The sequence below is a fragment of the Mandrillus leucophaeus genome, unplaced genomic scaffold, assembly GCF_000951045.1.
Source record: "Mandrillus leucophaeus isolate KB7577 unplaced genomic scaffold, Mleu.le_1.0 Scaffold772, whole genome shotgun sequence".
Lineage (NCBI taxonomy): Eukaryota > Metazoa > Chordata > Mammalia > Primates > Cercopithecidae > Mandrillus > Mandrillus leucophaeus.
Window position 1 is genome coordinate 557100 of NW_012108386.1, and position 130392 is coordinate 687491.

A 130392-nucleotide genomic window follows, 5' to 3' on the forward strand; every position below is an offset into this window, starting at 1 on the left:
CGATGGGGAAGCTTGCACTCTAGCAGACTCTGCCAGGAGTACAAAAAAATTGGTTTAAAATGCATGTCCTTTTCCCCTTAAAGTGATTTTTAAAAAATTCTTTATTTTTAGAGTGATTTTAGGTTCATAGCCAAATTGAGCAGAAAGCACAGAGAATTCCCATACAGCCTTTGTCCCCCTATATACACAGCCTCCCCCTTATCAATATTCCGCCCCAGAGAGGCTCACTGGTTACAATATATGGGCCTATCATGATCTCCCAAAGTCCATGGTTTACATGAGGATTCTCTCTTGGTGTTGTATACTCTGTGGGTTTGGACAAATATATCCACCATTATAGGTTCATACAGAGTAATTTCCTGCCCTGAAAATCCCCCGTGTTCAGCTGATTCATCTGTTCGTCCCCACTGGCTCCCTGCTAGCATGCATCTTTATACTGCCTCCCTGGTCTTACCTTTTCCAGGACCTCATTAAGGAGATCTTTATATTTTTCTAGACACAGAAGTATGCTGCTTTATCTTGTGTGTTATGTCTGTACTTTTTATAATGAAGAATGTTCTCTTACAGCCCATGCTGAGTTTTTGATTTGTTCTTTAACATGGAAAGAGTCAGCCTGTACTCCTGCTTTGTTTTCTTATGTGGTTAATTATTCTTTACTTTAAAAATTAAAAAACGTCAAATGGTCTTATCAATCTTTCTCTTTATGCCTTTGGAGTTTCATGCTATGCATTAGGATCATCTCCCCTTCCTGAGATTCAAAAATATTCACATACATTTTACTCAATACTTTGACAGTTTACCAGGTTGCAGGAGATCAGCCTGGTGGTCACCGGTTGCCAGAATCCTCCTCTGTCAGGTGAGGGTGAGGATGTCTCTGCCCAGGGCTCTTTGCCAACTTTCGTGTGTGTGTGTGTGCGCGCGCGCGTGCAGGCAGGTGCGTGTGTGCACATGTCTGCATGTGTAAAGCTTTGTTTTGGAGCACTGGCCTAGGTATTTCCACAGTGCTAAACACCTGGCTTGCCACAGAGTAGGCCAGTAAATGTGTGCTGTGGTGGGCTGAGCGTCTTCAGCGCATGCTGGCATAAGACTGTGTGGATCTGATCGCTCTCAGGGAGCCCTGGGTCCTGGTCTACCCCAGAGCTGACTGGTTTTGGTTTGCGGTTGGTGTCCAGGCAGTGTGGTAGCTGATCTCCAGGAAATATCCAGCTATGGAGGCGTTGGTCCCCAGCAAGGTTGGTATGACTTTTCCCTAATGAAGTTCTTAGGAAGGTAAAACACCGATGTAGTAGATCTATGATACTGTGTCCAAAACAGCAGTGTAGTATTGCACTTTAAATGTTTCTTCATCAGTAAAATGGAAACAATCATTTCTGTCTTAGATGTGCACTCAAGACAATGTCTTGTCTATATTAAAACTCTTTCTCTATATATAATCACTTATTGTTTCCTTAGTTACAGTTCTTTCACTGTTCAATTAGAACTTTACTAAATTGTTATATGTCTTTCTTTTGGTTAAGGTCATAGATGAAGTTTGAAATCATCCTTTATTCTGGGATGCTAGTGGGCCTTTCTCAACTAAGGTCCCAGGACAGAACTAAGCCCTACAAAAAATAAGTAGGTGACCATTGTTTCTGTTCACCCAGGGATGATGCATAACTAGCACAATTCTAGAAGGGTAGGAGAGAAGGTATTGATTACTTTCAGTAGATTCCTGCATGCATCAGGGATAAATTCTCTTGTGGGACTGAGAACTGCTTCAACTCCCTTTTAAAAGCACATTGCAACTCTTTCTGTTGCTGGTTCCTGTAGCCAATAAATTTAAAAATATTGTTTGTTTCTTAGGATTTAAAATGTGTTGTATTGAAACATTGACCCATCATGGCTGAGACTTGGATCAGTATCTCACTTCAAGAAACAGGACTCAAGCTGGGCGTGGGCACTTATGCCTGTAATCCCAGCACTTTGGGAGGCTGAGGCAGATGGATCACAGGGTCAAGAGATCGAGACCATCCTGACCAACATGGTAAAATCCCGTCTCTACTGAAAAAACAAAAATTAGCTGGGCATGGTGGCTGGTGCCTGTAGTCCCAGCTACTCAGGAGGCTGAGGCAGGAGAATCACTTGAACCTAAGAGGCGGAGGTTGCCGTGAGCTGAGATCGTGCCCCTGCACTCCAGCCTGGAGAGAGTGAGACTCCATCTCGAAAAAAGAAACAGGACCCAAACATACATTGTAGGTAATTCTTGGCTCTCCCTTACACAGTTGGGTGCATATACTTTGATTAAACACGGTTGGGTGCATATACTTTGATTAAAGTCCTCTCTCATTCTTTTTTCTCTTTCATCCTAAAATAAAGACACCTCTCTGTTATGGACTGAATTGTGTCCCCCCCAAATTCATATGCTGGAGCCCTAATTCCCAAGGTGATGGTATTTGGAGATGAAGTTTTTGGGAAGCGATTAGGGTTAGAGGAAGTCATGAGCATGGAGCCCTCAGGATATGATTAGTGTCCTTATAAGAAGAGACACTAGAGTGCTCTCTTTCTCTGTCTTTCACCAGGAGCCCAATCAGCCAGCATCTTGATCTTAGACTTCCAGACTCCAGGACTGTGAGAAGTAAACACCACTGTGTCAGCCACTGGGCCCATAGCACTCTGTGAGTGCAGTGCCAGGTGGCTGACGCCCTCTTACACCAGTGGGGATCTCATCATGTGCCTACATGGGCCGTCCTGGTCTCCCAGGAGCCAGGGCATTCCACCTGAAGTGGTCCCAACAGGAAACACACACCCCACCACCTCGGCCCATTAGGTCTGCGTCGCTTCCACTCAGGGCTCCTCCACAGGGAGGTGTGTGGCAAGGATTTTGTTCTGGGGGAGAGAGATCAGGAAGAAGAGAAAATTAAATAAGAAATTGCTAAATGTTCTGTTACAAGTGGAAGGAAGGGGAAAGGCCACGAACAGACGCATAAATGTTTTCCTTTACAATTGCAGAAGTAATATGTATTCGTTATAAAAATTCAAGCAACAGAAGTGTATGCAATAAGAAGTAAAATTTCCTCTTTGTCATTTCGTCATTTCACATTCCACTCCTTACTCACCAGAGGTCTCCACCATTAGTGAATTGACATTAATATTTCCAAGTGGTTTTCAGATTGTACACACACACAGGCATATACACAAATAGAAGCTTTTTTTTTTTTCCAAAACAAAAATACTATTCAGTAACTATTTTGTTTCATTTAAAACTCTCTCTAAGATATACCTCCATGCTATTGCAGATGCATTTATTATTATTATTATTTTTGAGATGGAGTCTCACCCTATCACCCAGGCTGTAGTGTGATCTTGGCTCACTGCAACCTCCATCTCCCAGGTTCAAGTGATTCTCCTCCCTCAGCCTCCTGAGTAGCTGGGATTACAGGCGCCCGCCACCACACCTGGCTAATTTTTGTATTTTTAGTAAAGACGGGGTTTCACCATGTTGACCAGGCTGGTCTCCAACTTCTGACCTCAAGTGATCTGCCTGCCTCGGCCTCCCAAAGTGCTGGGAATACAGGTGTGAGCCACCGCACCTGGCCGGATTTATTGTTCTGTCAACTGCAGAGACTTCTACACTATGATGCTCCATGATTTATGGGATAGTTTCCCTTTTGATGGACATTAAATGTTTCTGTTTTTTCTCCATTACAAATTGTGGTTTAGTGAACATTCTAGTTTATATGTCTTTCTATAGTTGAATATGTTCATATAATTTATCTTTACAAGTGAAGTTGCCATATCAAGAAGTATACAAATGTAAAATTTTGTTTGCCTTCCAAAAAGTTTATAGTAATTCACATTCCCACCAAAATGTGTGGTGAAAGGTTATTGTGTTTTAAGTGGCATTTCTTTCATTGTTAGTGAGGTAGGCTATATACTCATTAGTGCTATTTGCCATTTGTATTTTTTCCATAGATTGTCCATTGATACACTGTCAAAGTTTTAATGGTGCTTAATTTTTTTTACAAATTCATTGGAATTCTTCACATTTTAGGGTATTAATTGTTGATATATCTTAAAAGTTTTTCTCCCTGTATATATATTGGCTTTTCTTCAGTGGTTAGTTATTTTTCCTTTAAAAACTGAAAAACATTGGATTTCCTTCTTGTCCATCTTTTTCTTTATGCCTTTGGGGTTTTGTGCTATGCACTAGGATCACCTCCCCTTCCTGAGATTCAAAATTATTCACATACGTTTTACCCAATACTTTGTTTTGCTGTTATGTTTAGATCTTCGGTCCATCTGAAATTTGTCTTTGGGTAGAGTGTGAAATAGAACCATAATTAATTTTCAAATGTATAGATGTTTTCTCCAAAATCATTTACTGGGTAGTCTGTCATGTCCCCCCATCTGGAGATGTCCTCTTTATCATGGACACATTCCTATGCACGCATGTCTGCTTCCAAACTATGTTTCCATTAATTACTGTGCAGATTTAGTTATTATAGTTTTATATAGTATATTTTTATATAATTCCTTCACTACTCAATTGTTTTCCAAATGTTGTTGGCTACTGTGGTATATTTTCTATTCTAGATTCCAAATTCTAAAACTTATACTCCCCAAAATAACCACTGAAATTTCCATTTGAATTGCACTGAATGTATGTTATATTTAGGGATAATTGGTATCTTTACAACATCGTCTTCATATCCATGAATGTAATGTATCTTTTTAAGTCTTCTTTTATGCCTGCAAAGATTCTTAGTTTTCGTTTTCATATTATTCTTGCACATTTAAGTTTAATTCTAGGTATTTTGTTGTTTTATTTGCTATTTTAAACGGAATTCTTTTCCATTATGTTGTCTAATTAATGATGGATGATGTGTAGAAAAACTACTGATTTCATTTCTATGCACTCACCGTACTGATTTTCTTGTTTAATTTTGTTTCAGCTAATTATTTTGGGAGAGGCAAACTTCTGTTGTAAAGGGTCAGACAGGGAATATTTTTGGTTTTGTAGGTCACAGGATCTCTGCTGGAACTACCCAACTTGCCACTGTAGTATAAAAGCAGTCATAACAGACATAAATAAAAAGGCATGGCTGTGTTCTAATAAAACCTTATAAAAATAGGCTGCTAGCTAGATTTGGTTTTCTGACTATATTCTAATGATGCAAATACATCATGTTTAAGTAATATGTCTTCTCTTGTCCCCCAAAACACTGGGTTTCTGAAGAGTGTTGAATAATAGAGGTGATAATAGTTATCATTGTCTTGTTCTGATTTAAGGTGCTAGATAGACTCTTGGTATTTCACTCTTATGTTTGATGTTTCTTATTAATTTTTGACAGATACTTTAATCCAATTAAACATGTTGTCCTCTCTTCCCAAGTGACTGAGAGATTTTAACAGCAATGTGATTGGGTGTTATTGATGCCTTCTGAACATGTGTTAATATTAACATTTCACCTATTATTTTCCTCATGTGTATAAACAAAATGAACTATCTTTTAATTCCTAGAATAAATAATTCCATTTCCTACATTTCATTTAGGATTTCTACATCTACATTCATAAATAAAGCTATAGTTTTCTTTTTGTAGTATCTTTCTGATTTTTAGTACTATTCGGACCTTGTAGAATAAACTGAGAAGCTTCCTATCTTTTTGTGTTCTGAAACACTTTAATACAAAAATTAGCTGTTCTTTGAAAGTTTGCAAGTACGCTCTGAAACCATTTGGACCTGGTAAATGTTTCAGCAATGAGGCTTGCCCTTCCAGCGTCTTCTGCGTCATTGATCTGCAGGAGAAATGCTTTCCCCTCCACATATCACGTCTCATTGTCCCTGACCCCTAAAGTCTGTGTGCGGCACTGGCCAGTGTTCCCTTAGACTTGTCCTTGGGAAGCCAGTCAGCCCAGGCAAAGTGCAAGTGCAGAGGGCAGTTTTGTCACTGCATTTCTGCTTGGGTTCAGGAAAGGTTAGATTATACAAGGGAGAAAGATGGAAGGAGAGGGGTACGGAGAAGCTGAAAGGGTGACAGAAGCAACCTCTTTAGAATGAAAATAGTCAGTAAGGGGTGGCCCCAAGCCATCTGGAGTGAGAGAGGGATGGCTCTCCCAGCTCTCACCTCCACTCCCTCTGAGATAGAGCTGCACTGGAGGTTTTAAGGGCATTACTGGTTCAAATAAGGGACTATGCAGTTTAGAAAAGTGAATGGGTTTTTAGGCACCTGAAGGCTTTGGGCCTTCCGCTTCCTGTTGGGTTTTCAGGTGCCATTTGCCTGGGCATTGCCACCTTCAGTCCTAAGTGACGCTGACCCTGGATTGCAGAGCACCTGGCCTCCCCAGCCCCCCTTCCCCATCTATGGGCTACACCCTTTCCCTGGGGGTGGGCAGAAAGGACACAAAGCTGCCAATCTGGGGCCTGCCCCTTTCTCTTCTGGGCCATGCTCAGGTGCTGGGAATGTGGGGAGTCCTTGCTGAGTGGCCCTGGGCTGTGAGCCTGTTCAGAGCTTTCAGTGTGCACACCTAGAAGCTCAAGTTGTAGCCCAGGGGTGGCCCACTGTGGGGCAGGATTAAGTGACAGGTGAGAACCGAGGGATGGGCAGTGCAGGCTCACTTCAGATCTACACGGGGGCAAGGAGCTGAGGACCGGGAATGCCCTTTGCTTGAGCTCAGAAGGGTTGACTCTCAGGAGCAGGATAAAAAAGAGCTTTCTGTTTCTTTCAGAACCCAGTCTCCAGGTTTTCTAGCCCTGCGTCCAGTTAGGGAGAAAAATGGAAGGCAGAGGCCACAGAAGGCAGTGAGGGCAGGGCTGGCCTCCCCGGGGTGCATGTCCCTGGGGCTCAGAGCTGATGAGCACAGAAAGGTGAGGGTGCTTCAGGGCACACATTTATAAATTGCAGACATCTGCCCACGGGCTCCCTATCATGCTTTGTTTATTGTTTTTGAGACCGGGGCAAATACCAAATGTGATCTTGCTGCTTCTTGGCTTGAGCGTTTAAAGGTCTTTTCTGGAGAAGTGGGGCCTGAGCCCTATGAGAGGTACACCCACGGCTCGATAGGAAGAGCAGCTCCCTCCTGCACGTTAGACTCTCCATTCTAGAGAAATTGCCCCTCTCCCCACACAGGTATGATGACTTTTATAGGATTATTGGCCCAAAGGGAAAACCTCTTCCAGCTGAAACCCCATCTGCACCCAGCTTCAGCTGGAATCGCGATGGTCAGCGACAAGACAGTGGTGCCACTGGGTCTGCCCTGAGGTGAAGGCTGTTCAGCGGGATGGCCGGCTGTGGCCTCCACTTGGGGAACATTTCAGGCTCAGAAAGCCAGCACCCCACAGTACTCCCCACACTTGCCTCATCTGCAGAATCCGGCCTTTCTCTATATGGACTAAACCCCCTAATTGAAGGCTTTGATTATAACAAACCTGCGTGTGCCTGAGGTGTTCCCAGGCAGCCAGGGTGTGGAGACTCAGGAGCTGACAGAGGAGTGGGTGGAGGCGAGGCCCAGAGGCCAGCGGGTTCCCACATGGGATGCTGGGCCTTGAGCAGAATGCTGGGAAGCTCCAGATTTTCTCATTCGTCGTGGACCTGGCTATTCTGAAGTCCTGCTTCCACATGGAAATGTGGTTTACTCTCAGCCCCATGTTTGTGCATAGGCAACGGGTGGCATTCACCAGGAACAGCACAAAAGCAAAGCTGCGATCTTCCTGGAAACAGAGTCAGCACTGCGAGCATTAGGGGTGGTGTGAGCTGGCACAGCCTGCTTCCTGCCCGCACTTCTGTGTGAAAGAAATAAGTCAGGGCACTGTGCAGCCACCGGCTGGTGGAGGGAAAGGTGCTGGAGGGAGAGGCTTTACGAAAGTCAGAGCCACCAGGAGCCCCAGGGCCATCCCATCAGTCCAGACGAGCTGCGTCTGGTGCTGGTCCACTCTCCGATGCCCACGGGAGGCACCCTGCCTGTCCTCCTCGCCCTGTGCATCCCCACCCAGCCTCCTGGCTGCTCGGCCCTTGATGCTGGGTTTTGGGAAGCTGTTCTCTCCTCTTCGGTGGCATCATCTGCTTCATCAACAGGTTTGCTTTTTCTCAGGTGTTGAGTTCAAATCCCCTAACTCTACTTTTACAGCTAGAACTGAGAAAACTTTCCATACTCGTTTATCTGTTTAAGCATTTAAACACATAACCTGAGTTTTTATAATATGCCATGTAACGATGTTCACATGGTCCCATAAGATGATAATACCATGTTTTCACTGTATCTTTTTAATATTTAGCTATGTTTTATATATATAGATCCTTACCATTGTACTGCAGTTGCCTGCAGAATTCAGTATAGTCCCAGGCTGTACAGATCATTAGCCTAGGAACAACAGACGACACCATATAACTTACGCGTGTGCTGGGCTGTGCCATCTAGGTGTGTGAAGTACACTCTGTGACACTCGCACAGTGATGACATCTCTTAATGATGCGTTTCTCAGAACATGCTCCTGTGTTAAGGAAGCCTGACTGCAGTCTGAGCTCGATCTCCCTAGAACCCTCCCCTGCCACACCATGGCTATTCCCATATGCGGGTAGTGGCTTCATTACATTAAACATGGCAGTGAGAGCTCCTGCCATGAAAGTTCTGGGTGGAGGGTGGGACCGCCCACACGTAAGGGAGGTTGGCGGGGAGTGAGTGGGGTAGCTGAGTGGGAGGCCCCATGCCCATGCTGAGACCCACTTAATTCCTCTGATTTTTAGCAGAATCAGGGTAAACGTCTACTTATTTTGGTGCTCTGAAGAAACAAAACCTGGGCTTGCCATAGAAAAATCTGTTCCCTCAGGGAATTCCCTCTTGGCTCTGTGAAGGAGAAAAACTACGAAGGGATCTTGGGAATGAGGGGTCTCAGGGGCACTGGAAGGCCCTGGCATGTGACGAGCTTGAGTTACAATGCACCTGAGAGCCCGAGGGGCTGGCCCAGCCACAGGAGGAAGCCTCTGAGCTGGCCTGGATTTTTTTTCCATTAAAAAGTTATCTGGTTCCTGGGGTGTGATGGTGATGGTGGGAGAGGCTGATAGGGAAAGGGGGGCTCTCTGTACTTTCTGCTCAGTTTTGCTGTGAACCTAAAACTGCTCTAAAAATAGTTTATTAATTTTTTCAAAAGTTATCAGGAAAGAACATCTACAGTTGGTTAGATATGACTAATAACTAGTACCAAAACGGCTTTGTTAACAAAGAATACATTATTATTATTATAAAGTACTCATGAGTAAAGAACAATGAATAATATACATCTAATTTTTTAATACTCAATGCACAATCAACATTTCTGATCAACAGTATAAACCATATAAAAGAGAATTCTGCTTTTCATTTGTACAAATACTGCTTTCATCATTGCAAAACTTTCAAGGTTAAAACGTACCATATGTCGAAGCTACAAAGCTATTGCTTGAACATTTCTGAAACGAAGTTATTGCTGTCTGTTGTTAGTCGGTTACATTGTCACCTCTAACACCAGTCATCAAATCCACAGGATCTCTTAATTTCCAAGAGATTGTATTGTACAGCAAGATTATTTTTGTGGCCAAATCAGGTCATAGGATTCCTTTTTTTAAAAAGATAAGTAAATGCATCCAGAAATGTATGCACGAGTTTAAGTTTTCCCCATAGTTTTATCTGCTAGGTGATAGGGTGGAGCTTCTTAGTGCTTCTGCTGGGAATTCAGATAGGATAGACTTGCAGCCTCAGAGGACACACTGTGGGTAGTGCAGAGAGACATGGAAGGAAAACACACTGCCTGCTACAGTTTTTATCCCAGGTATAATTTGTGAAGAATGTATAACCAGTGTTTCTTAAAGCATGAATCCTCTTGTTGAATTCTTGTTTTTATAAAAGCCATCCAACCACTTACTAAATCCTCTTGAAATCTGCCTTTTGTAATGTAACTGATAGGTCAATGTTTTCTTTCACTGTGGGAAATAAAGGCTACTTGGTTGCTTTGGGGAGAGCAACAATGTCAGCTGCATAAGTATCAGGAATATTATATTTTATTACTAGTCCACCCTTAATAAAGAGAGCAAGCTTAGGAAATGGAAAAGAGGTGTCTGTTTTATATTTCCTTTGCTTTTCAACCATTGTTTAGACACTCTCCCTTCTAGTGCTTGGAGAACCTTCATGGAAACTCTGTTCAGGTTCTTGACTCTCAGCGACAGATGCGGAGGTCTTTGTGTCTCAGTTCTCTAGTCCTGAGAATCACGTACTCCTGCAGAATTTGCCTGCAAGTCCAAGTCCTTGTGGCTAATCCCTAGGCCGGTAGTTCTCAACTTTGGCTGCACACTGGAATGACCTCAGGAGCTTTAAAACTACAAATGCTTGGGTTTCAGCCCCAGAGAGTTGCCTTTAATTGGTCTGAGGTTTAAGCTTTTTAAAAGCTCCTCAGGTGATGTCACTGCAGCCAGGGCTGAATAACTTCTTTAGGGTGGCTGGGCCCAGCCTCGGTAAGACTGTTGGTGAACTAACCAAAGTGTGCTGAACATTATTAGGGCTCTCCAGATATGACTAGTTTATACTGATAGATGCATATCAATTTTAAATATAAAAATAAAATCATTTGCATTGAAGTCACAGTGTATATATAAACCAACAAAATGCTATGTTATTGCTTTTCTTACATGTACCAGGTCACACTGGCAGATGATGAGGGTATGGCATGCAACTGGATTTTTCTAGTTGTAACAACAGACAGTGAGCCCTTTCCATTAACATTGCCCCAACAGACTCAACAGAACCTGCCTCAGACCAAGCTAAATGTGCCTTCCATCTTTTAAAATTTTCTAAATATAAAGGCGATGCTTCTCTTCTTCACCATGACAATGACCTAGCTTAGCTCCCCAATGACGTTGTGCCTTTTTGTAAGAGAGAGAAAGGGCTTTCCTCTTGCCTCAACTTAACCCTTTTAAACAAAGATTTCCGTTTCAAATTTTGATTCTATTGCAGTCTCTCTAAAGTAAACTGTGTTTCCTTTAGTAGAAAAATGAGTTTCTAAAAATATATTGTACAAAGTTCAGTGCTACATAAAGAGGACGATATCCCACAAAAAAGTTACAAAAATAGATTTACATTTAAAAATCCTGTCTGTGTCTTTAATAGTACAAAGCTGTACCCCTGGTATGGCAGGCGTGGCTGGTGAGAGAGGCAAGGATTTCTGTTCTGCAAGGTTTTACAGCCCCCAGACAAGGAAATGTGAGCAGATCATTATATTGCAATAAAAATGTGTGCTTATCACAAGAAAGAAATGCAGAGTAGACGTTGAGGGCAATTTCAATAGGTGTTGCCTACGCGGAATAGCAGCTCATTCATAAAGGAGGGGAGAGACTGGTTTCTATAACTTACTTAGAGAATGTGGAGGGTTCCCAGGGCTTTTTCAAGGATCCAGTGCGGGTATTTGCCCCTTTCCAGCTGAACTGCTGGTGACGATGATGAATTGGAGGCTTTTGGAATGGCCACTAGCAGCCAAGTCTCAGGCTTATCAGTGACTGCAAATTGTTCTCTCCACTGCACATGGGAATCTCTACCTTACCCAGCCTTTTATTCTACTCTGACTGGGGGCCCTGGTATAGACCCACAGTCCTGTACAACTGAAGACCCTAGAAATAAGGGTTTCAACCCTGGTTGCCCATTAGAATCATGAAAGAGCCCCTGAGATTTGGGTTGAATTGGTCTGCAGAGACCCCAAGCCCCTTCTTTTGAAGCTCCACAGGTGATTCTCTTCTGCCTGAGGGGAGGTGCTGAGTTCCAGTCACTAACCAGCCTCATCCTACGCAAGTGCAACCAGAGGCCTAGTGAGAGTGGCACTGGATGGGTGGCCCCCCAGCGAGTGCCAAGCAGACCCCCACCAGGCCCTTCCTTTAGGCCAGAGGTTCTGGAAACTTTGATGAATGTTGCAGTAACCAGGGGGTGCTCTGAAAAGGCCTTATGGCTGGGCTGCACCTGAGAAAATCAAGTCACAATCTTTCTGGTTGGGACCAGGAGATTCCCAAGGGCAGTCACCCTTGAGAACCAGTGCCTTTCCTGCTAAGCAATCCACAGTCCCCTTATGTCTGCAGTTGTGAGGTGGAGGTGGTAAGTCACAACATCAAGAACTTTCAGCAAACACCTAAGCTTTGTTGTCATCAGCTGGAGTGCAATAGGATGCGTCCACAGTGCTCCCCCTTACAACCTGGACTCACAGCGAATATAGAGTTTAGAAGACTCATCCCTTCTTTGATCCCTCATGGGGTGACAGGCATGGAGCAATTAGAGCAGCTCCTTAGAGATGATGCAAGAAGACGCACGAACGCTGGGGGCACCTGTGAATATGAGCTCTCAGCTCCTCACTTTCCTTTGACCTCTGTTTCCAAAGGCCACATCTGAAGCTGGGGTCATGGGGTAAGGTCTTCCAGGAACCTGAGGAAGAAACAGCCGACAGGCTCCCTGTAGGGTATTAAGGCCAGGCTATCAATCAGGAAGACCTTCAGGGATGGAGTCCAAGCTTTGAGAACTGACGAACAGGGCTGTTAGGTGAAAATCATGGGACTTTGGGCAGCTCCTCTCCCGACCTGCCCACCATGGTCGCCAGATCCGTGGAGAGGCCAATGGCTTTGCAGCTTGTACCAGACAGAACTGTGCCTCCCTGGACAGATGAAGTGAGAACTATTTTGGGAAGTACAATCTTAAAATTAATACATTTAGCAACTAAACTTTATGGTGGAAAATTAAAATATGAAGGAGAAGAAAGCTAGAATAGCTGTTGCTCTTTTATTATGTTAGCGTTTCAAACTACAAAAATACTAGAATTTAATGCTACAATGTGACTCGCTTACAACTGACCTGCCTCATCAATCATCTGCTCCTTGACACATAAGTGACAGCAGAATGTGAGTCCTGTTTCCCAGTTCTGACTGAAATATTTCTGTTTGTCCTGAGGTGAATGAATAATGGAAGTGGTTTACTGATGATAAAAAATCTCAGATTCTTAGAAATGTTGCGTAGTCTTCTCACTAAGCATGTGCAGAGATGATAGCTCAAAATCCCCGTGGGGGATGCAACTTTTAGGGATCTTGCGGGATAAGCCAAGCTCATCCCCTGGCTTAGAGGGAGCAGGTTGCTAGGGCGACTGACCTCAGCCTTATGCGGACTTCAGCAGTGAAGGCGTCTGGCAGCTGTTTCCTTGATCAGGGTGCCCCTGCTGCACCTGCACTTTCCACCTCCCCTGTGGCTGAGACCTGGTCATCCTCCTGTGAGGCCTCCCTGATGAGCCTTCCAGGTCTCCTCAGGCAGGACCCAACCTTCCTGCTCTGTGCTCTCACAGTGCCTGGCTGACGGGTCCTGTCTAGCATTTGTCAGGTTGTTTTAAGGTTAGCATCTTTGAGTCTATTTCCTTTGCTAAATTGTAAATTTCTCAGAATCAGGGACTATGTTTTATTTATCTTTGTACCTTTCATACCCATACCAGGTTAGTATAGGTGCTTAGGGGTATTTGAGAGCATAATAGAGTGGAAATGAATATAATTTTATTTTCATTGAGACAAAAATCAAATACTTTCTTAACAAAGCTGTAGGGGCCCTGACTGATCTGGGAGTCAAAAAATACTTTAAAAGCAAAAGGAATATTTTGTATGTGTGTGTGACTGAACATAACTGTAGGCTGAAAATATTTTCTGAACCATTTCTTCCTTGATAAATTGGATGGGATGGATATTGACTAGGGGAGTTTAAAACACTGTTTACAAAGGGCTGCTGTTAACCAGTCAGGTTACAGGGCACACACAGATTAAGAAAAAAGGTGGGATCCTAACTAGCTGAGTCTTCCAATTGTAGAGAAATTATTTTAGCAAGGAACTTTTTTTCTTCTAAAACATCTGCAAATGTTGTGAAAGCATTATCAATTTCAAACCCTAGTTTCATATTTACTACCTGAATTCCACATTACTCATAATGCCACTCTCATTCGCACCTGTAAAATGTCCCGTTGTGGCCAGAGCTGTAAGTGCTTGAATAGCTGACTCAGGGCGGAGACACTTTTTGTTTGACAAAGGGTAAGGATGGGGTCTGGGGGCAGCTGACCTGGAGGGAACATATACTCTTTGAGTAAATAGCTTTTAAAGTGAAGTAAAAGGAGAAAATTATCTTCCATGAGGAACCCAAATGAATTTTGGGGGGTTGGGGTGATGGCTAAAGGAGATTTCAGAGCAGCTTCATTTTTGTGGTCTCCTGCTCTATGCCCCAAAGGACCTGATGCATTTCATCTAAGCCTCAAATTAGGAGGTATGTTTTTGCGAGAACAAAAGCGGTGCTCTCCTTAGGTATTCCACATTCTCAGCTGTGGGCTATTGGTCTGAATGCCGATGAATCCAACATGGGCTGGAATCCGAGTTATTATTTGATGTGTCATCCTCTCTTGCTGATTTCATGACAGCAAGACAGGGGCAGCATACTGAGTTTCAAAACAATGGAATGGAAGACAAACAAGTCAGTCTAACGCTCACGACTGGAAACCACTAGTCAACCAGTGGGGAGTAAGTACCGTGGGGACATTTTTACAAAAGTAAGTCTAAGGAAGAATTCTATCCCCTCCATTTCCTTTTTGCCCAGGAAGGGACAGAGTGGCTTATCCTATTGTACCTGCCATGACTTGATACAGTACCGATCCGGCCTGCTGGGGCCATGAAGGGCTTCTTGGATCTTTAGTGTTTTGCAGTGGAAGCCTTGAAGCACAACCACTGGAATCAAGCGTCCACTGGAAGACTTGTGGCCTGCGCTTCTTGCTTACAGTTGGGCCTGGATGAACTCAGGGTGGCAAGTGCTACCAGCAAGCTTCTTCTTTGTTGGAAGAGCCCATTGAAGTAAAAATGAATAGTGACAATGAAAAACTCCAAGATCCCCAATCAATAAAAATCCTGACATATACTTTTTTTTTTTTCAAATATACCTCCTTGAAGGATAAACTTCTGTTCAAAGGGACAATATTCTTGCTGGATGCGTTTCTGTAAATGCTTCACAGTTTGAAGACAAAGGAATGCACCTGCAACTTCCCAAAATGTGCCCGAGGTGGAAATACTTCCTGGCTGATCGGTGTAAACGTTGCGAAACCAGTCTGTGGGTCTAAGAGCTAATGCGGGCATGGCTGTTGGGATGGAGGACCCGCTGTGGCTTGGTCCTGGGTATTGAAAGAGTCTGGATTTTAAGGGCTCATGCTGTCCTCCGTGGTCATGCTCCAATAAATTCACTGCTTTGTGGTGCGACCCTTAGGTATTCTGCATTTTCAGCTGTGGAGCCCTTAAAGATGCCATTTGGCTTGGCTTCCTTGGGAAAGAAGTCCTGCTGGTAGTCAGGGTTGTCCAGGCTAATTTGGTGGCTGCCTTTCTGGGCCCAATGAGCAGGGCTGTCGAATGTGCTGTTGACACAGGTGGGCTGGACAGTGTTGAGATACTCGGGGTTGCCCACTGCGGTGCTGTGGGGGTCCTGGTAGTGTGGGTCTCTGCTGGGCGCAGGGTTCAGAGGCTGATTGTGATAGACAGGATTCTGCACAGAGCCAGCGGGCCTTTTGGGAACAGACTGGTTTATGTATTCTGAAAGTGGAAAGAAATCAGAGGTGAAGTAATCAGCAAAGCACCATCCCATGCAAGATCCCCGGGTTCTGAACCCTGTGAATGTCTTCAACAGGGAGACTTATGACAGGGAGCAGGAGCCTTGGGAGGGCCCTCTTGCTGTTGCTGCAAAAGAAACTGGGTTCTTTCCTGCACTTCTCAAAGTAATGGACACGTGTGTCTTTTGTAAATCTAAAGTTCTCAGAGGATAGCCTGCTTTGAGGACTGTGTGTGTGTGTGTGTGTGTGTGTGTGTGTGTATGTGCATGCATGTGTACATGTATGTGTGGTGTGTATGTGGTATGTGTGTCTGGTGTGTGTATATGTGTGTGTATGTGTGCTCTGTGTGTAGTGTATGTGTGTGTGGTGTATGTTTGTATGTGTGTGGTGTGTGCATGTGTGGTGTGTGTGTGTGTATATGTGGTGTGTGTGTACGTATGTATGGTGTGTGTGGTGTGTATGTGTCTATGTGTGTATGTAAGTGTGGTATGTGTTTGTGTGTGTGGTGTGGGGGTGTGTGTGTACATATGTGTATGTGGTATGTGTACATGTGTGTCTGTGGTGTGGGTATGTGTACATGTGTGTATGTGTGGTGTGTGGTGTGTATATGTATGTGTGTGGAGTTTTTGTGTGTATGTGGTGTGTATGTGTGTATGTACGTGTGGTGTGTGTGGTGTGGGTGTGTATGTGTGCGTACATACGTGTATGTGGTGTGTGTACGTGTCTGTGGTGTATGTGTGTGGTGTGTGTACGTGTGTGTGGTGTGTGTGTATGTATGTGTGGTATGTGTATGTGTGTGTATATATGTGTGTATACATGTGTATGTGTGGTGTGTGTGGTGTGTATGTGTGTATGTGTGTGGGGTTTTTGTGATGTGTGTGGTGTATGTGTGGTGTAAGTGTGTATACATGTATGTGTGTGTGGTGTGTGTGTGTATATGTGTGTGCATGTGTATGTGTCTGTGTATGGTGTGTGCGGTCTGTGTATGTGTGTGGTGTGTGTATATGTGTGTGTGTGTGTATATATGTGTGTGTGTTAGCAGGTTGTGAGTGTCTGGATAAAGCTTAAAATTTATTAATATTAACTAATATTTAATTAGTGAAATATATGTTTCACAGGTCAAGAATAGAGCCAGCAGAGAGAACAGGGATCAAATCTGTCACACACACACATACACATACACAGATGTACACACATCATGCACATACTCACACACACACGTATGTCTGTCGTTTGTTTCATAATCTGGAAATTTTGCAGATTCATTCTTAAAACAGAGGTACAGCAAACAACCCAGACACAACAAGGAGCTTGTGCAGGCTCCATCATGTGTTTATCTGCTCCTTACGCCCTTCACTGTGTCTGCAAATCTGTCACTGTTTCCCCCTCTGGAGATGCTGGAGGGAGCACCTGGCTTGGACACTGGGTGGTGGAGACTGGCTGCTGCTGAGTGGGTCGAGGAGGCTGAGGAGCAGGAATGTTTCCAGACAAGCCACTCACCAGGCACTGGGAGGAAGGTGTCGTCTATGCTGTCCTCAGTCAAGGCGCCTGTGGGGTCTGAGCTGTATCGCTGTAAGAAGCTGTCTTCCTTGATGGGACAGCTTTGCAGCTGCAGGAGGAAATGAGGGAAGGTTACTCCAGTCAGGGCTGCTCCAACTTCAGTGTGTGCAAAAATCACCTGAAATCTCCTTGAGATGCAGGTTCTGATTCGTAGGTCAGGCAGGCCTGAGAGTCTGCACCCTAGCGGGTGCCCGTGCTACTGGGCCGCAGGCTGCAGGGCGGGCAGCGGGGCTGTGCTGGGTGCTGTCCAGCAGAACTTTCTGCAGTGAGGGAGGTATGCTATGAGCGGTGCTCTTCAATACGGTCGCCACTAGGCACGTGTGGCTACTGGACACTTCACATGTGTGAGAAACTGAATTTTATATTTCATTTCATTTTAACTTACTAACATTTAAGTTGAAGTAGCCACATGTGGCTAGTGGTTTCTGCATGGCACAGTGTGGTCTAGACCAGAGCCTCACATTTCAACAGGCATCAGCATTACCTGGAAGGTGGCTCAAACAAAGACTACTGGGCGCCAGCCCCAGGGGTCCTGATTTGGTCAATCTGGGGCGGTGGCCTGAAAAATGGCATTTCTAACAAGCTGCCAGGTGATGCTGCTACTGGTCCAGGAGCCACGCTTTGAATGGCACTGTGAGGCATGACAGCCATGCAAGGAAAAACCCACACAGGAAGAAAACTCAAGATTATCTGGGTTAAGACTATTTAGGTTAAGGCATTTTCCATGTATAATAGAGTCGTAGTGCAGTGCTGTAAATGCTGGCTTATAAGGTGTTCATACATACCCCATTTCTATCAATGCAAGCCACAGTGGAATTGTTGCTAGTTGCACTCTGAAAAAGAAACAGAGAAGTTGCCCATGGAATGCTTGTACCGCATCTCATCCACTTTTCCTGAATGCAAGTGGTGTGCCTCATGGAGGATATATCGTGAAGGTGTTTAATTTTTGTCTTAATCATTAGTTTTAGAGCAACTATGTTTAGTTTTGATTTAATTCTGTTCCATAGTGGACCTAAAAGGCTTACAATCAAGTTGTTGCAATGCAACAAAGTAATACACTTATTTAATTTATTTTGATTTTACTATTTGGTTAAAATTGACTTTATCTCCATGTGAGTTTCACTAGATGGTTGTTATTTTCCCTAAAATTCATTCATTTTGTTCAATTTGAGAGACAGCTTGAGAGAGACAGAGGTTTCATACCAGAGAGCTCAGGAGGGGAGTCCGTGACGTGGAGGGGCTGCTGAAGAAGCCTTGCTGTGGGATGAGGTACTCGTCGGCATCCACCACGTCATCCATGTCTTCTTCATCCATCAGGGCACGGTAGAAGTTGGAGTCTGTAGGGCTTGGCAAATGCATTCTTTCATCCCCCTGGTGCAGAGATTTTGAGGCTATTAGAATGGCCCATAGAAATGCTATTCCACTTCTTGGCTATAGGAGCAGGGCTCTATTGCCAGCAGGTGCCTGTGTGTTTGCCAATTTTGTTATAATGAAATCCCCCTTAGTTCTCTGAATTATAGCTGCCTCCCTCATGGCATGTGGGTGCCTTAAAATAAAACATGAACCATCCTTTGATGCTTGAAAGTCCCTACATGGGATGCAAATAGCTTCTGAGGAAATAGGGAAGAAGCTGCAGCGTTCATCGAGTGTGCACCTTGCTGTGAGGTACTAGGGAGTGTATTTTGCAACATATCTTATTAAATCTTTGAGACCAATCCTGTGAGCCTGGTTTTGGTATTCCCATGTTATGGAAGGAGATAGGTGGATCGGCTGCCTGGGTAATGGGACGAAGTGGAGAGTCAGGGGTGTGAAGCCAGGTCTGCCTGACACCAAGGCCAATAGACCATGCTTCTCTGTTAGACCCAGCTGAAGCTTTGGCTAGCTGGACAGTGAGGATGAGCGTGGGAGGAGAGTTCAGACGGGGACGGGGAGATGGAGTTGGGTGGGCCCCACTCACGGACCCTGCTTAGTTCACGATGTGGCCTGCGCCTTAACTGAGGCTTGCTCTAATGTGCTGGAGGGTTTAATAATTCGATCTGGGACACAGGGAGGCCAGGTTGACATGTGACAGAGCACAGTGACATGAGATGCTTATTAGAGGGACTCTTCCCAATGGAAGGACAGGTTACGATTTGTACCTGAATAACCAGGTAGCGCTGGGGGTCTCGGGCCATTTTGGAGAATTCAACGATCAACTCACGGAACTTTGGGCGACTATCTGCGTCTATCATCCAACCTGGGGAAGGAATGAGAAAAAACAGTGCAATTACAACACTGGAAGAAATGATAAAGATGGCATTGCTTAAAGAAGGCATTGGTGATGCAACACTTCCAGTCAAATAAGTGATGAAAGAACCAAGTCTTTGTGGTAGACTTTTCTGTCTTGGCCAGCTAGTACTGGTTACTGTTTAAAGACCATGCCAGCACCGTACATTTGAATCAGAATAACAATAATGCCCTCCAGTTTTTCTACGCCCACTCTTCCTGGGGTCAGCATCCTGTGTTGTCGCCTGAGGGGATGGAGCAGTGTGGGTTTGTGCAATTGCTCTCTGTGAACTATCCTGACTGCAGGGTGTCCTGCACCAAGGTCCTCACTCGACATCCACCCTCAGCATTCTTTCAGGCAGGAAATCAGATGCAACGTAGAAAAATAGGCTTTAAAGAATTTGGGGTTGGGTCCGGGCCCCTGCCCCTGGCGTCTCCAGTACAGCACATACCCAGTGGGCATACATGCAAGTGAGAGGGCTGGCTGCGCTGGCAACTTCCATAGAAGGACACACTGTTAACTGTGCTGCTGCATGTGACTACCCAACCATCTAAATCCAGATTAAACAAGTTGGAGGTACGGCTACTGCCTGGAAATCCTCATGCCTCTTGAGGGATCACATTTATTTTCCGTCCACAGGATGTCAAGCTATTTTAGGCCAGACTGCTATGTAACCTTAGACGAATCACGTGGCTTCTCTGGATTACAGCTTCCTCAGCTCAAACCAAGGAAGTTAAAAAAGATTAACTCTGTGGTCTAGAGTTCAGAAAGGCACTAATATTTACATTAACTTGGCTCTGTCATATTCCCTATACAACTTTTTTTGCGAATGCTCATCCCATGTATGTAATGCTACCTCCAGAGCCCACTGCACTCGTGAATCTGGTAGAATAATAGCATCGATCAAATTACACACTCTTATGTGCAGAGACTTCACATAAATCCACTGGTTTAAAAAGTTTAAGTCAAAGCAGAAATGTTGACTCTATTAGCCTTATGTTGTTACTCACTGTAATGCATTTAAAAACATTCAGTCTCTCTGGTAACAGGCTTCAAAATACAGGGCAACTCGGTATTTCATTGAGTAACTCGGCGAATAGAGTATTTCGGTGTAATGGCTTGCGGAAGACTTGTTTTATTTATTTGCTTGCAAACATAGGCAAATGTCAGGTCACACTGCCCAATGAGTCAAGAAGTATCTTTAGAAGAATGCTTGAAGGGGTATTTACAGATGTTTCTGGATTTGTGTGCCTGCCTTAAGTAATGTGATGACATTTATCCAGGGATGCAAAGGCCCCAGCTGTTTGGCTAAGAGCAGCCACCAAGGCTCAGCTAGGCAGTGTGGACAGCCCCACTGGTCACTCACACTTGACCATGATCATGTAGACATCGATGGTACATATGGGTGGCTGGGGGAGGCGTTCTCCTTTCTCCAGGATGGAGGAGATCTCACTGGCAGGGATTCCGTCATATGGCTTGGATCCAAAGGTCATCAACTCCCAAACGGTCACCCCTGAGAGGATGAAGCAAGAAAAGAAGGCAGTGGGATCATGAAGGAATGATCACAATCCCTTGCTTTAGTCATCATTACTGGTTACTGTTTCTTGATGTTTAGAAACCTACATTTCTGTAGTCTTGGGCAATTTGCTTCAGTGCTGGAAGCCTCAGTTCACCTCTCTATAAAGTGGGATAAGAACAGTATCTGTTTCACAGGATGGCTGTGAGGACCCAACAAGATAATACAACTGAAATCTGTTGTATTAGCACAATGCCCAGCAAGTAGTAAGTGACTGATAAGTGGTAAACTTTGGTAATTAACAATAAAGACAACAGTAACTCTACTAGCATAAATATTATGCTCCAGACAGGATATACACTCAGTCACCTGCTCTGAGGGACCTGTATCTGCAGAAGGAGGAAGATGCAGATTCTGAACAGGGCTGTAAACTGCACATTTTTAGATCATAAAAAATTGGAAATGAAAAAGCTTATGTTCCTTTTGATAAAAATAAAAACCTCAGGAAGAAACTGAATCCCTGAACAGACCAATAATGAGCTCCAAAATTGAATCAGTAATAAATAGCCTACCAACCAAAACAAAGCCCAAGACTAGATGGATTCACAGCCAAATTCTACAAGATGTACAAAAAACCCCGGATATTATTCCTACTGAAACTCTTCCAAAAAAATTGAGGAGGAAGGACTCCTCCTTAACTCATTCTATGAGGCCAACATCATCCTGATACCAAAACTTGGCAGAGATACCACACAAAAAAAGAAAACTTCAGGCCAATATCTCTGATGAACATAGAGGTAAAAATCCTCAACAAAATACTGACAAATTGAATCCAGCAGCACATCAAAAGCTTAAGCCACCACAATCAAGTCAGTTTCATCCCTGGGATGCAAGGTTGGTTTAACATACGTAAATCAATAAATGTGATTCACCACATAAACAGAGCTGAGGACAAAAGCCACATGATCATCTCAATAGCTGCAGAAAGGGCTCTCAATAAAATTCAACATGTTAAAAACTCTCAATAAACTAGGTATTTAAGGAACAAATCTCAACATAATAGCCATCTATGACAAACCCACAGCCAACATCATATTGAATGGGCAAAAGCTGAAAGCATTCCCTTGAAAACTGACACAAGACGAGGATTCCCTTTCTCAACGCTCCTATTCAACATACTATTGGAAGTCCTGGCCAGATAAATCAGGTGAGAGAAAGAAATAATGGGCATCCAAACAGGAAGAGAGGAAAACAACTATCCCTGATTGCAGATGACATGATCCTATATCTAGAAAACCCCGTAGTCTTGACCCAAAAACCCTTAAGCTGATAAACAACTTCAATGAAGACTCAGTTGTACGAAATCAATGTACAAAAATCATTAGCATTCCAATATGCCAACAACAGTCAAGCTGAGAGCCAAATCAAGAATGTAATTCAATTCACAATTGCCACAAAAAGAATAAAATACCTAGGAATACAGTCAACCAGGGAGGTGAAAGATCTCTACAATGAGAACTACAAAACACTGCTTAAAGAAATCAGAGATGACACAAACAAATGGAAAAACATTCCATGCTCGTGGATAGAAAGAATCAATATCATTAAAATGACTATATTGCCCAAAGTAATTTATAGATTAAATGTTACTCCTATCAAACTACCAATGAGATTCTTCACAGAACTAGAAAATACAATTTAAAAATTCACATGGAACCAAAAAAGAGCCTGAATTGCCAAGGCAATCCTAAGCAAAAAGAACAAAGCTGGAGGCATGATGCTACCTGACTTTAAACTACAGGGATACAGTAACCAAAACAGCATGGTACTAGTACAGAAACAGACATACAGACCAATGAAACAGAATAGAGAGCCCAGAAATAAGGCTGCACACCTACAACCATGTGATCATTGACAAAGTTGACAGAAAAAAAAAAAAAGCAATGGGGAAAGGACTCCCTACTCAATAAATGACAACTAGCTAGCCATAAAGAAGATTGAAACTGGACTCCTTCCTTACACCATATACAAAAATCAACTCAACATGCATTAAAGACTTAAATGTAAAACCCCAAACTATAAAAACCCTGGAAGACAACCTAGGTAATACCATTCTGGATATAGGAATGGGCTAAGATTTCATGATGAAGACACATCAAGCAATTGCAACAAAAGCATAAATTGACAAATGGGCTCTAACTAAACTGAAGATCTTCTGCACAGCAAAAGAAACTATTGTCAGAGTGAATAGACAGCCAACAGAATGGGAGAACATTTTTGCAAGCTATAAATCTGAGAAGGGTCTAATAACCAGCATCTACAAGGAACTTAAGCAAATTTACAAGAAAAAATGAAACAATCCCATTAAAAAGTGGGCAAAGGAAATGAGCAGACACTTTTCAGAAGAAGACATACATGCAGCCAACAAGTATATGAAAAAGAGCTTAACATTACGGACCATTAAAAAAATAAAAATCAAAACCACAATGAGATACCATCTCATACCAGTCAGATGGCTATTATTGAAAAGTAAAAAAAAAAAAAAAAGAAGAAGAAAACCCGACAGATGCTGGTGAGGTTGTGGAGAAAAAAGGAATGCTTTTACACTGTTGGTGGGAATGTAAATTAGTTCAATTATTGTGGAAAAGAGTGTGGCAGTTTTGCAAATAGCTGAAAACAGAACTACCATTTGACCCAGCAATCCCATTACTCAAAGGAATATAAATCATTCTACCATAAAGACATATGCATGTGTATTTTCACAGCAGCACTATTCACAATAGCAAAGACGTGGAATCAACCTAAATGCCCATCAATGACAGACTGGATAAAGAAAATGTGGCACATATATACCATGGAACACTATGCAGCCACAAAAGAGAACGAGATCATGTACCTTGCAAGAACATGGATGGAGCTAGAGGCCATCATCCTTAGCAAACTAATGCAGGAACAGAAAATCAAATACTGCATGTTCTCACTTATAAGTGGGAGCTAAATGATGAGAACACATGGACATGTAGAGGGGAACAACACACACTGGGGTCTATAAGAAGGTGGAAGGATGGGAGGAGGGAAAGGATCAGGAAAAATAACTAATGGGTACTAGGCTTAATCCCTGGGTGACGAAGTAATCTGTATAACAAACCCCCATGACATAGATTTACCTATGTAACAAACCTGCACATACACCCCTGAACCTAAAATGAAAGTTAAAAAAATGACAGGTACTAAAATCTAAAAAACACGAAACCACATAAAGATATAACAAGCATAGAATAAAAACCGTCATATTTTCCGTTCAAAATCAAACAACTATGACAGTTAAAAACAAGTGAAAGCAGTGATAATTTTAGAACCAGTGTTTTTTCAGACAACCCCGAGTTCTGATGGCCCTCCCATCTCTGGGTAACAGAGGCCATTCCCAAATGGAATCACCTGAATTAATATACAGAATGCAAGCTTAACAATGGAAGGAAAGCAATGGTTTTGGGGCAAGAAAGTAGATTCTTGTGTCATCCCCTGCCCCCAACACATAGTCTATATGGATTTGTAAAAGAAAGACTGTCTCATTTCCAGATCTATGCAGTCAGTTTACTATTTAACTAGGTTTTTAAACATGCATGATGAATTCTAGTGGGAAGACAGGTTATTAGGTTTTGGAACAAATGGTGAGAGGGAGGACAGTCAGTGTAGCCAGTGTTAGGTGGAGAATGGACTGGAAGGCGTTGTGAATTCTCTCTTTAGCTCGTTGGTACAACACACTAGGTCCCTAATTTATTAAATTGAATAATTTGCCTTGACTAGAGACTAGAGAGTAGAGAAAACAGGATATGATTTTTAGACTAAAAATTCAGGCTCATGGTCTGGTAGTTCCAGTGGGCTGCCCAGGCCAGTGATTATAATCTGCTGTGGCGGCCTCAATGATGTTGAAAACACACAGTGTTTTCAGTGGGAACCTACTTCCTGAGAATGGGTGTGACCACATCAAGGCACTAAGCCACTGAATTCGAGAGGGCTTCCACTTGTACATGGAGTGTGGGCAGTGCGACGGCACATACAGGCTGTGCCTGGAGCCTGAGGGGAGGGGGACCTCATGGACGGGACAGTTGCCAGCATCCCATCAGTCATGGCCAGGTGCTCAGGTTTTATCTGAACATACCTGGAGGACCAAAGAAAGATGTTGAGCAGAGAATGAAAAGTTTGATAAAGTTAAAAAATATGCACTTTGGGAGGCCAAGGCAGGCAGATCATGAGGTCAGGAGTTCGAGACCAGCCTGGCCAACATAGTGAAACCCTGTCTCTACTAAAGATACAAAAAATTAGCTGGGCGTGGTGGCGTGCGCCTGCAATCCCAGCTTCTCAGGAGGCTGAGGCAGGAGAATCGCTTGAACCCAGGAGGCGGAGGTTGCAGTGAGCCGAGACTGCGCCACTGCATTCCAGCCTGGGTGACAGGGCAAGACTCTGTCACACACACACAAAAAAAGTTAAAAAATATATGTGGCCGCTGTCTGGAGCATAAATGAAGGGGAGCAAGTGGGAAGAGGGGAGACCAGCAGGAGACCAGGCTGTGCCTGGGGCAGGAGGGGCCGGCTGCATGGGGACAAAAGAAATGGCTTGGGGCAGGACCCCGGGGTTCCCTCGTGGAGAGGAAATACATTCTGAAAATGGCTGAAAATAACAATGCATCAGCAGACCTTTATTTCCTTATCTGCTCCATTAATCGAGGCAGCTCAGCTAACAGGTGCACACCAAACTTCACTTATTCATGGACACAAATCTCTGCCTTTGTATCATAAATCTTACATTTTAACAGAGGAGATAAAGACTCAGGAAATTTAAAAATGTGTATGTATTTGGAAAATCAGAAAGTTAATAATACTATAGGAAAAATAAAAAATACTAAATAAAAAAGGACGATATCCTGAATAATTTTGCTTTTGTGGTACTGACTATATTATTCTCGGAAATTCCCTTCAATAGTGTTCTGCTCAAATACACATTTCTAGAGAGGTGAGGCGACTCCTCCCCTTGCTCCTGTCGCTGTAGATGGCTGGGGTAACCGATTTTCCTCAGTAAAGGGGTAGGTTCATGGGTTCCAGCCTTTCAGTAAGTTGCTGGGTGAAATTCAAGGACCATGTGTGGTAACGCAGTGGAACGTGCCTGGCACAGCGGTCACAGACAATGTGTCAGCAACACTTTCTCAACATGGGAGGCCCTTGTAGGCTCAGGACAGGGCAGGGACCTAGGGCCGGGTGAGGAGAGGGGCCCTCGTGAGGATGGGTACAGGCCTGTGCTGGGCAACACTGGGATTCAGAAGAGGAAACAGAGAATCCTCTGGGGCCGGACCAGATGGTCCTCCCAAGAGTGAGAAGCAAGGGTCATCTCCCTTTCTTCTTTTATCCCTGCAGACATCCTCAGTGTGTGTCAAGCCGTTCTCTCTGACACATAAGGGCCAGGGTAGTTCATCATAAGCCTCATTTCTCTACTGGAACTTTTCCCCACCAAGCTGCTTCTGTCACCTCCCTCTGGTTCACTTCAAATTCATGGCAACGTTAATGGTTTAGTTAAAGTTAAAGTTTGGTTGGACTTTGCAGGGAGAGGCATTTCCTAAGCTCTTTCCCTCCCATACCCCGCTCCTTGCCAGACCAGCTCATCGCTATCTCCAGTGACTTTCGGACGGCAGCTGGACTCGATTTCCTCTGTCGTGTTTTCTCAGTACAATAGATAGACAGCAACGATTACATTATCATTAGTCATTATCTCGAAAGAAAATACTTGGATGTCAGAGGATATAATGTAAATTAACTAACAATAAAAGCCAGCTTGGCCTCAGTACAAATTCATTAGCATCAGGATTATGACTCACCGTAGCTCCAGACATCACTCTGGTGGGTATAAATTCGGTGTAAAATTGATTCCAATGCCATCCACTTGATAGGCACCTTGGGATGGTGAGAGATAAAGCAGTGAGACAACTATTAGTTTCCCTCTGTTGGAAAAAGTTAACTCACTCTGGACCTAATTACAAGTGACACACACAGAGGAGCCAGGTCACCCCATGACCCGTCCCCCAGGCCTGGCGCCTCCTCCCGGCAAGAGGGGATTTCAGTCTGACGGAGTTCAGGGCTGCTCTGGTAGGTGTCTGAGCACCCTCTGGGTCCTAGGTTGCTCTGGTGAGCTGGGGGCCCTGGGTGGGCCCAGTGGCCTTACTCATCCAGGTCTGTGTGTGTTTTCAGGGCCCAGCATCACAGGGTTGGTGGCTGCTAGGAGCCAGGCAGGCCAGAGTGAAACCTCAGAAGGGCATGGCTGTGGGAGGGCATTTGAGGGCATGACAGGGGACATGCATCCCTAAGTGCTATGAGGGTCCCTAAGAGAAACTTGAGCCAGAAAAGGGACAGAAGGACTCCATCACTGCCTGTCCCAGCCACGAGCCACAGACAGCCCTGGGAGCTCGGGCCCGCATGGGGGCCTTTCCTGTTCCTTAGGTGTCCTCGACAGCAGTGGGCCACCAAGGCAGCTGTGACCTTTCCCAATTGTGCTATTGAAGGGGACTTATATATCCTGCAGGGAGAGGCTGAAATCTAACCTTTGCTAATGATCACCTGGGGGTAACATCCTCATTCACTGTCCCAGCAAGTCCCATTCCCAAAGCAGCTCTGGCTCACACTGCCAGGAGACCCCGGCTGGACCAGCTGCCAGTGGCAGCTGCTGCGAGCTCACCCAGAAAGTCTGGAGAGCGTCCTCCCCTGCATGAGTTAGATAATACAGCTGGTGGGTAGGTAGCCTGGTCCCTGGTGTCAGGAAAATGCTGGCTGACCTACAAGCCACCTCCTTACTTTGCCTCCTTCTGCATGGTATTCTTTCTCTTCTGCACCCAGCAGTTTGGCCAGCCCAAAATCTGTGATCTTGACATGCTGTGGCGTTTTCACCAGTACATTCCTGGCTGCCAGGTCGCGGTGCACCAAGCGCCGGTCCTCCAAGTAGTTCATGCCCTGAAACACAGACGACCCTGTGGTGAGGGGCAGATCGTCATGGGAAGAAGCTCTGATTCTGAATTCAGGGTCATGTCCATGCCAGGCTCTGAGCCTCTCCAGCTCGAGGACTTACGGCTGGTGAACGTTAGTGACTACTGATCCAAAGAATGGCAAGGCAGATGAAAGAAGATGTAACCCGCTGCTGACTTTTGTCCATCCAGTTCCTCAAGTTTTAAGCCCAAAGGTGCCCGTACATGAGGACAAAGAAGAGCAGGAGCTCTGCTGCCCTGCTGAGACCTGTGCTTGGACTTGCTGGACTTGCCAGGCCGACCTTCATGCATGTGGTTTATCTGCAAAGTGGGGGTGGGGGGTGGCGGGGACCATGCCCTCCGAACCATGCCCTCCGAACCAAGCTGGTGCAAAGGAATGTCTGTCAGGGTTTTTAAGCCACACTCTCATTGTGCTTTCTTGGACTCTCTGACATGGTTCACTGCCTATGAAGATTTTTGTACTGTTTTACTTTTCACTGGTTTATTATTATTATTACTGAAACCACATGGATACTGAATATGCTTTTAGAAGACCCCACTCCCCTCACCTTCCTGGCTGCCTCCACAATCCTGCTGCAATTAGAATCTCTGCTCTGAGAGTAAGAAAGAGAGAATATGTGAGAAGCAGCCAGCACAGCGCCCAACAGAGTGAATTCCTAGAAATGCTACCTGACCCTGGCTGACCCTGACCCATGGCCTCTGGTAACCTTGTCACACGCACCTTCCTCCCTGCTGGCTGCTGGGGTCACTGCTGACCTCTGTTCCTCCTTGCTCGATGGATGCCTACCTTGCTGAGCCCAACTGCCCCAGGCTTTGGCATGAGCGTGGCAGCCTGCATCTCTCTGCAAGGGCCAGGCTGGCAGGTGGGAGAGGCTGGGAGGGGTCAAGTTCTGCAGACCTCTTTGTTTCTACCACTCTCTCTTCTCTGTCCCCCAAGAGGGTGGGCCACCTTTCTAGTTCCCTTTATGGCTGATGTTCATGTACTTTCTAGTACAGAGTGGGCACCACAGAAATGCTCGCTGTGGTGCAGCAAATAGAAACAAACAGGCATCCCCAGCCCGCTCCACTCTGCCATTTCTGTATGGAGGGATCCCACTGTAGTGTGACTGCAGGGAAGAGCTGTCGATGTGGATGGATTCCCAAGTTTTCCGGAAAGTTGTCTGCTTTTTGTTGCGCGAATGTTATGTGAAAATGATGCGTTGAGTTGGCATGTCAGAGCAAAATTAAAATTTTTTCTTTCTCAGGCAAAACCAGTCATCACAAGAACGTAGGGTCTCACAAAGATGCTATCAGAATTAGTCTTCGGGTGCCATTTGTGAGGCGTTTAATGTTTTTCTCTTTTGGAAAAGAGACGCTTGCCTGACACCCACGTCTCATGACTACATGGACTGTCCCCTCACCCTGCATGGCCGAGAGCGCTCCTACGGGTTTCCGGTGCTGCTGGACGTTAGTGCTTCCCTGCCTACTTAAGAGGAAATGAGCAGGTTCTTCTCCGGAACAACACTTTCAAATTAGGAAGTATTATGTCAGGATGGCGGGTGGAAAGGGAGAGGAGAGGGAGGGGCAGAAGCCGAGGAAGCGCTTCCCAAGAGGACTGGCCCAGACTCCCTGCTACTCTGGCAGCCTGGGTCTCCTGCAGAGGCAAGCTCCCTGCCCCCGACTCCCGTCTGCCTCCTCTGACTCCTGGGATGCTGGCTTGCTCTCTGCCTGGTACCCTGTCTCTTACAGAGCAAGGCCTCTACTTATTAAATACCATGAACTCCTGCCCATTCAAAAGGGAGAGTTAGGCTCCGCCTCTTGCTGGTTTGACTGAGTGTCTACCTTCTTGGCTGTGTGAACTCCCAGGCTGTCTCCCCTTCTCTCTTCTCTATCCCTTGATTTCTCACCCTCACCCTTGCTTTCTCCTTGCCTTCTACCCTGTATCTCTTTTGTTCATTCTTCACATTTGTTGAAGGCGTTCTCTGCGGTAGCTGCTGAGCAGGAGTGGCACAGGCCTACAGTAAAGAGCCACACACCAGTCCCTGTGCAGGGGACCGGGAGCCTCTCCTTTTCTCCCTCTCTATTTAAAATGTGTGGTTTCTACATGTTCATTAAGCCCACAAGGAGGCCTTCAGAGCACATTCCCAGCTTCATTTCACCACCATTGCTAACTTCTATTCTGCCTCTTTAAATGCTTAGCGGAGATTTTGGTATACTGGGCATGTTTTAAAAACAGCCTGCTGAAGAATGAACAACTGAATGAATGAATGAATGAATGATTGAATGATCGGTGATAGCAGCTGATGGTGCTGAGCACTGGTGATGTGCCAGTCATTTCACACACGTCTGTGCAGACGCCTTTTCCATCCCAGTCCCCACACAACCACCTTGTTAGACGACCTGGGGTCCAGAGGCTGAAGCATGTAGTTGCACAGACCAAATCCTCTGAGCCCTCAAGACCACTACTGGGACCATGGCTTTAATTCCCCTGCTGAGAAATGTGCCTGCTAAGCCAGAGGCTGCTTGGGGTTTTATACACACACACACACATATTATGTGTGAGAGCATGAGACAGCATGAGCACACACCTTGGTCCCGTGCCTCTGGGGAGGTCCGCATCACTCTGTCAGTCTAACAAATCCAGCTGACCTCTGGTCCAGCCCTTCCCGGCTCTTCAGGCCAGGGCTTTAAAGGACCTGAGGCATTTCCACACAGTGTCTGTTTCCTCAGAACACAGGTCTTCAGTAAAGGCGTGGGAAAGGGCAGAGAGAGCACAGGATATATTCTGGAATTCAGGTAATGAGCTGGAGGGTTTTAAATCAGAGACAGCTTTGGGACAAGGAGAGAATCTCATGTGAACTTAGATGAGACTTGACGCATGGGTCTCTGTTCCACTGCCGGCACATTTGAAAGGACAACTCTGTGCCTGGCGCAGTTATGCTTTAACCGGTCCCCAAAGATAAGAGCCACGATACGGCCTGTGAGCTCCCAGGGTCAGAGCAGAGGCCGCAGGAAGCAATAACAGCAAAGCCTCAGCGGGGCCTCTCAGGAAACTCAGTTCCTGCTTCTTCTCCGAGACCCTCACTTTAATTGAAATTAAAGTATTTATTTTTGTTAATTACTACAGGAAAGCTGGAATGAATTTTGAAATACAGCACTGACGTTAAAAGGGGATTTGAAAAGTTAGCCTGGAACTTCCACTCACAAAAAGGAAGGCTCTGCTCCACATGGCTGTCGGGGCTTTTTCTGGCAGGGTTCCCCAGAGCGAGGGGCGGGGGCTGTGTTTGACCCTGAAGGGCTGGATGTTCCCAGGGGCTGCCACACCCCACAAGTCTTGGGAGGAGTTCAGAGTGAGAGGTGGGAACTGGATTGTTTGTATTCTGTTTTGTAAACCTCCGTGGAAGAGCTCATGGAGCAGTGACTTAGTGAGGAAGGAAGTGGAGGATGCGAGGACGAGAAGGCCGCGTGGTTCTTGTGGAGTGGAGGGTTTTCCTATCAACACTATTTTGTTGTTGCTGTTGTTCAGAAGTATTTATTTAAAGCAAGATCAGAAAGAGGCTTACGGTTCATCATCTTCAAATTAACCCACCTCTACCAGAACCATGCTGAGACCAAGATCACCATCACCCTTCCCCTAGGGGTTGGGGCTCACCCCTCACCTCCACTTTGGGCTGCTCCTGAGGCAGGCAGGGCCAGACACTCCTGACCACAGCTAGGGAGAAGGCGAGAGGCCCCGCAGGGCTTCCTCGGGCCTCATCTTCCAGGATCCCCCTGTATAAATGATGGTGTTCTCCCCTCAACCTTTCAGCCCTTGGGGTGCAGGTGGGGAGGGCAGCCCCACCCCAGAGACCCACCCGCAGCTGGTAGAGGTGAGGGATGGGGTTCGGGGGACTCCGAAGCTACAGATCTGATGACGTGTTTAAGCAGAGTGGCCACCAGGAGAAGCCTCCGCTCCTGCCTCTGGACTCCAGATTTCAGAGCATCTGTGGCCTTGAGCTCCCCAAAAATGGAAGAGTCTGTTCCTCGGGCCATCTTGTCACCTTCCCAGGTGGGCACAGAGTAAGTGCTGGACCTCGGAAGGGGCAGGAAAGTGTCAGAATGTCCTGTTCCCAGACAGAAGTGGAGTAGCACGGGCACCCTTGCTGTTCAGGGAGGGGGTGCTGTTGGGACCCCTGTCCTGAGAGTCGTGCTCTGAGCTGGGGCATCCGTGCAGGCTGAGAGGCTGCACCATGGAACTGGGCCACTTGGATCAAATCCTGAGATCTTGGCAAGTGATATGAACGCCGCATGCCTTTGTTTTCCCATATGTAGAATGGGTTAATCAGAGGGTGGAATGAGTTTATGCAGAGACAGCACTTGCTTAGATAGCACCCATGTGGGGTCCCGTGGAGGTGCTTGTGATTGTCACCATTCCTCTAAATGCCAAATCTATCTTCTCTTCTCCATCCCTTTTGCAGCGACCTTGAATTTGGCCACCATCTTGCCTTTGTGATGAGGCTCTATGTGCTTGGCCTTGAGGGGTCCGCCCCTCCCTCCCCAGTGTCGCTTACTTTGTGGCTTCCTCCCTGTCCTCAGCATCTCCCAGTCAGAGTCACTTCCCCACTCTCGAGTGCCTTCATGCCCTGTTCACAGCCAACTCTCACCTACAGAGGCCTCCAGGACAGGGAGAGGACCTGTCACGCTGTTTGGTCTGCAGGACTCAGGGCTCTGGAGGGTGAGGGGCCATCTGGCTTGTTCACTGCTGTCTTTCCAGAGCCAGGGGGCTTGGCTGACAGACCCAGTCCATTTGGCTTCAGAGCTCACCCTCCCTGCGCCTTGCACCGTGGCCTCACGACAGCTGCGTCTCCTGCTCTGATCTGCTTCCCTTCCTGCTCTGTATTTGTTGGCAAACTTGGGGAGATAAGAAATTTTGTCTTACTTCTATATATATTTCATGTGATGCTTAACACTAGCAGGTGCTTAAGAAATAAATAGTCAAAATGTCTAAAGATGATGAATGTGCTTCAACAGCACTGTGAGCTTTGACTTCTTAGTGACATACCAACGTGATCATTAGGTTAAGTTTAGCTACAACCCTTTGTGGAACATGCAAGAACAAATAAAAAAAAATAACTCACATAACTGAAATCTCTGGTCCTTGGACCTAGGAACCCACAAAGCTGTGTGATGTGAACGTGCTGGGTAAGTCATCCTCTCTGGCCCAGTGCAGATGGGAGCAGGAGGTGCAGGGCTGAGTCACCACCCTAGGGCCGCAGTTAGTCAGCAGGGGTAGGCTCTGCCAAATCCTCATCTGAGGATGGGAAAGCCGTGAGGGGAGGGAGTAGACCTGGATGATGAAGGCTGGAGCCCTCTGGGACCTGCCTTGAAGCTGCATTGGAAGCTACGTAGAACAAGCCAGGGTCTCTTCTCCATGACAGCCTATCTCCACCAACGCACTGTGGCCCTTCCTCAGCGCTCCACCCAGTGTCACTTTCACTCGCTCACAGTCCTGCTTGTGCACTATGACACACACACACACGATCTGTCAGCGTGGTTTTCGTGACCTGGTGCCTAGGAATAGGCCCCAGTGGCCTGGAATGTGCTGGCGCCACCAGCGTGGAGTCTCCTTCCCTGTCTCCCGGTGTGGACGGGATAGCCAGGCCCACTCAGCTCTGCTTCCTCTCCCTCCCATTAGCAGCTCACGGGCATTGGGGCCTCTTGTCAGTAGGGGAGCCGTGAAAGCACCTAGGGCTTTTTAAAATGAACTTGGACCAAATTAAATAGCCCACGTACTTGAAAAAAGGAGGCTTTGAAGTTTTCTTTGATGTTTATCTGCATTAAATTTTACCTCATAGATGGAACTAAGTATAGTTTGGTGCTTATAGAGTTGTGGTCAGAGAGTGCCACTCATAAGCCAGTTTCATTCTGAGAGCCTTGCCCTGCCGCTACCGTGCATAGTTCACCAGGCCTGGCCTCAGCACTGCAAACTGATATTGTTTGCTGTACTACAGAACCACATCATTGTCTGCCTGAACACTCGATTCTGTGAGACTGTAATCTGCATTAGGTGATGAGAAAGCTCTGTTGTCCAAATAGTTTGGAAGAATGTGAGATGAGTTGCAGTCTGAATGGCAGGACTCTGCAGTCCTGGGCATGGGGGGCTCCACGGGGAGAGGGCGGCGCAGGAGCGGGGCTTTCCAAACGGCACGGATGACGGGATCTTTGGATGATTGTGCTGTGTGATTTAGTCTGGGATTTACTAGCTGGCTTGTAAATCCCAGGAAGAGTAGACAGGTTTTCTTAAGTCTAACTTACTCCTAGTGTGTGAAAGCCACCGTGATCTCCTGCGTGGGGAATTTAGGAGGCACCTGCTCTTTCTGGCTGGTAAGCAGGTGGTGTCTTCACAAGCTCCTGAGATGGTTTTGCATGTGGAGAACAAAACCCATTTTCCCTGTAGAGGGCAAGGGATGTCTCTCTCATGGTCTTCTGGTCTCATCTGGATTCCTCCCAGGACACCTCTGTTTTTTTTTTTTATTCTTTCTTTTGTCTAGTTGATATCATTTTATGTAATCTCTTTAGCAGTTTAGTCAGGACAATGAAACCTGCATAACGGTGGCCAGCTCTCCCATCAATATTTAGAAGAAAACTTCCCAAGATAGTTTGTGCCTTTGTCAATCAATACAGGACCTTTATAAGCCAATAATCCCACTTTGAGGATGCCAGGAGTTTAGTTTCTAGTCAGCCACTAAGTGTTTCTGGGTAGTTTTACTTCAAACGTTTAAAAAGAAAAATTTTTAATACTCAGATACATTGTAAGTAACCCAAGAGCAAATTTCTATCTTTATAATTTGGGGAATCATTGTTTTCATTTCCCTCCGGGGACAGCTGTTCCATCATTGCAGCTATTCAAATACAGAGGAATGAGATTTCCTTTGTGAACTAAAAAGCAAATCTAACAGAGCCAAAGCGTTAACTGCCCATAATGTAAAAGGACTTCAAATCAAAATAAAGCTAATCAAAGTACAACAAACACAAGAATGGCTTTAAATAACAGGTTGAAATTGTAGGTAACATTATGTAGAGAACTATCGTGGAAAACTTTCAGGCCCTGGAAACTTAAACTCAGGCTTTCAGTAACTTCTGCTTAAATGGGACCCGCACTAAGTGAGTTCTCTGTAATGGCACTATTATATTCGTTTGTAGAAGGCTAATTTTTGGGGTCAAATAAACCTCCACTTATCTAGGCCAGGCCGACTGGAGTGTGAGCCTGAGAAGGAGGGCCAGAGAGCAGCTCATGAGCAGCGGAGCTCAGGAGCAATGGCGGGCGCCTGACGGTCATGCTGAGCTAGGGAACGAGGGTTGGCGCAGATGCAGATTAGGAAGATGTTTCTGGGTATATTTTAGTGGCTGCTCCAACCTAGGTCAGCCAAAGGGGATCAAAGGAGGAAAGGAACACTCAGTGGGGATCAGGCGTGTGCTGGGCCCATGGTGGGCTATGTGAAGGGGCTCACTGCCCTCCCTACTGCTCAGAAAGGCAAGGTGCAGAACACACTTCACAGCGGGGAGACCAGGCGCAGAGAGGCCAGCAACGTGCCCACGCTCACACAGCAAATGTGCCAGAATCCAGATCTGAATCCACAGTCCACTGGAGTCCTGAGCCCGTCCTGTATTGGGCGAAACCTGCCAAGACTGCGTGCCCCTTAAGGAAAACGGTCACATACGCATTACACATGGATGGCCTGGCCACCTCTCCACCACGTGAGGAGTCACCTTTGTGGAGCTGGGGGTTACTGGGAGACGATTAAGAACAGCTGCGGACTGTTGGCCCCCTCTGATAAGCGGGGGAGGGGCAGCTCCCACATGCAGGGCTGGGTTTGGGGGACAGCCAGGGCTCACCTCCTGGTTGGGACAGGTAGGCACAAACTCAAGTAAGCCATAAACCAACCAGATCTTCTGAGGCAATATGTGCTAAGAGGAAAGTAAAACCAGGTGATAGAGACTGCCGGGCAAGGTGGGCAGTGCTCTCCATTCCCTGCTTCAGATAACCAGGAGGAGAGCTGGGGAAGCAGGTCTGGGTTCCAGGTCAGGGCATGAGTGGACCTAGCTCCACACACAGCAACACCTGCCCCAGGCTGACCACCCGCTCCCCAAGACAGTGGGTTGCACAGTGTCCCCACATTTCACGTCTACCCAGAACTGCAGAATGTGACCTTATTTGGAAATGGGGTTTTGCAAATGTAAAAATCTTGAAATGAAATCATCATGGATTTAGGGTGGGTCCTAAATGCAACGACTGGGATCTTTTTTAATATATACATTTATGGAGTGCAATGTTTGTTTTGACATCTGTACACATAGTGGAGTGATCAGATCAAATCAAACTAATATATCTATCACTTCACATATCTATCTTTTTTTTGTGCTAAGAAGATTTACAATAGACTCTCTTAGCAATTTTCGAGCTCAATGATTGGTATCTTTATTAAGAGAAAGGAGAGGGGCCTGTGGTTACAGAGACACAGGAAGAGGCCATATGAAGATGGAGGTTGACGTGGGGAGGTGCAGCCCCAGCCCAGGGATGCTGGGGCCACCAGAAGCCAGAGAGGCAGGAAGGATCCTTCCCAGAATGCTTGCAGGAGCATGGCCTTTAGATGCCTGGCCTCCAGAGCCAGAAGGGAATAAATCTGTGCAATGTTGAGCTACCAAGTTGGTGATGATTTGTTGTGGCAGTCTTGGGAAACAAATGCAGCCACACAGAGAAATAACAAGCATCTCCCAATAAAAAGAGGCACACAAGATCCTCTCCCAGGACCACTGTCTAACAACGGTCATGGGAGTGTTCTACTGTGTGGCCGAAGTTATGACCATGAGAATGGCAAAAACATTCAGTGATTTTTGTGGTCAGAGAAGCGTGAGTGTTCCCCACTTCCTGGGCTGCTGGGGGCCGCCTGTGGCTGCAGCTGAGAAATCAATGCCTGATGGTGTTGGAGTAAAAGGGGCTGTTCAGGGTGTGCTGCTGTCTGGTTATCCTGGGAGGTGGTCCCTGCTTCTACAATGCGGCCCAGGAGCTCTGTGATGGGAGGGAGTGGACCCAAGCACCATGGCTCCCAGCAAGAGCCTGGCTGGTGGTGTCAAGGGCAGCTGCTGGCATAAGAGCACTCCAGATATTTTTGTTTGTCTTCTTGTAGGTCACCTTTTACATCTGCCTGGAGCTGGGCAAACACCTCACGAGTGACTTGGCAGGACTGACTGCCACAGCTAACCAGGGGAATGCAAGCAATAAGGAGGACCTGCCCAGGCTCGGTGGGCGTCTGCTCCCTCCCTCTGGTCCCTGGCACATCCCTGGACTCCCTGCCCTGCTGTCGGAGGGAGAGGAGGGGCAACAGCGTATTCTCAGAGACAGGGTCTGCCTGCAAATTCTTTAAAGTCAACGGGGTGAAATATATACCCACTGTCAGAAAAAAATAGGACTTAGCAAGTTGAGTGCAAATAACTGATACAAGACTGGGATGGAGATGGGAGGGGTTTGGGGCAAAAGCAGAAGTCTTTCTGGGTCCACACGAGCTGTGAAACACCTGGCTCGTTGCTCTGTGCCTGCCTCCGGCACCCAGGCGGGGCTACCTGACCATTCTGCTCTCTCAGCCCCGCCCTGGCTCTGGAGCGAGCCTGTGGAAAGGAGGACACTTAGCCAGGGCCCCAGCCACATAGCAGCAGCAGCTGCGCCCTCTGTCGGCTCCTTGCACCTGCTCACTGGGCCTCCTGCGAGGCACCTGCTCCACTCCACCACCATCACCTGGGTCCTCCTGGCCTCGGCCTGGCTTGCTTACCTTGTTATCAAGGCCTGACTGGGGGAAGCAATACTCCTTCTCCACTACAAATCACCACAGTATTCACAAAGAATTCCAGAGAAATAAGAACACAGACATCAGACCAGACTGAGCACTCAATAAAGAGAAAATTCTTCAAAGGTAGCTGATTGATGAGAGTTTCCACATGCAGAGGGGACAGGCACTGATTCGTGCACAAGAAGATCAACTTGATTGGATCCAAAATAAAGGAATGTGTGTGTGCTGCATGCACGCACACACACATCCCCATGGCAAACTTTCGCTATCCCAGGAGCGTGGACCACATGTGAGGATCCCGGCTCCTTATCTCCCCTCCCCGATTACCTTTGCAATCTGCACACACCAGTTGAGCAGGTACTGGGAGCCGATATTGTCCTTGTGTTCCCGGACGTAGTCCAGGAGGCAGCCGAAAGGCATGAGCTGCGTAATGAGCTGCACGGTGGAGGTGAGGCAGATGCCCAGCAGGCGGCACACATGGGGGTTGTCCACACTGGCCATCACGTAGGCTTCCTGGAGGGAGGGAGAGGCGTGTCAGTGGGGCTTCCCATGGCCACCAGAAGGAGGGGCACATGGACCCCTTCCAGGTGAAAACGCATGAATACGATCTTGAGTTTTGAAATATGTACTCATGGAGGAAAAGCTGTGCCTGCAAAAGACCTAGCGCAAGGACGTTTATGCAGGGCTGTGAAGTGACAGATGCAGTGGGAGGGTGCCCCTCCTGGGTGCATCCGGGGATTCCCCATGACAGAGAGGCCCAGGCAACAGTGGCCATCAGGAGCACATTGGATAAAGGAGGAACCGGAGTCACCTGATCTCTGAGTTTGGGAACTGATACTGTCTTTGTTATGAAGACCTCTGCCTCAAGGTTAAGGATGCTGTGGTTTAAAATATCATGAGGGCCTGTGGGACTCTGTGTGTGGGGTCCAGAACACCCTGGGTAATGACTGACCCTGCACATCAGGGACACTGGCTGTGGGTGCTGCAGAGGAGAGGCGATGGAGAAGGCATCCAGGGAGCGCTGAGCCAGCAAGGAGAAAGGCCTCCCTTCCCCAGAGGCTAGGTTTGACCCTGACTGTGCTCTGGGAAATGGGTGGGCATTTGGTCTGGGGACCCTGCCCGCAGCACCTCTGCAAAGAGTAGCTGGACAAGCTCTTTCAATGGACCAGTCCCAGGCTTTGAAATGGACAGAGCATTCAATCTATAGTGACTAAAGGCTGCCTGGCTGCCCGGGACCCATTTCTAAAGAGAAGTGGTCTCTCTGTGCTGCGCCCCCAGACTTCCTATGGGAAATCCATGATGCACTGAGTCAGGCATCTGCTGCCCGCTAATTCCGGCTGGCTGCCAAGGCAGGGGCCTTCCTTTGACAGAGCCATAAATACAGACTTTATTTTAACCCTTCTGCTATTCTTGGGCTGAGGAAGCTAAATTTATTTGCAGTCATGCACACAATGGGGCCCTCTTTTCTGTCTGAGAATGAGGGAATCTCCAATTTCCACCCATAAATTCTCTTTCCCTTTAAAATACAAATGGTGGTGACCTTTTATTCAGATGTGGAAAAGAACACACGGACTGAAGCAGAATGCATCCAGAGCTGCTTTTCACATCTCAGCAATGCCTGTGTTTGAGTGTGGACTTGGGCAAGTTAGTTTCTCTGCAGAAGTGAACACACCGGGCCAGGGTCTGAGATAGGGTGCTGCTCCAGGGTGCCTGGGCAGGTCAGGTGCAAAAGGCTGGCGGGAGGCAGGGTGGAGATAGGAGACAGGAGACAAAGGCAAGGTGGAGCGAGGGGATACAGACAGTCAACCCTCAGTGTCTGGGGAATTGGTTCCAGGAGACCTCCCTCAGATATCAAAATGCGAGGATGCTCGAGCCCCTGACATAAAATGGCACAGCATTTGCGTGTAACCTACAGACATCCTCCCATCTACTTTACAGCATCTCCTGATTACCTATAGTACCTAATACAATGCAAATACTATGTGAATAACTGTTATGCTGTATTGTTTAAGGAATAATGACAAGAAAAAAGTCCGTATATGTTCAGTACTGATGCAATTTTTTTCCCAATGTTTTTGATCGTAGTTGATTGAATCCATGGACATGAAACTGCAGACATGGAGGGCAAACTGTAAATATTTACTAAAATACAAATATGCTCACACACTTTCCTTGCCCTAAACCCTGCCCTGGCCTTCCCTGTTCTTGGGAAGCCCCAAGACTGCCTGCTCTCCTCCCTCCAGCCTCTGGTCCTCCTGCCCACTTTCTCCCCAGGACAGCTTCCCTCCACCCTTACCCACGGGAGGACCTCTGTCCCCACAACCTTCCACCTCCTCCTTCCTTAGCAGACTCTTTCTCAGAGGAGCCTTCCTTGACTCTTCAATCTAAATGAAACTCTCCTGGTATCTTGCAGTTTTTCCTTCAGAAAGCAGCCTAGGCATTGCCTGTGAACCTTTCAGAGCCACACATTCTTGGGCCCCGCCCCAGGCCAAGACGGTGAAATGCAGGAGACAGGCCCAGCCTTCCCTATGAACAAACCCTCTGGATTCTGAAGCTTGATGAAGCTGAAGAGCCACTGCTTTGGGGCACTCATCATAATCTGTCCTTAAATGTTTGTGTGATTTAAAAAGTGCCCTTCCCACCAAGCTCTTTGAGGAAAGAACGGCTTGGTCAGCTCCTAACACACGCCTAGGGTCTAGCTGGCGCTCTGCAGTGTCGGGCCGCCTGGCACACACTTGCTCTTATATTGCCTCAAGTCTCTACCCCGTATCTGTTGGCAAGTGTGTGGCAAGTGCTCTGAGGGCCTGACCTTTGCTTCTTTGACATTCCAGCAGGGACTAGGGCAGATCTAGGCACATATCTACTTCAAAACTGTCAGGGTTGAACTGTACTGAAGTCATGCAAGGTCAAAGACTCAAAGCAAATCAAAGTCCAGGCAAGACAAACAACTTTAAATATTTTCTGCAGAGTGTTTAGGCTCTCTATTTTCAAGGACAGTGTGTGTTATTTTCCTTTTATATTCTAAACATAATGTCACAATTTTAAAGAAGAGAGATGTTTAATATCTGTGGACTCAGTAGATATTGAAAATATCCTTTCAACTCAGAGAAGTGCTTGTTTATAAAATGTCAGAACAGGACAGGGCCAGGAAGTGTATTTTGTCTGAGGTCACTATAGTCAGAGGGTAAGCTGAGGCTGATGAGGTGAACGGCCCACCTGAGGCCACCCTGCACAGGGTCGGGTCTGGGCCCACAGCCAGGTCTCCTGACCCTGGCTCCCTCCATGGCCCGCTGCTCACCCCAATGGTTTGGAGGCGCCCCAGGTCCTGTGTGTGAAGGCAGCCTGTGGGGCCTGTTGGGTGCTCCAGTTAACGGACGTTAGACGTGAGACACACACACACAGCACACCTAGAAATCTGTTTTGCATTCTCTTTCCATTGCCTACTCTAAATTTAAACTGGAAAGCCTATGGAAAAATTAATAGGCCATGGGATTGCCAGAAAGCACAAATCACATCTCTCCCCCGAGTCTGGGAAGCTGTACAACCATAACACCAAAGAAACCCTCTGGCTCTTCCTATTTTCTCAAGATCTGGTTGAGATTTGAAAACATATTGTATTCATTTGAGAGGGAAGAAAAATCTGCAAACCAGAGCAGTTTGAGCAGCCCATCTGCTGCAGGGCCTCGCAGGGCTGACCTGGGGCTGGGAATGGGGAGCAGAGCGGGGGGCGTGGGTGTCGGCCACACAGAGCTTGGAGCCCCGCCAGGCCCCATCCTACTAACATCTGATAGACCCACTGGGCCATCACTTCCTCCCCACCCAGCAGGCACAATGGGAACGCTGTTCAGTCGTGTGTCCCGTTCGGTGTACGCAGAAGCTAAAGCGAGCTTTGTTCTCGGTTGTTTGTCTTGGAAGTGGTAAATGTGCACCGTGACCTACAGCAAGCATGCTTGGTATTCCACAACAATCTCCGCGGAGCCCCAGCGCCTGCAGGCTGGCAGGCAGAGTGCACATTTGGAGCCCCCATGGCTCCTGGCCCAGTCCCACCGCAGGAGTGTCCCTGAGGCTTTGTGACCTTGAAAGCCTGTTATTTTGTCCTAACTGCTGACATGACTTTTGGTTCCTTCCTTCTGGCTTGTCTCCCTCATCTGTGAACGGCTCTACCATAAGAACTGGGGTTCTACTAGCTTTTGAACTCCTTAAGGAGAGGTGTATGTCCAGCCTTACGAATGAAGGGCAGGTGTCCCCTGCATTTTAAGAACTTTACTCATTCACTAAGTCACTGCTAGCAACATGGAACTGGGCTGCAGTGTGTGTGCCAGCCGCGGGGCCTGGTGTCTGCAGGGGAACGTGAGTATGCAGTCATTGCTGCTGTGCTCGCATGCACGCGAGTCTTTCTAAGAGCACACGTGGCCCCGTGAGGTGTCCTGCCACACGATTAAGGTGTATTTAACACCCTGTTGAAATTGGCTTGGGCACTGCTGGTTTTTGCTTTCTTTACCAGAAAGTGCCTCCTCCAGCTTCCCCCTCTCCATCCCAGCACGGTGCCCTGCCTGCCAGGATTGCTGGCGAGGCCCGGGCAGCCTGAGCTGCAGGACAAAGCACAGGATTCAGGGAACACTCCAGGCTTGTCGCCCTCTGACTGCAGCAGACATGACATCCACCATTGGAGAGGAGGGGGGACATGGCCGCAGTGAAGAAACATGGGGCAAGGAAATAAGATGATGGAGGGGGAAGAGGCGATGAGACAGGATGAGCAGGAGGCCAAACTGAGCCTTTCTTTTATTTATTTAATATATTTAGAGAGATATATATCATATGATATATAATATCATATGATATTATATATGATATATTTATATATCTACATATCTATATACAGAGTATATATAAACATATCTATTTTCAGATATATATAGGTATCTATATTACAATCTGTATCTAATTATTTTTTTGAGCAGGGTCTTGCTTTGTCACCCAGGCTGGAGTGCAGTGGCAAGATTTTAGCTCACTGCAGCCTAGATCTCCTGGGCTCAAGCCATCTTCCCATCTCCTGAGTAGCTGGGACTACAGGCATGAGCCACCATGCCCAGCTAATTTTTTATTTTTTTGTAGAGACTGGGTCTCAGTATGTTGCCCAGGCTGGTCTCAAACTCCTAAGCTCAAGGGATCCTCCTGCCTCAGCCTCCCAAAGTGCTGGGATTACAGGCGAAAGCCACCACGCCAGGCCCATGGACACTTCAGATGTTGGGTGCACTTAACTTTTAAGCCTTGACCTTATCTATCTTCTACTCCATTTCCAACTCCACAGAAGCATATTTCCTCCAATTAAAAGGTCCTGGGGGGCACTTTTCAGTGAACACTGCTTCCTTCCCAAAGCACAGCTACTGTCTTAGAATACATTCAAACCCTCCTCATACTGCATTATAAATACCACTGAAATTCACATTTCAACATGATTTTATATAATTTATTAGGATGTGTTGAATGAATAAAAAATGAATTAAGGAAGCAAATTCTGCACAAAGATCTTCCTACACAGCACAGGTGAGGGGCTAGATTGTAAGTGAAGGCTTCACGGATTGCCCGCCTTCCTGTATTTTTGTGGTTATATTAATAGACCTAACATTTTGTTACTAGGACTTGACTCAATTTGTAAACCATTAAAATGAAAGCTAATTTTTCTTGATAAGTATATCATCAATTTTTACAGATTTTTTATTGTACTGTATCAATTCATCATCTTTCATTTAGAAGTATATCAACATGGCATTTCCCCTACTGTAATAAAAGGAAGAAAAGCTGCTGAGAGAAAATTAAACTGTAGATTTCCTCCAATTAAAAAATAGTGTCTTAAGACAATTTTATGAAGGCCCATGTTCTCTTAGCTTGCTATGTATTCTGTGTGTTAGACATGAGGCAGGGGATATCACTCTCTGGCTTTTGTCCTTCTTGGCTGTAAGATCAACTACATTCTCTAGGGTTTTGAGGTAATAAGGACAGCCATTTTTCCTTTTCCTTGATTCTGCTTCCCTAGTCCGCTGCCTGAGTCCCTTGACCTCCTCTTTCACTTGCTCTGTGTTGGGACAAGAGTAAAGGTTTCCATGATGAACTCACAGCAAACCCAGGCCAGTGTAGAAGAGGCTCTGTCAGACTCCAGCCAATGTCTTCCCACCACTGGCTGGGGAAAGGCCCAGAGAAGGTGGAGAAAGTTCAATAGAATTGGTAGTAAGAATATAACAATAATCTTGTGGAATTTTCCAAGAACTTATTCCACAAAGTAACAATCAGCAGACACTGGAGAAAAATGTGTATTATTTTGAGAGAAAGTACAGCAGGTGGGCAACAGTTTATAGACTGCACGCCATCATATTCTAGGCACCTTTAAAAAAGCCATTTCAAAGATGAGATAACTTGGTGTAGTGAATTGAATGCAAGTTTCAGAGTCAGAAATAACAAGGGGTTTAAACCCTATCCCAGCCATATAAGAGTCAATTTTTTTATGCCTCCATTTCTTCATCCAAAAAATACCACAAACAACATCCATGCTCCAGGCTCACCAAGAGCACTCACTCATCATGCATGTCAAGAAACTAGTGCTGGGCAGATGCCAGTGATTGCCCGTTTCCAGCCTTTTGGGGTGGATACCAGCATGGGAGAGGCCAGTGTTGTCTCTAAGGGGAGGGAGTTATACCCACTATAGCTAGAAAGGGAAAGACGTGGAAAGTGAACATTTAGGATGTGGAGATGAGCAGGGTCTACAGCAGAGCAACTGCCAGACATGAGAAAAGGTGGGCCCTGGGGTCCAGAGTCATGGACCCCTACACAGCAAAGCAGAAACTCACATCGAGGATTTCCTTGTTGGCTTTCGGAGATGTTGCTTCTCTTAATTCCTTGATAGCGACGGGAATTTTAACTTTCTCACCTTCTGGGATCCAGAGTCCCTATGACAGAGAGAGAGGGAAGATGTTAACTGGCAATTGTGAGATGGTGCCACAAGCTGCCCAGTGAGCTGGGTGGATTTTACCAGCAATGCACCCCAAAGGTGAGGGACACTGGGGCTGTGGAGCTGCATCCAAGGCTGATATTGCTGGGTGCCATGATGCTCCCACAGCCCTGCAGCTGTTAGGCTCCACGAATCACACCGATTATTTAGATAAAAGAATCTCAAGCTTATAAAGCCTGTTACAAAGTCCGTGCAGATCATTTCATCCAGAATTTAATGATGTTGCGTCTAGGCCTAACTGAAATCAGATTTCATGCAAAGAGGATCTAGAAGAAGCAAATGAAGATGAGCCCATTTCAGCTGGGCTGCATTCTGATGCCTTGTGGTGAGAGGTGGCCCTCCTCCTGCCCTGTGCTGCGCCCCACGGCAAGGTCAATGGCGTCTTTCAGAAAAATGCCTTTGGTCTGTGAAGTGGTCTCACAGGACCACTGGTCATTGTGGTTCTCGGAAAAAGAGAATCTCGGAAAAAGATTTCCTCTCAATAACTTGGGAAAAACACTGGAGTTTCCCAAACATTCAGTGAAACAAAGAGTAAAGTAGATGATGGAAATATACAGCTTTCGAGGACTCTGGGCTCCCCACCAGATCATGAGGGGCCCTGTGGTCCAACCCAGAGACCTTACCTTATACACAGTTCCGAACGCACCAGAGCCCAGCACTTTGATCTTCTTGAATTCAGTTTCCTTCAAGATCCTCAAGAGAGCTTGGTTGGGAGCTTCTCCACTGGGCGTAAGAGGCTCCACAAGCTGGGGGGAACAAGAACACAGAGACAAGGGTCCCCTCAGCGCTCACCACGCTGGGAAGCAGTGCCAGACGTGGCCCAGCAGGGGGACCAGCAGCCACGGCATGTGCTTGGGTGCCAGGACACGGCACTTGCCAGCTCATTTGGAAGGATAAATGTACGCCTTCTCTACAGAGCTTGACAGAAGTTGGTAGAAACACAGGCTCTGATACAGGTGTTCTTCAAATGAACAGCTACCTTTCAACAAACACAATTTCTATTTCTGTTTCCACGCCTACTAGCTGGATTGAAAAACTCCAGTAGGGAAGTTGTGTGTGGCAGTCATTTTGGTGTCTGTCGGGGCATATCACATGCCCTCATGCTTATGAGCCAGGGGGTTGCTCTTTCCAGAGATCATGGCTTCCAGCACAGGACTGGGCTGAGGCAGAGTCCATCATGGACAAAGCCACTGTGTAGACAATGGTGTTTTCCAAAGCAGGAATCTCTTGCCTCTGCCACAGTGCCAGCAGAGGATCAGCAGCTAGACTTCCCGGCCTCCCTCCTACGCACACACAGGCACCAGGTCCTAAGCAGATGCCACACAGCTTTGTGGGCATTGAAGGGTGCAGTCTAGAAACATTGCCGTTTCCTCAGATGGATATTTCCTCAGTACCAATATGTCACTAACTGGGTATCACTGCACATTCAGAGATTCTTTCTGCATCATAATACAATTATGTGTCTAACATACACAACTGCTAATGGTCCGTTCTCGGGGCTGGCCCTTGTTCCCATTGGGGTGCGAGGGCTCCTGAGCACACCCAGTCCTGGTACTCACCTCCCTCTCCTGCAGCAGCCTCCGCAGTGTGCGCTTCCGAACGATGTGGCGCCTTCGCATGAAGAGGCCGATCCCCAGGGCCACCACCAGCAGCAAGAGGAGGGCCCCCACCATCCCAGTGGCGATGGATGGGATCTTAGGCCTGGAATGAGGTGAAGGAACAAGGAAGGATGAGATTGCTGACAGATTCCATGGCCTTGGCACTCAACACGCCCCTGAATGTTTCGGCGCACTGACAGCTATCTTGTAGAATGATCTCGGAAAGTGAGATATTGTGTAGCTTCTAAGAGGAGAAAAAACAGGCTTCTAGGGCAATGTTTCCAACTTTCTCAAGGTCCCCCCAGTCTCCTACCAGGCCCAATTTTCCTCATTTTTTAAAATTGAGGCTTTATCTGGACCTCTCAATATGATGAGTGTTTTTCAATTTGTTGATTAACAAAATATAATTCAAAAAATAACTTAGACTTCAATAATGCTTTTTCATGGATTGGTATTTTGTTCATTCCAAGAGTATTTCCATGCAATTGAAGTGCCGTAGTCCATACACATGGAGCAGGCACTGCCTCCGGTCAGGCTGTGTGAAGAGACTTTTTGACAATGCTGAGACTCCTCTGGGTCCTTGACTTGCAAGATGAGCACATGGATTGTGTGAAATACTCTCTGAACGAGCTTGAAGGGGGTTATAAAGGGATAGGATCCAGACATAGAAAGAATCATTGTGATGAGTGATGTCGTCATGCAGCCTCAATCCATAAGGTGCATTTAATCCTCCCTCCCACAGAGGCCATGTCTAGTTCCAGAGAGAGGAAACCAGAAGCCACGTGTGCCAGCTCACTAGAATACTGGAAGATATAAAGAATCATTTGCTATAGAGCACATGTCCACAGAGAGCCACAGGAGTGAGGGTGGGTGAACAGGAGAAGAAAAAGATGGAAAAGAGCAGATGTAAGAAGGAATGGCCATGACTGGTTTCAAGGTGGACATGTGGTGGAAAGCCCCATGATTAAGATCCCTGAGATTACAGGGTGGAATCGGGAAGTTCTGCTGGGTGTCGTAGCAGCTCACTGAAGAGACGGGAGTGGAAGCGGACCCAGTCTCTGCAAAGTTGCCTTCTTCCTCGATCATGTGGCACTGATGGCAGGAGGGAGAGCTACGGTTGTCCACTCAGGGGCGGAAGAGCAGGCCAAAATGAAGGAAGGGCAGTGGTGAGGAAGGGACTTTGTAGACATTACCAGAGATGGCAGAGTGGCCTGGAAGTTTGGTTCGTGTTCGGAAACATCCAGAATGGCAAACAGGTGCTCGGTGTGTAATTCCCTGATTCCCGGCTAGACGCCGTTGAGGGTAACACCACTCTTTCCTAGTGAGTTTGAACAAGATTTTTCAACTTTGCTTTTCTCAGGGCTTTGCTCTGGCAAACTGGCCAGAGCTGATGTTGAAGGAAGCCCTTTTGCCTTTGCTGGGCAGTGTGTCTGGGAAAGAAAGCGAGGAGAAACACTCCCCTACGCTGGAGGGTGTCATTGAACAAAAAGACCACTCATACATAGGCTTGTGATGGGACCAATGGGGTAAGTGGACAGAAAAGAAGAGGAGCTAGAGGCAGAGAAGGACACAGCAAAACCAGTGGAACCAAGGAAGTCAGAGGCAGGCCATGCATCAAGCAATGGCGGAGCAGGGAACAGCTCCAGCACTGCGCGTCCAACCTTCCCTCCACTGAGGACAAAGTTGGCACACGGAGCCACGTGGAACCAGCTGGGCAGTCTCTGCAGAAACCCTGGCTGGGGGAAGGCTGGCCCAGAGCCATAGAAACTTGATCAGGACAGAGGACAGTCAGAAACGCAGGAAAGCATCATCTTCACCCACAGCAGTGTGGTCATTCTTGACGAGGTCCATGTGATACAGAGCTGTGAACACTTACCCGTTCCTAGCACAGCCTTCAAGACCTGGCCCAGTGCATCTGTAGGAAGTGAAAGAAAAATATACATTTTTCTCATTCTACTTCTTTGGCATATTTCTTGGAGATTTTTAATTAAATTATAAGGCAATATGTGCTAAACTACTCTTAAATAATTAAAATCACAATGTGTCTGAATGTTGGATTGGTGGTTAATCATTTAGTATGCATTTCTTCATTTGTTCATTCACTCAGCAAATATTTTTGAGTTTCTACTCTGTGACAGGCATTGTTCTAGCACTGAACAAAGCAGTTAGTTTGTTATTGAAATGTTTTCACATCTGGCTTTTGACATAGATAATTGTCCCACAGCTGGCTCTAGAATTTCAAAGAGAGGGGCAGAAGGAACCAAGGCTAGAAGCATGGACTGGGGCCACGCTAATTATGGAGAAGCCTGGCAGCATGGTGTCACTGCAGGTTTCTGACAAATTCTGTGCTTTGAACAACCATCTGGCAGTGAGGAGGAAGAGGTCAGTCCTGGGGGTGATGGTTAGGCTACTAGATGGGGTGAGAGGCACTGGCAAAGGGAGTGGAAGGAAGGAAACCGGTAGGATGCTCTTGAGAATCTGGCGGCCCACATGCAGAGGTGGCAGAAAGGAAAAGCAGGGGGGAACAGACAAGTGAAGGCATGAGGCTCAGTGGCCGGAGGAGGCTGTGAGGATCACAGATGCAGAAGGCTAGGCATGGAGGTGGCTGCATCCACCACGACCCAGCTGAAACTCTAATGGCAGAAGAGATGGGATCCATCCTCAGCATGACTCCGGAGCAGCTGGGCTCCCATTCTGGTGGGACACGCTACCATCATTACTTTGATTACAGGACGACAGTTTAAAAAGGCAGAATAACGTGCCTTTGAGACTCCCATTTCCTGGCTTGGAGAAAGATGGACAAGTACATTTCAATATGTGAGAGGCCTGGGGAGCCCTGGTTTAACACTATAATCTGGTCCTAACAGTTTCCGTCTCTGCTCTCCAGGTCTCTAGTCTCTACACTGCTCTTCTTAATTTGGGGGTCTGGGCGCTCCCTCTTTTCCATGGTGTCATGTAGTGCAGTCTTACCACTGTGGTGCCTTTGAGCTTAGTTCATAAACCAAACACGCAGGCTTCATAGGGGTGGAATATACAGGAGGCCTCGTTACTGCTCACCCCATTACCTCCTGCAGACACCAAATAGTCCAAGACAGAAAGCAGTCACTCAGGAACTGTCCTTACAGCAGTCTCTCCCTGCCTGCTGAACGCAATACAATGGGAATACCCTGCAGAGGGAGGGCAGATTGAAACTGCAAATTTTCTACAACATGCAGAGTCTTATGTAGCCTCTGAAAGTGCTTTTGGGCAACCACAGGGATTGCTAACAAGAAGCTGTGACAAACAAGCTTATAGGGAAACGTAGACCAGTTGACCCTTGAAGAGAAGCTGGACAAGGACAATGGCAGGACAGGGCTGCAGGAGAGAAGGATGTGAGAGCGTCAGAAGGCGAGGGGCTCTTGCTGATGCTGATAAGGCCCTCGGTGACTCTGCAGAAATGACTATTGGGTATGAAGTCAAGCAGGCTATAGCATGCTATTTAATTCTGTCAGAAAAATTATTCTCTGTGCCCCACTTGATTCATTTTTTTTGGTAAGGAATTTATACATATTTGCAATTATAGCAGTAACTAAACTTTGTTACATATAATTAAAATAGGCAAATTTTCATATTATTCGGTTTATCAGGATAAAGATTTCAAAACAACTTTTTCCTCACTGTACTATGAAAATGCAGTTCCATTTAAAAATAGATATTCTGGCTGGGCGCAGTGGCTCACGCCTGTAATCTCAGCACTTTGGGAGGCCAAGGTATGTGGATCACCTGTCAGGAGATCAAGACAAGCCTGGCCAACATGGCGAAACCCCGTCTCTACTAAAAATACAAAAATTAGCCAGGCGTGGTGGTAGGCGTCTGTAATTCCAGCTACTCGGGAGGCTGAGGCAGGAGAATTGCTTGAACCTGGGAGGTGGAGGTTGCAGTGAGTCAAGATCACGGCACTGCACTCCAGCCTGGGTGACAGAGTGAGACTCTGTCTCAAAAAAAGAAAAAAAAAAAAAAGAGCTCTTCCTCCAGGGTCCCTCCCCCTCATCTGGGTGGCTGCGCCTGTTAAAGAAACCCCTGTAAGTGTTTCTTTAACAATAGAAATGGAGAAGGCAAAAATCCCGTCTGAGAAATGAGGGAGACAATATATTCAGGAATGTTGTGCACATCATAAAAACTCAGTGAAGGAAATTTAAAAAATTTTCCCTTACTCTCATCAACATTTCACCACATTTAAAAAATTAAACCCATTTCTATTGTGCAATTCCTATATAATTAATGGTTTTGGGAGAAGACACAGGTGTCAATAACAAGATTATATCAAACTATATACTCTTCTAAAAAGGTTCAGAATCAGGAATGTAATCACACATACTAAAGAAAATACTTACAAAATTCCATATGTCAAATGAATAGCATTAGGACTTTATTTGAAACAAAGGGAGAAATTGAAATTGTAGAAAGAAAATGCAGTTTTAGTGGGAGACTAAAGTCAGACAGTGAAGATTTATTATGACCTGGGAAAAAATAGAAAGACATTAGAAAAATGATCACTAACATTTTTAATTTAAATCTTGAGTAAATCCCCTCTTTCTATATTTGGCAAACTATTTCTTATACAAAGTAAGTGTATTGAAAATGCCAACACCCAATCACTTTCTGGACCTCCCCTAAGCCCAATGACATACACTCACTGACACAGAGATACTGACACAGAGATACTGACACAGAGATACTGATGCACATCTATTCCAAAAGAGAGAAAAGGGGGGAAGATAAAACATTTATTCTATACAGATAATATAATTCTGTTTCAGAGGCTTAGCTCCAAAATTGCTTGTAGAAATAGATTAAGTGAAAAACTAGCAAAGCATCTTTTATACCATGCTTCATCGAGCTCACAAAGTGGCCAACAGAGCTGGCATGTTGGTATACCCGAAGGCGAAAATATGAAAAATCTTACATTGCTCCCAGGGAAATATTTGATAAAATTCAAAATCAATTCCAGATTTTAAAAAACAGGTAAAAACTAGGTATAGGTGAGTACTTCCTTAACTAGATAATTAGTATCTCAGACTAATAGCAATGTTGTTTTCACGCTGAGACATGAGAGCTATTCCTGTCACCTTTAGATGCCAAGCTCTGATGTCCACTGTAATTATGTCTGATATTATTCTGGAAACTTGGCCCTTATAATATGATCTGATACTTTTGGAAAAGATATTAAGATACTGCTGTTGGAGATTATATGATTGTTTTCCTAGAAAGTTCACAAATCGTCATCATGTCTCAATCACCATCACTGCCACTATTGTTGCTCCCATGTCCTCACCACCATCACCACCATCACCACCACCACCATTGTGACTCCCACCTCCTCACCACCATCACCACCATCAACACCACCACCATTGTGACTCCCACCTCCTCACCACCATCAACACCATCATCACCACCACCATTGTGACTCCCACCTCCTCACCACCATCAACACCATCATCACCACCACCATTGTGACTCCCACCTCCTCATCACCATCACCACCATCAATCACCACCACCATTGTGACTCCCACCTCCTCATCACCATCACCACCATCAACACCGCCACCATTGTGACTCCCACCTCCTCACCACCATCAACACCATCATCACCATCATCACCACCACCATTGTGACTCCCACCTCCTCACCACCATCAATACTGCCACCACTGTGACTCCCACCTCCTCACCACCATCACCACCCTCATCACCACCACCACTGTGACTCCCACCTCCTCACCACCATCAACACTGCCACCATTGTGACTCCCACCTCCTCACCACCATCAACACCACCACCATTGTGACTCCCACCTCCTCACCACCATCAACACCACCACCATTGTGACTCCCACCTCCTCATAACCATCACCACCCTCAACACCACCACCATTGTGATTCCTGCCTCCTCACCATCACCACCCTCAACACCACCATGATTGTGATTCCTACCTCCTCCACCATCACCACCCTCAACACCACCATGATTGTGACTCCCACCTCCTCACCACCATCAACACCATCATCACCACCACCATTGTGACTCCCACCTCCTCACCACCATCAACACCATCAACACCATCACCACCACCATTGTGACTCCCACCTCCTCATCACCATCACCACCATCAACAATGCTATCATTGACTCAGTATTCACCATTTTCCAGGCACCATTTTAAGTATATGATGTATCTTCACTCATGGTCATAAACATCCTGTGAGCTATGCAGCAACATTATCCCAATTTACAGAAAAGAAACTGAGGCACAGAGAAGGTAAGACCCTTGCCCAAGGCCACACAACTCATACAGATGCATTCAGAGAAAGAATGAGTAACATTTCCAAACAAGGCTGAGGATTTTGAGAAACAGAAGTAAGTGTGAACTACTACATGACAGCTCAACTTCTCTTTCTGATTGTTGAGTACGACCCAGTTTGAATGACAGCTTTACTCTTCCAGTAAATTAGATACACACAATCAGAGTGCTTCTGCTAATTCCAATCAAAGTAGTTTTTTTGCTTTTGTTTTTTTGGGACAGAGTTTTGCTCTTGGTGCTCAGGCTGGAGTGCAGTGGTGCGATCTTGGCTCACTGCAACCTCTGCCTCCTGGGTTCAAGCGATTCTCCTGCTTCAGCCTCCTGAGTAGCTGGGACTACAGGTGCCTGCCACCACGCCTGTCTAATTTTTGTATTCTTAGTAGAGATGGGGTTTCACCATGTTGGCCAGACAGGTCTCGAGCTCCTGACCTCAAGTGATCTGCCTGCCTTGGCCTCCCAAAGTGCTGGGATTACAGGCGTGAGCCACTGCGTCTGGTCCAGTTAAAGTAGTTTTAATTCAAGTAGCAACAACTTAACAACCAACTAGCTTTTAAAAAGTGTCTTGAAGCAACATTCCAGGCAATGTTACCTTTTATTCATTGCAAAACAGTTAATCCCCATGCTAACCTTAGAAATCTGGAGAGAGACGCAAAAGCCCCTGGAGACAGGCCGAGGTGGCAGCTGCCAGGACCTGTGCTCTTTTTGTCCCCCTACCCTCCTGTTGCAATGCGCAGCAAAGAACAACACAGGCCTGGCCGGAGACATGGTGCACGGCAGAGTCAGTCCCACTGCACCGAGGCCTGCCCACAACCATGTTGCTCCTGCCATGGTTGTGGGGGCCAAAGCACCTTAAGTAACTGACTCAAATACAAACCTCTGCAATTTGTTGCCTGAAAACTTTAGAGACATTTTCGATCTCTGAATTTGCGAGAGGAAATGTTCTGTTATCCTGCGCTTTCCACTCACCCGTAGGTGCAGTTTGGATGGCACAGGTGGCACACGTGGCCGGCGTCTGCGTACTTCCAGACCAGGGTGTTGTTTTCTCCCATGACTCCTGCTGGGCAGGTCTTGACGCAGTGGGGGCCGTCAATGTAGTGGGCACACTGGATACAGTTGTCTGGTCCCTGCACCGAGGTGGAGAAAAATGTTCATGCATGTCTCTTTCTTTTCTCTTTCAAAATGGAAGTAACGTTTTACTTAACATATTTAGTGTGTGTGAGTGGGGAAAGCCAAATGATAGAAAAATTTTTAAAGGAGAAAACCAGTTCTTCTGTGATTGCACTTGCTTGATAAGGTCACTGTCAGTTGCTTAGTAGAAATTCTCCCTGTTTTTGAATGCATGTAATACACACGAGCATGAATGAAATGATATTCTCTACATTATTGCATTCTGCTTAACACATTGTGGGCATCTTTCCTTGGTAAAACCATCTTCATTGGCCCACATGTGTATTTATGGTCAGATAGTTTTTCTTGCATATTATATTTGAAGCTAAAGGGAAGCTCAGAGGGAGGCAAATTTAAGAAAACCCACATGGGTGTTTCTCCAGTGACAGGAAGGTGGCAAGTCTCTGTGCAGTGGTTGGCGTATCAAGGACTGAGTCATATGCTACCTTTGATTTTGTTTGCAAAACTTGGAATAACCTTGCAAAACTCAAATAAAAGCATTGGGACTCAAATAAAAGCATTGCTCAGGTTGTGTGCCCCACACTTCAGAAGTAGCAGAAATAAAACCAGCAGGGAAAGGCTTTCCCCTTGGCTAAGTTCTCTAATGTCGGTTTTGTCCACTCAGAGGCTGCACGTGCCCAGAGCCAGCACATCTAGATGACTATGTCAATATCGCCAATTATTTTAATGACGGAAATTTAACCCACACCATGTAAACCTATAAACCAAGGCTTTACTTTGTAACCAGTCATGCTGGCAGCCTATCCTTCAAAACACGGTCCTGTCATCTTCTGCCCAATTTAGAGAATGTCTAAAAAATGTTTTCAGTTAGTAGATTTACAACTGGCTGTTTAAGCTCACATACAAACAGAGCTCCCTATATAACAACATTGAGAATTAACAACATCAGGACATTTGGTGTGAGAGGGGTGCGAATTCTCACTCATATTCTTTACAAGAATATTGTAAAGAATATTGTATCTATGTTATTGAACATATAGATACAAAACTGTGCAGCTTAAAAAGTTTTGCTAGGAATTTCTTTAAAACTTCTTCAATTAATTATAAAGTAATGTTAAAAATTTGAGGACATTTGATGAAAGTGATAAAGCAATGCTGACTAGGTCAGGGATGGAGGAAACCAGGTGAAAACAGCTGCTGTTAAATGTGAGGATGTGATAAGCTTAGATAAGGTTGGGGGTGTCAGCAGAAAGAGTGAATGGTCATCGCAGGCGGGTGTGTGCTAATGTCACAGACGCGCTGCCTGGATAGCACTGTTAGAGCCTGCCATCTTCTCTGGGAAGTGGCTCTGATGGCTGTCCTGCCCACATTGGATGCCCTGGGCCATCGTCATGGTTCGGCTTCTGTGAAGGCCCTTCCCATGAAGTGGATGTGGATAGCAGCAAGGGGCTCTTACCCGTCCCGTGCAGGTGATGTTCATGACCTGGGGCAGGCATTCTGGGTGGCACTGTATGCACTCAGAGTTCTCCACAAACTCCCTTGGCTCGCTGAGAGGAGGAAGAGGAAACCTGTCAGCCCTCCCCTGATACATTGTTGCAGGAACACAAATCACCTCTCTGAAATTCCAAATAACTTGAGGTAATAGTCAAGGAGTTGGGACTCCAGGACGATACAGTAATATAATCAGCTGATTTTGTTAACTGAATCCTGGGTCATCTTCTCTCTGAGTAAACACAGGAGCGTCATTCATAATCAAGATATCTTTTCTGCATTTTCTACAGCATAGCTTTTGCACATTGGGTAAGCAAGTCAAATGATAAAAGAAAAGACATCCTGAAAAGGTGTTCCCTGCCTCTAATACCAGATTCATGGTTATTGAAATTAAGCTGGAAAAATGATAATTTTAGATTAAGTGACAGAAAAAGGAAGGAGGGAGAATGAACTTGCTCAATGGTTATTACTAAAAATGGTGAGTGTGGAACACAGGTGTGCAAAACTTAGCTTGTAATATTTTGACATCCCTCAAGATGTACAGATCAGTGTTAAGCAAGAATTGTTTGATTCAAAAGACAGAGCAGACGTGTGGCTGTTTGTCAGGAAGATTGGACTCTGCCTGGTAGTCAAGCATAGTTCTATCCTCCAGCAGTGAACAAGGAGTGTTTATTCTCAAAAGCATGTGCCTTGGCCAGGCGCAGTGGCTTATGCCTATAATCCCAACATTTTGGGAGGCCGAGGCAGGCAGATCACTTGAAGTCAGGAGTTCAAGACCAGCCTGGCCAACATGGTGAAACCCTGTCTCTATTAAAGTTACGAAAAATGAGCTGGGCGTGGTGGCGCACACCTCTAATTCCAGCTACTTGGGAGGCTGAGGCAGGAGAATCGCCTGAACGAAGGGGCAGAGGTTGCAGTGAGTTGAGATCACATCATTGCACTCTAGCCTGGGTGATGGAGTGAGACTCTGTCTCAAAATACAACAACAAAAATGTGTGTGCCTTTCATCCTCCCCTTTGGTCAATGGCACCAATTAAACAAAATATGATACAGGGTTGTGTCTTCTATGCTGCTTCTCCTGGTCACTGCCCTAGCTGAAGGGGGCTAGGCTTGCAGAGGGAGCAGGTGCTGCTGGACACCAGGCTTTTCTACACTAACGGAAGGACATGGGGCTCCCCACATGGGTATTTTCATCACCCTGCCTCTTAAGAAACACTTGAAAACTGAAAACATGAGACCACTGTCCATTTGTAGCCGTAAGGATTGCATTAATATTCCTTACTTGAAGTTGAAGCAGCACTACTGATTATGTGATTTGTTCTGCGCCTATCAGCTAAAGAATTCCTATAGAATTGAACTTGGTCCTCTTATCCTGTTCCTAAATATTTCTGGATCCAAGCTGTGGTCCATGCCCAGAGAGTAAAACAGGAAGATTTCCTACAGCCTTCTGTAATTCCTATGGTGCTCACCAAATTTCCCTTTTTCTTTAAATCTTCTAAAACATGGCCTTGGCCTCTATCCTTCAGTTTTACTTTCCTATTTATTTTTTGTCCTCATTTGTCGTTCAAAGCCTTATGTCAATATCAAGATCCTCAGAGCATCCACAAACTGCACCTTTTATTGATTGCAACTAAATTCAACAAGCATCATTATGAATTATTTCTTTGTCCGTGGGTATATTTAAAGCTCCTGGTACTGTTTGATGTTCAACACATGCTGGGGGCACATAAAACAGATATTAACTTGGCAATATAATTTGTGTTAATTTATTTTCACACACCAGGAATCGGGCACTGCAAAGAAGAGCCCAAATGGCCACGGTGTTGGCCAGATGAACCATTGATGACTGTCTCATTTGTCTTAGGAACTTTTTGTAGCTTAGATAAATTTAAGATACTTCCAGGAAAAGAGATTCTATAAATTATTGGATTAAATTAGGTAACAATACTTGCTTATTTCCTATTGTGATTAACTTTGCCAAAAAATAAAGCAATCAAACAACAAAGCAATCAAACAACCTCCCATCTCCCCACAGAAAACCCCAAAACCTCCAAAAGCCAAGGGCAAAGACTAAAAGGAAAAAAATCAAACAGAATGCCTGTAAAGCTATAACAACAACTTGGAGCCTTATTTTTGATCAAAGCCAGGGAATTAAAGAAATAACCTCCTACCCCTCCAGGATGTTGCACTTGTCCACGCATTCTCTGCCTCGGCTGACATTCTGGCAGGAGACGCAGTCCCTGGGCTCTGGGCCCCAGCAGCCCTCGGGGGAGCACAAGGCATGGCAGACCTGGCCCGTGGCCTCTGTGGAGACAGAGTGGGTCACTGTCACAGCAGTCAGTGACAGAGCAGGGACCCGAAGGGCCACAGGAGACGGCACCTTCCCGGGAGGGGCCCTGTGCTCCGTGACTTTGGGTGGCACAGACATGCTGGGCATCCCTGAAGGAAGAGGACACAGACTGGGCTTCCCAGAGGCCGACAGTGACTGGAAGGACAAAACAGTTGTGCTGGCTGCTGGGAAGACTGAAATGTGCCTGACAGTGGAGGACAGGCGCTCTGGCACCCGAGAGGGGGTGCCATGAGTCCTCCCCTTTGGCAATGGCATCAATTAAACCAGATGGGACTCCTTGTTTTCTGTGCTCCCACAGCCACCGCCACTGCTGAAGGGGCCAGGCGTGCAGAGGGGCAGGTGCTGCTGGGCACAGGGTGTGTTTTGATGGTGCCCAGGGCAGCCTGGAGCAGAGCTGGTGATGTTCTGATGACAAATCCCACAGCCGATAGGGGCCATTGGGCCATTGGCTGTGTGCTATGTGCTAGGCACCATGGAAGAGTTTCACACACAGAATTTCACTGAATTCTCTCAAAGCGCTATGGCGTGGGAATCATTCATATCTCCATTTTATGGATGAGGAAGCCAAAACCTAAAGAGATGAAGGGAATTGACAGGGGCCTCGAAGCTAGGGAGGCCAGACCAGCACCTGACTCAAAGCTGACGCTGCCCATGGCCAAAGCCCAGCACAGGCCAGGCTCTTGCCCCCTTCAAAAGCTCTAGAGTAAGAACAGGAAGTGTTGATGTAAAGTGTTCATTCCATTCCTCTGTGTGTGTGTGTGTGTGTGTGTGTGTGTGTGTGTGTGTAGCTGCAATCTTTACAGGCTGAAATGTGCAGAGAATGACCTACAGCTAAAAGGTAATATAACTAATACTAAATTTAGTTACTTAAATTACAAATAATTGGTAGCCTAAACCTCAGGGTAAATTCATCCTATTGAATGATAATGATCTGGAAAAAGTTTTAATGGAATTCACATGGTAATTTCACAATTAGGAATCTTAAGATTTTAATTTGCTTCTTAAGGAACTGAAAAAAGGATTTTAAATGGGAATAGCCCTTCAATATTCTAAATAAAAATAAAGGACCCATTAGAACCAATTCCATAAACAAAAGAGAAAGCAGTGACTTACTGCAGCTGTTTTCACCTCTGTTGCTTATAATTTTGGTTTTCTGACTGGAGGTCCCAAACAGTTTTTTCCAGTTTATTGTATTTGCATAGCACAAATTTTTGTTTCCTGAAATTATCACATCTCCATCGCTTATCTCCTTGAGGGAGCGTAATCCCAAGGATGTTATGTTCAGGCTGACGACCGCAAGAGAAAACTGACCGCTACATTGGAGAGAAGAAAAATCATGTGGTGAAAATTATAAAAACAATGTATCCCTGAAAACTTTGTTTTTCCAGACCACCTTTGATTGGCTACAAACTGCTTGCCAATGACGGTAAGTCATGCTGTGGGAGGCACACACTGCAACTTTTGAAAACTGCAGGTGTTTTTTAAGTTCCTGCAGGCAAAAGCTAGTTCCTTGTTTATTTAGTATCTTTAACCCCAGTGGCAGATGGGGAGGATGAATAAAATGCCTTAATGTCATTATATTTCTCCATTTTCATTTTGCTTGGAAATTGAGAACATATTCTAAAAAAGCCTCTCAAACAGCCAAATACACTTCAAAGGTGTGGGTTTGTCCTTCTGTCCACCACCCAACCTGTCCCTCTATCCATTCATATATTTATTGAACAAACACTTGATGTTCTCTGTCCTAAATTCTGTGCAGGTTAAATATGTTTCCTCCTCTCAAGGACCCTTGATCTGGTGATGATACAACCCTGTAAACAGATAATTTTGAGCTGGTGTGAAGAGCACAAGTGTGGGCAACAAGGAAGAAAGGAGCAGGGGCCTCTGAACAGGTCTGGGAGGGATGCCTGGGAAGCCGGGCCTTCCTCCAAAAAGCTATGCCCAAGGTTGTGAGGTCCTGAGAGCAGGAACTGTGGCATTTTCTTCAGCATCCAACATGATGCTAGGATGCTATTGGGTGGTCCAATGTGTATATCAGATGACTGGATGGAAGTCATTCAGACTGAAGGGGGGATGTCTTCAGTCACCTGGAGGAGCAGGAAGGCACGCGTTGGACATGAGAACCACTAGCCCCTGAAGGACCACGATGGGTGTGAGAACCACTAGCCCCTCCTGGACTATGATGGGTACGAGAACCACTAGCCCCTGAAGGACCATGATGGGTGTGAGAACCACTAGCCCTAGCCAGACCATGATGGGTGTGAGAATCACTAGCCCCTGCTGGATCACAATGGCTGTAAGAACAACTAAGCCCCTGCCAGACCACGATGGGTGTAAGAACCACTAAGCAAACCCCTGCTGGACCACGATGGGTGTGAGAACCACTAGCCCCACCGGACCACGATGGGTGTGAGAACCACTAGCTCCTCCTGGACCACGATGGGTATAAGAACCACTAAGCCCCTGCCGGACCACGATGGGTATGAGAACCACTAGCCCCACCGGACCACGATGGGTGTGAGAACCACTAGCCCTTCCTGGACCACGATGGGTGTGAGAACCAGTAGCCCCTCCTGGACCACGATGGGTGTGAGAACCACTAAGCCCCTGGGGGGCCACGATGGGTGTGAGAACCACTAGCCCCACTGGACCGCAATGGGTGTGAGAACCACTAGCCCCACCGGACCGCAATGGGTATGAGAACCACTAGCCCCTCCTGGACCACGATGGGTGTGAGAACCACTAGCCCCTCCTGGACCATGATAGGTGTGAGAACCACTAGCTCCTGCCAGACCATGATGGATGTGAGAACCTCTAGCCCCTGCAGGACCACGATGATGCAGGCTGGGAGGGCTGAGCTGGTTTGGGGAGGGAGTAAAAGGCCAGAGTGCACCCTGTGGAGGAGCTGTCTGTAATTGAGAAGGAGCCACTGGAAAGAGATCTGCATTTGCAGGAAGCTCTCATCTGACCCCAGGCTGGGGACTGGGCCAGCTGAGAGCACTGGATGAAAAGACTGATGTTCAGATGTTGGATGGCAGGGGGTTAGAGTATCATCCAGAGGCTTCTCCTCTCCCTGCTGCTCTTCTTTCCCCCATCTTTTTCCTTTCTCCTACACTGATGAGTGGTCTTGCATAGGAGCCTGTAACCAATACCATTAGGAATTCTCCCCCACATATGCCCAGGGAGGCCAGACACCAGGGAAGAGCCAGATGTTCCTTGCAGGGCAGGCCTGGAGCTTCAGTGAGTCATGACCTGGAACCTGTGGCCACCCTGCCTCAGTAGGAGCTGGAATCACCAGACTTCTCATTAAATGTGAAAAGTAAGTAACCCTTATCTTGTTTAAATCCCTACAACTAAGCCAACTGGCTCATACCAGCCATCCAAGAAAATTGCTCTAAATCTCTTGTTTTTATAAGAATCTCAGGCAAAGAAGGTATTCCAGAGAATTCAGAGCAAAAAGGCTTTTCTGGGAAGCAATGGTAGCCACATATTTAGTATCAGAGATTCAGAGCCAAGGGAGTTTATGGGAGGCAATGCATATTTCATGCACTCTTATTCTCTTTAATGTTGCACAGTATTATCTAGTGCTTTAGGAGTCAAGTAGGGGCAGCAGTTCTCATAAGGAGGCTGCTTCCAAGGCGGGTTTCACTAAGAGATTCCCATCTCCTCCTCCATACCACTAAACTGATGATTACCATTACCATATTAAAGATGCTTGTGTGTGAGCACCTGCAAGTCTATTCCACTGTCAAAGCTGAAAATGTGGAAATTCTTAAAGAGTGGTGCTAAAAAGTCTATCTGGTCCCCGTGATAAGATGTGCATAACCTCAACTGCATCCTGAGAAAACACCAGCCGAACTGAAATGGTTAGACAGTCTGCAAAGTACCTGAACAACACGTTTTATAAGAGTCAAGGCCATGAAAGACAAGGAAAGACATAGGAGCTATTACAGGTTAGAATGGACTGAAAAGATCTGACAACTAAGTGCAATGTGGGATCTGGAGTGGACACAGAAGCATAAGCACTGGTGAACACTGAGAAGTCTGTGGTTTAGCAGACAGCCTGTGCCAGTGGTCGTTCAGTCTTAATCCTTGTGCCTGCTCATGTGAGATAGCATTCGGGAATGCCGGCGAGAGATACAGGAGCTCTGTGCCCTATCTTAGCAACTCTCCTGTTAAGCCTAATTTCCAACTAAAAAGGCAAAATGTAATCTACCAGGCCCTTTGGCTGTGGTCAACTTACTGTTGCTTGGTCCTGCCACGTATGATTTCTAGGTTCTCAAAAGCATGGAGGTCCGTCCTGTTTTCAGGCCAAGCCTGAATCAGCAAAAACCCTGTAAGGCAGAGGAGACTCAGACACACACCACACAGGAGTTTCTTTTTTGTATGAGACGTTACTCTAGACTCTCAGGGACTTTGTATTATAGGAACAGTGAGTGGGAAAACTGGATTTGCTTTCTTTTTCGTTATCATCTTCTCTGAGTGTACATGCGAATGGGCGGATGCAGGCCAGCCAGAGTTCACAGCTGCCTCCCGCCTCCCCCAGCGATTCCCCATGTCTCCCGCCGCCCCTCTGGCTGTGGCCCTGGGACCCCTGCTGCGCGGGGTATCTGATTACCCCCAAGAGGCTCCTGCTGCGATTATCTGCCAATTATGGATCTGGTATCACATACAAGGAGCTTTACAGATTTTCCTTATTTGATTCCAACCCTAAAACAGTCGTGTTATATAAGTCTAATGTTCCCATTTTAGAGAGGAAGGAAGCGGAGCTCAGGTGGCAGTCATGGACCCAAGGCTTGCCCGTGGCCCCACAGGGCTCTGGCATCCAGTTTCAAAAGCCTGAGGCCCAGGCTGCCCCTCGCCTACCCCTGTCTTCTCCCTCTACCCGCAGGGGTTATGGGCCACCAAGGCAGCTGGCTGGGGCCGGGTAGGAGGGAGAAAGCGTGTTCACATGCGCAGTGAATGACCCAAGCCTGGGCTTAACGTGTCCCTTTTGCCTGCAGGGAAACTGTACTTTTGAAAAGTATCAAAACATCAGCCATTAATGGTAAAATTTCAGAAGAAATGTTTTTATTCCAAGGGAGAAGGAAATATGTCTAAAAGTTCTCGCTCTAAAACACTGATTTCCCATTTATATTCATGCGATCATTCAGCTCAAACCTGTGATTTCCTTTACGGTTTTCAGAATATCCAGTTCCTGTGGATCCAGAGGCGGAGTGTGTGTGAAGGAGTCACTGAAACAAACAACAGGTGATTATGGATCACCAGTCTCTATCGGTTAAAAAGGCAGACTTTGTTTTTCTCTATACAAGTAACTGAACCTGTGACTCACCCCCTAAATGCCACCGGCAGGATGTGGAGATCGCCACTGATGGAGGTGCAGTTTTTGAAGTGTTTAATATTTGTAGCATTTATGGAGAGTGTGTCTTTAAATTCACCAATACCTATTCCATTACACACTGCAGAGATAAGAGAGACGTGTATTCCGTTCACATTGGTGGATTAAGAATAGCTAGGGATCCACAGGCAGAGGGAAGCAGGAAGGAATTCCAGTCGCGGGAACTGCCGCTGCCACATCAGCCTTCATTCACTCAACAAACACTGACGGGGCTGGGGAGGGTGCGGGGGGCAGGGGGACACGAGGACCTATAGCACACTTTGGGGCTACGGCGGTGTAGGAGATGCCATCCCTGTCACCGCACACCGACCTTGCATTCTCCTCATTATTTCCCCTGGGCCGCATGGAGCTGGACTGCTTCCAGCTCTGCCTTCCCTGGATTCTCCCCAGGGCTGGGCATCTGGCAGCTGCTGAGGGGCTGGCTCTGTGCACTGTTCTCGTCGGAGCCCCCCACCCTATCACAACCTTCAGTGCCTTCCCATTGCCTAACCTGGCTTTGCAGCTTATCTTCTATTTTAAAGAAATGATATTTATAGTTGTTTTTTAATGAGAAGAAGAAGTAGTGTTCATTTGGAGGTGGCATGAAAGCCCAGCCTCAGCAGCTGAGAACAAGCCTCATCCGCACACCAGCGGGCTTCCTACCTTTGCGGCAAGGCCCTTCGCACTTCTTACACTTGCGGACGCCGTCTTCCTCCATCTCATAGCTGTCGGCCCCGCAGGCTCGGACGCACGAGCCGTGATCTGTCACCACATAATTACCTGGGGAAGAGAGCATGAAAGGAAGGTGACGACGGTGGCGCCAGGTGCTCGGGCCTCACACAGACAGTCCAGGTCCTCCTCTTGAGGGCTGATGGAAAGGCTCCATCCTCCTTTGGCTTTATTTACTTTAAGGACAAAGAATGAAAGATTGCAAATAGAAAAGGAATTCCGTTCAATAGTTTAATAAATTCTAGGCTGCAATGTGGATAATACAGGTGTTTCATCAGGGCAGGAAACAGGTGTCAGGGAAAAAGCATGGCGTTGCTCACTAGGTTAAAGCACCTCTGTGAGCTCATGTTCTTCCTTGTAGGATCTGTCCCCAGGGCTTATGGTTAAAGTTGGAATGCTCATTAAAAATACGTAAACCTAAAAAAAGGACTCTTCCACCGAAGCAGCTATAGGTGAGGCTGCATTTTATTCTTGCGGCTGATGCCAGCTTTGCTCTCCATGGCCCTTCCCGACGTGGCCCTGGGTCCCTTGAGGGGCCAGCTGTTCTGTGTCCCAGCAGGCACCTCAGCCCTCTCCTCCACCTGCTCCCACCTTTAAAGTAATTCATTTGTGTTGATAGCTGACTTCTGTGTTATTTTTGGGAGCCCTATGTGTTCCTTTTTTGTTTGTTTGAGATGGAGTCTTGCTCTGTCACCCAGGCTGGAGTGCAGTGGTGTGATCTCAGCTCACTGCAACCTCCGCCTCCTGGGTTCGAGTGATTCTCCTGCCTCAGCCTCCTGAGCAGCTGTGATTATAGGCAAGCACCACCACGCTCAGCTGATTTTTGTATTTTTAGTAGAGACGAGGTTTCACCTTGTTGGCCAGGCTGGTCCTAAACTCCTGACCTCAGGCAATCCAGCCCCCTTGGTCTCTCAAAGTGCTGGGATTACAGGCATGAGCCAATGAGCCACTGTGCCCGGCCTGCTCCTGTTTTAAGTTCCCCAAGAAGATCCTCAAAAATATTTATAGGACCTTGGTGATTCTTCTGTGAACCATCTGCTCTCGGTATCTCAGGCTCGAGGTGTTTTCCTATGGATTTTAAAGCTCTATTAAGTCCTATCTCAAAGACTCTATCTGTGTCATCAATGTGGCACATTTTTCTTTAGCTTCGTTTGTCATTTACCTTATAATGGCTTATTATTTTGTATTTTTTCCCCTATACAGAGTGTAAAATTTTTCATGGACACAAATCTGGCAGGGTAAAATCTACCCCTCATAATTTTTCTTTCAATTTTTTTTTCTCAGTTAATCTCCCCTTCTAGAGATCAAGACTGGCTTCTAAAACTCTTTCATTAGACAAAGTTTTGTTTTCTCTAACAGGAAGTATTTTATGTCACAATTTCCCTAAACTCTGGAGCCACCAGGACAAATGTAAGTACAAACAAGCAAAACTCAAACCCAAACCATTAAAACAAAACAAAATAAAAACAAAGACAAAACGTCTGCAATACTCCGAAGAGGCATAACTTTCACTAGAATTTTAACCACTCAAGAAGGCAGGTCTTCTGATAGACTCTCTGATTTCGGTCTATTAAATACCTGCTTGGCACAAGCACTAAATAGTGACATGCCCACGGCTTTATGCCCAGCAGACAACTGAATACCCTCGGCTGTGGATGCTGGCTGAGTGGTGAGGGCTGAGCAGCAGGTGTTTCTCCTGTGAGGTGGCCTGGCCCCAAGTTCTGCCCTGTGCACTGAGCAGCCCCCGTGGGTGGGGATGGCCACCACCTACCCGCTCCTCGGGAGCAAGGCAGCCCCTCACCTCTGCGCCTGGACGGGCACAGGGTTGCCTCCCCCTAGCGAGGCAAACACATCCACCCAAATACTCTCCAAGATGGGATACTCCAGGGCTCAGCAGGAGACAGAGCGGGACAAGGATGCCTGATCAGTCAGAGGGCCCACAGAGGAGGACTCACGGGGACACTTCTTCACGCAGGTGGCACCAAAGCTGTATTTGCCCTCGGGGTTCACATCCATCTGGTATGTGGTGGGGTTGTAGAGCATGAGTGGGGGACAGGTGTCCTTGCACGTGGCTTCGTCTCGGAATTTGCGGCAGACCTGTGGAGGAGAAAGGACATGCTGGGCAAGTGAGGTAAGGACACTCGGCGCCACACACGGAGGAAGTGCAGCACTGTGTTGACTCCTGTCAGAAAGCCCAAGTTACTATCTTCACAGCTCAGTGTTCAACTAGTGGGGAAAACCGAGCTGGTGCCCTCTGCAGAGTCAGAAAGACCCTTCTCTAAAAAGTCCGTTTTTTTCTTAGGTGCACTGTCCCACCTATCATAATTTATGGACTATGATAAAAATACGTCTCTTTACTAACATACAGATGATGGAGTTCACATATTATAGCGGTGACTATGGAGTGAAATTATGTTTAAACTCAGATTACATTGGGCTTCCCTTATAAAGTACAGTTGAGGGTACATTTTATAATGTATTGCTGAATGGCAGAAAACCTTGCTAGAACGATGCCCTGTAAAGGGGCCAGACCCAGTGCAGCGGGGACTCTCCCTAAGATCAACCCTACGTCTTCACAGTCTTCTCCCTGGGGCTCACATTAGAAACAGCCCAGGCCAACCAAGTTACAATTCCTGGGTCTGGGTCCAGCCTCTGGAATTTAGGAATCTTCCCTGAAACCACAGAGAGATCTGCATTTAGTCTTAGGGAGGGCTTCGTCACACCAGCTCCCACTCCAGCAGTCACATCCACCAGCCTTGGCGTCTCCAGGGCTTCCAAGACACTTCTGACCTGCACCCTCCAGTGCTGCCCAGAGCCCGCTGGGGCAGCAAGGCTTCTGCTGGCACTTTCTGCAGTAATGGGGCGAGAGTGAGTACTTCAGGACCCCTTGAGGGCAAGGTGCAGCTCAGGAGGTGCCTGAGCAGTGGTGGAGGAGCCGAGGGATCCGTGTCAGGAGGCCCTAAGGCAGTCCCAGTTAGCAAGACCTGTGTGACTCTCCATAGGTCTCTTAGGGACCTCACAGTGTCAAGTCTCTGGAGGTATAGTCAAACAATAGAGAGAGTGTACTGCTGGCAACAAGGCACATTCATGCAAATACTTGCATGTAGTATTTAGTGCTTGTTCTGTGCCCAGGTCCTAATGCAGGACATCACAGGCATCGCATCATTTAAGCATTCAACTGGGAGAGACTTTGTTATGCACCATTGTCAGGTGAGGAAATGGAGGTATGGAGGTCCTATCATTTTCCCAAGGTCTCAGTGAGTGGTGGAGGTGGGATACTAAAGATACTTTGTCACCAGGCAGAGGGCAATATCCTGTCTGTTACTACAAATGCTAATTGACAGCTCCCCCACAGGAGGTCCTCTGTCCTGGTGTAGGTGGAGAGAGTGCAGTCACAGCCTGCTCCAGGGAGGCTGCCGGAGGGGCATCTTACCAGGCAGTCGCTCTCCCGGGGGCCCGTGCAGCCCGCGGCACACTGGTTGTGGCAGCAGTCACTGGGGGACTTGCCGCGGCAGCGCCCGGAGCACTGCTGGGCACAGATGATTTTGGTCACTGAAAAAGAGCAAAGGTCCCCCGTGAGCTGAAGAGTGAGGGTAGGATCATTTCCCAGGGACGTCGCAGAGTGCTCGCAGACTTTTTCACGAAAAAGTGGAGACACATTTGCTTCCAGTGAAATCACACTCAAGCGAAGTCAAACCATGCCCTTTTCTGATTGCCTCTTTTTTCTCCTGATTTATTTTTCATCACTTAAGAGAACTGATCAGATCAAGTCTAGACTTTGAGACCTGCTAAATAATTAGATACATCTTGGGCAATGCAGGAAGCACATACAAAGAACAGAAATACCTGCTGGGAAGTAGTGTTTAGAAGGGTCTAACAGCCACCCCACAATTCAGCTTAAGGACATAGAGTCCGTTTTTGAGCTCATGTCCACAGGTTCCTTGGCCACTGAGAGGCTGAGCCAGACAGCCATACCCGGGAGAATGGCCCTCTCCACCATAAAGCACGGTCCACATGGAAAAGTCCCCATGCGAAATCGTGCTCAGGCTTCTGTGTAGGTGGATACCAAAGAAAGCCAGGGAGGGAGAGGAAACAAGAAACCTGGTGACTGCTGTCAACAGGGACAAGTCTTCCATTCCCGGGAAAGTGTGCTGTGTTCAGAGGACAGGGCTGGGGTACCTGCTAATGTTCACTTATTGTTGTTGTTGTTGTTGTTTTGAGACGGAGTCTCGCTCTGTTGCCCAGGCTGGACTGCAGTGATGCGATCTTGGCTCACTGCAAGCTCCGCCTCCCTGGTTCACGCCATTCTCCTGCCTCAGCCTCCCAAGGAGCTGGGACTACAGGCGCCCGCCACCACGCCCGGCTAATTTTTTGTATTTTTAGTAGAGATGGGGTTTCACCGTGTTAACCAGGATGATCTCAATCTCCTGACCTCGTGATCCGCCCACCTCGGCCTCCCAAAGTGCTGGGATTATAGGCGAGAACCATCGTGCCTGGCACCTGCTGGTGTTCACTTATTTGTGACAGGCGGAAGCACCCAAAATAGCCCACCCTGGATTAACCACATGCGGTGAGATTTGCAAGACTGTCCTTCACCTACCAGTTCACATCTGGCCCTGTAATAAAATAACTCTTCGGAGTCTTCAAAGGGAAAACAAATCCAATCACCTAAGTAAGTGAAGGAAGAGAGGGGCGGTCACATGTGGGTCTGAGGCTGTTCACTGACTTACGTTTCTGGCAGTTCTCCTCTCCTGCACCCCAGCAGCTCCCATTGGGACAGCTTGGATCACACTTTTGGCCTGAAATGTAAAAGTAACAGATGCATATCTCAGTGAAAGGGAAGGAATGATGAGAAACTGATGACGCCCTTTCCCAGGCCTGAGTTAAGCATGTTCAATAAGTGAAGACAATCTTTTCAACTTATTATCTGATTGTTTGACTGGCTGGTTTGTAGAATCACTTAAGAGACCCCAATAAGAAAAGAAGATGAACCATGAACTGCTTTTATTTACGTCAGCTGTGGAAACTGAGGCAGAGAGTAATTACTGATACAGGCCACATAAGTGAGAATTTTTCATGAATTTGAGGTTCCTTGTTTACAATCTGCTTAGGCATGGAGCATTCCCTGGCATCTCCTGCCACAGCTAGAGTGTCTCGTCTGGCTGAGCCTTTGGCATGGACCCACTGCTTCCTTGCTGTGTCCAGTCTTGAGTGACTGCATGTGTCAGCCGTTCTGGGATTGTTAAGTCATGGCCTGTAAATAAAACCTTCTCGACTCCAAACCAGAGAGAAGCACAGAATGGTGCACAGAGGGTGAAATGTTAACAGTGCAGATCACTTTAATGACTGTGTAAAATCTTAGCTATCTGGTCAATTTTTGCAGTTTTTATAATTAGTTGATTACAAATTACAGCTGCAAAGGTTTTCTTCTCATCTGTTGAGTTTTCTTTTTATCAGTATTGAGAAGTCTGAAGGTCGAAGTGCTATATCTATATAGAAAGAGCAGGTTAACCACCAAATTTGTTAAAGAGTCCAGTCATGCAGATATCTTTTACTGTGAAGACATAGTAAACTAGAGGAGTTCATGGGTCCCGAGGTCCCCTGCAGTCAGGAAGAATTTAGATTTCAAACAGAAAAGCTGATGATCGATCTCCCATGTGACTGTGAAGCCAGGATACCACCAGGGCGAAGGGCGCTAATGCCGCACTGGTGCTCCTTAGAGTCATGAAGGCTGGGGAGGCTGGCATCACGACAGTGACAGCGGGGAATGGACGTTGTGAGGAGGGAGGCAGAGAGACTGCGACAGAGGTCTAGAGAAAGCAAGGTCATACAGAGGCATGCTAAAAGCAGCCAGGTCTGCAGCGTGCAATCCCATTCTTTCTACTTTTTACCCTGTACTCACATATAATTTTCAAATTTCTATTATAAGCACGTAATCGTTGTATAAGAGAGAAATGTTTAAAAGAAAAATGCATCTTTTCCTAACAGGGGAAACGTTTGCCAACAAACAAACTTAAGATCTGTTTATGATTCTAGTATTGACCATCTGTTACAAAAAAGAAATGCAGACACATCGTTTAAAATATGGATAATAGAAGAAAGCAAAAAGAAGATATGAGACTCATCCAGAGTTAATCAATATAGACATATAAGTCTATGTATATACAGGAATTGGAATCCCACTATACATTGTGTTATAACCTTAAAAACCCAGATAAAACATGACAATTTTTCCATGCCTTTAAATATGCTTCTATCTAACATGATTATCAATAGCATTGCTGCAGCATAATTTATTCAACCAATCTGTTATTTTTAGATATACAGTTTGTTCAGAAAATTTATTATAAGTAAGGCTGCAAGGATTCTTGTATAAGAATATGTTTGTACATCTCTTATGATTTGCACTTTCATTATTATTTCTTTTTCTCTTATTCATAAGTGTGATATTCATTGGTCAAAGCTATACATACTTTGAAGCTTTAGATACATATTGCAGGCGTATTGCCAAGCTTGGTTTTATTCACATATATGCCCACAAGCAGAACATGAGAATTTCTGTTTCTCCACACCCCAGCTGACCCAGGTGTTTAAAAGCAAAAGGAACCCAAATACTTCACAAAGGAAGATGTGATGCTTTCTTATTTTATTTTGACCTTTTTACTTCATTAGAAATAACATTTTACTTTATTGCTTGGCCATCTTTGTGTGTGTGTGTGTGTGTGTGTGTGTGTGTGTATGACAGAGAGAGAGAAAGAGAGAGAGGGAGAAGGAGAGGTTGCTCATGTTCTGGGTCAGGTTTTTATTAAGAGATTCATCTCTTTCTTAGTCTTTTAAAGATGACTTCAGGGAATGATATAGCAAGGATATTAACCCTCTTCATGGCAATCAGACATTGCACAATATTTTCCTGGTAGCCATTAACTTATTTTACATGAAAGTTTTCTTTTATGATGTCAGATTTTGGCTTTTCTTCAACTTGATATTACAAAATATTCATCTTTACTTTATGTTTCCTTCTGGCACTTACATATATTTTAAATATTATATGTATTTAATATGCATTTGGAATTTATATTACATGGAGTGGGTGATGGATTTATTTTAATTTTCTTTCAAGTAAACCCATTCATTCTAACTTCTAATGCCCAACTTCAACATAAACATAAAAGTTGGGCACACTGTGAAATTTTTCTGAATCTTAGACATCTTGTCCATAAAACACTTAAATCATCTCATGAGATTTTTTTTTTTTTTTTTTTTGGTGAAGACTAAATGAGACCCGTCCTGAGCAGGAATGTGTAGCCATAAAGCACCAGTCAAGAGAGGGGCTTCGTTTACCACAGGAGCCTGGCAGCAGTCCCAACTTGCCTCTAGATGGGAAGAAGGGAATTTCAGGTATCAGGTCGATGGTGAATTTGCACTCTCCAATGAGACTAACCCAACATACCTAGTTCCTTTTTAAAAATCCTTTATAGTTCTCTCACTTTGATATTTTCACCCCTAATAGTTAAGTCATTCCAGACCACTTATTGAATAATGAATTATTCCCTTACTGGCTTGAAATGTCAGCTCTTTATGGACTTTTGATTTTGCTAGGCTTATTCTTATTTGTCTTATTTTTATATTTATTCTTAAAGAAATGCTATATTGGCCTATAGTTCAAAGCCCTGTAGTATTTCAGTCTTTTTATTGCATGAGCCCACCCATCATTCCCCTTTCCAGCAGTTTCTTTGTGGGTCTTTCCCACAGTTGTTGTACAGAACATGGAGGCCTGCTATTGTGGGCTGCCTGACCTGATCCATGGCAAACACTGGCCCCATAACTGTTCCAGGTTCATTAAAAAAATGTGCACAATTTAACCTTCCCATTGTCCACCAGACAGCTGAAAAAATGCTAACCTTGATCTCATAATATGAAATGTTGCAATGTAAAATAAAGTGTTCCGTTTCTTGCAAACATAGCAGGTGTCGGGATGGGTATCTGGTGGAATAATACATCTATAAAACAAAGAGCCTCAATACTCATATTCACAGCAGCATTATTCAAACAGTCAAAAGATGGAAGCAACTCCAGTGTCTGTAGATGGGTGAATGGACAAACAACATGTAGTGTCAACATACAGTGGAATGTTATTCGGTCATGAAGAGGAAGGACATTCTTAACACATGCTACAACACGGATGAAACTTCGGGATATTTTGCTAGGTGAAATAAGCCAGACACAAAAGGACAGATACTATATGATTCCACCTGTATGAGAGCCCCAGAGCAGTCAAATTCATAGAGACATCAAGTGGACTGTTGCCTGCCAGGGCCAGAGGCTGGGAAGGAAGGGAGAGCAGGGAGTTACTGTCTAATGGGTAGAGTTTCAGTTTTGCAAGATGAAAAAGTTCTGTGTGTGGACAGTGGTGATGGCCGCACACCAATGTGGATGTGTAATGCCACTGACATTATAACTTACAATGGTTAAGATGGAAAATCTTGTATTATGGGCATTTCATCACAATCTATCCATAAAATAAAAAATAAAATATGCAAAAATCTAAAGTCCTCTAGTTGATGATTTTGAAGATTCATGTCAGATCTCTCTCTCTCTCTTTTTTTTTTTTTTTTTTGAGGGCAGAAAACAAACAGGCATCCACTGCACAGTTGTGGAGAAACAGAGAAGCAGGAAATGGTGATCACTTCTTATTCTAAAGAACAGAAAGGCCGGGCGATCAGGAATAGGCAAAGCCCAGGGGAGCTGGGTGAGGGTGAGCTTGCGTCTCAGAGTTCCCCATCAGTGCTGGCCTCAGCCACGGCGCCACCCTGACCTGCCCCTGATTTCCTGCCAGGCTTCCCCACAGGCTGCCTCACTGGTGAATGGGACAGGGACCAGGCCACCAGCATTCAAGGAAACATGGACAGACTTCCTCCCCATGGGCAGTGCCCAGCTGTGTGTGTGACTCCATGTGGCAGTGTTCACGCCCTCAGCTGGGGGTGGATTCAGCCCTGGTGCTTCAGGAGGGCCAGGGAGCCTCTGGAGACTCAGCAGCATGCAGGAGTCTGGCCAGTCTCAGCAGGACAGGCTGGGAGAGGCCCTGGTGCTGTCCGCCCTGTGAACAGCAGCTCTTCTCGGGACACAAGTGCTGCCCCTGCAGGGGATCTGCCTCGGGTGGCCTGCACTGCCAACCAGCTGGGCTGCCACCTGCCACAAAAAAACCATGTCTACGTCTGTGGTAAATACATGCTCTTCTAGTGGTCAGATATTTTGCTTACTTTTTGTTTCTGATTAACGTGACTTATTAAACATGGCTTCTCTCCCCGGCCCCAGTGCTGTAGAGCTCCCCCGCATAGGAACTGGAGGCAGAGATAGTGTGTATGTGATACTTACAGCTGCCCAGGTGGTTCTGGAAGTCCATGGACATGTTGCTGAGAAACTCGCTGCTGACTATGTCCCGCCACTGGATGCTCTCCACGTTGCACAGGGCAGGGTTGTTGCTGAACCGCACGGCGCCATGCAGGATTTCTGTGGGAGAATAGAACTGCTGTGAGCACCCTTTCCAGCTCCTTTAAATTCCCATGAAGGATGTACGTGCTCTTCACATTTACGTTCTGCTAAAGAGATGCCATGGTGCAAACAAGAGTCCTGCGATTAGCCCAGTGAACTTCCTGGGGGGCGGCCAGATAAAATTGTTAATGATAGTGCCATGGAGAAGCTAGGGTTTTCTCTGAATTGGGCTTTGAGCAATGATTAGAAATTTAGAAATATGGGGAGGAAGGAAGAGAATGGTTTAGTCAGTGGTCACAGCATAAATGATACGCATGTGGTAAGCTGGGGGTCCTGAGGGACTGATCGGTTGGACTGGAATGGTCACATGATGTAGGGGGTAGGCAGGGCAGGGAGGCAGGTCCCCAGCACTACAGTCCCGGATGCCAGGTGAGGGGTCAGCCTCCACCTTGCTTGCATGCCCAGGCGGAGCTTGTCATTAGAGAAAAGGGTGTGAGAGGGACACGAAGCAAGAAGAATCTGAATGTATGACAGAGACAGACAGACTCCAGGGATGCACAGGGCATTGAAACTGTACAGCTGTTTCCAAGGAAGAACTAAGAAGATGTGGAAAGGTCAGGGATGAACACATTCAAGCCTTTCCAAAGTGGGAGTGTTCCATCGATAACATTAAACATGAACACTGACAGAACGACATATGTGTGCAAAACCCTGTGCAAGTGCTGTGGGTGCCGCAAGGATGAATGAGACCCACTGGCTCCGATCTGGGAGCTGACACGCTTGGGGACAGACATGTCACACACTCTAACCACCTTATGCCCAGGGAGACCCTGACACACAGTGAGGCTGGGTACCTCGCTGGCTGATTTATAAGCAGTATCTTCATTCATTCTCACAATGGTGCAATAACCATCTGTGATTTTAACAGAGAGAAAATCGACCTTTGATACATGAAGCAACGCCCAGCGCCCCAGGCAGGGAATGGGCGTGTTGTGTGTACAGAGTACCAACGTGGGAAAGGAGGGATTCACCCCGGAGGCTGCTAGGAAAAAGAGCTTTCCCAGGAGGGGACAGGCACACATCTTAGAGGAATGTGGAAGTGAGGGCTGAAGGCTTCCCGCGGACAGGAGACGCAGTGCAGGGAAACAGTGGAACAGGTGGACGGCTTCTTCAGTGGATGTGCAGAAGCAAGGAACCGAGGGAGGAAGGCTGCGGTCATGAGGGCTGAATCGTGGTGCTTTGTTTATCAGGTTGGAGACGACAGCAGAACCATCCGTGAAAACACTCATGAGAAAACCGTGCACAGGTGGATGGAACTCAGGAGAGGACAGGGCTGGAAACACCAACAGGGCTGTCCAGGCTGCTGTGGTAGCTTGGACAACAGACCAAGGAACTGAGAGAGAGAGCAGGGGGTGGGGTGGGGAGAGCACAGAGGGAGAGTCAGAGCGGGCCTTCAGCACACCCCAGGCAGTGACTGCCAGAGGAGGGCCAGCGCAGGTGAGGGGGGCTGCAGGAGCCGCTTCCGGGTGGCTTAGCCAAGGAGGCAGGCACCCAGGTGTAAGGGAAGCTCACCCTACAGCAGGCCCTACGTTAGCTATTAATGATATCACATTAACTAATCTGCATCTATACAATCCCAGCCTTGGTTTAAAAAGCAATTATACCAAGGAAGTGGAAGGAGCTGGTGAGACCTTTTCCTACAGTCACTTAATTTTCTGCACCACCTAGGAAGTACCTCATCATTTTTTAGCAGCTATGCCATCCACATTTTTGAAGATGAGGAAACAGAGACACGGAGGGATTGGAGAATGTGCTCCGGAGCCTTCTGGCTGCTGAGGGATGGGGCCGGGCAGGAACCCAGAGGGTCTGGCTCTGAGGTCCAGGCACCCGCACAGGCTGCCTCCCTCCGAGACAGCGCGTGAGGCGCACTGTAGGAACCTGTGTACCAGGCCATCTCACAGGAAGCAGGCACAGCACAAGCATGTGCGCGGCTGCTCTGAGCAGCAGGGGGTGTGGGGGAATCACACAATTTTATAGGTGGTGAACCGAGGAGTCACGCCTGGAGGTGCTGGCTTGGGTCCCAGAGCTGCACCCCTGTTGGGCTCCAGTCACTTCCGATATGACTCCCTCTGCTGGGCACCCCTTTCATCACACCCTTTTCCTACCAGCACTGCCTCCCTGTCAGAACTGCATGGCACAGGAGGGGTGTTGAGAACCCTGGGGCAGAGACTGGTGGCCATAGCTGGCTTCTCCATTCACTAGCTGGGGGCCTCAAGGGAGTTACTTGATTGCCATTTATTTATTTGTAAAATGGCAGAACACAGCCAGTCCCTGGCTTACCATGATTTAACATAGATTTTTGACTTTGCCATGGTGTGAAGGCAATACACATTCAATTAGCCCTGAAATCCGACCTAATGATGCCTTCACCCTTGGCGGGGTCCAGCCAGATAGGATCCCATCGTAAGTCAAGGAGCATTTGTACAATGCCTACTTTGAAGAAAGGTTGGGGGCGTTAAATGAAGTCACCGATTTAACATTCCTGGCCCCAAACCTACTGAACAGTGAGGCACAATCACTGCTGTCTCCAGTTTTTAAAAATCAACTTCCCTCTCTTCTATCATCCTTCATTGTTTCCTCTCACAGGAGCCTCATGTGTCCTACTCACAAAAATTCAAAGTTCTAGAACACCTCATTCTCTGTCCTTAACTTACACACGATTTTCTGTGTAGCAGTGCGACTCTCGAAACTGTCCTCAATGTGAATTGATTTGTACTGTATGTATGTCTTTTATCCTTGAGGTCCAAGTAAAAAGACTGGCAGTTTATTCACTGCCTATGCGCATAGATTCACAATTCCTGCCCAGCTTGTCTGGTCATACCCTCTTTTACTCAGAATCTTTACAATGTCTTACTATCTCTCCGTATTTTTTCATGTCCATGGAAACACTGGTACCCCGCTTAAATCTTCCCATTCCAGTATCTGCCATCTTCTCAGTAACTTCCCCTGCAGTATCTTACACACAGCTGGCACTCAGTGCACATGTACTGGATAAAAATGAAAGTCTTCTCCAAGGTAGAATTGAGTGACAAGCTCACTGGGAGCCGTCGGAACTGCTCTCTGCATTTATAAAGCCCCAGCCTTGGCATCCCAGCCTCTCACCCTGTAAGTTTCTCATGGGCAGCTCCTTCAGTCCGGTTTTATTTGCATCATAGTTAGATAAGACTGCTAAGGCATAGGAATTTTCATAGTACATGTTTCCTCTGATGATCTGCAGGTTTTCCAAAGGAATCCGCTCCACTGTGTTGAGGGCGATGAGGACATAACCAGCCACCTCCTGGATGGTCTAAGAAGAGAAAACACAAATGCGTGACTTCTCTTTTGAGGAACTCAAGAACTCAAGGTCTAAAATGGGTCCATGGAGCCCTAGGACACTCAGTTGAACCCTAACGCCCACGAGTGCTCAACAAATGTAAAACAGGTAGATGACTGCAGTCATGGACACAGGAGGAAGCATTTCCACGATTTGCAACAATCCCTGTACGTTCGCCTTTGACACCTGTGATCACGAGCAGTAAGCATTGTTCTGGAATGCCGTGCTCTCATGCCGCATGGGGTTCAACACTCTCCAGTGAAAATGGAAATTAAAAAGAATTACTTTGTATCTGTCTTGCATTATTTCTTATTTAAAAAGGAAGGGAAAAAGAAAAACAGAAGGCTAAGTAAATCTCATCCAAAGTTCAATGAAACTCTGAAGCCTTCAGAGCTGGCTCCTATGGGGTCATTAGCACCTATTGTGAAGTAATAATTCTGTGACTAGCTGGGTGAAACTCTTGGTAGCTTGAAATCAGCTCTGGTAGGAGTATTTACACTAAGGAAATACACTAAGGAAACAGGCAAATGGTGCAAAGCAGGGCTTTTAAAAAGAGCTAAGAGCTAGTATGGCAACACACCATGACTGAGGCAATGGTCAGGGATAAACATCAGTGTCTATGATGACAGCGGAACTCCAGATTAGCCTGTTTCTCTTTGATATTCTTTTCTAGCTATTACTTGACACTAGCTGGTAAAATGGCTTTCTCTTAAAACTCTCATTTGTAGCTCTGTAAGACTTGTCATTGCCATAGCAAAAATAAACACACTTCAAGTGGAATTCTGCCCAGGGCTTTCTCCACTTAGATTTTCTCCAATTTTATTTGTGTAGGAAAATCAAAGTCACCAACCTTTAAGAAGGAAAGATCATAATTCCTCTGCACGTAGGTAATTTCCAAATTCCCAAGGACCACCTCACAGTTATTGAACATCCTCTGGAGGCTGAGAAAATGATCTTCAAAAGTGCCCAACTGTGTGAGTTTGTTACTCGTGCCTTGGCAAACTGGAATAAAAAGAAAGATATCACATGAAATACTGAAAAATGCAGAAAAACTAAAATAAAACAATCCCTCAAGGTCTAGGTAATAAGGCTAGCAGTTTCTTCACTCCCTCCACACAGAGACTCGCCCATTTCTGCCCAAGTCATCTGGTCACAAAGCTTACTAACTTTGTGAGCTTTAGTGACTGATAATACAAATTCTCACTGATGGATACAGCAAAGCAAATGTGATAAAAGATCTTTATATAAGGTGCAATTCATAGTAAGTGATAGCTTGTCCCTATAATGCATGAAATTGCATTAAAATGCCAAAATTAAAAAATGTTGAAATTTAAAGGCATGGGCGGTAGATGAAAATTCTATGAAAATCTCTAAGACAAGATTAACCTGTAAGAGCTCTAGTAGGCAAAAAATAAATTTCACAAGGTATTTCACTAATATAACTGAGTTAATAACTATATAATGAATTTTTTACTTCGCAAAAATATAGTATGTCACATTGTTGTGTGTGCAAAGAATGTTTACAAACATAGCATACACTGGGCAGTAGTGTACACAACATTGTACACCTAAAATCAGTGACAAAAGTGTAAATTAAAAACCTAACTGGCTGCAGATTAAAAATATTATTCAAATGAATGCATCAAAGAATAAATCAAAGGTCTAATGTAGAATATTCAGAAAATAACAAACATCAAAATACAACATTTAAAAACACCCTCAGCTAGTGAGAAACCCACACATCCCTGTGTTCGTCCACACTCCGTGTTGATCCACCCAGCACAGGCAGAGGTGCAGTTACTTCCCTCACCACCAACACATAGTCCTGTATGCTTGGGTCCTTAATATTTCAAGGCATCAAACTTAATCCAAGAAAAAAGTTTTAAATTAAGGGACAACGTTGGACCATATAAATGGAAGTGGTTATCCATTTTTAAAAGCAAAGGAGAGGATTGTAATAAAGTTGTATTTACAGCACTAGCTCTTTGAAAGGCATGTTTAGGCGAGCATAACAAAACAGAGTCTTGGGGCTTTTGAGGCAGAGAGTGTGTAAAGCGACTATAATTTGAACCCAAATTATCTTAAGAGTGAAGAAATATGGCCTCTGGCTTTGGATGTTGGGTTGAGCCCTGGCCAGGTTCTTCCTCATCTGCAAAGGCGCTCCTGCAATCACAGTAACCAGGTGGTAGAGCACAAACCATGGCCAAAATCAATACACTGGCACTTTCTTCAATGCTTTTTACATGTGCATTTCTATTTTATAGGCTTCTTTGTTCCCTCCCCATGGGAATGATTCTAAAGAGTATCATCGGACTGTCTGCCCTTGCAATGAGCCATGGAAATGAGCACATGTTCAGACAGCGCATAACCAACCCAAAGCACTTACACAAACATTAAATATGAAGCAATCTTCACATCCTCTTTAACTCTGTGGGGATTTCCCTGTTCTTCCCTTCTGTGTTCTCATTCAATTTCAGTGATAACGATAACTTTCACATGGGAACCATGACAGTTGACAAGATGGAGTCCCTCTCTCCTATCTCCAGGGGCAGAATTATTCCATCATTTTTCCAACCATAACTCTGGATTGACCCAGCGTCTCTGGTCTGCTTTTCCCCAGGAGTATGGGGGAAATGAGTTTGTTCTGAATGCAACCTCAAGTTGAAACAATTGTATGGTTGTCTGTTACACATGCAGATAGGGCTAACCTGATTTCCCAATTCTAAAGTCCTTAAAGATGTCAGCACTGATGGAGGTACAAGGTTGTGACAATAACACGTGGCCTTTCGGTTAGCACACCTTGGAATAAAAGCTGCTTTCCCGGCTGACAGACTATGGCCTCTAACTCTCATTCCAACTAGATTGGCTGTGGTCCAGGTAGCCGTAAGTGTTGGTTGGGCCCCTCATGCCAAACAGGTGAACGGGGTCAACTAGAACCTAGGGCTGGAACACGTTGAAGAAGAGTTTCTTCAGGATGCAGAGGGATGAAAACAGGCAGCTGCTTTCATTTTAAATAATCAAGGACATCAGCTTGCAAGTTTCTCTCAGTTGAACCAAAAAATTTTTATTATTAAATCAAAGAATAAGTAACTTTTGTCAGTAAAGGAAAAATGCCATTTAAGATTAATCTATTACAGAAAACAAAATTTTAAAAAAACCTGTACTTGTGCTTCTATTCATTTATTCAAAAAGTGCTAAATGAGCCCCAAATAACCCCCCAAAAGCTCCTGCAGGGCTTATTTAGCACTTTTTGAATAAATGAATAAAAGCACAAGTATTAGAAGCACTTCATTATCAATGAAGATAATGACCCTTCATTGTCTACAATTAGCATGAGTAACTTTTATATTCAGAAAAAGATCCTGTATTTGGGAGACAGTAACAACATTACATATTCTTGATGTAAATCTTAATTCACAAAACATTTTGGGAAGCAACTGGACAATTTGTTTAAACAAGCAAGTATGCCTAAATTCTACATCATGATGATTCCACTTTGGGAGACTTATTCTGAGGAAACAGACCTTATGCAGAATGTTGTTCATTAATTTTGTTAATAATGGAAAAAACTGCAAAGAAACTTAAGTGCCCAATTACCCAACATGTCTATTCTTGAGAATAAGAAGGCAGTTGACATACTATTTGATTCAATATAAGGCATGTCAATCTTGAATACTATCCTGGGTTAATAACTAAAGTATCAAAAGAAAACATATAAGGTTGTTTCTTCTGAGGCTTTCCCTTGTCAAATACCCAAAAGGAGACAGCAACATTTAAGTGAAATCTAGGATGAGGATCAGAATGACTTGGTCTAGGTTTTCTAATTAAAACAAGGTATGATCTTGGTTCCATCCTTATACCAAATATCTCATGTTAGAAATATAAAGTAATGAGAAAATTTAATGTGAGACCACTTATATGAGTAAATTACTTAAAAATTACAGTAACAAATTAGGTAGATTTAAGACAAAACTGCAAAGAGCAAGAGGTTTTTAATTAATCTAAGATAAGGTTTTAGTTTAGCCACTTCCTCACTGTGTGAACTTGAAGTACCTCTCCAAGCTCTCTGTGTCATGCTTTCCTCAAATATGAAAATGGTGACAATAACGTTGACCTCTGCTGTGGTTTGAATGTGTTTTCCAAAATGCATTTATTGGAAACTTAATCACCAATGCAACAGTGTTGAGAGGTGGAACCTTTAAGAGGTATTATAATTAGATCATGAAAGCTGTGCCCTAAGGAATGGATGAATGCCATTATTGTAAGAGTGGGTTAGCTATCACGGGAGTGGGTCCTTGATAAAAGGAGGAGTTAAATCCCCTTTTTCTCTTCCCCCCCACCTCACATGCATGCTCTCTTGACCTTCTACCATAGATTGACATAGCATGAAGGCCCTCACCAGCTGCCAAGCAGATGCAAATGCCATGCCCTTGGACTTCCCAACCACCAGAACCATGACCCAAATACATTTATTTTCTTTATAAATTACCCAGTCTGTGATATTGGTATAGCAACATAAAATTAATTAAGACAACGTCCCAGAAATGTTTTGAAGATTGAATAAATATATAAGCTTTTGACTTTCTTTTATTAAAGTTAACTATTGAGAATGCAACAGCAGCATAACATAACACGCATCTGGACCCATGTTAGGGGAAGTCAGCCACTCTATATTGTCTTAAGTTATTGTCTAAACTGAGATGTTTGGATTTGCATATGGACTTACTCAAATGTTGGCCATTAAACACAGTTACTTTATAGAATATTTATCAAATCAGAAAAGAAAGAAGAAAGAAAAAGGAATACATTGTACTTTAAGAATTACATAAAAATATTTATTTAAGACTAGGTATTTTAGTAGTTTATTCAAAGAAAGAGTTAATATTAATTTAAGTCTATACATTTGAAAACCACATAATTAAAAGTGTTTGTATCAAGTTCCATACAAAATGCTAGTGGTTTGCCCTACCCCTTGCAAATCTGAAGACAAATTCTACCGCATCAAGAGCAGCAGGCCCTATGACTTAGGTCTTCAAGAAAGTAACTTTTTGTCCTAAAACTTTATTTTGAAGATTTATAAATGTATAGAAAAGCTGAAAGAATTGTACTGCACACATCCTTATGTTAGCATTTTACTACATTCACCTTATCACATATCTATTTATCTGTCTGTCAGATGTGGTCCCCTAGTCTGCTTTCGGATGCATTTTAAAGTAAAGTAGAGATATCATCATACTTCACATTGGCATATCACTAACCAGAGTTCAATATTAGTTTTCAGTCATCATTGTTGTTTTTAAGGTAACATCCACAAACTGTGAGAGGATTAATCTTAAGTGTAGCATTTAATGAGCTTTAACGAATGCACATGCTGGAGTAATCTGAATTCCTGTCATGATTGAAACGGTAACTGTCATCCCTAATGCCTCTCCCAGTCGATCCTGCCCCCACACACCAGAGGCAACCGCTGTCCTGATCCATTTTCACTACAGAATAGCTTTGCTTGCTTTAGAACATAGATGGACTCACACCACACTGTCTTCTTGAGCAAGGCTTATGTCACAGCACAGTAGTTTTGAGGTTCATCTCTGTTGCTGTGCTCCACTTGGCTGTCGGGGGCTGGTTCAGGAAAGTGGATATAGGAAGTTATCTGTGCATTCTCGTTGGACATCTAGGGCAGGCCAGTGGTCTCATTATTATTTTTCTTAAGAAAATCTTCACTTTATTTTAACTGAAAAGAAAAGCAGTCTTCCTCCTTTAAGTTTTTAAATGTCTCTGGTTTTGTGGGGTAAGCCCTGTGGCCTTCCTCTGCTATTATGGGGGTGTATACCTCTCTGCCTACAAGCCTGGGCAAATCTGTATTATTTATTAAGACACAGTATTAGAAGAAGTTTCTCCAGATTTGCCCAAATCCACTTAGACACTTAGAATTGTCTAAGCAAAACCTTGTTTTAACTTGTTTTCTCAGCTATGCATTAACGGCTGCTGAGGTAGGAGCTGGGCTCTTGTCAGTCTCTCCCTTTGACCTCCAAGTTGTCTCTGCTTCCATCCCCAGCCCAGATCTTCGCATCTTTGCTTCCTTTGCATCTTCAAGGTACGAGGTATGCTTAAAGGCCTACCCCCTAGAAAAGCCTGTTCTGCAACTACATTAGCTTAAGTACCCACCATTACATTCTGTCACATTATCCTGCATTCTCTGCTCCCTAGCAGTGATCACTACTTATTATTAAGTAGGGAAACTTAATAATAATCATGAAATTATTATTTGCCTATGAATTTGTTATCCATCTTTCCTTACCAGATATACAGATGGTCCTCAATTTACTACAGGGTTATGTCCTCATAAACCCACCCTAAATTGAAAATAGTCGTTGAAAATGGCATTTTGTAGACATGAAAGGATTGGAAAACACAAAACACAATATCCCCAAAATGCTGGTGACACAGTCCACTGTATAGTATCGGGTGTTTAACCTCTTGATTGCATGGCTGACTGGGAGCTCTGGCTCCCGGCCATTGTCTGGCATCGCAAGAAAGTAACATATCAGACATCAATTCACGCGAGAAAAGATAAAAAATTTAACATTAGAAGTATAGTTTCCATTGAATGTGCATGGCTTTCACACCATTGTAAAGTCAAAAAATCGTAAGTCCAACTGTAGTAAGCTGGGGAGTGTCTGTACGGATGTGTGTGTGTGTGTGTACACATATGTGTATATATAGATAGCTTATTGGACCTACTGGTATGAAATGCAAACACACATGTTGCATTTGTATTTTTATTGTGAAAGCAATGGATGGCCATGTGACCAAAGTCTTGGATGACTTATCCTGGGTTTCTCTGCCTTTCTCATTTCCACGTGCCTGAGGTAGACAGAGGAGGAGGCAGGCTGTATGGGAAGAGGGACAGTCCTCGCCACTTTCTGGTTGGTCATTATAAAATATTTCTAGCTTAGTCACATATTTAATTAGGCTTTAAAGGCCAGAGGATTTTTTTTTCCTGCTTTCTTGGTGAAAGATTTAACAAAATCTCAAATAAGATGGATGGATAGTTCATTTATAGGATGAACTTAAAATATATAAGGAAAAGACACTCAGTGAGTTTGCCAGAGGTTTCATTGAATCAGGATTGGTCATTTCTTTTGCTATACCAAAATCTAAAAATGAACATATATACACATCTCAAATGTGCTCAAATGCACAGAAGCATGACAGGAGGAAGACACACCATGTTGTTAATAATGACCTTTTCTGAATGGTAAATTTCGGGGTGTTTTTCTTATTTACTCTTCATAGTTTTTGTGTTTTTAAAATTTTCCAAAGTGGCCATGTATTACTTTATGCTAAAAAATTACCAAAAAGAAAATTTTAAAAATCTGTAAAAAATTTATAAAAATCAGTGTTAAAGAAGGCTAAAGAAGGATATCTTTAAAAATACAGTCCTTAAAAATTGAGAAATAATCATGTACATCTATGAAGACACTCAATTTACCACATAAAAACAATTTTATAAATTGTGACTATAGAACAAGACTAGTCTATGAAATTGATTTAACCCGTACAATAGTTTGTAATAATGGAAACTAGAAGACCTACAGTTGTGAGTCATAATGAAGTAATTGGTTAAACAAAAGTAAATACACTGTTTTATTTAAATTTTCATTATGGGTTTAATCAAAACTTTTGTGGGATGGAAAAAGTCATAATTTTGAAGACAACTTTTATTCATTTAACAAATTTTATGGTTTTTCCTCAGTTCCTTATTTTACCCTATTTTATTTCACAACTAATAAATAGTTCTTAGCTGATAGGCATCTGAACATACCTGTCAAACTGAATTTGAATCTACATGGGAACTTGAAAATGCACATGTGATATTCAAAAAGTCCTTTTGAATTTCTGACAATCTGCCACGTACATTATAATATGCCTTCTGGACTAAACATGCCAAGCTGTGGCATGCCCAACACAGCTGCAAACTAATGTATCTCTAATTAAGTTAACAAGCAGAAGACTTGAAAATAACATCTCTTTATTTTGAGTTAGGGAACTGAATATCCAAACTGCTGGACTTTCAACTCTATGATTCTCCTTCTAGCCATTAAAAGAATCCCAAACCAAGCTTGTGATTTTTGAAATATATACTAAGTAGAGTGAGAATACCTTTGTAGATTGTCCCACCCTCTTGGGAGTTCACTGATGCTTGTGATCACAGGAAGGCCAGTTCACGAGGGACTGTGGAATATGCTTCCAGTGACATCATCAAACTTCTACTGTGTGAAGATTGTGATTATGGGTACCATTATGGGATGATCTCCAGCCAGTTATCTCAACACGCTGGGTCTCAGTGCTCAGTGTACTCTGATTAACATGGGACCAGTTCTGTGAATTTCACAGGGCAATTGTGATCAGTACTGAGATTATGGACATGAAAGGGCCTCAGAAATCACAGATCTCTCTAAATATGAAGCATGACACTGAGGCTTCACATGGCAGCAACTATTGCAATCTATTTCTGCCTACGTGTCTTCAGTGATACCTGTTTTACCTCCATTGGTTTTTAAACTAATAATCTTAAATCACATTCCATTTTTTATGGGCAACTGAATGGCTAGTAAATCAGAAATGAATTTGACCTGTTATTGGACTATAAGAAACAAAATTCGGCTAAAAGAGATTTCAGAAAGCAATACCCATTGATCTGCTATGTATTCAATACAATAAATTCATATTAAGTCCCTACTGTGTGCCTAGCAGCACTCTTTGCCCTGGCAGGCAGTTTCTCAGAACGTTTCCATTTTAAACACAAGGACACACAGGGAACAGGCTCCTAGACGGAGGAAAGCAGATGATTTACCTGGAACTGAACCTGGGTGTGGTTGGGGTGGGCCTCACTGTGTCCTGAATCCTGGAACTGGACCTGCATGTGACTGGGGTGGGTCTCGCTGAGTCCTGAGTCCTGGAACTGGATCCGTGTGTGGCTGGGGTGGGCCTCACTGAAGCCTGAGTCCTGAAACTGGACCTGGATGTGGCTCGGGTAGGCCTCACTGTGTCCTGAATCCTGGAACTGGACCTGCATGTGGCTGGGGTGGGCCTTGCTGAGTCCTGAGTCCTGGAACTGGATCTTTGTGTGGCCGGGGTGGGCCTTGCTGAGTCCTGACTCCTGAGCAGGGGACATTGGAGAAAGGACAGGATGCTGGCTTGGATTCAAAATCCCTCTGTGTGAGAGGACAGACAGCGGTGAGTGTGCTGGGCCTGGCTTCCCTTCCTAGACAGAGCGTGAGTAAGCACCTCCTCTCGGGCCAGCATTCCGCTTGTCTAATCTCTGTGCTGGGACTTTTGCTTACTCATGTTCAGGGGCTCTCTCTCTACACACGGGCATACTTTTGAAGTGAATAATACCACTTCCCCTCCAAAAGTCTGTGGGCCAGGCCGGCACTTGCACCCTGCACCTCCCCTGTGTCCAGGGCATCTGCTTTGCTGCTTGAGGGCTGTGTGCCTCCTCCAGTGGTGCCTCAGGCCTGCAAGGGAAGGGCAGTGCAGAGCCAGGGTGGCAGGAGCCCCAGCAGAGCAGGCCTCTTCCTTCCCAGCTCGCTGGGGAGCCAACGGCACCACGGAACCTGGGGTGGGACAGAATGGGGTAGTGGGGGCATGGGGACGATGGGGATTGCATGATTATCACTGAAGGTGAGCTCAGAGACATCTGAGGTAGGGGGAGATACAGAATTCCTAAATGGGGTTGGCATCAAAGACCACTGCTGGAAAATTGGCTTCAAAACCTGGCCAGTTGACTTCAGGAAGCCAGCTCTTTGTTCAAACTCAAGACTGCTCTGTGCTACCTCCCTTCCCCTCTGACTTCATGTTCCTCTTTTTTACTGGAGAGCTGATGAGCACCAGGCAGTAGAAAGGTGCCAAGGGTTGCTAGGAGCTGTGGACTGCACAGCCCAGCCCAGCCTCCACCACCCCAGCAAGCTCACTGGGCAACTCACTCTTTCTTCCTCAGCTTTGCATGAGACAGCTCAGTGCTGTCTGCCAGGGTGCAAGTCTTGTCTTCCTAGACAGGCCCTCACAATGGAAGGCATCCCAGCAAGATGATGTGCACGTAAAGAGAGGCAGGGCTTCCGGGAGTTCACCTCGCTGGGTGGAGTCCCACCCAGTCCACACACCTTCTCTCTTCTATCTTCTATTCAGCTCAGGCCCATGACTCACTCCTTGATGACAAAGGCTGAGTAATATTTCCCATATGGAGCTGTTTATTTGCTGGTTGAACTGTCGTTCTAGAAGTCATGTGAATACTGAGCATGGCTGAGAGGCTCCGTGGCCAGGTGGAGTCAGCCACAGAGGTTGCACGATGACCCTTTGGCCAGGCTCACTCCACCCTGCTCTGAGATCCACATCAGGCACCAGAAGTTGCTTGTTCTTTTGTTCATTAATTCAACTACAACATATCTAGTAAAGTAGTGTGAAGGCAGCTGCTAAGGATGAATCAGAAGTACTCACTGCCCTGAAGGAATACGTGAGTCCTTTGGGAAGGCAACTTTACACATGAAAGAGTCACAGGACATCTCAGAGCCATGTAGTGCAGAGGTGTGTTAAAGGAACACATGTCAGAAAGAGAAGTCACTCAGCTCGAGATCTGGGACGGAAGCACCAGTATTCCTCATTACCAAGCAAATGAAAACGTAATACTTCACATTCAGATTAGAAGAATACATTGTCTACAAGTGCCAAGTGTTGGGCTTGGTAACTTCACCATACATAAAATACACAGTCCCACCATTTACCACTAAAAATAAAGTTTCTTCCATTTCTTTTTTTTAATGCCTTCCCCTTCTCTGGATCATTGCCCAAATTCGAATTGGGGGGTACGAGTTATTATCCTTCCTGGTTTGTTTATAGTTATCTGTAAGAATCACATCTTCATTCATTCTTCTTATAGACAAAAATCCTGAAACAGATGTGTAATTTGCAAGGAAATAAAAGATATCTGACTCAAAAATTGGGACTGGAAATTCTTTTTGCAAATGTTTCTCTGCAGAGAGATTTTGTTTGGCTTCCATGGGGAGGTGCATATTCACCCATAGCCCAAGATGGTTTAACTGTTCTTTTAAAATTTTTCTTCAATTTTTACCCATGTTTTTAAAAAAATCAATCTCTACTGCAGAATTGCCATTTAAAGCCGTCTCTATAAACATACACACATTTACATTGGTTTACCCATGAACATTAGGAAAAAAGCACAAAAGTTCCTCTTTAAAAAAAAAAAAAGACAACCAAAAATCTAAAGAAAAGAATAATCACTAAGACACCAGGAGAAGGCCAGTACACCAGTGTGCTGTTTTGTTTTGTTTTGTTTTTTCTGAAAGCAAAGATGCTCCCTGCGCTTGTCCCTTTGACCTCTGCAGCACTGGGCCACAGAATGTCCACGTCTAGCTGCTCTGCTGTTCCACGACAGCTGTTAGCCTGGGAGGCTATGCTGTGTGAATGCCTCTGAATGCTGACAGCACGAGGGGTCAGCAGCAGGGACCTCAGAGCATGCTGGGATACCCAAGGGCCTCTGGACTCTTCCCCTGAGGGTCAAACATGCAACTTTCAGTACTGACAGGAGCAGGACAGCCAGTGAATCGAATTGCTGGGGGGCAGAGGGCGCTCGGTGCCTCTGGGGTAGCACGGGGAGAAGCAGCTTCGGGAGGGAGTGTCTGAGGGGCTCAAGCCACCCCACCTGTGGTTTCCAAGCCGACACTAAGGTCTAAGCTCCCACGGTGCTGCTTCAGGCTGGAGGTGTTCCCTGAGTCATTGTGATCCTGTTCTCTTTACTGCGGGGAACAGATGAGAAGCAATAAAAGGAAGAAAAATAATCGTCCTAAAAAATTACTGGCTCAATTTTGCCAATGAGCAGTCCACTGCTTGCTTTTTTCAAGTTATAGAAACATGTCATGTTGTCAGCAGAACTATGGAGCCAGTAGTTCATATTCACGTCATAAAGTGTTTGAAGAGTGAAAAAAAAAAAAAAAGGAAGAAGGTGGAAAGCCAGCCCCCGCCGCCAGTTTTGTGGACAGAACCACAGGCAGCTGCACTGTTACTGGCGCATGTCAGTGGGCACTGGGCTCAGTGGAGTCCACGGTTTGGAACCCTGGTGCCACCCCTATGAAGGCCACGTCTTAATCATGTTGGGTGTGTTTTCTTCATTTGTAAAACAAGGACTCATGTACCTGTGACTCCTGGGAGGGGAGTGAGAGGGGAGAGAGTCCCTGGTCAAAGCGCCTGGCCCCTTAGTCAGACTTGAGTCTGAGTGAGACTGGAGGGGTCACACAGGAGGAATCCTATCCCTCTCTCCAAGCACTCAGAGGTCGCCGGCCTGCCCTCCTGCTCTCACATTGGGACCTCACCACGGAGCGGGGCAGCTGGTGCTGACCACAGCTGACCGGCCTGCCTGGACACAGGGATGTGTCCGCAGCTTGAAAGGAAGGCAGCTGGCCCCGTGTCTAGCAGGGATCCTGTGCCGGGCATGTACAGCTGAGAATTCCCTTCAGGGAAGCCAGCGTGCTCTCCGAACAGTCTCCACCCCACCCCTGTTCTCTGTCATTTAGAAAGGGGTCTCGCCGGACCCTCTGTGGTGGTTTTGTAAGCGTGGTTGGATTTGTATGCTCTGTGTGTGTGGGTTTTCATTTAATGCTTGTTTTAAAATGAACTATCTTCTCACCTCCTACTTAACTGAAGTCCTCCTTTTAAGTTTCATTTTAAAGTGGGTGAGGGGATGTAGCAGTGTGAAGACAGACCTTGTTCCAGGGGAGGGCGCGAAGCTTTCCCTTTCCCAGGCTACCCTGTAATCCCAAACTCATTCCTGGGGTCGTTGACAAGGAAAAACTGACTAAAAAATCACTAACGACTACCAAGTTAACTCAGGAGAAGCCCCAGCCAAGTTTCTGCCATAGAAGAATCTTAATTTTGGCTCAGGACATTCTCGCAATAGGGCCGTACTCCTGTTTCTAGGATATATTAGCCCTTCCATGAGGAGAGCTACTAATTAACAGACCAGTTCCTGCACGTAGGCACTTGATGTTAGATGGCTCCCCTGCCTGAAAAAATGAGTGAGTCGGGAATGCTATCCTGAGCTGGCTCTTTACTGCCCCAGGCCTGAGTCTAGAGAAGAGGAAGCCTGAAACAGCGCTTGCCATGTCTCAGAGAAGGGCTCAGCAAACCTCCTCTGAATACAACAAGAGAGTAAATGTTTTCAGCTTCACCCATCATATGGTCTCTGTCCCAGTTATTCAACTCTGCTGGGATAGTATGAACACAGTCGCAGACCGTAAGCAAATACATACAGTCATGCTCCAATAAAACTTTATTTGCAAAAACAGGCGGCAGGTTGGGCATGACCCACAGGTTGTGCTTTGCCAGCCACTGTTTTAGGGAAAGGCCTAGCAGGAGGTCAGGGAATACATGATGAGGAGCCCCTTCATCCTATACTTTCTAGAAGACAGACCTGGTTGGAGTGATTCATTTTCCCCCAGGCCAAACTCCAAAAGGATTTTCTTAGTGCTAAGCTCTTCCTATTTCATCATCAGCTAAATAAAGGAATTGAAGTAAGATACGAGGTCCTGAAACCCGAGAGGGAAATGCAGGGGCTGGGGATTGTTATTTGTGTGTGTTTGTGTGTAGGGCAGTGTTGCAGCTCCGTTCTGGGCACAATTTACTTCTAGATTGGGATGATTGCCCCTACCCCCGCCACTCCCACTGAGGACCCCTGCCTTCCCATACTCTACCAAAATGGCTGTCCACTCCTCCTGGACCATTCTGAGTGACTAGGAATGTGTGAAGAAGCAGTCTACTCTTGTTATTGACAGCCCTATTACATAATTGTTCCTTACGTTGAGCTGAAACCAGTCCCTTGATAATTTCCTTTGGCTTAACACAGATGCAATGTATTGCTTCTCTACCTTACAGCCCTGCAGATATTTTAAGACAATAATTGTTTCTCATCACGTTTCTCACCCCATAGCTTTCCTGCAGATTCCCCGCCTCCACAGCCCTCCTGGGAATTCCACGTGTGTGGCCTCCCCGCACAACTACATCCTCTGCAAAGGCCTCCCCAGCCAGATCTGCTTCTTGGCTTCTGTAGTCCCCACGGCTTTCTCTCATGTATGAGCGCTCGCTCACACTTGAGTGCTGAAAGCATTCTATTATTTCACAGCACATTTTGAACTTTAAAGAGATAATATGTCATCTGAGAACAGCACAAACATTTTGTTTTCTTTAGCTTATTATTTTGAAAAATTAGCAAACAATAAAAAGATAAAAATTGTTGAATTACTAGAATGCAAGCATGAACATCATATATAAGTTTTCAACAGACATGATTCCCTTTTCTATACAGTGTAATAATGAATACGGCAGTTGAGTAACGAAAATGGAATCTGTATTCTATCTATTAATAGTAGGGCTGACGGTAAATTGCTCTCAAGTTTGGATGAGGAAGTATTTTTCCCTGCTTTGGTCTCCCCTAGGTTTTACTTTCCTATCACATCCTACTAGCTTAATAGAATTATATTTGCTATATACTACAGATATAGAATCTTGTTGCAGAAAACCCATTTTCCGATTGAATATATTTGAGATTTAACTAGAGTGATATTTTCCAAAAACATGGAGTCTGCTAGAATACTAGATAAGAAAATATATCATTGCCATGCTTTGCTTCATTATTAATTACTATGCAAGAGAATACATACAAATAACTTACATGGGTGAGTCATAGAACACGCTTCGTATATTCTTTAAAACATTCCTACTTTCAACTTTTCTCTTAGGTTTTCTTTTGCTTATGGAAAATGTTTTGTGATTCTCTTCTTTCATTAAACTTTCTTAAATAGCTTTCATATTTAAGGGCAATGTCTAAGGTGAAGCTGCTCCGCCATGATAGTAATTTTAGACCAAATAATATTTCAGTGGATTTCTTTAACTCTTAGTGATAAACTATTTGAATTTCTCCTCCTTGGGGACAATTAGAAATGAACTACAAGGGGACATGTCAGCTGCTTTGATCAGCAGAAGTGTCTTTCAAATGCAGGCATCGTTGGGTGGTCTAGGAGACTTGTGGTAATGAAGCGAGAAAAGGAGTGGAGCAGCAGGGCTGGGGCTAAATCTCTGGGTCCAGAAAACCACTATGAATGAATGCTGCTTGCACCCATTATAGGTCTAAGCACCAATCCAGGCTCAACTGCTCACTCCAGGAGGATGGGAAGCCTTCGTTTTGGTTCCTGTGCCAACTCTGGCTTCTCTGGCTGCCCCACTCAATCTGACAGAACATGTTGAGGGAGCTAAGGTCATTACTGGCTCCTGCAATGCCCCGACCGTGTGAGGTGGCTTCCAGTGGCCTTTCCTAGGGCTGAGAGCAGGGCCTGGTGAAATGGACATATTATAAGAAGTCTGTAATCTGTAATCTGAGGCAAGCTTTTGTTTTTCTTTTTAAGTTGACTGCCTGGTTATTGAGGCCAGGAACCAGAGAAGGGAAAAACTGGAAGTGTGTACTTGTGTCTCAACTGATTCATCCTGAAGTTGTTTATTCTGGCCCACTGTCAAGTCTTTATAAGGGGGGTGTTGGTGGCAGAAAGGATTGGTCCTAAGGGTTGTATGAGTGCCTTCTACTCAGCTAATTTCTGTGCTGTTGAACAGCCATTCAAAGCGTATTATTTTTCCTTGAAGCCGAGAAAGTATCTATACAAGCATTCCTTTGAAAGTGCAATTAACTTTTATAACAATTTGTGCTTTAGTTTAAGAATTGCAGATGTTGTGTGGGTGGTGGGGGGTGAGGGGATGGGAAGGAGAGGATGAAGGAGTAAGGATATAGATGCCTCCCACTTGGAAAATGTGGTAACACTTCCTTTCGTGGAAAAAACGCATCGATTTTTAGAATTACTAAAACATTTAGATGGTTGGTGAAACAACTGGGAAGGCCGTGGTGTTTGGTTTGGGGGAGGCTGGACTGGATCATCTCCCAGCTTCCTCTCCTTCCTAATGAGACCCAGATCTTTGGGACAGGATTATCTGGAATTGTGATTTTATGCTTGGAAACAGTCCAAAGGTTGGGTAGCAGAGCCCGGCCACTCATCAAAAATGCTAGCTCAATTTGCAAAAGAAATACAAAACCCAAAATGTCACATCACCATCGAGATGTAACTATTGATGTGTGCGGGTCAGAGGAGCTCTTATTAACTAGACCGTACATCAGTTTTCACTAGGGAATGTTTTTCACCATTAGAAATATACTTGCACTGCCCCCAAGTCTATTCCTTATTATTTAGTGTTAGTTTGAGGTTAAGTGGGAGTGTTTGGGTTTCACTGAATGTTTGTGGCTATTTCATACTATGGTATGATCCTTAGGAAACTTTCTACCTCAAAATCCACACTACTTTTTGTATAATGAATATCTCACTCATCCCCGACAAACAAAATAACATTTATAAAATGCTTTATAGTTTGCATTTGCTAATAATTTAGAGTTTCTAATTCATGTATACCCAGTACTTAAACTATTAACAGAAATCAACCTAATAAGGAAACTATTGAGATTCAGTCCCACTAGAATTAAGTCCCTTTGTATATGTGTGACTTCTATGAAAGTAGCTAATCAAAGGCAGTGCAGGAACATTTCCCTCCCCGTCACTGGTGTGTGGGGATGAGGTGTGCAGTGGGGGCACCTGGCATGGTCTTTGAATGCATGGGTCCCAGCTTCACATGCCTGTGTTTGCACACAGCTCTGCCAACACTAGTGGGGTCCCCTTGGGCAAATGACTTATCTTTACTAGCTTCACTGTCCTTGTCTGTTAAATGGGAGTAGAAGAATGCCTCCCTCGTGGTTTGTTGCAAGGATTAAATTGTTAATATTTGCACAACACCCAGAAGAGCGTCTAGGTCATGTAGGTGGTTGCTGTTGTCATCGTCCTTTTAGGATTAGTGTGTGCAAAAATGAGCAGTCTTGGGACATGGCATTGACTGGAACCAATGCTGTTCCTGCCCTCAGGAAGCTTACCATCCAGTGGGGAGACAGACATTCACCGAATCATCACAGCATCGCAACTGTGATTATGCCATGGGGATGATCTAGGAGTGCAGAAACCTGACCTGGTCTGAGAGGTTCTCGAGGGGTTCCTTGAGGAAGCAGTTCAGCTGGGCTTCTAAGGACAAGCAGGGCCCCGCCACATGTGGGGAAGAGTTGGGGGAAGGGGACCTTCCTGGCAGGGCAGGAGGAGAGGGATTGTGAAAGGCTGCCTGGCTGGACAGAGCCTAGCAGAGATTAAGCTGAGAGTGTGAGGGGAAGTGGGAGGGAGAGGTTCCTGCTGCAAGGCTTGTAAGGACTTTAGATTTCATTTGAAAGGCACTGAAAAGCCACTGACAGATTTCAAACAAGGAGGAACATGTGCAGATGTACGTTTTTAAGAATGCTTCTGCTTTTTGGAGGGGGTCCTAGATGGCACCCAGAAGTGGGCATGTTTGTGAAAGCACAATGCGAGGGGCCCTGTAGTGGTGGAGTTGCTCTGGACTTCGCCTGGGTCAATGTCTCATCCTGGCTGTGATGCTGCAAGACATCTCCGTGGGGAAAGCTGGTACGCTGGATTTCTCTGCATCATTTCTTACAGCTAGTATGTGTGAATCTATACTTTTCTCAAAACAGACAGTTTAATTACATAACTTCTTGAGATGTACAAACTGTAGGGCAGAGCTCTTGCAAAGAAATATCATCCTTAGGTATGTATTAGCTTTATGGGAGGAGCTGGCACCCCAAAGCTGGAGCACCCAGTGCTGTTGAAAATAAGCCTGGCTTCTGGCAGTGCCCTGGTGACAGGTGACTCTTTTTCTCTAACTGAGATAAATGGAGTTAGCCACAATAGCTTGTAATTTTCAAATAGTATGATTTTTTTTTCTTATAAAGATAGAAGCCATTACTTTTTAAAGCATGTGGTTTCAATGGTGCATACTCGACTTATGACTAAGAATTAGTTTTCTCAATCCCATGTTGCACCTTTTAGTATTAAATAATCTCCTTCTCCCAACTTAAAACAAAAACACAAAAACAGATCTCACTGCCACGTGGAGAAGGCCCCATTAGGCCTCCAGGGAGTGTGAAGAGACCCCTAGGAGGCAACAGCAGAGCCTGGGATCCCACCACTCAGAGCTCATCTGCAGCACAGCAGCAGGGGCATCCCTGGGAGCCTGCTGGAAATGCAGCCCGAGCCCATCCCAGATTTGCTGAATCAACATCTGCACTCTATTAAGGTTCCCAGGTGACGCTCATGTATGCTGAGCTTTGCAAAACAGTGCACCAGGGAGATGGCAGGGTGAAGGGGCACAATGGACCCCCCAACAGCAGTTAAACAGGGTGAATCAACAGACTTGGGGATGGCTTAGCTACAGAAAGATAGAAGAGAGTGGCATCAAGCAGTTGTTGACATCTCCAGGTCAGAATTGGGAATGTTCGAGTGGATATGGTAGTAGGAGCATCGGAGGCTCAGGTTTACAGACTGTGAGTTTGGTCTGGAGTGAGGCATGTGGGGCAGCCAGCCTGAGACAGCGTCTGGTCTTTCGGTTAGAGGAAATCAAGGCACCCAATGGATGATCAGAAGGGAACGGATCCTGACTGTTGTCATCTTGGCTGGAATCCAGTTGAATTGCCCCCGAGGGATCCATCCTTTGGGTCAGTTATGCCCCATCTAAACTTGCAGATGACGATAATGTAGATTTCATGAAAATCCTAAGATCCACAACTATTAGTATAAAGCCCTCTACAGTTTTTCAACCATAAGTTGCAATCAAAGAATATCATAAACCCCAGCATGGTTTTTAAATTTGTAATTTTGAAAATCTGAAAATTTAAGAACTGAGTTAAGCAAGTCTCCAAGCCTTGGCCCAGGTTTGTTCATTTTTCATTTTGAATAATTTAGTCAATTTCATGGCCAAAATACCTCTACAAAAACCTGGTAGAAATTTGAAATATACTGATATCAATAAAACATATTGGAACAAAGGTTTTAGATTTGATTGAGGTAGTATGGAATGTCATAGGGACATTTTCTGCCAATAGCACTGGGAAATATATCAAGTCTGAACATTTTAAAACCATGACTGATAGGCAGCAAAGTTTTTTCCTATAATTTAAGCTATGGCTTTCTTGTTCATATCCCTATTTCTTTATGCACTTTCTCTAACTAGACTCTAGAACTACATGCATACATTAATATACACACACTCATCAAGTACACATGTACATTCACACTTTTATGTGCATACACACATGCTTGCAAACAGATGCATAAAACACACATACAAGTACAGAATACATGCCCACACATGTATACACACTTACTTGCACACACATGCACACACACAAACATCCACACATTAATGCACTAACACATTAATGCACACACACATGCATTAGTACAATGCAGGCACATGCAGGCACATACACATGCACACACACACAGAGCTTTAATTCTAGTTTGAGTTAAGAAAACTTGCTGCTCTAGTCTTTTATTACTCTCCCCTGCTGCTTGATCCCTCTAGGTTTCTTCTTCTCTAGGCTTTCCCCCTCATAAACTATCTCTTAGATTTGAATTGACATTCATATCCGTAAGATGTTGTAGCTCTAGACCTCCTCTTGCAAAGCCTCCTGCAATAAGGCATATGATAAATGTGAGATGGAGATCCTCAGGCTGCTGCCCACAATTACTTATGTGCACCAGTAGACTCTGAAGACATTTCATAAGGAGGTGCACTTAGCTATGAAGAAATACATTTCCTACAGACGCCATACCAAAAAGGAAGACCAAAAAAGAGAAAAATATATCCTTTCTGGGACACATAATCTGAAAGAGAGATATGAAGTATTTTTAGTTAAGTTTTCTTTGTATTTGTTTGTAAAAGGAATGACATATCAATTACTATAAGCAAGTAAAATTTGCAAATTAATTTCTTAATTGATTGCACAGATATTTGTTTCAAAGAATGACTCTTTAATCACCTGGCTTTGACCACAATATCACCACAATTCCTCGAGTTAATCTGAAACTTACTAGGTTGCACCAGGAAAGGTTATAATCACATATCACATTTTCTTCTCCCAAACACGACATTTAAGATACGACCTGATAAAATAAAGGTAATTAGGTAGATGATTTTCAGTATCTTCTATAGCAAGCCTGTAGACGAAAAAGGAATTCCTGACGTAGTCTTGTTGATTTTTTTCTTACTACAAACTAGCCTGGTCACCCTTCTAAAATATCCCACCATGTGAATTATTTTGATGAGATCTTTGCATTGAAGGTTGCACTGTACTAGTGTAAACCACTAATTAATTATTCAATTCATCAATTAATCAGCTATATACTGAATACAAGACACTGCACACTGGCCCCAGCACTGAAGGAACTCAGTCAAATGGCAGAAAAGCAAGTCAGCCATTACTCCACAATGTGACAGATGCTGTGGCGGCAATACTCACATGACACGGTGGGAAAGAAGTTGAGGCTAATTTTCGGCGGTGGGAAAGAAGTTGAGGCTAATTTTCGGCTAAGAGGGGATGAGGGTCACCTCATCAGACTGAACAACTAAGAAAAGTGTCCCAGAGGATCTGATGCTTGAGCTGTCCTGTGAAGGATGGCTTGGAGGTGGGCAGAGGAGAAAAGGGGAGAAAGGGGAAAGGGAACAGAGAGTGAGAAGGCACAGAGAGGGGAGGCCGCAGGAAGAGTCTCACGTCTGTGAGAGAGTGAGGATCCCGTGCAGGTTGGAATAGCTCCTGCCAAAAGTGAGTGGAGCTCAGAAGGGCAGGAATGCGCAGGCCAGTGGGGGCAGGAGGCTGTGCATTTCTTCAGCAGCACACAGCATGGCTGTGTGGTTCCCCCCACTGCTGCCAGCAGCCCAGTGAGGATACACGCTGCACTGTCCCAGGCGTGGACTTTGCAGGTTCGGCAGTAAGAGGGGAGTAAGGGAACACTAATGATGTGACGCTGTGTCATGCAGGCTGGACAAAAAGAGGGAGTGAGACCAGAGGGGAGCTGCCAGGTGAAAAATCACATTGCCAAAGGCCAAGGTCAATGGAGGACTAGAGTGCTCCATGAGCAAGGCTGAGAGTGCTGGGAAGACAGGAGGTCAGAGAGAAATGTGGCCCTGAAGACTGCAGAGGTAGAGCCTTCCCCGTTATGGTGGGGTTGCAGGGGCTCCTAGAGAGCAGATCTCTTCAGTGAATTGCCTTGTTGCACAAAGATTATCTAAATAAATTGTTGTCATTTCCTTCCAGAAGTGGGCTCAGCTCTCCCCTCCAAGTCCTTTTTGGATAGTGAAGAATCAGTAAAGAGCCCCTAATGCAGATTAAAGAGAGACGCCCAGATCCACTGGACTGAACTGGGCAGCAGGGAACTGCCTTTGAAGAACAGGCCCCATTCCCTGTTCTTCAACAGCTCCATTCCCGGTCAGGGTCACCGTCACACAGAGGCCATATATATTTGATAAATGACTGAATTAATTATGGTACAAACTTGACTGCATCACTTAAATGCTTTTCTATTCCGGTAAGAGGAAGTTCTTCTAATATTAACTTCAGTTTAGTGGAAGTTACCCAGGGAAGCTCAGTAATCCAAAATAGAAGACAAAGCCACCCATTACGTGGCAGAGTGCTGTGTGTCTAGGGGTCTGTTTCTTACGGTGATCCTCTGAACCAGGAGTTCAAACGGAGAGAATGCAACTGTAGTGGTGGTGGCTGGGCAGAAGGCTGAGAGGGAGACAGAGTGGAAGACAGCACAGTCACGCTGCTGGCTACTAGGACAAATGACAACTCTCGAAGGACAGTACCTCACATTCCTCTCATCACAGAAAATGAGAAGGTGTGTAGGACATTCTTTTAATGGCTGAACTCTTACCTAAGAAGGGCAATACACAATGCCACTGAAATGCCATATGATATCTGTCAGAGGCATGGTGCTCCCATTGACTCCTCCTCTGTTGAAATGGATTCTGAAAGAGCAGCGGCAATGAGAGAAGAGAGCCGCCTTTTCCTGGGGATGTCTGCCAAAAAAGGTTTACCTTCTCTTCCATGTCGGAGTTTTATCCCTCAATCTATGTATGGTTGTAAGCAGCTAAGCATTCAGAAGTTTGGATTGCATGGACTTTCTGAAGAGGACAGTGTGAGGAGCTCTTGTGTTCATACTAAATCAGAGACTTCATCCCTGCACAGTCTGACACACTTCCCTGTGTTGTAAGACTTGGATTTAGTTCATGGAATCTTCCAGGCTTTCAAAACAGATGACCTCTCACTAGAAGATCCACTTATCTCTTTCCCCTTGGCCCTGTAAACCAGCCCAGCAAAGTCCCAACTTGCAACAAACAGGCAATTCACTCTACCAGAAAACAGTTACCTAATCTCTCAAAAATGACACCTGGCCAGTTTCTAACCATAATGCCTTTGGACTCATTTCCATCAACATGTCTTCCTATGAGCAATATTAACAATGCCTTTACATCTGTAGGCACTGTAACTAGTGGAGAATACAATAAAATAATAGGAATATGCAGCCTGATGAATGCCATCCACTCCAAACGAGTGTTATGAGATGTGTGAACAACGTTCCCAGGAGAACTAATCTGTTCACCATTCAGCAAGTGCTCACTGAGCCCCGGATGCGTGCCAGGCCCTGTGTGTGCTGTGGAGATACTAACAGTATCTGCCTGGATGGAGGTGACAGTCTAGGAAGGGGGATAGATGTTAAATACACAGGTGAATATTTCTCCCACCACCACCCATTGGCTGATATAAAAGAAAAATGGGAGATGCTTTGCAGATGGTTCATTTCCATGTAAACGTTCTTGTGGTTGTAATACATTGCTTTCTCTACTAATGGGAATAACTTTCAAATGAAAAAAATGGAGTGATTATTTGTCAAACCAAAGTGTTTTCTTCATTATTAATAAAATTGCTGAACATCTGTTTAGTAAGTGAAGTCATTCACACTGGGTACCAGGAAGTGGAGATAGTCACACATCAGCCCTCTTGGGCCTTCCATGTGTAGGTGGATGAAAAGGAGCCACGAGGGTGGTTGGCGTCCCTGAGCATTGGAGAGCAGGCTGCGCAGAGTGCTCTTGGTCGTCCTGTCTGCAGTCCTCCTGCCAGGGAGGGTGGCACCTGATCACAGAGAGACACAGCAATACAACAGAAACACTGAAAAAGAGTAGCCTGTCCTGGCCCACGTCAGCGGCCTTGGGTCCATCCAGGTTTGTAAGAAACAGGAAGGTTTTCACTTGTATCTAGCTACCCAGCCAGCATACCAACCTCAGCACTATTTGTATGTCAGGAACTCATGAGACCTGTGCTTCTCAAACTCTCATGGACATAGGAGTTACCCAGGCCTTTGCTAAAATGCAGATTCTGAGATTCTGGAGGACCTGGCCGACTGCATCCCTAACACACTCCAGGGATGGTTGTGCCCATGGCCCTGGGGAGGTGACACAGATTTGGAGCAGTGGTCACCTACTGCAACAGAATGTGTCTTCCAATAGAAGAGACCTTTTAAGACATTGATAAGGAGGGGTTAAGGGGAGAGGAGAACCAGGGCAGGGTGGGGTCATGCAGCCCAGGAAGATAAAAGCAGAGGACCGTGTTGTTGAATGCTGCAGAGGGGCCAGGCCATGCCAGAGCGAGGGAAATCCCACAGATGTAGCTACAAAGGGATCCTTGTGGTACCTTTTTTGGAACACTTCCTAGATCAGTTTCAGTAGAGTGACTAAACACAGATATTATATCCTGAATAAATTCAGGCTTTAAACAGGAGAAGACACACAGTGAGACTCTCTTCCCACAGCATTTGCTAGGGCAACACCAACTCCAATTACACTGAAATTCTAGTTTCCAAATAGTTGATGGCTGTTGGGGATGTACAGCATCGGAGCCAACATTGTCCCCTATGTGTTTCTGAAACCACCCTGAAAGTTGTGTTGGTCTCAGGCACTATGTTATGGCTTACTGTCTTAAACTAGGAGAGTCTGACATCCAGTTCTAAGGCTGTAATCCCTCTCTGTTACACCTCATGGGAAAAGGGTTTGTAGGTCATGGTAGACACTGTATGGAGAAATAGGTACTCAATTCCTTAGGAGGGCACTCTCTCAAAAGGTCTGTAGTTATTGATCAAAAATTAATTTTATAGCTTTCACATTCTTATCAGATCAGATGTATTAGAAGATTAAGGTCTTGATGATGCCATCCTCTTCTTGCCACGATAAATTGAATGGCACTTGAACTGTAAAATGAGCAGGGGAGAGAGCAGAGTTTTAGGCTTACTTGGTCCACTGTTCACTCCTATTCTTTTCTCCTTGACTTTGGAGGAAAGGTAGGATTTGTTAATAAAAATGTTTTCAAAATTTATTTTTAAAGTTAAACTCTAGCTTTCTAGTATGAGTTTTTTAAGTAAAACAACCAATTTTCCCATGAGTTTGCTACTGAGAAAACACTGAATGGGAAGATTTGGGGGAGCATTTAAGGCTGATGGGCTGACTTCTCACCCCTCCCTGTGTAGCCCTAGGTCCCACCTGCCCTGGGACACTTCTCTGTGGTCCTGCAAGATCACAGCTCCTTTGTCAGCCCCTGGAGCTCTCACCCACGGCTCTGAACGACTAAGTGACTTGTCATGTGCCAGTGGACATGACATTTCTGGAGGGCAGAAATGGTGTCTATCCAACTAGCCACAGCCAGTGCCATGTGGTGGCCTGACACATAGTGGACAGTTGACACGTGTTTGTTGAATGACTACTCCAAAGGTGGCAACCTTCCACACAGCTGGGGATTGGGGGGAGGGGGGGGGAATGCTCTCAGAGGCTGGTTCACCTGCTCCTACCACTCTGGTCTTTGGGATGGTGCCTTCAGGTACCTACTGAGCCTATCTTCAGGTACCTACTGAGTAATCTTTTAAAGCATTTGAGATTACCAGTGCTTCTCAAACTCCAATGGACATAGGAATTACCCCTGACCTTGCTAAAATGCAGATTCTGAGATTCTAGGAGGGCCTGACCATCTGCATCTCCAACATGCTTCAGGTGATGGTTGTGCCCACGGCCCTGGGGAAGTGACACAGATTCAGAGCAGTGGCCACCTATTGCAACAGACTGTATCCTCCAACAGGAGGTCCCCATTAGTTTCAGAAGCACTGACAAAATGCTCAAAAGGGTAATCTCTGTTTAAGCATTTTACGAATAAAGAATTCATTAATGAAAAATTAACTTGTACTAGGCACTTTAAAAACCACCAAAATGTCAAAGTGTAACTGTAACGCAATTCTGATTTAACGCCGAGTATGAGTGGTGTCAGGCCCTACTCTGGTCCTGATTCCCTTCCTTCTCCTTTTTCAGGGACCCAGTTCTGCACAGGTGCATGTCTCAAACTAACTCCAGTCTTCCCAGCATCAGCACTGAAGTTCTAATTGCAAATTCTCAGTTTTTTTGGCCTACGAAATCTAGTCTTTTCAAACTTCTGAAGCCTCAAATATACACTTTACCAATGCTTTTCTGCAGCCCTGACTGTCATTCACCATGACTGCGGAAACACATACACATATGCAAACCCTCGGGAGACTTGGTCTTCCTTGCTGCTTAGCTGAGGGCGCTCTGCATGGGGTCTGTGGCACAGAAGGATATACCATCTAGGACTTGCAGCAGCATGCCCTGGTGGCTGCTTTGGGATTATTTTACACAACAGAGATCTATTAAAGGGCCATGTTCCCTGGAGGAGTTCTCCCATCATTCCAGGTGGTTTCCTCCAGGGTTGCCCTGGCTCTGCTAGTATCAAATATCCTCCCAGGGCAGCAACTATGGCCAAGAGCCATTCCTCTTTGACAAGCTGCCTCGTTTTCTGCAGCTTACCTATAACACACTTACCGAATGTGGGAGTTACAGAGTGTGGGTCCCCCCACCCCGGGAAATGCCCCTCCTTCTAGACTGCTACGTTGTTCATTGGGTACTATTATTTCTCATCTTTTCTCACCTTCATTCAACAAACATTTACTGATCTAAAAAGGTGGCAAGACAACTTTTACCTATATCCCTATTCCACTTTATATTTGAATAAAAAGAAAAATATTTCCCTTCAAATTTGCTGAGTAGTTAAGTAATTGATATGGAAGATGTATGCAGCAATCTTGGGGAGTTTGTTGTAAGCAATTTGAAATGTTTTCTACTGCTGGTGGAGTATAATTTGCTATAACCGTGTTGGAAGATGTTTTGGCAATATCTATCAAAGCTACTAAAGTGACCAGTACCCTCTGACCCAGCAATGCCACTCTGAGGTACCCAATAGAAGTGCACACAAAAGTTCACCAGGGACACGTGGTACAAGATTCATAAACTTGTAACTGCGAGAAAAGGGAAAGAACCCATATGTCCATCGGCGGCAGAATGGACGAACGTGGTGTGGTATTCTCCTATGATGGAACTGTCCCAGCTATGGGATGCAAGAAATACAATTTTACAGCACAGCATGGAAAAATATCAACACATAATGTTGAGTGAAAGAACCCGACCCAAAGGAGTACCTACTGGATGATTCTGTGTAAGCAAAATTCAACAGCAGGCAAAGTCGGCCCATTGTGTTGGCCTTAGGATGGTGGTAGCCTTGTCCCAAGAGGCAGCACAGGGCGCTTCTAGGGTGCTGGTGTGGTCAGCTGTCCTGATCTGGGTGCCACTTACAAAGGGCTAATTGGTTTGTGATATTGGCCAAATTGCACACCTTTGACTGTTGTTTTTTTTTTAAATTTAATTATACTTGAAAATTTACTTGAAACATTTTTAGAAAGCTGCTCCCTCTGAGCAAAGCTGCCTGGGCAGCATCATATTCCCAGTCAGGAACCCATGTTTTTAGAAGGGAGTTGTGGTGAGGTTCTGAGGAGTACATAAATGGGAGGTGCAAAAAGTGGGGTGCTTGGTGCAACTGGATTTCTTATGGAGAGCGGCCAAGGGTGGGATGTGTGCATCGTGTGGGCACAGGGATCTCAATAACTGGCCCCAGAGCAGGAGCAGAGAAGGCAAGAAGGCCCGGACTCTTCTGAGCTTGAGGTCAGGGGATCTACCTGCACATTAGAGTTATTTAAATGAGGAAAATGCATGCCCTTCTTGAATCAATGTTGCCAAGCCTTTCTTTTCCTAGGAGAATCTTTCGATTCCCAGCATGGGGAAAGCATGTTTTCAGGTATTAAAATGAGTAAGGTTGTAACAGTAACCATGAACCAACATGTCCCCATTCTAAATTGAGTATGGTGATAACAAACCCTATGACCCGTGCCTAGGAACACTTGTTTCAAACTTCAGACCCCTCTCGAGTTACACACGAAGCATGGCTGTGGGCGTGCATCTCCCTCCGCATAATGTGCTATCGCTTAAAACTTAAAGTTATGGCCATCCATGTTGTCCTGATAATTATAAACTTTCCTGATGTCATTCCCCATTCCAGTTCTGCAATCCCAGGGCCAACCAGTCCAACTACCCAGCAAAGACACCTGCCTGCTGCTGCATGATGGCATTGGCTGAGTTTGAGGAGGGCACACAGGAAGTTCCAGGTGCCATCCACGGCCTCCGCGTAGGTAAGTCACTGGGTCCTGAGAGCAGACCGGGATATTTTCAGGGAGCTCGTGGATGGGAATGTGAAGCCGAATGTTTCACTATACCTTCAGGAAGGCTTCCAGGAACCCCTTGAGATTCAGAGACCTGCGAGTCACTCTCCCATACTGCCATTGATTATAGAATCTATTTTGAAGAGATGGAATAGCTAAAATATTAGATGATGATAAATATAACATCTTAAATCCAGTAGAGGACAATAAATATATGTTAAAAGGAATTCATAAACATAGCAGCCATTAACTGGATATTTACTTTGTGTAGGCAATGTGCTTGGCGTTTTCACAATAATCCTGGCAGTTAAAATGAAATTTAAATAATCCTTATTCACAGGACTACAGTGAGGTTAAGAGATCATGCCTGTAAAGTGCCTGGCTCACTTTTCTGATACTTTTGTCTGAACAGAGTCTTGGTGATATTTTAACTTGTGATATTTTTTGAAGCCATACTAAATTTTCATGTGAACTTAAAGAATAATACAAATAATACAAATAAAAGTTGCAGTGTTTCATTATTTCTACACAATGTCCTTCTCTCAAAAGCTGATATTTATACAGGTAGTAACAATACATTTAAAATTTTTTGTAATGTCAGAAAAATAACAAAACATAAACACATTGATTAATACTTTAAGTCTATTGGACATGGAAACTGTAGAAGAGAATGGATTTCCCAATCATCTCAAAGTCAATGGTTCCTTGTTATAAAAAGTTAGAAATACAGATTAAAAAGAAATAGTTTTTAAAAAGTGCTAAATGTCTAATATTAAGAAACCGTTAAAAATTATTGCATACATAGACATAAAATTGAGTACTCTATTAAACATCATGTATTTTTAAATGTTTTAATTTATTTATTATTTATTTTAGAAACAGGGTCTCACTGTGTCACCTAAGCTGGAGTGCAATGGTGCAATTACAGCTCACTGCAGCCTTGAACTCCTGGGCTCAAGTCATCCTCCAGCCTCAGCCTCCTGAGTAGCTGGGACTACAGTCATGTGCCACGACACCTGGCTAATTTTTAAGCCTCAAGTGATCCTCCTGCCTTGCCCTCCAAAGTGTTGGGATTATAGGTATGAGCTACTGTGGCCAGTGTAAACATCTTTTAAAATATTAAATGGTATAGGAAATATCTCAGAATATACTGTTAATGAGTAAAAACACATACTAATACATACTAATACATTAATAATCATTGTTTCTAGATGACAAAATTCTGTGAGCCTTTTCTTTACTATACCATGTTTTTCTATATTTTTATAGTATTCCAGAGTGCCCATATCTTACTTTTTACACTGAGGCTGTGAAATGTGAGAACACAGGGTTTTCGCACCGCTGTGAGCAGTGCTTCCCACCCTGGCCACACGTTAGAGTCACCTGGCAGCGTCCAAGCCCCTGCTACCATGGCTGTGCCCATCAAAGTGTCAGGTGGGGCCTGGCTTGGCAGCAGCTGCTCAAAACCCCCAGCAGACTCCAGGGCTGCTGCAGGAAGGCAGCCACCTACTTTCTAGAAGTCTGTGGGTTTTGGATGGGACTTGAAACCATATCAAAAACTCCCAGAGCCCAAACACAGCCCCACTTCCTATAAAATCACCTTGGCATCTTTGTCAAAGCTAAACATTCAGGGATGTTTGTATCAGAATTAAAGTTCTGTGCACTCATAGGGCAAGAGTGTTGAGCAAAAGCTAGAGTTCTAAGCTATGTTTTTGGATCAAATAGTGAATCTAATTGAGACTGTCAATGATTTTTTTCCTTATCGATCCTCTATTGAAGGAGGTACATTGAAAAAACATTGGAAATGTGAAAAGAATGTGGTTACTTGTCTGTGGCGGAAAACATCACATTTGTTCACATCAAAGATCGAGGAACCAAAACCACCCTCCTGCAAACACATGGGAGAGGGAAAGAGCTGTCAAGTGTTTTCAACTCTATATTTCACTGGGGGGGGGGAAAAAGAAGGAAATTTCCTGGGTGCCAGGTGATTTGACTAGGACATTTTTGTGGGATTACTGAGGCAGCAGCGTGTTTACTGAAAGTGTGCTGTGTAGCAGACACTCACATAGTCTCACGTGGTCAACACGACCATGAGGCAGAGCTGGCAGGCTTGGCAGCGTTGGGTCATTATTAGAATGTTTAGGGAAGGGAGTTGTTTTCATTCACGGAACTTTCTATTTAACGGAAGGTTAAGGAACAAAACCTCTTTCCAAGGTGACTTTTGAAAAACTTTCTACAACATACAGGAATCGCTGCTCCCCTGGCAGACAGCCTGTCAGTGCCTGTCATCCAGTGTCCGGTACAGACGTCTCCTCCTTTTCATTCTCAAAAGTGTCCTTGTGTGGAGGGAAAATGATATGGTCACTCTGAGTCTAAGGGGATAATTTAATCTTCCTTGATGACTATCTCTGGATCATCAAGATAAGGTTGATTCCCATTATAAAAGACAAAGACTGGAACCCGGGAATCGGGGGTTGCACTGGCACTTGACTGTAAGGCTGTTTGGGATAAAGAAAGGTGCACAGGCCTGGAAGTCGGGGGTCTGGGATTCCAGTCCCTGCTCTACCAATGGCTACCTGGGTGACCTTGGCCAGTTACAGAAACCCTCTGACAGCAATTCTACAAACGCACTGCCTACAAACGCACTGCCTGCAAACGCACTGCCTCGGTATCATAGGGCAGTGGGATTCCCATCCAGCATTTCCTTCTTGTGCATTCCAATACTGATCTCCAGAGGCCGGCAGAAAGACCTTTCCTCGCTTCACGGGAGGCTGCCGAGGCTCGGCCAGCCACTCCACAGGGCCTTCTGAGGGGGCAGCCATGGCCCTCAGGCCACACTTCCCATCTACCACGAGATCAGCCTCCGGCCACACTAGGCCTGATTCTGAGGCCATGTCTAGGCGATATGAAAACTCTTGATTGAAAGTGACCACCCTAGCTAATCATCTGTTTGTTTTGACTCCAAATTACGGGTTTGAGCAACGTGCCACCCCTGGCAGCTGCCTCAGTCGCCTGGCTGCTGTGTGCTCATGGTTGATCTGAGACTTTTCACCCACCACGCAGGGCATGAACTTCTGGAATTTGAAATGCTTGGGCAGGTGAATGACCCTGAGCCACCGCACTCACCAAATCATTACTGAACCACCCTTAAATCATGTGGCTATCAAAGTGAGTCACGATGAGACCTGAAGGGGCGAGACGCCGACTGCAGAACCTGCTGTCTAAGCTGGGTATCGGTTTGCAATGGGGGCCTCTGTAGGGGGACCTTGCTGTCCTGCTGCCAGTGAGTCCTGTGTGTCACTTAGCGAGGGCGTCATGGGTGAGATTGGGTAGCCCAGGTGTCTGCCTCAGTCACGCCAGGAGTTCCAGTCCCAGCTCTGGTACCCATCAGCCGGAGACCTCAAGCCCATCATGTAATCCCACCCTGGGACCCCACCCCGGGACCCCACCCCACATCAGCCATCAGTCAGGTGGTGACTCCTGGTTAAATGAGATACTGCAAACAGTGCTGGCACACAGTGATACAGCAGCAAAGGGAAATGTTTCACCTCCTTCCTGTTTCAAAAAGGTTTCCAATAACTGGCATCATCATAAGCCCTCCTAAATGTGGTATTTACACATCACTTATCTGGTGGGCTGCTGACACAGAAGGACGGGGCTCTACAGACGAGCTGGCTATCATAACATCCAAACGCTCCTCAGGTGGGTGCTCGCCTGTGCGCCAGATATCTCATCTTAGCTCACTTAACTGAGCCCACTCACTCCCGAGCCCATGCCAGCTTGCTACATGTCAAGTCCAGGAATTCATTTCTATAGGATTTTATTCAGTCTAGAGAGTAACATGATTTTTAGTGTTTTTTAGACAGTATTTTGAGCAATTTAAAACCTCTTAATATAGTCACTGCTGTGTTTTATTCAGGAAGCCTGGTGGGTTCTCCTTCGAGCCTGTCTAATCAGTGGCACAAACAGTCTCAGGGAACTGGAATCCAAGTCTGATAAATAAAAGGTGTGAGGTTTAGAAAAAAAAAAAAAGAAAAAAACAAAACGTCTAGCAAGCGAGATGAAACCTGCCTCGCTGGGCAGCTGCTCTGAAACCGGTTACTGTGGATTGCAAATCATACCCTGGCTGATTGAGCCCTAAACCACAAAATGTCTAAAGAATGAAGCAAAACACTTTAGTTCTAGTGCACTTTGGTGTAAGAAGGAGTCCATTAGAGTTAGAGGACTCAGCGGGCCAGGCAGACAGAGCACACACCACGCGATACCCAAACCCAGCTGGCAGGGTTTCTTGGGAAGAGTGCAGTCAGCTGTCTGCTAGCATTCAGCGATTCCAAATCCAATTTCTATGGTTTCTGAATCAGTTCCTGGGATATAAATGGAAGGGGGAAAAAGCAACAATGATGCTTCCAAGAATAAAAGCAGTTGCAAGTCTGGAAAATCCCCAAAACTCCATTCGCTGGAAGGAAGCTTTTCTGAAGGCACTTGAATCCCCTTCATTTCTGCATAGTGTCAATGGAAAATGAAATCACTCCCATCTTGGCCCTGAAATGCTTCTCCAGCGACTTCACACCTGGGCCCAAGATCTGCCAGGGGCCAGCTGGTCATTGTGCAGAGGCTGGTGGCTAACGGCCAGCGAATGGCAGGAGAAAGGAGAGCGGGGCTAAAATCGGTCCCAAATAAAGCATGAAAAGCAATACTTGAAATTCTACTTCCGGATCCGAACAGGAAACGGAATGGAAACCCAGTAAATCACAGACTGGAAAGTTGCTTTGCTCCCTAATTCCCAGTCACACAGTCTCCTATGAACTTCCTGGTTTTGGACACATGCTAATTGAGTTATAAATAATTTAATGATCGTAAGACATTTAACGTGGGAAACAAAAGCCTGTAAATCATTGGGGTCAGTGCCAATGAAAATTGGGGGCTTTGCCCAGCCTCTGTCCACCTTTCACAGTGTGTGGGGTGGGACGGCTGCCCCATGTGCGAGGACGCCCCGCAGACTGGGCAGGCTTGGCTGCAGCAACCCGGATACAAGCTTCGCTTTATTATCTTTTCGGGTTAGCAGTGATCAAGTCACAGAGACATCTAAGTCTGCAGAGACCCCTTTTCTCTCTTTCTGGCTATATTCCTTTTGGCACAGAATAAATAAATAAAAAAAGAAAACAGGTATTTATATTTTCCATTATGCTGCTTTTAAATCTACTAGGTCTAGAATTTTATAGCATGGGGTATATTACATACTCTTTTAAAAATAAGGAAAATTTTCTAAGTTAACAAAAAGCTCAAAACTTGTTCTCCCTGGAAATTCTCATAAAATTCCTAGGAATCTCCCCGCTTCTTCCCTCCCCAGCAGTATCTCATCATGTGATGCCTCATAACAACATACACTGTGTGTTTATGCTAGTACCTCTCACATTGTTTTCTTTCTGTGCCTCCTCATGTACTTTCTTACTTGGTTATCCGGATAACCTTCTCAGCATGGAGAGGTCGCCTGCCAGAGGGAACACAGAGCAAATGCACAACCAAGCAGCCCAGAGCTCCCTCTTCTTCTGAAGTCCAGTGGAGAACTGTTTTGGAACTCATTCAAAAGGAGATGGGCTTTATATTTTTGTTTTCATTTGCTGAAATACCAAACAGTCCCTTTTGTCATGGAAATAAATGCAATCTAGGCCCAAAGGAATGAAAGGATTTGTCCTGTGAGTCAAAAGTTTATACCTAAATCAGGAGAGGATATCCCTTTAAGAGCAAATTTGGAATTAAGCCTCTCTGCAAAGGTAATATTCTGACTAGCAATGACTCATATGGGAAAGCGAGGAAGGCTTTGAATTACTGCTTCAGAACCTGTCTTGTCTTGCTTTCTGCTTTGTCCCTGGCAAAGAGGAGCTGGCCTAACCAGTAAGCAGCAAGCATTGCAGTCGGCTTTGTGCTTTGTAGCAGGTCCCTGATTTTTTTTGGAGAGGGCCATGAGGCCACACCTCAAGGGCCAAATCAGCCTGCAATCATTATTACCTGGGAACACATCCCGACACCCGATTCTTCCATTGCTGTAGATATTCCTTAAAATTTTCCAAGAATAAAAGCATCTCAGTTTAACCATAGAAAGACTTGATGCTTGGGAAGAAGATGAGGGTATCCAGACCCCTTTTGTTTAGATTGCATTAATATGTTTTATGTGGAAATAGATTTTAAATGACTTTGCAGATCACATAATTTAATCCTCTATGCACATTAATCTATTTCCTTTCTAATGTTCAAGGTTTTGGAATTTATTGCCTAAGGAGGCAATAAATTCTTCTTCCTATGGGACTGTGCTGCTCATTCTACTAAATGCTGTCCCTCCTACCTTCTCCCTCCCTTGCAGCCCCCTCCAGTGTATCACTCTATTGTAGCCTCACTGAGCAATGACCTTCCTCACAATGTATCCTGCTGATTTATATGTTTACATATGCATTTCTCTTTCCCCACTAAGATGTAAGCTCCAAGAGAACAGCAACTTGCCCAGCCTGTGTCGAGGTGCTTGGTTCATGTTCGTGGAGTTCAAATCACTCCTTAGGAAGTTGCACATGAAGTCAAACTTTGGCCCTGTTTCACTTCCACCCATTCATTGCCTCTTATTCTGCCACCTGGAGTCCTACAGATTAAATCCTACAGATTAAATTGAATTTTGGTTTGGAGTGATTGTGCTTTGAGAATTTGCAAACTCCCTTCCCCTTCTCTCCTGTCATGACTAAATCACACCAGTTCTTTCAACTAGTGTTCATGAATCCCAGGCATGGCGACTTGCCTTCGGCCTGCTGCTGTTTTTTCAACTTCTGAAAATGTAGCATGTAAAACTCACAAACCTCTGACCACAAATTTCACTTCCCAAAATTATCCCACAGAGACTCGCTCAAACACCTAAAAATGTGTGAACAAGGATGCTCATGGCAGCCGTTTATGGAGATAACCCACGTATCCGACAACAGAGGAAGAGACAGACAGCCTCAGACTCCTCCGCACACCGGCACCCAAGGCAGCTCTGGCGGAGTGACGCGGCCGCTGTGCGTGAACACGGACAGTTCCGAACATGAGTTATAAGATCTAAGTCATGACTTAGAACATGAGCATGATTCTATTTTTGTTGAAAATTCTGTGGGAATGGCCTATGGCCATTTCTTATCACTCAGGGCTTTTCCAGGCTCTTGCATGACAAATAGACTAACTCGGGGTCAGAGATTTCTGCATTTGGAATGAGTCACAGTGCAGCTAAAAATCACCTTTCAGAAGTTCTGCCAACTTAAAAAGAATAGAACTGTTGTCTCAACTTTATCTTTCAAACACAACAACTAAAGAGGAAATACAAATTTTTCTAAGGCATCCAATAGGAGTCAGAAAAAAGATGGTTCTTTTATGCACCGGCGGAGGTGTTCATGAGCTGTTCTGTGTTTCTTGACATTTTTATACATAGTATAGCACCATTTACATGGGATTTAAATATTTTCCTTAGTTTGCAAACCGTTTATTTTACAAGTGGGTCTGTCTTTTGAATAGCTTGTGCCAGATAACAGGGGAACGGGGGAAGATAACGCAGAGTAGGCAAACTCTATATAGCATACAGGCACTTGAGCAAAAAATAATCTTCCAGTTTCAAATGCAAATATTGCTCTGTCCTCAAATCTGTGGCCTTGAGAATTTGGAAGTCAAATGTGCTCTGAACAAGTGGAATTCCCTGCCGCGATCTGCAGCATGCTCTGCCTGGCAGGGCAGTGCTTGGGACATGCAAGATGCTGGAAGAGATGAACTGTGCAGATGTCTCACGTCCTGCAGCATCCACTCTTCACAAATTTCCTCTATTTGGGGTTATACTGCCAGTATTTCACATGAAATTCATTAGACATGAACATCTGAAATAACAGATTTTTTATATTACTTAATTCCATAGGTGCCATGGAAAACAAAAAACGAAAAATAGAAAAACAATAGGTCTCCATTATCAAATAACATCAAATAACAAAACCCAATGGGCATTTTTCTTGATTGAGGGAACAATATTCTTCTAGTAATCATTTTGCCTGTCATGTGGCTTGCCAATGGAAACAGGAAAAAAGTATACATCTAGTATCAGGAAGAAAAAAATGGGGAGGAAAAGAAGGCAAGGAAATGGGAAGAAATACACAATTGTTACCACATAAACTAGTCTGTGTGCACAATCAGAATGTTTGAGTTCCAATAAACCAAATGCTGCCAAAATATGCTGCTGCTTCTAGTTTTTCTGAGTGTGTATATGTATACACACATACATACACCTACACACACACATATTTATTTATGGGCCAAACAGACTGACTTTTCCTGTATTTTAATTTTGCTTGGGAAGGCACCAATCTGGCAATATATATGTTTCTACTTACATATTTAGGATGTTTATTGTGAAAGCCAATTCAGGAATATCTGAACATTTGAACTATAAGAGTTGAAGACAATTCCATGGGTAATAAGGTAACGTCTTGACTTGATAGATTTTTGACCAGGATCTCTAAATATGATTTTTTAAAACTGACTTTAAAATGTACGGCAGTGTACATTTTACAATGCAACTTTGAGGATAAATGACAAACCACCACATTAAGGATACATGTCGATAACGGGATACATCAAACTTCCAGAGTTTAGGAGACATGTCTTAGAATTAGAGTCAGGACTAGCCTCTTGCATGAAATAATTAATTGGAAGAATTTTATTTTAAGTCTCTACATCAAAGATAACATTTCCTTCAGGCCTGTGGATTGTGGAGTGTACAGGCAGTGCAGGCCTGATCTTTGGAGGGATGTGTAAAGGAAATAGAACTGAAGATTAATAAACAACCGCTGGACATACTGGTGCCCAAGGAAAACAGATCCATTTTGCATTGAATGAGCAGGGCAAAACTGATTAGGAAATGAAGGCATATTGCCACAGAATGAAGGGAAAAGGTGGGCTTGATCCACTGGAGGGACTTACTAGGGTTCTCAGAAAAGGGAGGAGGATGACAATGTTAGTGGCTTCTGACCCAGAATGGTTTTGTGAGTTAGGGCGAGGGGCCCTACAGACACCTGGACGCACGCTATTCCGTGTACTGCTGGGGAAGCAGGACATGTGTATACCTGACACATCCAGCTCCCCTCCGGGGTTGCAGGTACTGCACTATCAGCATTGGCCTGCACTGAGCTGCTGCTGGGTTTTTGGAATAGCGGTGGCTGTGAGTTTCTGCTGAGGTCATCCCACGTCCAGCCCTTGCCGCCAGGCTCCCAGACCTGGGTCTCTAGGTCTCCTGGGGACTCCGCGCTACCTGATACACCTCGTTTACCATATTCTTAAATTTTGTTGTTTTCAAGTGAAAACCCAGAAATCTATGTGTGTCAGCCCTTCTTATTTTATGCTTGAAACTTTTATCACATTCTCCACATCTGAGTTATCTCACAGGAAAGAATAAAAATAAGTTGTTTCTAAAAGCTTATCAAATAGAACATTTGTCTTAAATTATGTCTTATCTACCGAACAGATGTGGTTTTTTTTAAAATCAAAACAACTAAATTAAAATAGTTGATGCATTTGGAACAATGGTTAATATAAATAACCTTTAGGATGAAATCAGAGTTCTTTTACTCTTTCTATATAAGCCCTAATTAGAATGACATTTTGTGATTCACCCTAGATGCTGTCAAACCCCATAGAGTCAGACGTGTAGGTGGTCTCAATTTGCACTAAAGCTCCCTAAATGCTTCTCCAGTTGTGCCCATGGCTAGTTCACAAGGCTATCATTTGTGCAGAAGCTGTTTCCCTGAAGAAAAGGAGGGAAACAATTAGTGTCCACATTAGGATACTGGAACTACTAGAGCCTCGTTCTCTTTGATCATGAAAGACTCTGTTTTATCAGAAAGTAATAGAGTAATTCCCTCTCTCCCAACAACAGAAAACCATTTTAAAATATTAGCGCTGACTTTGAAAAGCACTTAGAATGAGAATGAAAAGCAACAGCAAATGATCTAGTTTCATCTCAAATATTTGAAACGATGAAGGCATAACCCTTCTGCAGTTTCCCACGTGTGCCTTCTCCACTCTTCTCATCCACAAACCACACCAAAAGGTATGTGGTATATTTCTGAAGGAACCACATTATAATTGAATGTATCATTCTTGCCTGAGCATTTGACATCAGGGGAAATGGCTAAAAATAAGCAATAAAGGCAGAGACGTAACAACCGCAAGCTCCTCTAATAATAATTTAGAACGTTCATTACACTCCAAATCCAAAATCAAAAGCAAACATCCATTGTACAATCACTTTGTAAAGTGGCACCACTGCAGCATAAAGTGACTATATCAGGCAAAAAGCTTGCTATTAATACTTCTATCCCTGGAATTCTTACTCACCCAGATTTCCCCCTTCAGTTACTTTTTCTCTTTCACTTGAGTAGCTTTCTCAGTGCAGCTGATCCGCATTGGATCAAAGGAAGCCAAAGCACAAGCAATATAAGACTATCACTTTTTCTGACAGCCTGCCCACTTCCTACTGCATTGTAAAACAACAGAAAAAATGCAGGGGCAGTAACATGAATTTTTGGATGAAAAGAGTCAATGCCCCTCAGAATTACTGAGGCAGCCCAGCCTCCTATGGTGAGTTGGGAGACAGGGGAGAGGGGAGAGGGGGGCCGTGCCTAGGCACTGGATCAAGCCAGGCAGGGCACAGCTTTGTGATTTCACACGCCGACATATTTCCACTAAGAACATAAATCGTTCCTCATCATTTGTGAAACAGTTACTGTGTGCTGTAGACAGTGCCATATGCATTCCTGGAATCCTTCAGATAACGCCCAAAGATAGGCCCTAGGTTTTCTTAATTGAGAGATGAGACAAATGAGGCTCAAGAAAGTCAACTTGCCAAGGTCATCCAGCCAATAGGCAGCTGGGGTGGGACTGAAACCTGGCCTGTCTCAGAATCCACGGGACTCGACATCTGCATCTACCAGGTATCATCCAGCATGGTAGTGGCGACAGAGGCGGAGTTGGGAGCCTACGGAGGAGGGTTTCAACCCAGCTTGGCAACGTGCTCGCTGCACGGCCTTAGGGAATTCCACGGCACTTGCTCTCCATGCCTCGGTCTCCTCACTGAATTGCCTGCAATGCCTTTTGCCACACAGATTGTGGATGAGGGGCCAAAGCACTCAGCATAGTGCCTACGAGATAGGAGCACTCGAGAAGCTGCTCCTTTATCAGTAGCAACAGATGGTCTATCCTACTCAGTGTTGCCCAAGGCTGCTTCTAGACAGAATAGGCACACGCCCTTTATAACTCCTATAAATTGGGCTTGAGTTGGGCCTGGATTGACATTGCTGTTTCTTAATATGAGCACTGGAACTTCTATCCTTCTGGCATGGAAAAATAAAAATTAATATAATGCAAGTAGTGAATTTTTAGAAACAATGTCATTTCAAAACAATTTCACTCTTGTGAATTAAAAGATGTGAGCCTTCTATGCAGCATCCTTTATTCTTAAAACCAGAGATGATGAAATCTGTATGAATAGTCATATGTCATGACTGGTAGGCATAGGTTCAAGTATACATAAGGATGTGAAAAGGAAGAGACAGTTTCCAGAATATTTAAGAGTCTTTTACAGGACATATTTCTACAGACTCTTGTGTTTGAGAGAATGTGGCTCAATGTGGACCATCCAATATCCAAACGCCCGCGACATCATTCTTTGGTTAGATTTAACCACCACCACCCACAGGCACATCATTCCCTCCCTAAGCACTACCCTTCTGTAGCTCTGTCTAGACCAGCTTTCTTAGCTTGTGCTTTAAATGAAAAGCTGCCAGCTTTTCACTTAGTCTCTGAATGTGATGCTGCAGGTTCATAAGTGATGGATCACATTCTGTAAGGGTATTTTTACAAAAGCATATTACAGGGTGTTAGGAAGGGAGATATATTTGAAGACTCATGGTTATGAACTTCTGCAATGAGGCTGTCTAATTAACTAAATCATAATATTAATTAAGAAATCAGTTTAAAAAGCAACCCGTCCCAAATCCCTTTCCATGTATCAAGCACACAATTCGATTTGCTCAGAGAGGACACATACTGAAGGGCTTGCAGAGACTAGGAAAGATAATCAACTTCATAAATGGATGCTCTCAAAGTTCACCAACAGAGGATGCCTCAAAGAAGGGGAGGATATTCGGAAGCAGCTCACCCTCCTGAGGAACAAAATACTGAAACTGCACTAAGAGTTCCGATGCAAAAAGATACTTCATGGCCCATATGGGGTGTCTATTCTTACATCTTTTTCCATCTTCCCAAACTTCCTAATTTCTTCAAAGGAAGAAGAAACTATACAGAAGAATTTTTAAGATCTACAGAAGTCAAAGCATGTGGCCTTTTTATTACATTGTCTGAAATGCTCCTCTTTCAAAGATGTTAAGGACTGCAAAATCTGCAGGATTTAATTTTTCCCTCTCCTCCGCACTTTAAACAAAATCTGATTTTACAGTCTAGGTAGGTATATCAACCAACAGTTACATGGCGTGCCTCCTGGTAATGTTTGTCAGGAGTTTTTAAAATAATTTTTAAAATTTCAATTTAAGATATGTAAATGAACAGATACTTAGATAAACATACACATTATATATGTGGTATACAAATTTCATTGCTTAATTCTGACCCTAAAGAGTTGAAAAATGTGTTTTCCTAAAAGCATTTTAATAGAAACATCAGGGGAAAACCAATATTTTTTATATATTGTTAACATTACTTTTGGTAAAGAAAAAGTGTTAAGTTGTTTTGCTGAAATCTTATTCTTTTGACGAGCTGGGCCACCAAACAGCAGCAGACGCTGCAGTTCAGTGTGCATGTCCAAGTCCAGTTCAACTTAGTGAGTGAGCAATACGCACAGAGCAGTGTGTTAGCTGCTTTTAAAGCCAGAGTTGAGTTAGACATAGCCCTTCACCTGGAGAGGATGGCTCGGGTAAGATGAGCCAGATAGACCAGGAGAAGGTGCAGTGGAGTGCCCTGCTGGAGCCTGAAGGTGGCTGGGGTTTCTGGAGGGGCAAAGCCATCTGACTGAGAGATAGGGAGAGGCATTTGGAAATGTCTTTGGAGATTAATCTTGAGGGGCAGGTGGGAATCTTTCCAGGAGGGGTCTTACAGGTGGGAGTGGGGAGCTGAGGCTCTGGGTGAGGGAAGGTGGTGATGAGTGGGGTGGGTCACAGCAGTGGGCTTCTGTGAGGCACAGGGACCTGCAGGGCAGAGGCAGGGAACAGAGAGGTTTTCAGGGCCACACAGTGACAGGCTTTAATGCCAGAGTGAGGAATTTGATGGAAACTGAGGGTTTTAGTCAAGAGAATGTCATGATCTGAGCTGAGCTTCGGTACAGAGTTTCCCTACATAGCACAACCTCTTCCCTCACCACGCGATCCAAGGCTTCTGGCCTGCATGGAAAAGGGATGGGAAGAAATTAAGTCAAAATTGCTGAACCTCCATTGCTCAACCTTAGAAAATCCTAGAAAACAGTAGGCTGTGGAGAACTGTTGACAGGCAAACTTGTTCTAAGTTTCAAAATGGAAAAGAAGATGGAGATATTATAAATACCTATCTCAGGAAAAAATATAGACAGTTTAAAAAAGTTGCTGTATGTGCATGTACAAACAGACTTGTTACTCCTAAATGCAGGTCACGTGTTGCTAACCTGTTTCATAGCTGGGCAGTACTACAAAACGGACAGGTCAGGGCAGCAGCCTCAGCCAATGCTGTGCCCGGACGCAGCGTGTAAGGCAAGTTTCTCCTGATTCAACTGCACCTTAAAAGGAAGTATGCAGGCTGGCTGATAGGATTTCATGGATTCGTGACAGGTTAAACAAAGCACAGTGATAAGAGGGTGGATTTCTCAGTAGGTGAGAATTAAAGTGGTGTTAAAATACAGAACTCAGCCTCGCTCCACATCCTCGTGGTGATTCAGTAAATCGAGCGACAGGAAGAACACAGAGAAATACCGGAGGAGAACTGTGTCGGTGCGGACGACATACCACATCTGAGTGGACCTCAGCAAGCTGGAAGGAAGTGCTGCGAACAGCACCAACTGCAAAAGGAACAAATGACGAGGACTTAGGTCCCAAAGCCCAGTGACGCAAGTATGAAGTCTGGTGGACAGGAGAGGGCAGGCTTCCTCGAGTTTCCAGTCTTCCTGGATACCTTCTGCCCAGGCCCCTTGTTCACATCTGGCAGCCGTTGCAGAGGTTGTCAGAAGGAGCAGAGTTGTCACAGGGTCGCTCGGAGGAGGCTGCTCAGCCGCGGGAGAAGAATCAGCTGTCTGCAAGCCCAAGGCCAGCACGAGGAGCAACAGTCTTGTGTGGTGGAAAAGCACCAGGTAAAGGTGAGGCAGGGACGCCGACACTGGCATTCACAGCAGCAATCTTTTATGACAGTTTAAAGAAAAATTGTTGGAACTGTCAAAAAAAATGGAGCATATTGCCTCTGGCAGTGGCAAGTTTTCTGTCATCCAAGTGTTCAATTGACTTCAGGGCCCTGCCAGCTCTCCAAGACTAACAGTGACGTGTGACGTGAGGCTTGGCAGCTGACTGTAGATAGAGCCTCTGAGTGGCTCAGGTGGCCAGCTTCCTGTCTGCGTGTCCCAGGAGCGGCCCACCCCAAGGACGGCGTGTGGAGATGACAATGAGGCCTTGGCAGGCTTGGGTCTCCAGCACGGTGCTCCACCCAGGGCGGAAGCGGAGGTCCCCTTTCAAAGCCTCGGGTGACCACAGCTCTGAGCAGGGTCACTCTGCAGTAAACAGCTGCAGTAGCTCTTAGACAACTTAGAAAACAGACCTCTCGGAGGGGAAGAATTTCCTGCAGACATTTCTCCCTTGAGGGCCTCCCACCCACCTCAGAGGCTGCACCCAAATCCTGAGGATCTGGCAAGAACCATGTTTTCAAGATGTAATTAATACAACTGTTTACACACAGCATCTGCGGGGGCAGAGATGGCGGTTGTGTGCGAGCCACAGCTGTGATTGGAGCAATCTGATGACAGTGAGCTCATGGTGTCCCCAAGGAGGCCTTTGTGAAGTATTTGACATAATTAAAATTGAGAGGAAAACTAGGTCAGGCGACCCGGGGTGGTTTAGGTGAAAGAGCTTCAGAGCTCCCAGCTCTGCCCATTCCCTGGTCACTGCCATGTGTCGTAGGACGGATGTGCGCTGAAACGCAAAGTCACCACAGTCTCCGCTGAGGAGCAGCGCCTCAGAGATGCTGAGATGCCGAGAGATGCTGCCTTCCATTCAGAGTGGCCACCACTGACGTCTCTGACAAGACTGGCAGTCTGCTGGCTGGATCTCTCAGAAAAAAAATTTAAAAGAGGATTGAAACCATCAGATGCAGCCCCCCTTGTATTATCTATAAACACCAGCACATTTCCTGCGTCGGTTCTGTCTCAGATTTTAAGTTCAATTCATTAGCCTGTCCTTTTCCATTAAAAAGTCTCCACTTAACAGTGTTGAGAATTGGACTCCTTTGTCTTTTTTTTAAATTGCACATCTGTTCATAGAGGTTGGCAAAAGACACTGGAAGTGATTGTGAAATCCACATTGTGATTCCTCAGGAACCAGACCCTGGGAGGGGGTGCCCAGAGCTGTCGGCACCCTGTCCCAGGAGTCTGCCTGTGCAGCTCCCAGCCAGGCAAGACGCCCTGAGGCACAGTCCCAGGTGGACACAGCTGGATGCCTCTCTGACGATGGTGACTCTGGTGGTGAACCCCTCGGTGTGTCCTCTGTGCCTCTCAAGGCTGCAAAGTGCCAAATACTCTTTTTCAACCAGCTCCCGAATTCCCCCCTCCATCTGGGACTGCATGTCCTGCTTAGCGATTTCAAGCAATTATTTCACCTTTTCATAGACAAGGACATTGTCCTCCTCAGGGCTTGCACCATCACTCTGATTTCCAACGCTGACAGCCAAGTGGCGGCTTTTAATTCTTAAAAGAATGTGGCATTAAAAAGAAAAACTCACCCATCTCATGGTCTAAAATAAAGCAAAACAAGTCAGAAGGCTCTGCCTAACCCAGCACAGCATCTGTTACATAATCTGAAACTTCTGTGTAATTGAGTGAGATGTGGGAGAACTCAAGCACAGTCTTTGTAGCATTCTGGGCATGGAATCCTGATCCGCTAATTCCAGAGACTGAATCAACAGAGGAACACAGAGAAAGCCACCACAACGTGTGAAAAGGAGAGATACGAGAGAGCACACAGAGGGATGTTTTAGAAATTGATTTTCATCTCCTGTTTGAGGCCCTGGGAAAGGAGTGAGAGAGTAGAGGGAAAACATGGACATTGATGAAGAGCTGCCAGTGGCCAGGTTCTCATCACTTTCCAGGGCCTCTCAGGAGAGGCCACCTGAGGCTCCCTTCTGACTCCCCACTGCCTTGAAACCAAAAGACTCTGGGAGTCAGAATCAAATCATTTCATTTGCTCACAGACAACACTGGACACCTTTTAGGGTTTACTGGTTCACATACTATTTCAACTACTTTGTTGAATCTTTTTAACAAGTGGAGGAAACTGAAGCCTTGAGCCACAAAAGGTTGGCAGTGTGGAGGGCCAGGTTTGCCTGGTCTTACTATCGGTTTGATGGTAAGATAAATTAATTATTTTATTTTTATATTGCTGGAGGAACATGTTATTTGAAGCAAAATTAGGATTATAGGTAAGCAAACAGAAAAAATACTTAATAACAATATGCATACAGTACTTGTATTTTTCAGGATTCTTTTTATGCATAATAGTAAATAGGTATATTTATTGACAAAAGTGAGATTTTACTGCACATAATTTTTGATGCCTTCAGGTTTTTTTTTTCATTTAACAACATGTAATAAAGTTTTTTTAAGCAAATATTTATCCAAAAATACTTTTTACTGGCTGAAGAGTGTTTCATCCTATGGAGTTGCCATCACGTCTCTTAGCAGCCCTGACTGTGGGAAGGTCATACATGCTGTCGGGTCAGCCCACCCTCAGGACAGAGTAGTTCTCCCCAGCCCCCGAGTCCCATCCCTGCCAGTCCTGGCTGCTGAAGGCTGCAAATTAGTTATTTGGAGAAACACAGGCTATTTAGGTTTTGAAAAAATCAATGAGGCTTCAGTTTCTAACGAAGCTACCAATACCCTCATTTTTGCCCTGTCTTCATGGTCTGCAACCAGATGAAGGGCTAAGGATAAAGATTCTTTTCTCCATCAACTACAGTGTCAGGCAAAGCGACTCTAGGGTCTGTATGAGAAGAAATACAGATTTTATTTATGTTAGCAGTAGTTACTGCTGTGAGGCACTATTTGAGTATTTCTTCATTATATTTACATTTTTTTTTCAAAATTCCTATGATAAAATCATCTACACTTTTCTAAGTAGGAAAAATAAGGGAATGAGTGTCATGTTTTTAAAAATTTGAGGAAAGAGCAAGAGTACAGAAGAGCATGGGGCAAAAAAAAAAAAATGTTTAGATGCATTTAGGTGACATCGATAAAGCCCAGTTCTTTTTTTTTTTTGGACAAATGGGATCATCCTATAGACATTGTTAGGCAAATTACAGAATCTATCTGCGCTGTCCCTACTTGGGCACAACACAATCCATGGCAATCTATCTTGCTGCTGTGCAGTCCTTCCCTGGGTGGCTGCAGGGGCAGACACAGGGTTTGTAGGTCCTGGGTCTTATACAAATCAAACACAAAGTGACATGTATATTTGGAAGGAGAAATCACACAAATGAGACAAAATGTTTTTGTTATGCAAATTTCACAATATAAATTGTAGACACAGCCAGTGCACTGTTAGGACCCCCAGGGCCTTGGAAGGGGCTTCAGTATTATTGGCTTTACAATAGATCCGGTCCAGGTGAATGTGCAATGATTTACTTCTCCATTTTCTCTTTGATGGATATTTGGGCTGGTTATAGTTTTATTTTACAGTTTTATTGTTTCCTATTAAAAAATACCGGGGAATAAGTTTTATGGGGGAGGCTTTGTCAGCTGAGGTTACTATTGCAATGGCTGTGTGACCTTCCCTTCCCTTGGAGATCTCAGAGCATCCAGGCCATTAGGCAAGGAGGATGGAGGAGGCTGGAATTCTGTGTTCCAGGCAGTACAGCCTTGAAGAAGTGGTTATCAAAGACACCACCAGAATCACCTGGGGGTGCTTGTGAAAACTGCAGATTCCTGGGCCGTGGCACTGGGGCAAGGCACAGAAATACGCATTTTCACAAACATCCTCAGTGGCTACCTCACAGGTTAGAATTCTAGAGCCAGTGACTTGGGCTTCAGAAGGAGCACAGGCATGCAGCCTTGGGCAAGCCACAATTTCAATTCAGTCTCCTTACTAGGGAAAGGGAGCCAGGGATATGCGTGTGGAGGACGGGTGAGGAGCTGGGGTAAGGAACAGACAGTACGTTCATTCCACTGCTGTAGCTGCATTCCCTGAGCACATGCGGTAGCCTCTGTATTTTATTTTATTTTTTTTGAGACGGAGTCTCGCTCTGCCACCCAGGCTGGAGTGCAATGGCCGGATCTCAGCTCACTGCAGGCTCCGCCTCCTGGGTTCCCGCCATTCTCCTGCCTCAGCCTCCCGAGTAGTTGGGACTACAGGCGCCCGCCACCGCGCCCGGCTAGTTTTTTGTATTTTTTAGTAGAGATGGGGTTTCACCGTGTTAGCCAGGATGGTCTCCATCTCCTGACCTCGTGATCCACCCGTCTCGGCCTCCCAAAGTGCTGGGATTACAGGCTTGAGCCACCGCGCCCGGCCGCCTCTGTATTTTAATACAGAACCTAGGCAGCACTGCCCATGACTCCAGGAGGGACCCCGTGCCCTGCGCTGGCTCCAGCAAGGGCACAAACCGCTCTGCGCCCGCGCCCCTGCAAGCTGGCTGGAGCTGACAGGTGCTGTGGCAGGGTCTCTGGGCAGTGTGAGGGAGCCAGGGGTGGGGAGTTTCTTTTCAATGGGACCAACACATGTCCACTTCACTAAAGTGGCCATGCGGCGGTTCCCACAGGGCTGCGTGGCCGGGAACTCCTGATCAGTCACTATTTCAGAGTGGAAAAACATTTTGGCTTCCTTGATCCCTGAGATCCTGACGCTTCCTGTATTCCTAGAAGTAAAATGGCCATAAACAGAACTTCCCACAGGTGACCTCTGGCATCCTATTCCCATTGCCTGATGTTATTTTTACAAGGGAGATGAAAAGATAGCAGGATTTCAAATCTGGCCCTGCAGTTCCCCACTGCATGTGCAGAGGTCTAGTCCACAGGCCGCCACAGAGTTAACTCAGCAGCAAATTTAAACACACGGGGTACATGTCACAGGATTCTTAATCATGACCAAGCACCTGGTGAATACAACTGGAAAATTAAAAATCTGAGGTATGTGTATCAGTGTGCCTGAGAAGATTTCGAAAAGAAAAGGCTTAGGTGGGGTCTGGGAATGAGGTAGAAAGGGGTGCAGTTGGAGCCAGAGCCTGGGATATGCTTTTGTGCTGAACTTACCTCGAATCAAATCTTCACTTTCTCTTCTACAAAAAGTGGAGAAAAACAAGGCTTCTTTCACTCCTCCTGAACTAGCTAATATTACTTTCTCTTTATCTCTTTCTCCTCCTGAACTAGCTAATATTACCTTATCTGCATGTGTATGCCTGTGTGTGTCTGTGTGTCTCTGTGTGTGCCCGTGTCTGTGTGTATGTCTATGTCTGTGTGTGTCTGTGTGTGTCTCTGTGTCTCTGTGTGCTGTGTGTATGTCTCTGTGTGTATCTCTGTATATTGTATGTATGTCTCTGTGTTGTGTGTATCTCTCTGTGTTGTAGGTATGTCTCTGTGTGTCTGTGTGTATCTCTGCGGGCTGTGTGTATGTCTCTCTGTGTGTGTCTGTGTGTTTTGTGTATGTCTCTGTGTGTGTGTTCCTGCATGTGTCTGTGTGTCTCTGTGAGTGTGTCTCTGTGTGTGCCCGTCTGTGTGTATGTCTGTCTGTGTGTGTCTGTGTGTATATCTGTGTGCTGTGTGTGTCTATGTGTATTTCTGTGTGTTGTCAGCGTGTGTGTGTCTGTGTGTAACTCTGTGTGTTGTGTGTATGTGTGTGTATCTGTGTGTGTCTGCATGCAATCCTTTGAGTCAATAATTAATTATCTCATTGCATATATCAGAGAATTGTGGCTCTAGAGATGAAACTGGCCTACGCTCCCAAGCTGCCCTGTGTAGGGAGCCGTGTGTTGAACCAGGACTGTCTTTCCCAAAGGACAGGGCCTAATTCAGGACCCACTGAAGCAACTTCAGTAAAATGACTGTGGCATGCCTGCCTGTGAGAGGGCGAATAATGACAATGACAGTAATAGCTGTCAACCTCATTGGGCCACTCTCCTCACTTAATCCTCACAACAGTCTAGTATTTTCCCCATTGCACAGAAAAGGATGCTGAGTTTTGAGAGGTTAAGTGACTTGAGCTTTCGAATGTGGCGTGGTGGAGGGCCAGTCGGACAGCAGAGAAGAGGGAAGGTGACCTGGCCTGCAGGGTTGCTCTGTGTCTTGCGGGGCCTGTAGCTTTTCCAGCTTTTGCACTTAGAGCAGAGCCCTGCAGGAGTGGCCTGGGCGTGAGCTGTGCTAGCGTCAGGGAGAATCCGCCTCTGTGTCCTTGTTTCTTTAAAAGATGAACCTTTTTATCACTTTTATTAGGAGAAATGAAAACCAGCGATAAGAGAGCCCTAAGATAAGGCTGTCGGTGCCAGGGAGCACCTGGGTTTAGCACCTACGGAGAGGTTTATGGTTGCCGCTGCTGCACTGGGGCCTAACTGCTGAGGTCCAAAATGGTCCAAAATGTTTCTGTGAAATTGTTTTGGGTCTTCCTAGGTTTTAAGAAATATTTGTTTTACCTGCCAAAAAGCAGGATCTGTCTAGAGTCTGTACAATGAACACAAGTGAAAATGTAATCCCGTATCAATTAAGATGTGTAGAAATACACCTCAAGCACTATGTATTTATTTCTTTTTACCCTACTTCTCTCAAAGTGGATCTGTGATGACCATGCAAATGCAAAGTCTTGGAGTATCCAGCATACGTGAAAGGCGAAGTTAGAAAGGAAGTTGTTAGACTTCTCTATCATAAATTCCTCTTCCTGTTTTCACTGTGGACTCCTAGTAGAAACGCATGACCCAGATGTTCTCACTCCTTCCTCTGAGGTCACCTGTAATCTCCAACTCAAGGACTCTCCCAGAATCCGTGGAGCAACTGCCTAAATCTTAGGCCCTTGAAAACATCTGGGCAACTGGGTCTCCTGACAGGATAGGCCAGTCTCCCCAGATGACCAGTGGGTGGCAGGAGGCTGCATGGTGAGGCCCCCCTGCCCCCCGCCTGGCAGCCCACAGCTCAGGAAGAGTGTTCTGCAGACTGCACAAACTTGGCTTTTGCACCAGGCAGCTGCGTGGATGACAGACCAAGAGCTATCGCTCCCAGGATAAGAAGCTGGATGCTGGGCGAAGCCAATTCATTTTTCTCCTCAGCAGGATTTCAAATCTGGCCCTGCAGTTCCCCACTGCATGTGCAGAGGTCTAGTCCACAGGCCGCCACAGAGTTAACTCAGCAGCAAATTTAAACACACGGGGTACATGTCACAGGATTCTTAATCATGACCAAGCACCTGGTGAATACAACTGGAAAATTAAAAATCTGAGGTATGTGTATCAGTGTGCCTGAGAAGATTTCGAAAAGAAAAGGCTTAGGTGGGGTCTGGGAATGAGGTAGAAAGGGGTGCAGTTGGAGCCAGAGCCTGGGATATGCTTTTGTGCTGAACTTACCTCGAATCAAATCTTCACTTTCTCTTCTACAAAAAGTGGAGAAAAACAAGGCTTCTTTCACTCCTCCTGAACTAGCTAATATTACTTTCTCTTTATCTCTTTCTCCTCCTGAACTAGCTAATATTACCTTATCTGCATGTGTATGCCTGTGTGTGTCTGTGTGTCTCTGTGTGTGCCCGTGTCTGTGTGTATGTCTATGTCTGTGTGTGTCTGTGTGTGTCTCTGTGTCTCTGTGTGCTGTGTGTATGTCTCTGTGTGTATCTCTGTATATTGTATGTATGTCTCTGTGTTGTGTGTATCTCTCTGTGTTGTAGGTATGTCTCTGTGTGTCTGTGTGTATCTCTGCGGGCTGTGTGTATGTCTCTCTGTGTGTGTCTGTGTGTTTTGTGTATGTCTCTGTGTGTGTGTTCCTGCATGTGTCTGTGTGTCTCTGTGAGTGTGTCTCTGTGTGTGCCCGTCTGTGTGTATGTCTGTCTGTGTGTGTCTGTGTGTATATCTGTGTGCTGTGTGTGTCTATGTGTATTTCTGTGTGTTGTCAGCGTGTGTGTGTCTGTGTGTAACTCTGTGTGTTGTGTGTATGTGTGTGTATCTGTGTGTGTCTGCATGCAATCCTTTGAGTCAATAATTAATTATCTCATTGCATATATCAGAGAATTGTGGCTCTAGAGATGAAACTGGCCTACGCTCCCAAGCTGCCCTGTGTAGGGAGCCGTGTGTTGAACCAGGACTGTCTTTCCCAAAGGACAGGGCCTAATTCAGGACCCACTGAAGCAACTTCAGTAAAATGACTGTGGCATGCCTGCCTGTGAGAGGGCGAATAATGACAATGACAGTAATAGCTGTCAACCTCATTGGGCCACTCTCCTCACTTAATCCTCACAACAGTCTAGTATTTTCCCCATTGCACAGAAAAGGATGCTGAGTTTTGAGAGGTTAAGTGACTTGAGCTTTCGAATGTGGCGTGGTGGAGGGCCAGTCGGACAGCAGAGAAGAGGGAAGGTGACCTGGCCTGCAGGGTTGCTCTGTGTCTTGCGGGGCCTGTAGCTTTTCCAGCTTTTGCACTTAGAGCAGAGCCCTGCAGGAGTGGCCTGGGCGTGAGCTGTGCTAGCGTCAGGGAGAATCCGCCTCTGTGTCCTTGTTTCTTTAAAAGATGAACCTTTTAATCACTTTTATTAGGAGAAATGAAAACCAGCGATAAGAGAGCCCTAAGATAAGGCTGTCGGTGCCAGGGAGCACCTGGGTTTAGCACCTACGGAGAGGTTTATGGTTGCCGCTGCTGCACTGGGGCCTAACTGCTGAGGTCCAAAATGGTCCAAAATGTTTCTGTGAAATTGTTTTGGGTCTTCCTAGGTTTTAAGAAATATTTGTTTTACCTGCCAAAAAGCAGGATCTGTCTAGAGTCTGTACAATGAACACAAGTGAAAATGTAATCCCGTATCAATTAAGATGTGTAGAAATACACCTCAAGCACTATGTATTTATTTCTTTTTACCCTACTTCTCTCAAAGTGGATCTGTGATGACCATGCAAATGCAAAGTCTTGGAGTATCCAGCATACGTGAAAGGCGAAGTTAGAAAGGAAGTTGTTAGACTTCTCTATCATAAATTCCTCTTCCTGTTTTCACTGTGGACTCCTAGTAGAAACGCATGACCCAGATGTTCTCACTCCTTCCCCTGAGGTCACCTGTAATCTCCAACTCAAGGACGCTCCCAGAATCCGTGGAGCAACTGCCTAAATCTTAGGCCCTTGAAAACATCTGGGCAACTGGGTCTCCTGACAGGATAGGCCAGTCTCCCCAGATGACCAGTGGGTGGCAGGAGGCTGCATGGTGAGGCCCCCCTGCCCCCCGCCTGGCAGCCCACAGCTCAGGAAGAGTGTTCTGCAGACTGCACAAACTTGGCTTTTGCACCAGGCAGCTGCGTGGATGACAGACCAAGAGCTATCGCTCCCAGGATAAGAAGCTGGATGCTGGGCGAAGCCAATTCATTTTTCTCCTCATCAGTCATTGGAAACTCGCTTCCACAGATTGATTTTCAAAGGAATAAATGTTATCACCAGATGTCATCCTGTCAAGCAGCCCTGTTCAGAAAAAACTTTTCCTTGGTAATGGGGGAAATTTGACTTCAAGGAGGCAGTACACAGCGGTGTGCAATGGGTTTCATCCTTTTACGTTACACACGCTCTACTGTGAGTTCTCAGTGGCTGCACTTCCTATCTCGTGTGCAGCTTTGCCACCATCGCAACATAACAGATGCCTTATGAGGCCAATTTCATGGTGTCTGCTGGCACCTCTGCACTCCCTGAGCTACTAGTGACAGTTACGACACGACCGGCCGGCTAAGCACCTGTGGCATCCAGGCATGATTCAGGCAGCCACACTGCCCGAGGTCCGATAGAAGTGAGACCTTGGATCACAGACTAGTTTCATCTCCCTAAATAAAGATAACTCCATGCAAAGCCAAGACAAAACAAAATGCCATCCACCAGCTAAAAGTTTCCATCAAAACTGGAATGAGTCTAAATGCAGTTTTCACCTCAAAAATGACTTCCTCATTATTTACAGTCCACAGATATGAACAGAAATGACCATTTCTATGAAAGAAGATTTTATGAGAGGAAAGGACAAGGGAAGTAGGGCTGAGGCGCATCACAGTCGGGAGAGGGTCCTCATTCTGTTTACCATCACCGAGGACTAAGACGCGGGGCTAGTGGTGGGGAGGCAGGGCATGAATTTGCTCACACGGTCACCATGCCATTCATTACTCACTGTACGATACTGATTTTTGGCTATAAATTGGCCAGGTTAGTGATTCCAAAATGAGGTAGAGTAAAAATGAGCAGCACAATTCCCAACACAAAGAAATTCCATTTTTAAAAAGCACAGAAAAATGATTTTCATCATTTCAAACATGGAAATCAGAACCAAAAAAACATGGAAGGCAGTATCTATTCTCATAGGACATGACTGACAAGTGCATTCGAAGCTTGGTTCCAGCTGGAGGAGCTTACAGGCTTAGGTGCTGGAAGGAACCTAGGGGACCCCTGATTCTTCTAGATGTCAGTTAAGGAAATCAAGACAAATATAGGCTGAGTTTTCAAAGCCTCATTTCATTCTGGATTCTTTTGATTAAAATAGGCTCTTGTTTTGAAAACACAGGGCAATCTAGGAAGAGGCACATAAGGTAGCCAATTATGTGAACTCTGTCCACGTGGGTTTCGGACTTTAGGATCAATACTCTAATCGGTTATTCTTAAAAATGCTAGCAATAAAAAGCCCTCCCAATTCCTAATGTCTAATCCAATCTTGAAATGGACAGATCTTTAGTAACATCATCAGAACCACATTTGTTATCTGCGAATTGCTGGAGATACGGTGCCGGCCCCACACCACCCGCTGGCCCTGCCTGGAGCGGCTGACGCCAGGGCAGGCTGAGCTATCATTAGCTGGGCACAGGGATGATGTGCATCTGCCTGTCATGGTGCTCGGTGACATCTGATACTACAAGCTTGTTTTGATCTGGCAGAGAAGATATATGAAGTTGATGCCATAAAGCTATTTTGCTAAATAAAACAGCTTTCTTCAAAAACTGTCTTGACAATAATTTAAAAAATAAAGAAAAGAGTTCTAGGGAATGAAAATCAGAGTCATTTTATTTGCTGAATTTGTGGGGGTGGGCAAAATGTAAGAGGGTTGGGCTCTAAGCCTAGTTTTGATTGCAAATGCCCTACACTATGAAATCACCAGGAAATTGGAACCTGAATGTGGCCACTTAAGTGCAGGCCTCAAGTGAGGCAGGGACTAATACCACTGATGCAAATCTTGTCACAGTGATTAAGGCAAATGTTCAACCTGATGGGGAGCCACCCAGTCTCATCCTTTAGGGCACTCCTGGGCTCCTCAAATACATTGTAGGACTCAGCATCTAATTGAATTTTCAGGCCAAATGCAAAAGGAAGGGAGGGCCAGTTTACAAAATTTCACCTGCCAATATTGTGCTACAGGGCCTGTTTTCCTCCCCATTCTGTTCTCAGCAGAGCAGAAACCACAGGTAGCATGGAAGAAGAGAGGCAGTCTGCATTACACAGTTCTCTGAAAGTTACAGCCTGCTACCCATTAAGGAGCTGTACAATCAAGTTAGTGGGCCGCAACCAGAACATATTTTTAAAGGAGATAGAGTAGACTAGGAAATGCTAGGAGTAGATTAATCATTAATAAACCTTCATTAGAGTATGTATTATTTTGCCAAACTTCAGTTCTCTCTCTCTCTCT

The 130392-nt window shown here is 45.3% G+C and overlaps 1 protein-coding gene and 1 long non-coding RNA gene across 3 annotated transcripts; one reads left to right on the forward strand and one right to left on the reverse strand.

Annotated features, from left to right (window-relative positions):
• Nucleotides 1-9188: 9188 nt before the first annotated feature.
• On the reverse strand, nucleotides 9189-109976 carry EGFR (epidermal growth factor receptor). 2 transcript variants are annotated; one of them, XM_011966773.1, is made up of 28 exons: nucleotides 109746-109976; nucleotides 77503-77654; nucleotides 76442-76625; nucleotides 73163-73297; nucleotides 68518-68586; nucleotides 67221-67339; nucleotides 65743-65884; nucleotides 63722-63838; nucleotides 63014-63140; nucleotides 62842-62915; nucleotides 61925-62015; nucleotides 58795-58994; nucleotides 57503-57635; nucleotides 55297-55387; nucleotides 53679-53836; nucleotides 48245-48283; nucleotides 46330-46471; nucleotides 45394-45516; nucleotides 44610-44708; nucleotides 38092-38277; nucleotides 27774-27929; nucleotides 26804-26879; nucleotides 20785-20931; nucleotides 19291-19388; nucleotides 18356-18523; nucleotides 17938-17985; nucleotides 17093-17201; nucleotides 9189-15575 (listed from the first exon to the last, which is right to left on the reverse strand). In XM_011966773.1, the coding sequence occupies exons 2-28, from the start codon at nucleotides 77581-77583 to the stop codon at nucleotides 15214-15216; spliced, it is 3474 nt and encodes a 1157-aa protein (XP_011822163.1). In that variant the 5' UTR covers nucleotides 77584-77654; nucleotides 109746-109976; the 3' UTR covers nucleotides 9189-15213. The 2 variants fall into 2 exon arrangements, with proteins under 2 accessions (XP_011822163.1, XP_011822164.1); XM_011966774.1 differs by lacking the exon at nucleotides 109746-109976 and having other exon boundaries at nucleotides 77503-77656.
• On the forward strand, nucleotides 30637-39822 carry LOC105529593. The gene is made up of 2 exons (XR_001004538.1): nucleotides 30637-30736; nucleotides 37108-39822. It is a non-coding gene; the product is annotated as an uncharacterized LOC105529593 (long non-coding RNA).
• Nucleotides 109977-130392: the final 20416 nt, after the last annotated feature.

Bases quoted from the DNA above. Each gene is read 5' to 3' on its own strand.
- EGFR (XM_011966773.1), bottom strand. From the start codon at position 77,583: ATGTTCAATAACTGTGAGGTGGTCCTTGGGAATTTGGAAATTACCTAC. The intron at 65,885-67,220 runs GTAAGATGCCCC...TCTCCTCCACAG, and splicing joins CCCGGGAGAGCGACTGCCTG to GTCTGCCGCAAATTCCGAGA. The intron at 19,389-20,784 runs GTGAGTGACCAG...TTCCTTCCCCAG, and splicing joins CTACATGATCATGGTCAAGT to GTTGGATGATAGACGCAGAT.